The sequence below is a fragment of the Scyliorhinus torazame genome, chromosome 18 (genome assembly GCF_047496885.1).
Source record: "Scyliorhinus torazame isolate Kashiwa2021f chromosome 18, sScyTor2.1, whole genome shotgun sequence".
NCBI classification, from domain to species: domain Eukaryota; kingdom Metazoa; phylum Chordata; class Chondrichthyes; order Carcharhiniformes; family Scyliorhinidae; genus Scyliorhinus; species Scyliorhinus torazame.
Window position 1 is genome coordinate 87,175,040 of NC_092724.1, and position 130,199 is coordinate 87,305,238.

At 47.8% G+C, this 130,199-nt stretch overlaps 1 protein-coding gene across 4 annotated transcripts; it reads right to left on the reverse strand.

Annotated features, from left to right (window-relative positions):
- Positions 1 to 6,652: 6,652 nt before the first annotated feature.
- On the reverse strand, positions 6,653 to 100,691 carry LOC140395345 (baculoviral IAP repeat-containing protein 7-like). Of its 4 annotated transcripts, XR_011936162.1 has the most exons (9): positions 99,856 to 100,691; positions 87,013 to 87,112; positions 63,797 to 63,878; positions 61,855 to 61,894; positions 49,956 to 50,162; positions 49,673 to 49,744; positions 44,865 to 45,067; positions 30,960 to 31,159; positions 6,653 to 8,496 (listed from the first exon to the last, which is right to left on the reverse strand). XR_011936162.1 is itself a non-coding variant. In XM_072482985.1 (8 exons), the coding sequence occupies exons 1-7, from the start codon at positions 100,421 to 100,423 to the stop codon at positions 44,874 to 44,876; spliced, it is 1,263 nt and encodes a 420-aa protein (XP_072339086.1). In that variant the 5' UTR covers positions 100,424 to 100,691; the 3' UTR covers positions 6,653 to 8,496; positions 44,865 to 44,873. The 4 variants fall into 4 exon arrangements, 2 of the variants coding, with proteins under 2 accessions (XP_072339086.1, XP_072339087.1); XR_011936163.1 differs by lacking the exon at positions 49,956 to 50,162; XM_072482985.1 differs by lacking the exon at positions 30,960 to 31,159.
- Between the last annotated feature and the right edge of the window lie 29,508 nt (positions 100,692 to 130,199).

Consider the following 130,199-nt stretch of genomic DNA (forward strand, 5'->3'; position numbering starts at 1 on the left):
ATGTTGTGCCAAGCATTGTCCGAAACCAAGATCAAGCTATCCCACTCCCTGTCATTATGGTGTGCTCCATGTGCCTATCCAATAACCGCTTGAAAGTTCCTAAAGTGTCCGACTCCACTATCACAGACACCCTAACCATTCTCGGAGTAAAGAACCTACCTCGGACATCCCTCCTATATCTCCCACCCTGAATCTTATAGTTATGCCTTCTTGTAACAGCTACATCCACCCGAGGAAACGTCTACTCTACCTATCCCCCTCATCATCTTATAAACCTCTATTAAGTCGCCTCCTCCGCTCCAAAGAGAAAAGCCCTAGCTCCCTCAACCTTTCCTCAGAAGACCTATCCTGCAAACCAGGCAGCATCCTGATAAATCTCCTTTGCACCCTTTCCAATGCTTCCACATCCTTCCTAATGAGGTGACCAGAACTGCACATAATACTCCAAATGTGGTCTCACCAGGGTCATGTATAGTTGCAACATAACCCCGCGGCTCTTAAACTCAAGCCCCCTGTTAATAAACGCGAACGCACTATAAGCCTTCTTCATGGCTCTATCCACTTGAGTGGCAACCTTCAGAGATCTGTGGACATGAACCCCAAGATCTCTCTGTTCCTCCACATTCCTCAGAACCCTGCCGTTGACCCTGTAATCCGCATTCAAATTTTTTCTACCAAAATGAATCACCTCGCACTTATTAGGGTTAAACTCCATCTGCCATTTTTCGGCCCAGCTCTGCATCCTATCAATGTCTCTTTGCAGCCTACAACAACCCTCCACCTCATCCACTACTCCACCAATCTTGGTGTCATCAGCAAATTTACTGACCCACCCTTCAGCCCCCTCCTCCAAGTCATTGATAAAAATCACAAATAGCAGAGGACCCAGCACTGATCCCTGTGGTACACCGCTGGTAACTGGTCTCCTGTCTGAAATTTTCCATCCACCACCACTCTCTATCTTCTATGTGATAGCTAGTTACTTATCCAATTGGCCAAATTTCCCTCTATCCCACACCTCCTTACTTTCTTCATGAGCCAACCATGGGGAACCTTATCAAACGCCTTACTAAAATCCATGTATACAACATCAACTGCTCGACCTTCATCTGCACACTTAGTTACCTCCTCAAAGAATTCAATCAAATTTGTGAGGCAAGACCTACCCTTCACGAATCCGTGTTGACTACCCCGGATTAAGCTGCATCTTTCCAAATGGTCATAAATCCTATCCTTCAGGACATTCTCCATTATCTTCCCGACCACCGAAGTAAGACTAACTGGCCTATAATTACCAGGGTCATTCCTATTCCCTTTCTTGAACAGAGGAACAACATTCGCCACTCTCCAGTCCTCTGGCACTATCTCCGTGAACAGTGAGGACCCAAAGATCAAAGCCAAAGGCTCTGCAATCTCATCTCTTGCCTCCCAAAGAATCCTTGGGTAATTGTAATGATATCTCTTCTAATGCGCGTCCCTGCGTGTCTTCTACATATATGCCACATCCTGTGATCCTTTTTCCATTCAGAATTGTGGAGGAGCCATCTACATGAATTTTTAGTGAATTATCCGTGGGCTGGGTTCTCTGTGGTCTGATGCCTGTTTTTGTTGGTAGCGATTTGGGAATAATGGGTCCTGTGTTGTACTTGGCTGCAATGATCTCACACTCACGTAAAGTTCCTGCATATTCTAAATTATCGGCCAGAAACGTGTGCGTCTTTGTCCTCTTCACTGTAATGTCGCGTCCTTGTAGGAGTAGGCTCCAGCGCGCTGTTCTAATTTGGCTTACTGTACCGTCTTTTAGTCTACCGTCTAACAGTAGCTGTGTCGGGGTGTGCTCGGTCAAAATGATTGCGGGGTTGAGTCCGGTTATGTACGCGAAGTACTGAACAGACCAGAAAACTGCGAGCAAGTGTCTTTCGCAGTCAGAAAATCCTAAAACTCGTGAGGGATAGGGTACGGGTCCTAAACGATCGTGCCTTTCCTGGAGAAGTACGGCCGAAAGGGTTCGGTCAGTGGTCGCTACCTCTATCGCGTATGAGGAGTGTGGGTCTGGTGCCTGCAAAGCGTGAGCTGTACTTAGGGCGCGTTTCAATGCATCTATGGCATCCGTGTGCTGTGGAAGCCATTTCCATGGAGCCTGTTTCTTAAGGAGCTCGGAAAGTGGGGCTGCCTTTGTGGCAAAACCGTCTCTATGGTTCCTGCAGTAACCAACCAGTCCTAAAAATGACCGGAGTGCTGTAACATTATGGGGCAAGGGCAATTTAACAATTGAATCGATCCGTTTCTGTTCGATCACACGCTTACCATGCGTTATTACTGTACCTAAATAAGTGACCTTTTCTTGGAGAATTTTAGCTTTTTTGGGGTTGATTTTACATCCAATTTCTTTTAGGAGGCCGAAGAGTTCGGAAAGAAGCAAAATGTGCTCTTCCTTGGTGTCAGTCTGTAGGAGCAAGTCGTCCACATACTGAATGAGGCATTCTGGTTGGTAAAATTTTGATAATCCATTAGCCAATTGTCTGTGAAAAATGGAGGGGGAGTTGTGGAAACCTTGTGGAAGGCATGTCCACGTGTATTGCCGTCCCTGGAAGGTGAAGGCAAATTTGTGCTAGCACATTTTATCCAATGGAATGGACCAAAAGCCATTGCTAATGTCCAGAACCGAGAAAACTTTTGACTGTAGTCCCTGCTTTAACATGATCTCGGGACTCGTGGCAACGTTGGGCGCTGCTAACGGAGTTACTTTGTTTAATTCTCTATAATCGATGGTCAGTCTCCATGAACTATCTGGTTTTCTTATGGGCCAAATCGGGGCATTGTTTGTTGAGGCACCTTGATTCAGTAAACTTTGAATTACTTTAGCTATTTCTCTCTCGGCTTGCTGTGGAAAACTGTATTGTTTCTGGGGCTTAGGATCGGGACCTGTAATGGTGACCACTCCTGGAATTTTACCGCAATCATGCTTGTGCTGGGCAAAAGATGCTTTGTGTCTCTTCAAGACTTCCCTAATTGTTTTGTCCGTGGTAATGGTTTGTGGATCAAACCAGTAATCTCCCACTGAGCTAATCCTGTGTTCGTAGTCTCCTACTGTAAGCGTGGTGGGGCTCGTGCTGCTCTAGCCATTTTCTACACACTTATTTACGGGGTCGAAAGAAAGGTTGTGTGAGTTCATGAAATCTATCCCCAAGATGTGTTCTGCTGTCTGGGGTAAATCTACCAAAACGACTGAGTGCTTGGTTCGAATGTTACCGATCTGGATATCCACAGGGGCTGGAATGTGTCCCTGCTGGAGGTGTCACTGAGAGTGATAGTGTCTGTAGTCAGCCATATATCTCGTTGGTACATTGTGGAGGAGTTTAACATGGTTCGGGACCCTTCTGTGTAACCAAAGGAACTTTACGGCCAAATTTTCTGAACGGGCGCTAACGCTGTGGATAGGCTGGGCATTGTTCCTAGGTGGGGCATTTGCGTGCTGATTCCGTTGCTGTTTCAGGGGGGCTTGGCATTCTCGGGCGTAATGTCCCTTCTGTCCACAATTGTAGCATTCCTGCGTTTTAGGGTGCTGCGTGCTATTTCGACCTTCATTTACCCATGCGGGGTCTTGATGTGTCCTTACTGGATTCATGTTTGCTTCTACCTTCTCCTGCTCTGCCTTGTTATGTAGGGATTGTTCCCAAGCTCTTCAGAACCCACACTTCATTGTGTGCAGGGTCGGAGGGGTCATAATTTGCATATGCTTTTTGTCCTGCATCTGGGGTGTGGGAGACTAAAATACGGGTCCATTTGGCCGTATTGTCTGCAGTTAAATGGGCGCGGGCTAAATCTCCAAATCCTGCTGTGAAGTGTATCCAGAGGCGTCCAACGCTGTTGGATGCTCCTTTTTTCTGCCTACATCAGTTGAGTCCTTCTACGGGATCTCCTCTATTATAGCCAATTGCATCTAGGATGTCTGTCTTCATATTCTGGAGGCTACCTCCTCCTACATTTTGTGGGTCGGGAAGGGCTGAGCTAACAGACGGGTCAAGGCTCATTACTATGAGTTTCACTTCTTCCTGCTCGTCCAGACCGTACAATATGGTCTGGTGTCTAACTCGCTCAAAGAAATGATGTGGGTCTGAAGTGGGGTAGTGTAGACAAAATTGGGTTGGTCTTCTGTCGGTACTCTGCGCTGCGTGGTGACTGGATTCATGAGGTTGGGTGCTGCCTGTGCAGTCGGTGGTGCGGGTGCTTTCCTTTTCGGGGCCTGGGGGGGCTCTATTCTGAATTTCTGTTTTGTTTACATATCGATGGGCCTTTTCATTAAGTTCTTGCCAATCGGGGCCATCTTCCTGATCTAAGTTTGGTCCAAAGGTATCTCTGAACCCATTCTGAACTGAGAGCAGTGATTGCAATCTTGCAATTTGCTGCCTGCATTTGGCATGGTCGACTGAACTCTGGCTCTGTTCCGTGGTGGAACAGTGGAGTGCTCGTAGGGCTGCCTTTAAGTCCTCACATTGCTTTTTCAATTCTTGTACTCGGTGTTCTGTTTCCTCTCTTACCCGAGACAGTGTTGCGTGTCTTGGTAGGCCTTATCATACTGTGCCTGAAAGCTACTTAGGTGGGCGAGACAAGATTGGTGTGCCCGTTTGACACCAGCCATCTCCTTGTCCTTCGCCGCTAGCTGCTCTCGGAGTTGCTCATTTACTTTTTCGCACTCGCTAACATTTCCCTCATTCCTCTTCTCTTTCTCTTCAAGCTGTGTGCGGAGCATCCTCACAACCTCCTCTCTGTGCCTCACAATTGTGCCAAGCAGAACACGATTGTCATCGGCTTACGAACTCTACTTAAATTCTTCCTATGGATCTCGGTCAGGTTATCCCACCACGTTTGTCCTATACTACCAAGACCTGTTTCCTCATTCGCACAATACTCAGACCATAGGGGCCATCCTTTCCCCTTTAGGTACTTCCTAATTTCCTCTTCCCATATGGGACACTGTTCTTCCCTATCGGTCGCTGCGACCTCAGGTTCCTGTGGGTACATAAGGCGTTCCATGCCTTCATTGCCATTTCTACCGTACTCTCTGTATCTCTACCGTGAATTTGGGACAGGGGGGAATAATTGGTGATGCAAACAGCGGGTATGGCTTAAGCTATTTTCCGGTTCACACAACTCCCGAAGGTTTCACGCAACAAAATCTATCGAGTTTACCTTATCCCTGTTACTACACATGCAAATAACTACACACTTCCGAATCTTGGAGGTTTGATCGATTCTGGTCTTACACTTGTGGTTTATTTTACTTTTCCAATTGGATTTCTAATTCAAACATTTTGTGGGTTCTCTCGGAGTGACACAGTCACTTCTGGGTCGAGTCCTGTCAGAGGTCGCCAATAAATGTTGCTATCTTTACTTGCTCTAAATATGGCAGTCAATAATGTTGTCCTTCTTCTATCTAGATATTGATATGATATGCTCTCAGAGTCGCCAGGTATCAAATGATACCGGCACAAGGTTCAACCGGGTATCGATCAAAGAGCCAAACAACCAGTTAGTTAGTTGGAGATCAATGGTACTTTATTTACACACAAGATTAACTTACACATGCAACATAAACACGAGCTAAACTACACCTAACAACTATGACAACCTATACTTAACTTCTGACACCCGGTTTAGGTCAGAGGAACAGTGACCTTTGTTCGAATCTGGATCTGCTGGATCTGGAGAAGTAACTGCGGTTCAGCTAGGATCATCCGTCTGGTAGCGAGCGTTGAACTTGAACTTGCTTCTGGTGGTGCTGCGATTGGAGATGGACGTTGCTGGAGTGCCAGGTCCAAAAGAGGGCGAACACATGGCAGTGTCTCTCTTTATCCTTGGGGGGGTTCGCGCTCTTTTGGGCGGTCCTTAGGTTTGGACCCCACTAATTGGGCAGTGTTCGATCACTGCCTTCGATCTGAGCTAATAAAAGAGGCGGGTGCCTTGATGGCTGGGCGTGTCCTAAGCAGTCATTGACCCTGCTGTTTATGCTTCCTGAGTAAAGGGAGTGGCGCTGAAATGTCTGGGCCTGTGTCGGTTACCTGAGTATCAATCCTTTGTCTTACGGAGATGGGCCATTAAATGCTAATTGGTTGGGGGTTTTGATGCTGTCTGGATTCTCTGCTCACAAATATACATTCAGGCTCTGTGCCTGCCTGAATCTTACATTGTCCATATTTCCCTGTAGGCTTTGCGAACATCCATGTTTCTTGTTGTAAGTGGCCATCACAGATGGCTACAGCTCTCGCTGACCTCTTGCTCAAAGCGTGCATAGAATGCGTTCAGCTCATCAGGGAGGGGTGCATTGGAGCAGACGTTTTACCTGCCTTCATTTTGTAGCCCGTTATGTCTTGTAGACTTTGCCATAGACGGCGGGGGTCCGTATGGCTAGCCTGGGACTCGAGCTTGGTCCGGTACTGTCTTTTGGCAGCTTTGATGGATTTCTTTAGATCATATCTGGCTTTCTTGTATAGGTCAGGATCGCCTGACTTGAACACCTCAGACCCAGACTTCAGCAAGCAGTGGATATCCCTGTTCATCCAGGGTTTCCGGCTGGGAAACACGCGGATTTGCTTTTTCCCAGTGGATAGTGTCGTGTTGGGTGTAAGGATAAAGAGACGAACCAACACGGTTGAAGATGGTACAACTCTTGTTTTATTACTATCAATAACAACATCTGTAAACTTATGACTGTGGTTCGTTCTTTACCCTTTAACCTGTGGACCCAGCCCTTACACTATCTTTGAGAGGCACTCAGCACATGGTGTATGTCTGAGTGGCTTGCTGTGAGCTCTGTGCCCTGAGCTGTCTCCTGCTGGAATCAGCGGGAACTGTGGTGTTCCCCGTTTTATAGTGCGTGTGCTCTTGCTTGTGATTGGGTGTGATGTTGCGTGTGTGTTGATTGGTCCGTTGATCTGTCCATCAGTGTGTGTGTGTGTTTGCACCATGATGTTTATCTGAATATCATGACAGATAGCTTTTCCCCAAGCGGAAATGGCTGTCATGAGGGGACATAATTTTAAGGCGATTGGAGGAAGGTATAGGAGAGATGTCAGAGGTTGGTTCTTTACACAGAGAGTGGAGGGTGTGTGGAATGCACTGCCAGTGAAGGTGGGGGAGTCAGAGTCATTAGGGGCATTTAAGCGACTCTTGGATCGGCACATGGACAGCAGATCTTAGAACATAGAACGTAGAACATAGAACAGTTTAGCACAGTACAGGCCCTTCGGCCCACAATGTTGTGCCAACCACTTATCCTAATCTAAGATCAACCTAACCTACACCCCTTCAATGTACTGCTGTCCATGGATCGAAAATTGGTCTGTGTAACTGGAGAGCGACACACCAGTTTTCAGTCTGAGCCTGCCACTTTGCCAAATTCTGGTCAGATTCTGCCCGCTGACTTGCTGAGAGGAATGAACACAGCATAGACCAAGTGTTAACGATACACTTGGTCATTTGAGCAACGGCAAACAAATTTTTGTTTCGCTCCAATATCTGTGGTGGTAACAGCAGTTCTCTATCAGAAGGGGTTATCAGAGAAAAGCAATGGTTGGTTTTTCAAGTTAGTGAAGGTCGTGACCAGGTTTCTAGCCACTGGTCTATCATCTCCCCACTGGAAGGAGTGAGATCCGGGCATATCTCTTACTGTTTCAACTCCCGATGGTGGGGGAATCCAGAACTAGGGGTCATAGTTTGAGGATAAGGGGTAAACCTTTTAGGACTGAGGTGAGGAAACATTTCTTCACCCAGAGAATCTGTAGAATTCACTACCTCAGAAAGTATTTGAGGCCAAAAGGTGTGATATCAAGGAGTTAGATAGAGCTCTTTGGGCTAAAGGGATCAAGGGATATGGGAGGGGGGGGGGGGGGGGGGGGAGAAGAGGCGGGATCAGGGTATCGAATTTGATGATCAATCATGGTCATCATGAATGGTGGAGCAGGCTCGAAGGGCCGAATGGCCCCCTCCTGCTTCTATTTTCTATGTATGTAACTCAAGAGAGACACAAGTGTCCAACAAGATAATGAGTAAGGTTATGTAGCAAACAGTTTGTACACGCCAAATTGTATTTGAAGAAAAAGCAGATTGCATGGATCTAAAAATAAACACAGCATTTCAGTCATTATTATCATTTAAGCATCAATGCATATCATTATGCTACAATTCAAAATCTTCTCGCCATCTATAGTTAACAGCAAAGCAGAAACATGGGTCTTTGAAGGGTTTGGGGGGCTGAAACGTGGTGATGGAGAGGAGAGTGCTGTTGTTGGCAGAATCTTCATTCGACAAACCCCCACTCCCCTGCAAGTCCAATTGGCCACACCCATTGACAAAAGTTAAACTCCAAGGTCCCAGTTTATATTAATGATCACATGGGTGGGTCCTCTTTGCTCATGAAGTTAAAAACCAGCGTCTTCCCATTATGATATTATCTTCAGATCCTCAGAGAAAGATCAAGATCTTCTTTGGAGAAAGCTGCAAGTTGTAAGAGAAAAAATGATTGAGCTGCTCTGTTTTATTTGTCGAGAAATAATTTTGTTTTGAGTTTCATCCCCTTTTTTGAGGCCCTTTATGCTGATCCTTTCAATGGTCAGGTCACACAGCCAGTGAGACTCCATAAGGAGCTGTACAAGAATGGCCTTGGGGGGAACTAGACTAGACACAGATAAAACATAAGAACTAGAAGCAGGTGTAGGCCACCTGGCCCGTCGAGCCTGCTCCACCATTCAATGAGATCATGGCTGATCTTTTGTGGACTCAGCTCCACTTTCCGGCCCGAACACCATAACCCTTAATCCCTTTATTCTTCAAAAAACTATCTATCTTTATCTTAAAAACATTTAATGAAGGAGCCTCAACTGCTTCACTGGGCAAGGAATTCCATAGATTCACAATCCTTTGGGTGAAGAAGTTCCTCCTAAACGCAGTCCTAAATCTACTTCCCCTTATTTTGAGGCTATGCCCCCTAGTTCTGCTCTCACCCGCCAGTGGAAACAGCCTGCCCGCATCTATCCTATCTATTTCCTTCATAATTCTATATGTTTCTATAAGATCCCCCCTCATCCTTCTAAATTCCAACGAGTACAGTCCCAGTCTACTCAACCTCTCCACGTAATCCAACCCCTCTGGGATTAACCTAGTGAATCTCCTCTGTACACCCTCCAGCGCCAGTACATCCTTTCTCAGGTAAGGAGACCAACACTGAACACAATACTCCAGGTGTGGCCTCCCTAACACCTTACACAATTGCAGCATAACCTCCCTAGTCTTGAACTCCATCCCTCTAGCAATGAAGGACAAACTCCATTTGCCTTCTTAATCACCTGTTGCACCTGTAAACCAACTTTTTGCGACTCGTGCACTAGCACACCCAGGTCTCTCTGCACAGCAGCATGTTTTAATATTTTATCATTTAAATAATAATCCCATTTGCTGTTATTCCTACCAAAATGGATAACCTCACATTTGTCAGCATTGTATTCCATCTGCCAGACCCTAGCCCATTCACTTAACCTATCCAAATCCCTCTGCAGACGTCCGGTATCCTCTGCACCTTTTGCTTTACCACTCACCTTAATGTTGTCTGCAAACTTGGACACATAGCCCTTGGTCCCCAACTCCAAATCATCTATGTAAATTGTGAACAATTGTGGGCCCAACACTGATCCCTGAGGGACACCACTAGCTACTGATTGCCAACCAGAGAAACACCCATTAATCCCCATTCATTGCTTTCTATTAATTAACCAATCCTCTATCCATGCTACTACTTTGTATTGTCAGTTCTGGTACTCGTGTGGGTGCCAGCACCTAGATGATCCTTGTTGATTCTGGCTGTCAAAACCTTGAGCATATTTTTTTAAATACAGATGTGTAGCTGCTCTACTATTGTGACAATTCTGAAATGTAATTGCTTCCTTTCTCTTCGCATTGAAGTGAGGGATCATTCTGGCCAAACATCTTCCACTTTGTGATATGTCAATTAGACACATTTAGTGATAATGCCTTCTGAGTAACCCAACACAATATCTAACGGAACTCCTAATAATCTAACCCTAAATCTTGTTCTAATCCTAAATCCTGGAACTAAATTGCTGTGCCAAAGGTTATTGTGTCATGATTGATGATGCAAATCACCCATTTTTTCTAATCACTCTCATGTTAAAATGTACATGACTGCCTCTCTGACAAGAGCCACCTTCATTGCTCCTGCTGGCTGAACTATGCAAAATAAAGCAGCAGTGTTAGAATCCACGTCTCCTGGAGAAAGCAGCTGCAGCAGTACGAGGCAGTGAACATAACAAACATGAGAGCATATGGGGCAGGAGTAGGCCATTCGAGCCAGCTCCACCATTTCATTAGATCTTGGTTGATGTGATTGTGGCTTCAACTCTACATTCCTGCCTACCCCTACAAGCTTTGACTCCCTTGTCTATCACGAATATATCTAACCAATCTTAAAAATATTCAATGACCTTTCCTCTGTTGCTGTCCACAGAGTTCTCTGAGAGAAAACACATCTCCGCATTTCACTCTGCAATGTGTCTCCTAGTTCTAGTCTCTCCCATGAGAGGAAAACATTCTTTCAGCATCTACTTTGTCAAGTCCCCTCAGGATCTTATGGGCGGGATTCTGCAGCCTTCCAGCCGTGTGTTTCTCGGCAGCGGGAGGCGGCCTGGCATTCGCTGCTAGCAGGATTCTTTGCTCCCTCCTCGATCAATGGGAATTCCCAATGAAGCCACCCCATGCTTCCAGGAAACCCACGGTTGGGGGTGCTCTGCCCGTGGGACCAGAGAATCCCGTTGACAGCGAACGTTTGAAGAATTCCGGCCTACATGTTTCACATCACCTCCCATTCTTCTAAATTCCATTGGATACAGGTCCAACCAGTCCAACCATTCCTCGTAAGATAACTCCTTCATTCCAGGAATAATTCAAGATAACCTTCTCTGAACTGCTTCTAACGCAATAATATCCTTTCTTAAATAACGAGACCAAAACTGTACACAGAACTCCAGATGTGGTCTCACCAACACCATGTATAACTGTCTGTAGAAAAACATTCCTACTTTTATATTCCATTAAAGGGAAGCAAAATTGTCATAGTCCCAGATGACCATAGGCTGTTTTCCCCTTTGAGGGGGAGAACTGACTGGTGATGATTTAACCTGAGGACCACCACACCTCAGGCGAGGGGCAAGGTTGAGAGGTTGGGGCCTTTATTAATAACCTCAGCTGGTACAGGAATTGAACCCACGCTGCTGACCTCACTCTGCAGCATGAACCAGCTGTCCAGCCAACTGAGCTCAACCATATATTCCATTACCCTAACAATAAACAACAAAATTCCATTTGCCTTCTTAATTATTTTCTGTCTGCATACTAATCTTTTGTGATTTGCTTTGAATGCCTCACGGCGCTGAGGACGTGGGTTCGATTCCGGCTCCGGGTCACTATTTGTGTGGCGTTTACACATTCTCCCCGTGTCTGTGTGGGTCTCACCCCCATAACCCAAAGATGTGCAGGTGGATTCCTTAATTGGAAAAAAATAATTGGGTACTCTAAATTTATATTTTTAAAAAAATTATTGGCTTTGAACAAATCCATGCTGACTGTCATTGATTAACTTTATTTTTTCAAGTGACAATTCATTTTGACCTGGATTATTATCTCAAAAAGTTTATTCGCCATCGCCGTTAGGCTGATGGGCCAGTAGTTATCACGTTAGTCCCTCCCCCTCCTTTAAACAGGAGAGTAACATTTTCAAGACGTTAAAAGTTTTGGCCCCATTCCTATATCTAAGGAGGATTGCAATTTTTACCTGTTTGTCCCATCGCTAACTTGCTCCTCCCACTTCCAGCAGCTTGTCTTGCTCTACCTGACCTCTGTTCCTTCTCCAAACAATGCTGTTTTCCAAGGGGAATGACTACTATCTGGGAGCAACTGATTTGTGGAGAAGTCTTAAAGAGTCAGCAAAATCTCCTTCAGCACCTGTTACATCACTACCTGACAACTTCTGCAACTTGAAACAATTACGGAAAGCACCAAATACTCCATAGAATCAAGTTTTACACTATGAAGCGATAAACGTGGTGATACTGAGCTGGAGGAAATCAACCAACAATTAAACTGTAAGTCATTGCGGATCCCTATAAATAGGCCTGATGGGTTGGGGTGAAAGGTACTTCTAGCTGCTGAATACACGTTCAGCTATGTTGACCGGAGTATTAAACTCCAAACTGGCACCACTGGCTGCCCTGCATTCTCCAGGGTGGATATTTTATGTGTGTGTGTAATGCTCACACTGAGCTGGCCTGCAGCATGACTCGTCTCATAAGTATGGGTGCACATTTTGGCCAACCATTTTGGAATTCTAAGGGCTCTCACAGCACTCAAAAAGGATATGATAAACCCTAAATTTTGCTCTATATTTCCCTCAATCCAGAGAGCTTTAGCTTTGGTTGTCCTTCATCTACTCCTTATCCAAATAATTCTCTTTGCAAATCCCATTGCCGATCTTTGTTTCACCTGCCAATCTTTTATTCTAATCCATCTGGGCCAGATCCCCCTTTGAGTCACTGCAATTCACTTGCATCCCGCTTAGTACCTCCACGTTTAGTTGCCTGGTAGTATAAAACTTGAGTATTGCTGAAAAAAAACTCGCTGTCAAAGCTTCTCATCTTGCACTTATCAAGACAGATGCAAAAATGTCAAAATTCAAAGGGAGCAACAATTTATACCGCATAGAAAAAGGGGTGTTGAGTGGTTGAGATGTTGCTATGGAGACTGCACCAGAGAGCTATTGACCTCCATGCTTTTGTTTACTCAAGAAAGGTGCAATGTCTGGACATGTTCCTTTTGCCTGCAGAGGGCAGGTCCCTGTGTATAAATGTATGTAGCTTCTGGCAAGCGTAAGTGAGCTAGATTGCAAACGTAACTGATAAACTTAAATTGGTTGTTAGTATAATTCTTAGTACACAACTGCTGCCCAATAATGGAATCACATGTTAGACATTATTGTCACTATAGATATGTGGCCACCTAAAATGGCTGCCCGCAAAGATCGCTGGGAAAAATGGTCAAAGTCAAACACAGACAGACTGCAGCTTGCAGATATACAAAAACTGCAGCCCAGACTATGCAGAAGCTAATACAGGAAAAAGGCCATCCCGGGACAATGGGCTCCAGGTAGAAACTCACAATAAGTGGCAGACTTGGTGGTATCGGTTTTCCTTATTTGGGAAGGCCTACATGCACCGGACACGAACGGTCATGGCCGACCAGGACCCGCCGCACCATTAAGATGCCAACTCTTAATTGGTTGGGATCGATTAAGGTGATCAAGCCCTGATCGATCAATTGGGCATCCACCTGGGACTGCCCAAAAGCACACAAAACTTTCAAGGGATAAAAGGAGCTGTGCAGCCCACCACTCGCCCTCTCAACTTTAGAATTCGACTGACGACGGTGACCCCTTCACCAGCCAAGAAGAAGACAATCCACGCCATCTACAGATGGACCAGAGCCAAGGACACAGGCAACCAGCAACATACTTCCAGCACTGCCAGACCACAGGATCCAGATAAGGCCATATCTGCTCTGTACTTGCCAGTCAGCTGGAGGTTAAGTTAAGGTCTTTCTTGTGTGTTAGCTTAGAGTTCATCTTACAGGTGTATGTGATTGATTAACATTAACTTTGTGTGTGTGAAATAAAGTATTCTTGTATCAAGAAGCTTGTGGCCATTTGTCCAATATATACGGGTTAAAGACACACTGTGGTTTAGAAGGTACAACAAATCTGTCGACTCGGGAGGTATTCAACTAGAAGTAACAATTGTTGCTTCGAAAGATCCCACAAGACCTATATTCTTGGAGATTTATCCTAAGCCCGAATTAAGAAGGGACCACGTGACAGCTAGGATCAAAGACCACAAGTGTAAACTCCATTTGGACAAATTAACAAATTTCAAAAGTGTGTACGAAATACATGTGCACCTAACAGGGGAGGATAGGATAAACTCTGTAAATTTGCATGCAAATTCAGAGGGATTAAGACCGGAAAATAGCCACAAGCCGTACCCGCTGTCCGATCGGCTCTGAACCCCCTTGTTCCAAAGAAAATGTATGGAAGCTCAGGAATCAGAAACGGAGAAGTAATTAAAGGGAAAGAATGGGCCATGTGGTCGGAATATTGCTCAAGCACCGAGACAAGCCCTGAAGCGATAGGGCAGATTTGGTGGGAAGATTTAGGTAAAGTGCATGGGAAATGTGTGCAGATGTACAGATAGCCAATGGCTGTAGTGTGCTGCTACTACTAGGAACTGAGGAGGTCCAAGCAACTGTCCGCGGGCAACTAGCAGAGGAAAACGAGGAACTAACGAGGGGAGAGGGGGGGGCCTACTCCCGACAATGTCCAGGGCGCTGATCTACCTGATCTTGAAGCGGGACAAGGACCCATTACAGTGTGGATCGTATAGGCCAATCTCTCTCCTCAACGTGGACGCGAAGCTGTTAGCGAAGGTGTTGGCTACCAGAATTGAGGACTGTGTCCTGGGGGTGATTCACGAGGACCAGACAGATTTTGTTAAGGAAAGGCAGCTGAATACCAATGTGCGGAGGCTCCTTAACGTAATCATGATGCCTGCAGTGGAGGGGGAAGCGGAGATAGTGGCGGCGATGGACGCGGAGAAGGCCTTCGATAGGGTGGAGTGGGGGTACCTCCGTGAAGTGTTGAGGAGGTTTCGGTTCGGTTCGGGATTCACTGGGCTAGGCTACTTTACGAAGTCCCGGTGGCGAGTGTGGCCACGAATCGGAGGACGTCGAAATACTTTTGGCTGTACCGGGGGATGAGGCAGGGGTGCCCCCTATCCACCTTGTTATTTGCATTGGCAATTGAACCTTTGGCTGTGGCTCTAAGGGAGTCCAAGAACTGGAGGGGGCTGGTCCGGTGGGGGGGGGGGAGAAGAGAGAACACCAGGTTTTGTTGTATGCCGATGACCTGTTACTGTATGTGGTGGACCCAGTGGAGGGGATGCCGGAGGTGATGCGGATCCTCAAGGAGTTTGAGGACTTTTCCGGGTATAAGCTCAACGTGGGGAAGAATGAGCTCTTCGTGGTACACCCAGGGGACCAGGGAAGGGGGGATAGACGAGCTCCCACTGAAGAGGGCGGAAAGGAGTTTTCGGTACCTGGGGATCCAGGTGGCCAGGAGCTGGGGGGTCCTACACAAGCTCAACTTGACGAGGCTGGTGGAGCAGATGGAGGAGGAGTTTAAATGATGGGATATGCTGCCACTTTCCCTGGTGGGTAGGGTACAGTCGGTGAAGATGACGGTGCTCCCAAGGTTCCTTTTTATATTCCAGTGCCTCCCCATCCTGATCCCCAAGGCCTTTTTTAAGTGGGTCAGTAGGAGCATCATGGGATTTGTGTGGGCGAAAAGACCCCGAGGGTGAGAAGGGTGTTTCTGGAGCAGAGTAGGGACAGAGGAGGGTTAGCATTACCTAATCTGTGTGGGTATTTCTGGGCTGCCAATGTGCCGATGATACACAAGTGGGTAATGGAGGGGGAGGGGGCAGCGTGGAAGAGGCTGGAGATGGCGTCCTGTGTGGGAACGAGTCTGGGAGCGCTGGTGACAGCACCGCTGCCGCTCCCGCCGACAAGGTACACCACGAGTCCGGTGGTGGCGGCGACTTTGAAAATTTGGGGGCAGTGGAGACGCCACAGGGGTGAGGTAGAGGCTTCGATTTGGTCCCCGATCCGGGAAAACCATTGGTTCGTCCTGGGGAGAATGAGCTGGCACAGGGCAGGAATTAGAAGGATGGGGGACCTGTTTTTAGATGGGACATTTGCGAGCCTTGGGGCGCTGGAGGAAAAATTTGGGCTTCCCCCCGGAAATGCCTTCAGGTACATGCAGGTAAGGGCGTTTGTAAGACGGCAGGTGAGGGAGTTCCCGCTGTTTCCAGCACGTAGGATCCAGGATAGGGTGCTCTCGGGGGTGTGGGTTGGAGAAGGCAGGTTCTCGGCGATCTACCAGGAGATGCAGGAGGAGGAGGAGACCTCGGTGGAGGAGCTAAAGGGTAAATGGGAGGAGGAGCTTGGGGAGGAGATAGACGAGGGTGCGTGGGCTGACTCCCTTGTAGGGTTAATTCTTCCTCCTCTTGCGCCAGGCTTAGCCTGATACAATTTAAGGTTCTTCACAGAGCGCATATGACAGGGGCGAGGCTGAGCAGGTTCTTTGGGGTGGAAGACAGGTGTGGGAGGTGCTCGGGGAGCCCAGCAAATCACACCTACATGTTCTGGGCGTGCCCGGCGCTGGATGGGTATGGAGGGGTATTGCGAGGACGGTGTCTAAGGTGGCGAACACCCGGGTCAAGCCGAGCTGGGGGTTAGCACTATTTGGGATATCGGACGAGCCGGGAGTGCAAGAGGCGAAAGAGGTCGGTATTCTGGCCTTTGCGTCCCTGGTAACCCGGCGGAGGATTCTGCTACAGTGGAAAGATGCGAGGCCCCTGAGCGTGGAAGCCTGGATCAGCGACATAGCAGGGTTCATTAAATTGGAGGGGGTAAAATTTGCCTTCAGAGGGTCTGTGCAAGGGTTCTTCAGGCGGTGGCAACCGTTCCTAGACTTTCTAGCGAAGCGTTAGGAGGTGGTCGGCAGCAGCAGCAACCCAGAGGGGGTGGAGGGGCTGTACTTTGTGTTTTCTACTATGTTTATTATTGCTTAATGGGGGGCTTGTATATTGGGGGAATTTGTGATGTAGTGGTAAGATTTTTATTGATGTGTTCTTTGTTTTTCTTTTGTTGAAAATATGTAAAAATTTGAATAAAAATATTTCTTTAAAAAAATTTTTTGTGTACAACTATCGAGGGATTGTGAGCCGGAAAATAGCTTAAGCCATACCCACTGTTCAAAGTGCCGCCTTATTCCCCCGTCGCAAATTAAAAGTAGAGAAAGAGATAAGAGAAGTAATGGCCACTAAAGCAATGGAAGGACTGATGAATCCACAGGAACCCGAGGTCGCAGCGACCAACAGAGCAGAGCAATGCCCCATATGGGAGGAAGAGTTAAGGGAATACTTAAAGGGGAAAGGATGGCCCTTTGGTCGATTTTTTGTGCTAATGCTGAGTCAGATCCAGGAAAGATAGGACAGACTTGGTGGGAGAACCTAAGCGAGGTTCACAAGAAAAATGTAGGCAAAGTCAGATAGCCGATAGCAATAGTGTCCTGTTTGGCACCGTTGCGAGGCACAGAGGAGGTCGTGAAGACGCTCCGTAGTCAGTTAATTGAGAAGGAAGAAAAGAACGAGGGAGACAGCAACGAAAGCGAGAAGATAATTGAGCAACTCCGGGAACAGCTACAAGATACACAGTGCGCAGTCCTGGTAAGAGCGGAAACAGAACAACAGGTCGCCCAACTAACTGGCAAATGCGCAGATTTAAAAGCAGCTTTGAGAGCACTCGACAACTCCACTAAGGAACAGAGGCAGAGTACCATTGACCATGCTAAATGCTGCCAGAAGATAGAAAAGTTACAGTCGCTACTCTCAGTACCGAATAGCTCAGGTACACTTTCGGCCAGGATTTAGATGAGGAAGATGCTCCCGATTGGTAAGAGTTAAACAAAAGCGCCCAAAGATACGTAGAGGACACGGGAAATCAAAATCGAACCCCCCAAACCCCAAAAAGAAAAGCACCCGCAGCACCGACTGCAAGTTTCAGGGCAATCCATATTTTTAAAAGGACTCCGGAGAAACCTGACATTTTAAAGTGGCCAACTCTGGCTGCTGGCTGACAAAACCTCCCAGAAGGCTCGGCAGGACTAACCTAACCTGCCTGTGGATTGGGCTCAGGAAAGGTGCGAGCCACTGGAATCCAGATGCAACAGAGACACAGACAGACACACCGGTGATCTAATCACCAGAAGAACAAAGGGAGATGGAGATCAGCAGACGCGAAGAAAACAGCCCAGCAGGGAGACAATGGCCACGCAAATCGGCCCCATAACAGAAAACAAAAGACCCAACCTGTTAATGGGATATCGTTCAGGAAGCTCCGGACAAACATTAACAGTTCGTTAAAATTGGCCAACAAACATTAACAGTTCATTAAAATTGGCCGACAAGCATTAAACAGGACATTGAAATCGACAAGCAAGAGGGTAAAGCAGTTTCAGCCAAAACCGAAACTGCCAGTGACCAGAAATCCATTGTCCTTGAAATTGCTTAGGGGGCGGAGTCAGCCTTTTGAAATTGACTTTTAAAAGAGACATGCTGGTGGGGAAAAGGGGGAGCTTTTTAGTTTTGTAGAATGGTGACACGAGGGAAGACCAGCCTGCTCCCCCTTTTCAACCCAAGGAAGGAAGCACCCGGAGACGACAGAGCCCTTAGGATTGTAAGTATTCTCAGCCAACTTGTTGAATTTCCCGAACTAAGATAGTAGAGGCAAGGGAGGGGGGATAGCGTTTTAAACTCCGGTAATCTTTTGCTCATCTGTAAATTTGTGTAAAGGAAGATTTTTGTTGTGTCTGTTAGTATTTTTCTCCCGTAGTAATAAGATAAAGCATAAGTTTTATTCATGTGTGATGTGATATTGGAGAGGTTGATTTTGGTGTTGTTAAGTAAATTGGAAGTTTGAAACTCGTTTGGAGTCTGTCTTGTTCCTTTTTTTTTCCTCTCACTGACACGCTCTGGCAGTCACAACTTTTATCCTCGACCATAATTCCGGAGTCGAGAACCGAGGGTGATCTGGGCGCCTCGAAACGCTCACTCAAGGGAGACTACTGGTTCGGCATAAACAGTGTGATCTCTCTTTTTCTCTCTCTTGGGGAACTACTCGAGTGGAGTAGGTACAGGGTGGCAGTTTGTCTCATCGACAAGAGAGAGAGAATCACCCAGGCATTGGTGGTGGTTCTGGGATAGCTGTGTGATATAAGTATCAGGGTACCGGTTAGATATAAACGGTGAGCCTGGTTTAGCGCTCTCTCTCCTGCGGAGTTGCCCCAGTGCGGCATTCCCCGGCCTTCAAAATTCCGAGGTTTGTAGGAGAGAAACACTCACAGCTATCGGCAAACCCCCAGACACCGGCCTGTAAATGGAGTAAAGCGAAAGAAACCCCTACAGACTGCACAGGTAGCACACACCCACTCACAATTCGATCCCCATGAATCCAGTTATCACAGAACGCAGGTCATCGGATCAAGAGGAGCCTCATATCGTTTACACCACCCCACTATCCAAAACCCAATTAAGAGACGCTTGTACGAAAATTAGTCCATTCCAGCCCACCGCAGACCCGCACAGCTTCTTTGAGCAGGTGCGCCAACAAAACGTTATGTACGGCCTAGATGAGAGGGAGGAAGTAAAGCTAGTAATTATGAGCCTGAGCCAGTCCGTCAGGTCAGCTTTGTCCAAACCCCAAAATGTAGCAGGAGGAACCCTACAGGAAATGAAAACAACCATATTAGATGCCATTGGGTATAACAAAGAAGATCCAGTCGAGGGTTTAAATCACTGCAGGCAAAAGAAGACTGGTCGCCTATGGATTCATTTCATGGCAGCCTACGGACAATTGAACCGCGCACACCTAAATGAGGAGGACACCACTAAATGGTCCCGCACCTCAGTCTCCCATGCCACAGACGCAGGTCAAAAGGCTTGTGTAAACTACGACCCCGCAGACCACACACACAATGAAGTTTGGGTACTTAAACAACTTTCTAGAGCATGGGAACAAACCCTACACCGACCAGGACGATATAGAAGCAAACATGCATAGGACTAGCCAGGATCCAGCATGGATAAACGAGGGTAGACACGAGGAACAGCACCCCAGAGCACAGGCACCATGAGGTTGTTACAATTGTGGCCACGTAGGACATTACGCCCGCGATTGCCGACAAAACCACCCGAACCATCCACGATACCAACAACCAAACCCCCCACCTAGGAACAATGTTAGGCCCATGCATAATGTTAGCACCCGTTCAGACGAATTAGCGTTTAACTTTTCTATGTTCTATGTTCTATGTAACTCCACAGATTCACGGTGTTCGGACTCCGCAACTTGGGCCTGTGACACACGCTGGGACAAATCAGGCAGACCAGTAGTTACAGGCACAGTCCGGGGGCATACAGTCAATTTCCTTTGAGAAACAGGAGGATCCCGCACCACTTTAAACTATGTTTGAACAGGACAAATGGCCCACCACAGACACCATCACCCTGAGTGGATTCACAGGCCACATACAACAAGGATATATCACAGCTCCCATACCCATCCAGATAGGGAACATGAGCACCAAACACCCCGTCGTTTTAGTTGACTTACCCCAAACCGCAGAACATAAGAACTAGGAGCAGGAGTAGGCCATCTGGCCCCTCGAGCCTGCTCCACCATTCAATGAGATCATGGCTGATCTTTTGTGGACTCAGCTCCACTTTCCGGCCCGAACACCATAACCCTTAATCCCTTTATTCTTCAAAAAACTATCTATCTTTATCTTAAAAACATTTAATGAAGGAGCCTCTACTGCTTCACTGGGCAAGGAATTCCATAGATTCACAACCCTTTGGGTGAAGAAGTTCCTCCTAAACTCAGTCCTAAATCTACTTCCCCTTATTTTGAGGCTATGCCCCCTAGTTCTGCTTTCACCCGCCAGTGGAAACAACCTGCCCGCATCTATCCTATCTATTCCCTTCATAATCTTATATGTTTCTATAAGATCCCCCTCATCCTTCTAAATTCCAACGAGTACAGTCCCAGTCTACTCAACCTCTCCTCGTAATCCAACCCCTTCAGCTCTGGGATTAACCTAGTGAACACATCTTAGGCATTGATTTTATGAGCTCCCATAACCTTTCATTTGGCCCAGTAAACAAATGTGTCTGGCGAATGGCTAAAACAGCTAGGGCTCCCGCTACGCTCACAGTAAGGGATTATGAAAACAGGATTTGCTCAGTAGGGGACTATTGGTTTAATCCGCAAACAATTAGTGCAGACCAGACGATTAAGAGAGGTCCTCATAAAACATAAAGCTTCGTTCGCACAACACAAACACAATTGTGGGAAGATCCCAGGTACAGTGAAGATTTCAGGTCACGATCCAAAGCCGCAAAAGCAATACGGTTTCCCACAGCAAGCCGAGGGTGAGATTTCGAAGGTTATTAACAGTTTGTTAGACCGAGGAGTTATTCAACCCGTAGATTCCACAAATAATGCCCCAATTTGGCCAGTAAAAAAGCCCGATGGTTCATGGCGACTAACGATCGACTACCGAGAACTTAATAAGGTAACCCCTTTAGCAGCCCCCACTGTTGCCACAAGTCCCGCGACCATGCTCAACAGGGAGTACAGGCAAAGTATTTCACAGTGCTGGACATCAGCAGTGGCTTTTGGTCCATCCTGTTAGACAAGGCCTGCCAGTATAAATTTTCATTTACGTTTCAAGGGCAACAGTACACGTGGACATGCCTCCCACAAGGATTCCATAACTCCCCCTCCATTTTCCACCGACAATTGGCCAACGGACTTTCTAAATTTTCCCGACCCAAATGTCTAATACAATATCAGGCATCCTCTTGCAAACGGACACAAAAGAGGAACACGTAGAGCTCTTATCTGAATTACTAGGCCTACTGCAATCAATCGGATGTAAGGTAAACCCCAAAAAGGCCCAGATTTTAAAGCAAAAGGTTCTTTATTTAGGCACCATCATCACCCACGGGAAGAGAGAAATTGAGCATAAACAGATCAAATCCATCGTTAAATTGCACCTGCCCCAAAATGTCACTGCACTCCTGTCATTCCTAGGTTTGGTAGGATATTGCAATTATACAGATGGTTTTGCCACCTAAGAGCTCCCACACACAGATACCATTGACGATTTAAAACGCACCCTAGGCACAGACCCCTCTTTACAAGTTCCAGACCCAGTCACGATCTTGACCGAGCAGACCCCCACACAACTATTACTAGACGGTAGATTAAAGGACAGTTCAGTCAGCCAAATCAGAGCAGCTCGCTGGACACTACTGTTACAAGGCAGGGATATTACGCCAAAACGGACCAAGACCCACACATTTCTGGCCGATAATCTCCAATATGCAGGGACCCCACATGAGTGCCAGATCATAGCAGCCCAACACCACACACCTTTATCCCAAAGTCACTACACCGAGCAGGCAGTAAGACACAGGATTCCCAAACTCCAAATTTATGGAGACGGTTCTTCCACAATCGAAAATGGAGTTAGAATTACTGGTTGTGGAATTTAAGTGGAAGACGCACAGGGACGCCCACTAGAAGAGATCTCTTTAAAATTGCCTGGCCATCTAGGTTCACAAGCAGCAGACCTCGCAGCCATAGCCTATGTAATTCAGCACCCCGACTCTTTTCCAACTCCGACAGCCTGTATGTGTGCAACAGTTTAACAGAATTTCTGCCCCTGTGGGAATCTCAAGGTTTTGTTTCAGCCGATGGAAAACTCCTACCCTCTGCCCCATTGCTAAAGCACATTCTCAAGACAGCCTCAGATCGTATCATTAAAGTAAGAAGCCATTATCGCTCCTCCCCATCAGGTAATGTAAAGGAAGACTCCTTAGCCAAAGCAGGATCACGCCATGGTCACTTCTGGCAGCCAGCCGAAAGCGAACCGATACACTCAGTCCAGGTTTTCCAGACCAATATTGAGGATCTATCTCAAGCCCAAAAAGCAGGCGACACCCTCAAACAGGTTTTAGACGGCACCTTCCCAGCCCCCTATGATAAATGGAAGGACGTACTGACTGTACAGGACGGCATAGTTTTAAAAAACGGAATTTACCACCCATTTACCAATTTCATGACGGACACGGACATCAGGGGATGGACAATACCATTGTCCATTTAAGACCTTTGTGTTGGTGGCCCGATTTAAAAAGCAATGTAACCCATTATGTAGAGAATTGCCTTATCTGTGCTCAGAACAATCTCGAACATTACTCAAAGAAATTTACATCACACCTGACCTGTGAATAGCCCTTGGACAAATTTGCAAATCAATTACATTGGCCCTCTTCCCCCTTGCAGAAACGGTTTCAAGTACGTGCTGGTTGTAATCGACACCGTTACTAAATGGGTAGAAGCATTTCCCTCATGGACAAACACAGCAAAGGCCACCGCTAAGATCTTGACCCAACAGATATTCACACGCTGGGGTCTCCCCCGCAGCATTGAGTGAGACCAAGATTCCCACTTCACCGGCAGAGTCATGCAAAATGTTTTAACAATTTTTGGGATCAGGCAGAAATTCCATATAGCATATCACCCCCAATCCAGCGGCATTGTCGAGAGAATGAATTGAACTTTAAAAGCGACCATTAGGAAGATGGTGCAACAGAACAATACCACGTGGGACACGGTCCTCCCATTTGCTCTCATGTTTATTCGGAACACCGTTTCCAGTTCCACGGGTTTCACCCCCCACACTCTCATGACCGGACGGCCCATGAAGGGTACTGAATATTTATTAGGCCTTGATCTGGCAAGCCCCACAGGAACCGCACTCACCCACGGACAAGCAGTCAACAGGTTACAGATAACATTAAAGCGGCACAACTCACTGCAGCTGATGCGGCCATCAATTCACACAAAACAAGGAGTAGAAGTAAACTAGAACAGTTTACTTGCCTGTGACAGCTCTGCTACTGGGAGATGCCTACAGGGCTACTGCTCTTTATACCTCCCTTCAAGGGGAGGAGCCAAGGGCGGAGCCCACAAAGGCACCAACATGATACATCACAGGTAATACCTTACAATGGTCCATAGGTGGAGCCCTCATGGGCAACAGCGTGATAGTTACATACATGGTGAATGGTTAATGCAATACATTCACCACATTCACCCCGTTAAAAAATGAAGTCCGGCGGGGGTGAAGGGTTCACACGTTCAGCCTGTCCGGCGCCCGGATCTTGCGCTGTGATCGCCGTAGCTCTGGTATCGCAGCTGGCCCGGGTGTCAAACTCATCCGTGTGGGCGTGGGTAATGACGTTGTCGGTGCGGGTATAGACGTGGACTCCGGGAGCGTGTCTTCCGGAGCTTCGTTCCTGTGGGTCGGTGAAGAGGGAATGGGGGGCGGGAGGGTGTGCGGGTGCCATGTAGGGGCGGGGGCGCTGGTCAGCGTAGGTTGGGTGGGGTAAGTTGGGGTGGCGGTGGTAGTGGAGCCGGCGGGGTGTTCTATGCATGTGTACTGGGGGTTGGTGTGTAGGAGCTGGACCCTCTCAACCAGGGGTCTTATGGCTCCTTACGTGTTTGCGGAGTAGGACGGGCCCCGGTGTCTTCAGCCTGGGCGGAAACAAGGCCCCGGAGGTGGATTTCCAGGGGAAAACAAACAAGCGGTCATGAGGGGTCTTGTTTGTGGCCATGCAAAGGAGGGACCTAATGGAGTGGAGTGCGTCGGGGAGGACCTCCTGCCAGTGGGGAACTGGGAGATTCCTAGACCATAGGGCCAGGAGGAGAGTCGCGTTTTCCCTCTCCACCTGCCCGTTTCCCCGGGGGCTATAACTGCTCCAGGCGATGCCCTTACTGAGCAGGTACTGACACAGTTCGTCGCTCATGAACGACGAGCCCCGGTCACTGTGAACATACGTGGGGGAACCAAACAGGGTGAAGAAACTATGTAGGGCTTTAATGGTGGTGGCGACGGTCATGTCGGGGCAGGGGACTGCAAAGGGGAAGCGGGAGAATTCGTCAATGACGTTGAGGAAATATGTGTTGCGGTTGGTGGAGGGGAGGGGCCCTTTGAAATGGATACGGAGGCGCTCAAAGGGCCGGGATGCCTTTACCAGGTGGGTGTTATCTGGACGATAGAAGTGCGGCTTGCACTCCGCGCAGATCGGGCAGTCCCTGGTCATGGCTCTGACCTCCTCAGTGGAGTAGGGCAGGTTGCTGGCCTTGATGTAGTGGAGAAGCCGGGTGATCCCTGGGTGGCAGAGGTCAGCGTGGATAGCCCGGAGTCGGTCCTCTTGCGCGCTGGTGCATGTGCAGGGCATCTGGGGGCTCATTGAGCTTCCCAGGGCGATATACTAATTATAGGTGGAGAGTTCGATCCTCCACCTCAAGATCTTATCGTTCTTGATTTTGCCCCGCTGCGTATTATCAAACATGAAGGTTACCAATCATTGGTCCGTGATGAGGGTAAACCTCCTACCAGCGAGATCGTGCCTCCAGTGCCGCACGGCTTCCACGAGAGCTTGGGCTTCTTTTTCGACCGAGGTGTGTCGAATTTCAGAGACGGTAATGGTGCATGAAAAAAATGCTACTGGCCTGCCTGCCTGATTGAGGGTAGCGGCGAGGGCGACCGCTGACGCGTCGCTCTCCACCTGGAAGGGGACGGACTTGTCCACCGCGCGCATTGCGGCTTTGGCGATGTCCGCCTTGATGCAGCTGAAGGCCTGGCGGGCCTCGGCCGCCAGTGGGAAGGTGGTGGCCTTGATTAGTGGGCGGGCTTTGTCCGCATAGTTGGGGACCCACTTGGCGTAATAGGAAAAGAACCCAAAGCACCTTTTCAGGGCCTTGGGGCAGTGGGGAAGGGGGAGTTGCAGAGAGCTTAGGTGGTAGTCGTACGGTCATACGGCATACGGTCAGGGTCGGGTCCTAGAACCCTGTTTTCCACAATGTAGCCGAGGATAGCTAGCCTGGTTGTACGGAAAACGCATTTCTCCTCGTTGTAAGTGAGGTTAAGGGTTTGGGCGGTCTGGAGAAATCTCTGGAGGTTGGCATCGTGGTCCTGCTGATCATGGCCGCAGAGTTGTCCAAGTACGGAAACGTGGCCCGCAGCCCATACTGGTCCACCATTCGGTCCATGGTTCTTTGAAAGCCCGAGACCCCGCTTGTGTCGCTGAAGGGGACCCGGAGGAAGTGGAAGAGGCGGCCGTCTGCCTCAAAGGCCGTGTAGTGGCGGTCCCCCGGGGGGATTGGGAGCTGGTGGTACGCAGACTTCAGATCCACCGTGGAGAACACCCGGTAGTGCGCGATCTGGTTTACCAGTCTGCGATCCGGGGAAGGGGGTATGCATCAAGGTGCATGTACCGGTTTATGGTTTGCTGTAATCTACAACCATCCGGTTCTTTTCCCCAGTCCGGACGACTACCACCTAAGCTCTCTCGGGACTATTGCTGGCCTCAATGATCCCCTCCCGCAAGAGTCGTTGGACCTCGGACCTGATAAAAGTCCTGTCTTGAATGCTATACCGCTTGCTTCTGGTGGCGACTGGCTTACAGTCGGCGGTGAGGTTTGCGAAGAGCGGGGGAGGGTCAACTTTTAGTGTCGCGAGGCTCAATACAGTGAGTGGGGGTAGGGCCCCGCCGAATTTCAGGGTCAGGCTCTTGAGGTTACACTGGAAATCTAGTCCCAACAGGAGAGGAGTGCAGAGGTCAGGGAGTACATATAGCTTAAAATCGGCGTACTCGGCGCCCTGTATTGCTAGGGTTGCGGTAGTGCACCCCCGTATCTGCACGGAGTGCAACCCAGAAGCGAGGGAGATGGTTTGGTGTGCCGGGAAGATTGGGAGCGAGCAGCGTCTTACCATGTCTGGGTGAATAAAGCTCTACATGCTCCCGGAGTCGTACAGGCAAGGTGTTTCCTGTCCATTTACCCGGACGGTCATCATGGAGCTCCGGGGGTGTTTGGGTCGCGACTGGTCCAGGGTGACTGCGTTGAGTTGCGGGTAGCCGGTGTGGTCGGAGGTGGTCCCAAGATGGCTGCCCCCGTCGGTCGCACATGTCAGGCTGCATTGCAGATGCCGGCCAAGGTGCCGGCCCCCGTCGGTCGCACGTGTCAGGCGGCGAGGAAGGTGGTGTCCAAGATGGCGGCCCCCACAAGTCGCACGTGGCGGGCTGCATGGGCGAGGATGCCCAAGATGGCGGCCCCCGTGAGTCGCACATGTTGTGCGGGCTTGAAGATGGCTGCCCCCACAGACAGCACGAGGTCAATGATGCGTCCGGGGGCGGAGCCGGCAGGCAAGCTGCTACACTGCGGGATCTGTGGGCCTGTGAGTCTGAGGGTCGGGCCTGCGATTTTGAGAGTTTGGACCTGGCCAGGCAAACCTTAGCAAAATGTCCTTTTTTCCCCGCAGTCGCTGCAGTTCGCGTTCCAGGCCAGACAGTGCTGCCTGGGGCGCTAATGCTGGCCACAGAAATAGCAGGGTAGCCCCCCAGTGTTGGGCGAGCAGCCGCGCGGCACAGGCCTGGGGTACTGTTTGGTCGGGGTCCACGAGGGGGTCGCGTGATCAGACGGGAACTCGTTGAGGCTTTGGAATGGTACTTCTAGGGAGGAGGCTAGTTTTACCGTCTCTTCCCGGTCTAGGGCACCCTTTTCGAGTAGGCGCTGTCTCACGTAGTTGGACTGGACTCCAGCCATGTAGGCGTCCTGGACGGCGAGGTCCATATGTTGAGTGAGCGTAACGGCCTGGTAGTTGCAACATCGCGCAAGGATTTTGAGGTCGCGTAGGTACTCCTCCAGCGATTCCCTGGGGCGTTGGCAGCACGTAGTGAGGAGCTGTCGCGCGTAGATCTCGTTCACTGGCCTTACATATAGGCGATTCAACATCGTGAGTGCGTCTGCGTAGATGGAAGCTTCCTCAAGTTGAACAGAAATTCGATGGCTCACCCGGGCGTGGAGGAGACTCAGCTTCTGATCGTCGGAGATGGAAGGCGAGGAGAAGGCTGCGAGGTAGGCCTCGAAACAGCAGAGCCAGTGCGAAAAAATCCCTTTCGCCTCCGCGGCTTGCGGGTCGAGTTCCAGTCGGTCAGGTTTGAGGGCCGATTCCATTGTGGTGTTGTAGTCGATTAAATTGATGCGACCATCAATTCACACAAAACAAGGAGTAGAAGTAAACTGTGGCTCTAATCAACTAGAACAGTGCCTGCCTGTGACTGCTCTGCTACTGGGAGCCGCCTACAGGGTACTGTTCTTTATACCTCCCCTCAAGGGGAGGTGCCAGGGGCGGAGCCCACAAAGGCACCAACATGATACATCACAGGTAATACCTTACAATGGTCCAAGGTGGAGCCCTCATGGACAACAGCGTGATACAGTTACATACATGGTGAATGGTTAATGCAATACATTCACAAAAGCTGTCCGATTAGGCGCTAGAAAGAAGCAGAGTATAGCCTGCTTTGATAAAATCGTCCCCCCCAGAGTACAGTCGGTCAGCAAATAATGGTTTCACTTTACAACCCCAGTTCTTTCCTCTCCCCCAAATCTGCAGGACCCTACTCCATTTCAGTGAGCCCCTCCGTGTACAAGATAACGTACCCCAACGGTAAAGCTGGTTGGTTCCACATCAACCAACTTAAAGTCTACGGATCACAATGTAGCCACTCCCACCACATCTCTCTGGCAATAGGAGTCGATTACACCCCACCCATCGACAACCTAGTCCGATCCCTATGCCAACCCTCCCCCAGCCACGCCGGCCTTTATCCCTTGTCTACGCCCACAGACCCGAACTTGTCTCCGCCCACAGGTACAGACTTTCACCTTGCACTTGACTCCAACGATAAGGGAGCATCCCGGATTTGATTACTATCCCTGAACACTGGCGCGATCTCTCTGCCACCAGTCACCCCAGCCCCAGAACCACAACGTAGATAACTTTGACCTCCTATATGCCCTACCCCAGCCACCGCCACATCTACTGCCCGACCACAGTAACTTTCCCTCCACTCCCACCACCCCTATGCCTCACAACAAACACGCCCCTCTTTGGCACCACGACAACTCTTGCAGACTGGTGAGGCACGATGATTCGGGCCATCCGAAGGCCCACGCGGCCAAGGCACAGAAAGGGCAGACACGAGTCTGGCAACCGGGAGGTGGTGATGATTCAGATACTGAGACTCATTTTGGTAATGCTTTTACAACACTGTTTGGTACAGAACCCGGAGGTGTACAGATGATGAGAAAGAGACACCGCCTAAGTATTAAGGTGTCCAAAGTTCTGATGGAGCCTGCCCGCCTTGTTCCTTCTTCTTCTTCTTCTATAAAATGGTTTTAATTAATGTCGTCCGACACAAAATTACTCTTCTGATTCGACGGTAAGATGCCCAATGTCAGTTAAAGGTACACATTTGTTGGGAAACAGATCACTGTTCTCCCAGTCTTTGTGACAGGTTTCCACTCGGCTACAAACTCTTCCCGTTCACCCAGGTTTCCAAGGTAGGGAATCACGGCACTGATCCCCGCCCTACCTGAGGACCCCAAATTCATCCGGTCAGTTGATCTCGGGTAGGGGAGTAACGGCATTAACCCCCGCCCGACCCGGGGATTCCATGCATTCTTCTCACGCAGCGGCCCACACGCACCTCATGTTCCCTTCACTTCGTATGCTCTGGAATGGTTCTCTATACTCTGTATTGCCTTTGGCAGGCCTTAGTTTCACCTTCTCTATTCTCCCTTTGGTTGTGGTATAAAGAATGCATTTTGCCACATTCCGTACACTCACCCCTTCTTTCCTTTACCTCCCGTGACCCCCTGGTCGTTCCCCACATGCTATTTACACATATGACACAATTGGTTACTGCTCACTGCTGCCATACACGCTGCTACACGTGAACTGCTTCTGAGCCCTGGGACGAAAATCTATAAAACTGGCTGCCCTGAAATTCGGCTGGTTAAGATAAGCCTAACCATTACTGGTTGCAAGTAAAGAAAAGATTGGTCGAAGAAATTTGTCCAACTACTCCCCGCATCGACCACAAGCTGCGAGAGTCTCTGTAAGTTAAAAATTAGCATTTTTTATCTCTCCAAAATGATATTTAAAAAAAAAAAAAAACGAGGGAGTCACACATGGTGACAATCATAACGGGTAATTGGAGTAAGGACAGAAAGACTAATAAAACGAGATATTAATCAAAGGTAATAACAGATGCTATGTTTGCACCCCCAGGATTACACGGAAAACAGAAAACACAGGATGAAGCAAGGACTGCTGACATGCGTTTGGATCTTCGCTGGACTTCTGCAACTGCGCGCGCAACGGACCTTTATTACAAACCCCACACCAGCCCCGAACACTATCACCCAACAGACCTCCACCAGCCTGGACACTACATCACACATAAAGACAGACATCGAAACCCCCACCTGGTGCGAAAACATTGCCGAATGGAACTCCCTTTCATACATAGTAGAGGCCCTTCTAGTAATTGCAATAATCTAGTGTCATTCAGACACTTCGACTTCGTAAATGGCGAGCAAAAGCCTCCCGCTCCCCGATATATACAGTCCGATCCCCCTTCTTTGGAATTCAACAAAATGAACTCATGTACTAATCGCTGCTAAGAATAAACCATGTACCTCTTTAACTTTATTAGGGTTAAGTAGAAATGTGATGCTGCTGTTTTTAAATTTTGTACTGAATACAAGTTCTTTGATATTCACCAGCAGCATGAGAGCAGCTTAGATAGAGTTAGCTAGAGATCAACTGTGCGGATAAATTAAATGATATAGTGACCTAAATTATTGTAACCATTAGAGATGAATTAATTTATGAATGCATTCGAATATTAGGTAAATGTCCCAAACGATAAGATAGAGTAGAGTAGAACCTTGCCTTGACCAAGGGTGACCGGACCACTAAGGATGAACAGGGATCAATAGTGTGAATAGCTGCACGTTCAGGATCAAAAGGACGGAAAGTAGCCATCTAAGGTGGCCACCTGCAAAGGACCATGGGAATTATGACCAACCCAGGACTCAGACAGATACGCAGCCTATGTGTATCTAAAACACAGGTAACCAGACCTGACCGAAGCCCCCGCTCGTTTACATTTCAATGGCCCATTTTCCCAGGACAATAGAACTCCAACCAAGCAACCAGTACAGCCACAGACTGATCGGCGCCACTCCCCTTACTCAGAAAGCACAACTGCCAAGGTCAATGACAGCTAAGGACTCACCCAGCTACCAAGGCACCCGCCCCTTTATTGGCCGAAATCGAAGAGAGTGATCAGAGCCCTGTTGAACGATTGGGTCCAAGTCCAAAGACCAACGATCGCTACCTGACGGATGAGCCCAGCAGAGACAGAGCCACTTTCTTCGTACCAGCCAAGTGAAATCCAGATATAGGCCTTTATCCATTTGCACAGTGCCGGTCGCCCTGAAGTTAAGTATAGGTTATTGTAGTTGATAGATGTAGTTTAACTCGTAGTAGATATTGTGTTTGCATGTTGAGATAATTCTTGTGTATGTAAATAAACCATCTTTTGAACTAACTTACTGGTTGTGTGGTCATTTGATCGATATAAGGGAAAGGCTTGTGGTTCACCGAGATAAATAAATAGAGCAACAGGTAGTAGCTGATAAGGACAGGGAAATCACTGAACTGAAACGCACAAACCAGGCTAGCCTAGTACATTTGAGTAGTTTTCAAACACAGTGCGATAAAACCTACCAAGCCACCATTGAAATCACCCCACACCGCCTGCAAATGGCCGGAATATTCCATCCCTATTTCAGCATCAAGCTTACATGGTGAGCAAATGTCTCGAACTCGATTTACAAGTTTGCCATTAAGGCCAACCTTACAGGGCGTGGAGCTGTTGGAATCCCATTGTGTATTTTTAAAATATTCGTTCATGGGACATTGGTGTCGCAGGCTGTACTAGCATTTATTGCTCATCCCTAATTACCTTTGAGCGGGCAGCTAAGAGTCAACCACATTGCTGTGGATCTGGAGTCACATGTAGGCCACACCAGGTAAGGACGGCAGATTTTTTTCCCTAAAGGACATTAGTGAACTAGATGGGTTTTCACGACAATCGACAATGGTTTCATGGTCATCAGATTTTTATTGAATTCAAATTTCACCATCTGCAGTGGCGGGATTTGAACCTGGGAGCCGAGTACATTACTCTTGTTAATTATTTCTGTCTCAGGGACAGTGTGTGAGGAAACTCCTGGAAGTCATTAGAGTTAATTAGCAGCTTCACTACTTCAGCTAAGGGCCGGCGACCTATTTTATTTGAAGAACCTTTTTCGAAAAAATTACCTAAAATAAAAATTATTGGGAGCCAGAAGCTGAAAATTTAGCATTTCTAAACCAAACACTTGGTGGATTTCATGAGTAGAATGCCTAATTTAAAATAACTATAATATTAATCTATAATAAATCAAATACACAGATTAAATTTAGGTTTCATTGGGAGAAAAAAAATCAAACTTAAAATAGACTTACTGAATTGTGGTGTTTTTTTATTTTTTTTTAAACTATAATTTTGTTAGCAAAATCACCATGGAACCAAATTTTAGCTGTGATTAAAAAAACTTCTAATTGCACATGCAGAATCATTATCATCTCTGTGGTATTAAAAACAATATTGGTCACAAAGATAGAATCTATTACTGGAATCAAAGGCAATGGGCTGGATTCTCCGTTTCATCGGCTCGAACAGAGAACTCGCGGGAGGTTTACGACCCCGCACCAATTCTGGGACTGGTGAGTGGCTAGAGCGGCACCGGGTGAAACTCCTGGCTCCCGTGCCGAAAATGGCCGGAGAATGGCCGGGTCCCTGGCCGTGCATGCGCACAGCTGACGCCCTGCAGCAGTCGCGCTGCACAACGTGCGCGGACCCGACACGCCATCCGTGATTCCACAGGCCAGCCCCTGGCCACCTCCCACCAATCCCCCCAGCCCTCACAGAAGCCCCTCCGGCCAGCGGTGCAGGTCCTAGCCAAGTGTGGCGGCGCTAGACACAGTCCGCAGCCACCACACCGGGTTCCCGACCGCTGAGACCACACGTGTCCCACGCCGTCAGGAACTGAGCCCATTGGGGGCGAAGCATCGCGGGATGGCCTGCAGATGACACGCCAATGGTGCGCAACACGATTACGCTATTTCCGAAGGGGCAGAGCATGGCTGATCGGTGTCAAACCGGGCCCCAATTTGGGCATCGGAGTCAATTCTCCGCCCAATCGCAGATTACGATGTTGGCGCCGGGCAACGGAGAATCACGCCCAAAATCTATAATCATGGTGTGGCTGTACCACTTAAACAGGTCTGTTTGAAACATCTCAAAGTGCAAAATAATGATTAGCCTTTTACCCCAACACAGCTCTTACTTTTCTTGGCTTTTTCTTTAGGATTTGTTCATGTTTTATAATAATCTTTATTAATGTCTCTTTATTAATGAAGTTACTATGAAAATCCCCTTGTCACTACATTCCGGCGCCTGCTCGGATACACTGAGGCAGAATTCAGAAAGTCCAATTCACGTCACAAGCACGTCTTTCGGGATTTGTGGGAGGAAACCGGAAAACCAGGAGGAAACTCACGCAGACATGGGAGAACGTGCAGACTCCACACAGACAGTGACCTAAGCTGGGAATCAAACCCAGGTCCTGGGCACTGTGAAGCAACAGTGCTAACCTCTGTGTTACCGTGTTGAAATCCAACTGGAAAAGATTGGGAGCCTCAGATGATATATTAAAGAGTCACATGTGGATCTGCAGTCACAGGTTGCCGCCTCCTGATCTAGGCGGTAATCTGGCGAGCCCACGTCTCTCCCATTGTGGAACATAGGAACAGGAGTAGGCCATGCAACCCCTCAAACCTGTCCTGCCATTTAACAAGATCATGGCTGATCTGTGACTTAAATCCATATACCTGCCTTTGTCCCATATCCCTTAATATCTGCTTAACAAAAATCTATCTCAGATTTAAAATTAACACTGATCTAGCTTCAACTGCTGTTTGTGGGAGAGAGTTCCAAACCACTACCACCCTTTGAGTGAAGGAGTTCTCCCTGACATCTCTCACGTATGGTCTAGCCCTGATTTTTAGACTATGCCCCCTAGTTTCAGAATCTCCAACCAGTGGAAATGGTTTATCATTATCTACCCCGTCTTTCCATGTTAATATCTTGAAGACTTCAGATCACCCCTTAACCTCCTAAATTCTAGCAAAAACAGGCATAATTTGTGTAATCTGTCCTTGTAACCTAACCCTTGTAGACTGGTATCATTTTGTATAATTTTTGTGAACCCGCCTCACATTCATCCCACTGAAACCAGTTGGATGGATCCTATAATATTTGGGTGATCTGTTTTGGAATTGCAGGGATGGTGCAGGGGGAGGGTTTCAGATTTCTGGATAATTGGGGCTCATTCTGGGGTTGGTGGGACCTCTACAAACGGGATGGTCTACACCTGGACCAGAGGGGTACCAATATCCTGGAGGGGAAATTTGCTAATGCTCTTCGGGAGGGTTTAAACTAGTTCAGCAGGGGCTTGGGAACCTGAATTGTAGCTCCAGTATACAGGAGGTTGAGAGTAGTGAGGTCATGAGTAAGGTTTTAAAGTTGCAGGAGTGTACCGGCAGGCAGGAAGGTGGGTGAAAGTGTGTCTTCTTCAATGCCAGGAGCATCCGGAATAAGGTGGGTGAACTTGCGGCATGGGTTGGTACCTGGGACTTTGGCGTTGTGGCCATTTCGGAGACATGGATAGAGCAGGGACAGGAATGGTTGTTGCAGATGCCGGGGTTTCAATATTTCAGTAAGCACAGGGAAGGTGGTAAAAGATGGGGAGGGGTGGCATTGTTAGTCAAGGACAGTATTACGGTGGCAGAAAGGTGCTGAGGTAGTATGGGCTGAGGTTAGAAACAGGAAAGGAGAGGTCACCCTGTTAGGGGTTTTCTATAGGCCTCCGAAAAGTTCCAGAGATGTAGGGGAAAGGATTGCAAAGATGATTCTGGATAGGAGCAAAAGCAACAGGGTAGTTGTTATGGGGGATTTTAACTTTCCAAATATTGACTGGAAAAGCTATAGTTCGAGTACTTTAGATGGGTCCGTTTTTGTCCAATGTGTGCAGGAGGGTTTCCTGACACAGTATGTAGATAGGCCAACGAGAGACGAGGCCATATTGGATTTGATACTGGGTAATGAACCAGGACAGGTGTTAGATTTGGAGGTAGGTGAGCACTTTGGTGATAGTGACCACAATTCGATTACGTTTACTTTAGTGATGGAAAGGGATAGGTATATACCGCAGGGCAAGAGTTATATCTGGGGGAAAGGCAATTATGGTGCGATGAGGCAAGACTTAGGATGCATCGGATGGAGAGGAAAACTGCAGGGGATGGGCACAATGGAAATGTGGAGCTTGTTCAAGGAACAGCAATGCGTGTCCTTGATAAGTATGTACCTGTCAGGCAGGGAGGAAGTGGTCGAGCAAGGGAACCGTGGTTTACTAAAGCAGTTGAAACACTTGACAAGAGGAAGAAGGAGGCTTATGTAAAGATGAGACATGAAGGTTCAGTAAAGGCGCTCGAGAGTTACAAGTTAGCTAAGAAGGACCTAAAGAGAGAGCTAAGAAGAGCCAGGAGGGGACATGAGAAGTCTTTGGCAGGTAAGATCAAGGATAACCCTAAAGCTTTCTATAGATATGTCAGGAATAAAAGACTAGGGTAAGAGTAGGGCCAGTCAAGGACAGTAGTGGGAAGTTGTGCTTGGAGTCCGAGGAGATAGGAGAGGTGCTAAATGAATATTTTTTGTCAGTATTCACACAGGAAAAAGACAATGTTGTCGAGGAGAATACTGAGATTCAGGCTAGTAGACTAGAAGGGCTTGAGGTTCATAAGGAGGAGGTGTTAACAATTCTGGAAAGGGTGAAAATAGATATGTCCCCTGGGCCGGATTGAATTTATCCTAGGATTCTCTGGGAAGCTAGGGAGGAGATTGCTGAGCCTTTGGTTTGATCTTTAAGTCATCTTTGTCAACAGGAATAGTGCCAGAAGACTGGAGGATAGCAAATGTTGTCCCCTTGTTCAAGAAGGGGAGTAGAGACAACCCCGGTAACTACAGACCAGTGAGAGCCTTACTTCTGTTGTGGGCAAAATCTTGGAAATGTTTATAAGAGATAGGGTGTATAATCATCTGGAAAGGAATAATTTGATTAGACATAGCCAACACGGTTTCGTGAAGGGTAGGTCGTGCCTCACAAACCTTATTGAGTTCTTTGAGAAGGTGACCAAACGGTGGATGAGGGTAAAGCAGTTGATGTGGTGTAAATGGATTTTAGTAAAGAGTTTGATAAGGTTCCCCACGGTTGGCTACTGCAGAAAATACGGAAGCGTGGGATTCAGGGAGATTTAGCAGTTTGGATCAGAAATTGGCTAGCTGGAAGAAGACAAAGGGTGGTGGTTGATGGGAAGTGTTCAGACTGGAGTCCAGTTACTAGTGGTGTATCACAAGGATCTGTTTTGGGGCCACTGCTGTTGGTCATTTTTATAAATGACCTGGAGGAGGGCGTAGAAGGATGGGTGAGTAAATTTGCAGATGACACTAAAGTCGGTGGAGTTGTGGACAGTGCGGAAGGATGTTACAAGTTACAGAGGGACATAGATAAACTGCAGCGCTGGGCTGAGAGGTGGCAAATGGTGTTTAATGCAGAAAAGTGTGAGGTGATTCATTTTGGAAGGAATAACAGGAAGGTAGAGTACTGGGCTAATGGTAAGATTCTTGGCAGTGTGGATGAGCAGAGAGATCTCGGTGTCCATGTACATAGATCCCTGAAAGTTGCCACCCAGGTTGAGAGGGTTGTTAAGAAGGCGTACGGTGTGTTAGCTTTTATTGGTAGAGGGATTGAGCTTCGGAGCCATGAGGTCATGTTGCAGCTGTACAAAACTCTGATGCGGCCGCATTTGGAGTATTGCGTGCAATTCTGGTCACCGCATTATAGGAAGGATGTGGAAGCATTGGAAAGGGTGCAGAGGAGATTTACCATAATGTTGCCTGGTATGGAGGGAAGATCTTATGAGGAAAGGCTGAGGGACTTGAGGATGTTTTTGTTAGAGAGAAGAAGGTTAAGAGGTGACTTAACACAGGTGTATTAGACAGTGAGTGAGAGCCTTTTTCCTCGGATGGTGATGTCTAGCACGAGGGGACATAGCTTTAAATTGAGGGGAGATAGATATAAGACAGATGTCAGAGGTAGGTTCTTTACTCAGAGAGTAGTAAAGGTGTGGAATGCCCTGCCTGCAACAGTAGTGAACTCGCCAACACTAAGGGTATTCAAATGGTCATTGGATAGACATATGGACGATAAGGGAATAATGTAGATGGGTTTCAGAGTGGTTTCACAGATCGGAGAATTGCCGGGAGCTGGCGTGAATCCCGCCCCCGCCGGTTGCCGAATTCTCCGACACCGGATAATCGGCGACGCGGGAATCGGCGAACCTCCCCCTGCCGATTCTCCGGCCCGCGATGGGCCGAAGTCCCGCTGCTGGAATGCCTGTCTCGCCGGCGAGGATCAAACCACCTCTCTTCCTGGGGGGGGGGGGGGGGGTGCGATCTGGCCCCGGGGGGTGCCCCCACGGTAGCCTGGCCCACGATCGGGGCCCACCGATCCGCGGGTGGGCCTGTGCCGTGGGGCACTCTTTTCCCTCCGCCTCGGCACAGTCTTCACCACGGCCGACGAGAAAGAGACACCCCCCCCCCCCCCCCCCCCCCAGCGCATGCGCGGGGATGACGTCAGCAGCCGCTGATGCTCCCACGCATGCGCGGACTTCCGCTGCCCTGCGAAGTCCTTTCGGCCTCGGCTGGCGTGGCGCCAAAGGCCTTTCCCGCCGGCTGGCGGCGCAGCAACCACTCTGGTGCGGGGCTAGCCCCTCAAGGTGAGGGCTTGGCCTCTAAAGGTGCGGAGAAATCCGCACCTTTGGGGCGGCCCGACACCGGAGTGGATCACGCCACTCCATCCCGCCGGGACCCCCCGCCCCGCCGGGTAGGGGAGAATCCTGCCCCTAATTTCTAAGTTTGGTATCGAGCGGGAATTGCCGAGAGCTTCCTGATGCTCGGCCTGGCAGGCCGGCAACGCTATTGAACGTTAATTGGTCAATTTAACGAGGCCCCACGAGCTTCTCGCCGCAAATGAGACTCGCCAGCCGATTCGCTGGCACCGCTCTCGCCAGGCCACTCCGCTCCTGCTAACAAGGATGAGTAGCATTAAGCTGCACTTGCACAGCCAACCCCGCCAGCAGAAATGGCACCGAGGAGACCAGCCCCAAGATTCGGGAACACTAACTGGTGGAAACTGCAAGATACAGTAGAGGCCAGGAGGGATGTCCTGTTCCCCAGAGGGTCCCGGAGGGTCAGCCAGAGGGCAGCCAGTGCTGCCTGGGACGAGGTGACGGAGGCTGTGAGCGCCGGGACCAGGATGGACTGGCCTCCAGTGCTGGAAAAGGGTCTACAACCTGCACCGGGCAGCACGAGTAAGTAGGCACCCACGACCCCCACCCGAGACCTTACCGCACCCACGCGAACATCCACCCCAACTCCCTGTACAACCCCAACTCTCCCACCACCCTCCTCTCCCTTAAACCCCCCCCCCAAACCCTTTCTTCACGACCTCCCCCATCCACCACTGTGAACCACGTATGTGGCTAGCGATGCACTCTCTGTGTCTCCTCAGAAAAAGCTTTCCCATAATCGCCAGAAGACCATCCAGACTGGCCGAGGGGTGCCGGAAGTAAGAATTCTCACCTCCTTTGAGGAGTGTGCCCTGGAGGTGACTGGTGTGGCCGAGGCCAGGGTGGCCACCTACGTGGAGGCTGACGGACGCCGCAGAGGTGAGGAACCACTGGGCTCCATCCGGAGGACTTATCAAACCTGCTAGGGTGCGGGACATCTCTGACCGACTTGAAAGGATACTGGAGAGGGAGGGGGAGGATCCAGTTGTTGTGGTCCATGTTGGTACCAACAACATAGGCAAGTCTAGGAAAGAGGACCTGTTTAGAGATTATAAAGAGCTAAGATTCAAATTAAAAAACAGGTCCTCAAGGGTCATAATCTCCGGATTACTGCCCGAGCCACGGGCAAATTGGCATAGGGAGGCAAGAATAAGGGAAGTTAACACGTGGCTGAAAGAGTGGTGTGGGAAAGAGGGGTTCCTTTTCATGGGACACTGGCATCAGTTTTGGGACAGAGGGGACCTATACCGTTGGGATGGTCTCCACCTGAACCGAGCTGGGACCAGTGTTCTGGCGAAAAGAGTAAATAGGGTGGTCAATAGGACTTTAAACTAGAGATTGAGGGGGGGGGGGGCGTGAAAGGAAAGTCAGGGAACCAAGAGGTGAAGTAATCAGTGGGAAGCGTAGCTGCTTAGGAATACAAAAAAAGCACGAAAAGACAGAACTCAGGAGAGGTTACGATAGTCCCCATCTCACAAAATATGACAGAGTGTACGGAAAGGCTCAGTAAACCAAGGTCCACCACACTAAGAAAACAAAAAGGGATGGTCAATAGAGAATTAAAGGTGCTATATTTAAATGCGTGCAGTGTACGGAACAAGGTAGATGAGCTTGTGGCCCAGATTGTGACTGGCAGGTATGATGTGGTAGGCATCACAGAGACGTGGTTGCAGGGGGTTCAGGACTGGCATTTAAACATCCAGGGATTCACAACCTATCAAAAAGACAGAGAGGTGGGCAGAGGGGGTGGGGTTGCCTTGTTAATTAGGAATGAAATTAAATCAATAGCACTAAACGACATAGGGTCAGATGATGTGGAGTCTGTGTGGGTAGAGTTGAAGAACCACAAAGGCACAAAAACAATAATGGGAGTTATGTACAGGCCTCCTAACAGTGGTCAGGACCAGGGGCACAAAATGCACCACGAAATAGAAAGGGTATGTCAGAAAGGCAAGGTCACGGTGATCATGGGTGACTTCAATATGCAGGTGGACTGGGTAAATAATGTTGCCAGTGGACCCAAAGAAAGGGAATTCATTGAATGTTTACAGGAGGGCTTTTTGGAACAGCTTGTGATGGAGCCCACGAGGGAACAGGCCATTCTGGACTTAGTGTTATGTAATGAGCCAGACTTGATAAAAGATCTTAAAGTAAGGGAACACTTAGGAGGCAGTGATCATAATATGGTAGAATTCAGTCTGCAATTTGAAAGAAAGAAGGGAGAATCAGATGTAAAAGTGTTACAGTTAAATAAAGGTAACTACAGGGGCATGAGGGAGGAAGTGACGAAAATAGACTGGGAGCAGAGCCTAGTGGGAAAGACAGTAGAACAGCAATGGCAGGAGTTTCTGGGAGTAATTGAGGACACAGTACAGAAGTTCATCCCAAAGAAAAGAAAGGTTATCAGAGGGGGGATTAGGCAGCCATGGCTGACAAAGGAAGTCAGGGAATGCATCAAAGCAAAAGAGAAATGTGGCAAAGAGTAGTGAGAAGTCAGAAGATTGGGAAGGCTACAAAAACAAACAGAGGATAACAACGAGAGAAATAAGGAAAGAGAGGATCAAATATGAAGGTAGGCTAGCCAGTAACATTAGGAATGATAGTAAAAGTTTCTTTAAATACATTAAAAACAAACGGAAGGCAAAAGTAGACATTGGGCCGCTCCAAAATGACGCTGGTAATCTAGTGATGGGAGACAAGGAAATAGCTGAGGAACTAAATAAGTACTTTGCGTCAGTCTTCACAGTAAAAGACATGAGTAATATCCCAACAATTCAGGAGAGTCAGGGGGCAGAGTTGAATATGGTAGCCATCACAAAGGAGAAAGTGCTAGAGAAACTAAGAGGTTTAAAAATTGATAAATCTCCAGGCCCAGATGGGCTACATCCTAGAGTTCTAAAGGAGATAGCTGAAGAAATAGTGGAGGCGTTGTTATGATCTTTCAAAAGTCACTGGAGTCAGGGAAAGTAAGGCGAGGCCATGCCTGATAAACCTGTTAGAGTTCTTTGAAGAGATAACAAATCGGTTAGACCGAGGAGAGCCAATGGATGTTATCTATCTTGACTTCCAAAAGGCCTTTGATAAGGTGCCTCACGGGAGACTGCTGAGTAAAATAAGGGCCCATGGTATTCGAGGCAAGGTACTAACATGGATTGACGATTGGCTGTCAGGCAGAAGGCAGAGAGTTGGGATAAAAGGTTCTTTTTCGAAATGGCAACCGGTGACGAGTGGTATCCCGCAGGGTTCAGTGTTGGGGCCACAGCTGTTCTCTTTATATATTAACGATCTAGTTGATGGGACTGGGGGCATTCTGGCTAAGTTTGCCGATGATACAAAGATAGGTGGAGGGGCAGGTAGTATTGAGGAGGTGGGGAGGCTGCAAAAAGATTTAGACAGTTTAGGAGAGTGGTCCAAGAAATGGCTGATGAAATTCAACGTGGGCAAGTGCGAGGTCTTGCACTTTGGAAAAAAGAATAGAGGCATGGACTATTTTCTAAACGGTAACAAAATTCATAATGCTGAAGTGCAAAGGGACTTGGGAGTCCTAGTCCAGGATTATCTAAAGGTAAACTTGCAGGTTGAGTCCGTAATTAAGAAAGCAAATGCAATGTTGTCATTTATCTCAAGAGGCTTGGAATATAAAAGCAGGGATGTACTTCTGAAACTTTATAAAGCACTAGTTAGGCCCCATTTAGAATACTGTGAGCAATTTTGGGCCCCACACCTCAGGAAGGACATACTGGCACTGGAGCAGGTCCAGCGGAGATTCACACGGATGATCCCAGGAATGGTAGGCCTAACATACGATGAACGTCTGAGGATCCTGGGATTATATTCAATGGAGTTTAGGAGGTTGAGGGGAGATCTAATAGAAACTTACAAGATAATGAATGGCTTAGATAGGGTGGACGTGGGGAAGTTGTTTCCATTAGCAGGGGAGACTAGGACCCGGGGGCACAGCTTTAGAATAAAAGGGAGTCACTTTAGAACAGAGATGAGGAGAAATTTCTTCAGCCAGAGAGTGGTGGGTCTATGGAATTCATTGCCACAGAGGGCAGTGGAGGCTGGGACGTTGAGTGTCTTTAAGACAGAAGTTGATAAATTCTTGATTTCTCGAGGAATTAAGGGCTATGGAGAGCGGGTAAATGGAGTTGAAATCAGCCATGATTGAATGGTGGAGTGGACTCGATGGGCCGAATGGCCTTACTTCCGCTCCTATGTCTTATGGTGTTATTGTCTTATAAAAGCTCAAGGTGCTTGGGGTGATAGATCAGCATGGCTAGAGGATTGGCTATCTAACAGGAATCTGAAGTCGGGTTAAATGGATCATTTGGTCGCAAATGGTAATGAGAGGGAGGCCACAGGGATCAGGGCGAGGGCCTCAACTATTTACAATCTTTATTAATGAATGATGTGTCAGCTCGATGGGCTGAATGACCTACTCCTGCTCCTATTTCTTATGATCTTATGAACATTAATGTTGTCTGCAAGTTCCAAAATTGTGCTCTGTACCTCCCAAGTCCGAGCCATTTATGTATATCAAAGACTTTGGGAAACTGCTGTATTAGAATTAGAAAATGGTTTCAGCACAGGTGGCCATTCAGCCTGCTGCATCTGTGCTGGCCCTCTAACAGAGCAATTCACTCAATGCCACTCCCCTGATTTTTCCTCGTTGCCCTGCAATCTTTCCTTTTCACAGAATGATCCCATTCCATTTTGAAAGCCTCAGTAACTCTGTCTCCACCATACTTTTGGGCAGCACATTCCAGATCCTAACCACTCGATCTGTGAAAAAGCTTTTCCTCATGTCATCCTTGCTTCTTTTGTCAATTACCGTAAATCGGTGCCCTTTGGTTCTAGTTTCTCCCAATCTACTCTGTCCAGACCCCTCATGATTTTGAAATGAAATGAAATGAAAATCGCTTATTGTCACAAGTAGGCTTCAAATGAAGTTACTGTCTTCATTACTAATGAAGAATACCTCTATCAAATCTTCTTTGGGATTGGGATTGATACAGGGCTATGGGGAGAGAGTGGGACAGTAGGAGTAGTTTGGAATTGATACAGGGCTATGGGGAGAGAGTGGGGTAGTGGGATTAATTTGGGATTGATACAGAGCGGGGTAGTGCCATCAGTTTGGAATTGATACAGGCTATAGGGAAAGAGTGGGGTAGTGGGATTAGTTTGGGATTGATACAGGGCAAGAGGGAGAGAGTGGGACAGTGCAATTAGTTTGGGGTTGATACAGGGTCATGGGAAGAGATAGAACAGTGCAATTAGTTTGGGATTGCTACAGGGAGTGGGTGGGGTAGTGGGATTAGTTTGGGATTGATACAGGGATGTAGAGAGAGAGTGGGGTAGGGGGATTAGTTTGGGATTGATGCAGGGCTATGGGAAGAGAATGGGACAGTGTGATTAGTTTGGGATTGATACAGAGCTATGGGGAAAGAGTGGGGTAGAAGGATGAGTTTGGGGATTGTTACAGAGCTATAGTGAGAGGATGGGGCAGTGGGGTTTGTTTGGGGATTGATACAGGTCTATGGACAGAGAGTGGGGCAGTGGGATTAGTTTGGGATTGACCCAGGGCTATGGGGAGAGCGCGGGGCAATGGGATAGTTTGGGATTGATACAGGGCTATGGGGAGAGCACGGATCAATGAGATTAGTTTGGGATTGATACAAGGCTATGGAGAGAGAGTGGGACAGTGCGATTAGTTTGGGATTGATACAGGGCTATTGGGAAAGTGGGGTAGTGGCATTAGTTTGGGATTGATACAGTGCTATCGGAAGGGTGTGAGGCAGTGGGATTAGTTTTGGATTGATACAGGGCTATGGGGTGAGAGTGGGATTAATTTGATTAGTTTTGGTTAGGTCTTTCAAAAAGGATGATGGGATGAATTGTCGCCTACAGTGCTTTAGCTTTATCCATTCTCTCACACCAGCTGAGACATCATCCTAACCAAAATGCATGCTTTTGCAAAAAAAAATATTTTCTTACTCTCTTTTCAATCTCTCCCTCAACGTCAGCAAAACTAAGGAGTTGGTCATTGACTTCAAAAAGTGAAGTATCTGTCTTCATCAATGGTGCCGAGGTGGAGATGGTTGACATCTTCAAATTCCTAGGTGTGCACATCACCAAAAATCTGTCCTGGTCCACACATGTCAACGCTACAACCAAGAAAGCAGAACAGTGCCTATACGTCCTCAGGAAACTAAGGAAATTCGACATGTCCCCATTTACTCTTACCAATTTTTACAAATGCACCATAGAAAGCATCCTATCTGGCTGCATCTCAGCCTGGTATGGCAACTGCTCAGCCCAAGACCGTAAGAAACTACTGAGAGTCATGAACACAGCCCAATCCATGACTCAAGCCCATCTCCCATCCATTGACTCTGTCTACACCTTCCGCTGCCTTGGGAAAGCAGGCAACATAATCAAAGACCCCTCCTACCCAGGTTATTCTCTCTTCCAACCTGTTCCATTGGGCAGAAGATACAGAATTCCAAGAACACACACTAACAGATTTAAAAACAGCTTCTTCCCGCTGTTACCAGAATCCTGAATGACCCTCTTACGGATTAAGCTGATCTCTCCACGCATCATCTATACGGAGTAGTACTACACTCTGTATGCTCACCTGATGCCTGTGTTTATGTATTTACATTCTGTATCTATCGTATGTCCTATGTTTTTTCATGTATGGAATGATCTGACTGGACTGTATGCAGAACAATACTTTTCACTGTACCTCGATACACGTAATAATAAACCCAAAACCAAATCTTTCTAATTCTGTATCATCGCAGCCGCAGAAATAGGTTTACCTCATCCGGCACTTTACCCTGGTAACGCAGTCTAATCAACAGGGATCACTGTGTATGGGCTGAGGATGGTCTGACATGAAATTTATTCCTCTTCTTGTGGGGGAAATGTTTGAATTTTAGTTGCCAACTCTCCACAACAGCAGTGATTGGTGACATGGGGCAGGCAGGGGTCGTACTCTCTCTCTCTTTGTGGAACAATGGCTGTGAGTTTCCTGAAATAATGTAACACGCGGCTACCTTCCTCACCAACAGACATTAGAGCAAGGCTGTCCTCATATTGGAGAATCTTCCCGTACCTGCGGATGTTAGGACATGAAGGCTCGAACACTACCTCTAATGAGAGCTCGACATATTGGGCAGCAGCGGAGATTCGGAGCACAGTCTCTGCACACAACCAGGTGTCCACAAGGTATAAAAACAATGGAAACCTCTCTGTCCAAGCACACTTTGCAGGTTCGTTCATTCTTCAGCTGGCGTAGTTGTTCTTCAGCACTCAAGTCTGTAAACATATGCAGACACAATGGTATTTAGATCACTTGGAATCATAGAATTTACAGTGCAACAGGAGGCCATTCGGCCCATCGTGTCTACCACAGCCCCTGAAAGAGCACCCTACCCAAGCCCACACCTCCACCCCATCCCCGTAACCAAGCAACCCCACCTAAACTTTGGACACTACGGGGCAATTTAGTGTGACCAATCCACCTAACCTGCACATCTTTGGACTTTGTGGGAGGAAATCGGAGCACACGGAGGAAACCCACGCAGACACGGGGAGAACGTGCAGACTCCGCACAGACAGTGACCCAAGCTAGGAATCAAACCCGTGTCCCTGGCACTGTGAAGCAACAGTGCTAACCATTGTGCTACCGAGCTGCCTTCTACTGACAATATCACATCATTTATAAAGTTACAATGGATTACAACCTCTTTGCAGCTCCTTTTGGATGTCACTCTGTAGCTGGTCACTAGCTGGAATGAGCATTGACCTTCCCACCCTCACTCTGCTTCTGTTATTTGTAGTATATTGAGATATACCGCTGGTTGTATATTGTATATTGTAAGAGACCTCTGGTAATCTGTAATATATTGTTATATACCTCTGGTTATCTGCAGGATATTGAGCTTTACCATTGGTTATTTGTAGCATATAGTGATATACCACTGGTTATCTGTTGTGTATTATGATAGAACAAAGAACAATAAAGCACAGGAACTGGCCCTTCAGCCCTCCAAGCCTGTACCGGTCATGACACCAACCTTTGCCAAAACCCTCAGCACTGCCTTGTGCTGTATCCCTCTATACCCATCCTTTCCATGTGTTTGTCGCCTTTTGAATGCCATTAATGTCTCTGCTTCCCCAACCTCCCCTGGCAACGTGTTCCAGGCACTCACCACCCTTGCGTAAAAGAACTGCCTCGAACATCGCCTCTAAACATTACCCCACTGACCTTAAACCTATGCCCCCTGGTGACTGACCCCTCCACCCTGGGAAAGAGTATCTGCCCATCCACTCTATCTATGCCCCATATAATCTTGTAGACCTCTATCAGGTCACCCCTCAACCGCCGTCTTTCTAATGAAAACAGTCTGAGTCCATTCAGCCTCTCCACATAGCTAACACCCTCCAGACCAGGCAACATCCTGGTAAAGCTCCTCTGCAGTCTCTCCAAAGCCTTCATATCATTCTGGCAGTGTGATGACCAGAATTGTGCGCAATATTCCAAGTGCGGCCTTACCATGGTTCTATACACCTGTAGCATGACTTGCCAGTTTTTATACTCGATGCCCTGTCCAATGAAGGCAAGCATTCCGTAAGCTTTCTTGACCACCTTGTCCACTTGTGTTGCCACCTTCAAAGATCTGTGGACCTGCACGCCCAGATCTCTCTGACTTTCTATATTCCTAAGAGTTTTGCCATTTACGGTATATTTCCCCTCTATGTTAGACCTAGGGTAGGTCGTGCCTCACAAACCTTATTGAGTTCTTTGAGAAGGTGACCGAACAGGTGGATGAGGGTAAAGCAGTTGATGTGGTGTATATGGATTTCAGTAAAGCTTTTGATAAGGTTCCCCACGGTAGGCTACTGCAGAAAATATGGAAGCATGGGATTCAGGGAGATTTAGCAGTTTGGATCAGAAATTGGCTAGCTGGAAGAAGACAAAGGGTGGTGGTTGATGGGAAATGTTCAGACTGGAGCCCAGTTACTAGTGGTGTATCACAAGGATCTGTTTTGGGGCCACTGCTGTTTGTCATTTTTATAAATGACCTGGAGGAGGGCGTAGAAGGATGGGTGAGTAAATTTGCAGATGACACTAAAGTCGGTGGAGTTGTGGACAGTGCGGAAGGATGTTACAAGTTACAGAGGGACATAGATAAGCTGCAGCGCTGGGCTGAGAGGTGGCAAATGGAGTTTAATGCAGGAAAGTTTGAGGTGATTCATTTTGGAAGGAATAACAGGAAGACAGAGTACTGGGCTAATGGTAAGATTCTTGGCAGTGTGGATGAGCAGAGAGATCTCGGTGTCCATGTACATAGATCCCTGAAAGTTGCCACTCAGGTTGAGAGGGTTGTTAAGAAGGCATACGGTGTGTTAGCTTTTATTGGTAGAGGGATTGAGTTTCGGAGCCATGAGGTCATGTTGCAGCTGTACAAAACTCTGGTGCTGCCGCATTTGGCGTATTGCGCGCAATTCTGGTCGTCGCATTATAGGAAGGATGTGGAAGCATCGGAAAGGGTGCAGAGGAGATTTACCATAATGTTGCCTGGTATGGAGGGAAGATCTTATGAGGAAAGGCTGAGGGACTTGAGGCTGTTTTCGTTAGAGAGAAGAAGGTTAAGAGGTGACTTAATTGAGGCATACAAAATGATCAGAGGATTGGATAGGGTGGACAGTGAGAGCCTTTTTCCTCGGATGGTGATGTCTAGCACGAGCGGACATAGCTTTAAATTGAGGGGAGATAGCTATAAGACAGATGTCAGAGGTAGGTTCTTTACTCAGAGAGTAGTAAGGGCGTGAAATGCCCTGCCTGCAACAGTAGTGGACTCGCCAACACTAAGGGCATTCAAATGGTCATTGGATAGACATATGGACGATAAGGGAATAGTGAAGATGGGCTTTAGAGTAGTTTCACAGGTCGGCGCAACATCGAGGGCCGAATGGCCTGTACTGCGCTGTTCTATGTTCTATGTTGTCCGACATACTGCCGAAAGGGTGTGGATTCCTGACCTCCATCTCTGCTGCCTCAGGAACCCGCTGCACCGCAGTTGAAAGGTCGGTGAGAAAGATGTGGCTCCATTTCATGCTATGGAACTATGAGCGGAGTGACAATCTGACTGTGATTGTCACTGCACAAAAGTTACGACCCAACTGCTTCCATTTGTGGTGAAATGAAATTTGAGGTGTTATCCAGGACTGGGTCGAACACTGTAACTTGGCTTGGCGCCCATGGCCGTGCTCCAGATCCTGACCTTCTGACGAACGCCTGCCCACTCAGCAAGACAGTGGCAGCCTCCAGCAACCATTCTGTCTGCCTCGCCTGCTGGTGCCAGGAGACAGCTCCTACCTCCGAGGAGAACTCCAAACCTCTATTAGGGTTCTGATCTCTCCCCCTGCCTAATTAGGGCACTAGTATTCGTCATGATATTCAGATAAACATCATGGTGCAAACACACAGACACACTGATGGACAGATCAACAGACAATCAATACACACGCAACATCACAGCCAATCACAAGCAAGAGCAGACACACGATAAAAGGGGGAACATGACACTTCCGATTCATTCCAGCAGGAGACAGCTCAGGGCACAGAGCTGACAGCAAGCCACTCAGACATTCACCATGTGCTGAGTGCCTCTCCAAGATAGTGTTAGGGCTGGGTCCACATGTTAGAGGGTAATGAACGAACCGCAGTAACCAGTTTACAAATGTTAATATTGTAAGTAATAAAACTGAGTTGTACCTTCCCCAACCGTGTTGGTTCGTCTGTGTAGCAGAGCACCCAACACGACAGTATTTGAACAAAACGCCGTGAGGGCAACACAACACATTGAGGCATGGTCTCGGGACCCACAATTCATCCAGGGTTCCCGACCTCTGCTTTGAAAGACTGTTCATTGTGAGTTGGGCCATTGAGGTTTATCTGGACGGGTTAAGAATTTTTCTGTTGCAGAGAATCAGCTCCCTGGTAATCACAGCTGATCTGCTTTGGGCCACACAAGAAGCAGCCCATCTGATCCATCAAGCACACACTCATTAATCAATGGGTACATCAGTCATTGTGTAAAACCTGGCAGGCTGATCAATTATCAGTAGGCTGATTGTCATAGAGTCACAGAGGTCTAGAGCTCAGAAAAGACCCTTTGGCCCATCATGTCTGCGCCGGTCATAATCAACCACCTAATTGGTTGCAATTGGTTGGGATTAGCATTCTAATCCCATTTCCCAGCACTTGGCCCATAGCCTTGCATGTCTTACATTGCAAGTGCACATCTAAATATAGCACAGTGGTTAGCATTGTTGCTTCACAGCGCCAGGCCTCGGGCTCGATTCCCGCTTGGGTCACTGTCTGTGACCGGTGTCTGCACATTCTCCCCGTGTCTGTGCGGGTTTCCTCCGGGTGCTCCGGTTTCCTCTCACAAGCCCTGAAAGAAATGTTTTTTGGTGAATTGGACATTCTGAATTCTCCCTCTGTGTACCTGAACAGATTCCTTAGTGTGGTGACTGGGGGCGTTTCACAGTAACTTAATTGCAGTGTTAATGTAAGCCTTCTTGTGACCATAATAAAGATTATTATTATTAATTCTTAATTGTTATGGGGGTCTCTGCCTCCACCACCGTTTCAGGAAGAGCCTGTCCATCCTGAAATCTGAACACAAGCATCCCAGTTTGGACAGAGGTGTGTAAAGAGCAAGGTGCCTGGCTGCCGCTCCCACCTCCCCTGCTCCCCCTTCCAAATTCCATTTCATCCGACCCTAACCCTACCCTAGTGATGATGAGATCAATTGAAAGAACATACTGTCAGTGCCCAGCAGAACGAACACTATTTCTATCTGAGACCCTGAATCATCAGACTAGCGAGGACTCTCTGCTGCACCTTACCCCTTCTCTGGGTTGCTGCTTCTCTCCCCTCGCTCGGAGCAGGTCTGGCTTCCCGTGGTCTCTGGTCAACCCCTGCAAAATAAAAACGACCAATCAGTCCTGGGGTCTGGAAAAAAATCCATGATGAACACACTCTGAGATTTGCCAGTGACGCTCCCTATTTGAGATCTCACAGTGAAAACATGCTATTCTCATTTTACAGTCAAAACCACCCGATCAGACATGAAAATCAATGAAAAATTCCGACAGGAAGCAAGAGGAACTTGTGTTTTGAAGTCAATACCTGTGTTTAGTTGCCTCCTATCTCTTCCTCCTTCCTCGGGCCCGAGTAGATCAGAGAGAAGGTCACTGACTGAGCAATACTGTGACCCAGAGAGCAGGTACTTGTCACAAACCAAACTCTCTATCAAACTGTGATCAAAGCCCATCTGTAGCACATGCTGAACCACGGTGGATTGCATAAGAGATAGCGCCGCATTTCCAACCACATCTGCCAGGAGATACATTTACCGTGAGAATTTAAGCTTGTTCCTCTACTGTCTCTTCATCTCCTGCTTTCTCCCCCTTTGAGGATCCTCCTGAGGCAGGAGGTTGAGACCAGTGGGAATGTGCATTGCTGTTTGGCCTTTTCCCACAATCACCCCCTCCTGGAAAAAAACCTTCCCCTTTCCATCAGGAACCCGTCTCACTCCTACCTCTCGACCAGAAGGATATTAGTCCAAGTCCCACTGTAGGGATTTGAGTATGTAATCCAGGCTCACTGAGGGAGTGCTGCACAGTCTGAGCAGCCGTCTTTAGGATGAGACGTTAAACTGAGGTCCTCTTCGCTGCAGTTAACGATTCCATGCAATTACTTCAAAGAGGAGCCAAGGATTTCTGCCCAGTGTCCTGGCCAATATTTATCACTAAATCAATATCACCATTTACAGATTTTTAATAATTAACAATAATTAAGAGACTAATAAGTTTGTGACATCCCCATGTGCACAATTTGGTTGCCATCACTACACTGGTTATGAATTTTTGTTTGAAAGGTTTTGGAATGTCCTGAAAAGTAGCAACACAAATTCAGATTCTTCCCAGATATACTCCCTGTGGACAGACTCTCCCCGGGCATACTCCCCGTGGACAGGCCCTCCCCGAACATACTCCCAGTGGACAGACACTCCCCAGACATACTCTCCTTCGACAGGCTCTCCCCGGCCATACTCCCAGTGACAGCACGGCAGCACAATGGGTTAGCCCTGCTGCCTCACGGCGCCGAGGTCCCAGGTTCGATCCCGGCTCTGGGTCACTGTCCGTATAGAGTTTGTACATTTTCCCTGTGTTTGCGTGGGTTTCGCCCCACAACCCAAAGATTAGCAGGGTGGGTGGATTGGCCACGCTAAGTTGACCCTTAATTGGAAAAAACAATGAATTGGGTACTCTAAATTTTTTTGGGCAGCACCGTAGCATTGTGGATAGCACAATTGCTTCACAGCTCCAGGGTCCCAGGTTCGATTCCTGGCTTGGGTCACTGTCTGTGCGGAGTCTGCACATTCTCCCCGGGTGTGCGTGGGTTTCCTCCGGGTGCTCCGGTTTCCTCCCACAGTCCAAAGATGTGCAGGGTAGGTGGAATGGCCATGCTAAATTGCCCTTAGTGTCCAAAATTGCCCTTAGTGTTGGGTGGGGTTACTGGGTTATGGGCATAGGGTGGAGGTGTGGGCCTGGGTAGGGTAATCTTTCCAAGAGCCGGTGCAGACTCGATGGGCCGAATGGCCTCCTTCTGCTCTGTAAATTCTATGAAATTCTATGACAGACTCTCCCTGGACATACACTCCCTATGGGCAGACTCTCCCCAGACATACTCCCCTCGACAGGCTATTCAGACATTTTCCCCCAAGGACAGACTCTCCCCGGACATACTTCCCCCTTCAACAGGCTTTCCCTGGATATACTCCCTGTGGACTGACTCTACCCAGATATACTCCCCTTCAACAAGCTCTACCCGGACATACTCCCCTGGGACAGACTCTTCCCGACATACACCCTTGGACAGGCACTCCATAGACATACTCCCCTTCGACAGTCTCTCTCCGGACATACACCCCTTGGACAGACTCTCCCTGGACATACTCTCCTTCGACTGGCTCTCCCCAGACATACACCCCTTGGACACACTCCCCTGGACATATAAGTCCTGAAAGATGCGCTGTTAGGTAATTTGGACATTCTGAATTCTTGCTCTGTGTACCCGAACAGGCGCAAGAATGTGGCAACTGGGGACTTTTCACAGTAACTTCATTGCAATGCTTAATGCAAGCCTACTTGTGACAATACTTGTGACACTCACCGTGGACAGACTCTCCCCAGACATACACCCCTTGGACAGATTCTCCTGGATATATAATACAATAATCTTTATTGTCACAAGTAGTCCTCTACATTAACACTGCAATGAAGTCACTGTGAAAAGCCACATTCCGGTGCCAGTACAGGTACATGGAGCAAAAATACAGAATGTCCAATTTATCTAACAGCACGTCTTTCGGGTCTTGTGGGAGGAAATTGGACCACCCGGAGGAAATCCACGCAGACACAGGGAGAACGTGCAGACTCCACACAAGACAGTGACCCAAGCTGCGAATCGAACTGGTAACCCTGGCGCTGTGAAGCGACAGTGCTAACTGTGCCAACCATAATCCCAGTGACATACTCTCCCCGGACAGACACTCTCCCCAGACACACTCCCTTTAGACCGACTCTCCCTTGACATGCCCCCCAGGAACTGACACTCCCCGGATATACTTCCCTGGGACAGACACTCCCCAGACTTACTCCCCGTGGACAGACTCTCCCCAAACATACTCCCTTGGAACAGACTCTCCCCGGACATGCTCCCCATGGACAGAGTCCCCCACAGGTATACTCACCTTGGACAGACTCTCCCCAGACATTTTCCTCTGGGACATACTTTCCCCAGATATACACCCATTAGACAGACTCTCCCCTGACATACTCTCCTTAGTCAGGGTCTCCCCAGACATAATCCACCGGGACAGACTCTACCCAGACATACACCCATTAGACAGACTCTCCCAGACATACTCCCCTTGGACAGATTCTCCCTGGACATACACCCCTTAGACAGACTCTCCCAGACACACTCCCCGTGGACAGACTCTCCCCGATCACAGTGCCCTGGGACAGACTCCCCCAGGACATACTCCCCTGGGTCAGACTCTCCTGGGACAGACTCCCCATAGACAGACTCTCCCCGGACATACTCCCCCTAGACAGACTCTCCCCGGCCATACACTGCTTAGACAGACTCTCCCAGGACATACTCCCCTGGGAAAGACTCTCCGCTGACACACTCCCCTGGGACAGACTCTCCCTGGACATACTCTCCTGGGACAGACTCTCCCCTGACACACTCCCCTGGGACAGACTCTCCCCGGACATACACTCCTTAGACAGACTATCCCAGACATAATCCCCTGGGACAGACTCTCCCCTGACACACACCCCTGGGACAGACTCTCCCGGGACAGACTCTCCCCAGACATACTCTCCCCAGACATACTCTCCCCAGACATACTCTCCCCAGATATACTCTCTGTGGACAGATTCTCCTCTGACAAACTATCCATGGACAGACTCTCCCCAGACAAACACGGTAGCACAGTGGTTAGCCCAGTTGCTTCACAGCTCCAAGCTTCCAGGTTCGATTCTCTGCTGGGTCACTGTCTGTGTGGAGTCTGCACGTTCTCCCGTGTCTGCAATGGCTTTCTCCGGGTGCTCCGGTTTCCTCCCACAGTCAAAAGATGTGCAGGTTAGGTGGATTGGCCATGATAAATTGCCCTTGGTGTCCAAAATGGTTAGGTGGGGTTACTGAGTTCAGGGGATAGGGTGGAGGCATGGACTTGGGTAGGGTGCTCTTTCCAAGGGCCAGTGCAGACTCAATGGGCCGAATGGCCTCCTTCTGCACTGTAAATTCTATGAAACTTCCCATGGACCGATTCTTTCCGGACATACTGCCCTTGGACAGACACGCTCCAGACATACTCCTCTGGGACTGACTTGTCTATGGAAGTTGCTCCCTGGACAGGCACTCTCCCCGTCCAGACACCCTCAGATAACTCTCTTCGGACAAATCTCCTGTCAGCCACGTTCCTTTGCAAGAAGTGGGAATTTTCAGAATATAGATCTTATAGGTTTTGCAGGCACAATTGAGGCCGTTTGGTCGAAGATTGGTTCTCTTCACTCTCTAGAAGAAAATGTTACCTGTTCCTAGCAGCCAGTGGCTAATAAAATAAGATAATTTCCAAAGAGAATGGTGCTCTCCAGGACTCTTGTGGCCGCTTGTGTACCCTCTGACAGGAATTACCAAATAGCAGCCAGCGTGAGACAAGCTGAAAGGTGACTTCGGCCAATGTGATGGACAGAGAGAAGGTGACACCTTGAGTACCTGACCAGAACTACTGAAACAATTGATTGGCATGTGGTAAACAACTGGCCCCTAGAAATAATGTATATTAATAGGTGCTCGCAGGGCAAGTGGGCAGTCCTCATCAGACAGCTGCTTTCCTCAGAGTGGGGGAGACCAGAAAGGGCATCCTGGAGAGCAGCGCTACAGGCTGCCAAGGCCAACACTTGCCCTGCACGACTAGTGATAGAATTTACAGTGCAGAAGAAGGCCATTCGGCCCATCAAGTCTGCACCGGCTCTTGGAAAGAGCACCCTACCCAAGCCCACACCTCCACCCTATCCCCGTAACCCAGCAACCCCATCCAAAACTAAGGGCAATTTTGGACACCTAGGGCAATTTAGCATGGCCAATCCACCTAACCTGCACAACTTTGGACTGTGGGAGGAAACCGGAGCACCCGGAGGCAACCCACACACACACGGGAAGAATGTGCAGACTCCGCACAGACAGTGACCCAAGCTGGGAATTGAACCTGGGACCCTGGAGCTGTGAAGCAATTGTGCTAACCACTATGCTACCGTGCAGCCCCTGTCCTCTGGCATCAGCAAACTGCTCTCATTAATCACATGTCCGATGTGTTTTGTGTCTATTTATCTAAATAGTTAGATTTTAATAAACAATTTAATAAATTACTTTAAAATCATCCGTGACTCTGATTCAATTTTTGAAAACACTAACTCTCGGAATGAAAGCTTACAAAGTGGTTTCAGAACTGGGCTATCAGGATGGGCTATCAGGATGGGCTATCAGGGTAGGGTACCAGAGCGGGGGTACCAGAGCGGGGGTACCAGAGCGGGGGTACCAGAGCGGGGGTACCAGAGCGGGGGTACCAGAGCGGGGGTACCAGAGCGGGGGTGTCAGAGCGGGGTGTCAGAGCGGGGTGTCAGAGCGAAGAAGCAGAGTGGGGTATCAGAGTGGGATATCAGAAGTGGGGTGTCAGAGTTAGGATTCAGAGGGGTATAAGAGTGGTGTATCAGAGTGGAGTTTCAGAGTGAGGCATTAGAATGGGGTATCAGAGGAGTATCAGAGTGAGTTATCAGTATGGGGTTTTTGGGTGGGGTATTAGAGAGGGGGAACAGAGTGGGATTTCAGGGTGGGGTTTAGGAGAGGGTGTTAGATTGGAGTTTCAGAGTGGGTTTTAAGGCAGGGTCTCATATTGGAGTTTCAGAGTGGGGTATCAATTTGGGATATCAAATTGAGGTATCACAGAGGGGTATCAGATGGAAGTACCAAGATGGGGTATCAGAGTGGGGTATCAGAGTGGGGTTTCAGATTGTGGTATCAGAGTGGGGCATCAGAGTGGAGGTCAGGGTGATGTATCAAAGTGGGGTTTCAGGGTGTATCAGTGGGGATCAGAGTGAGGTATCAGAGTAGTAGACTGAAGGTTCAGAGTGTGGATTCAGCCTGGGGATTCAGAGTGGGGTATCAGAGTGGGCAGAACGGTAGAACAAGTGGTTAGCACTGTGACTTCACAGCGCCAGGGTCCCAGGTTTGATTCCCCTCTGGGTCACTGTCTGAGCGGAGTCTGCACGTTCTCCTCGTGTCTGCATGGTGCTCCTACGGGTGCCCCGGTTTCCTCCCACAGTCCAAAGATGTGTAGGTTAGGTGGACTGGCCATGCTAAACTGCCCTTCATGTCCAAAAACAAAGGTTAGGAGGGGTTATTAGGTTACGGGGGTAGGATGGACGTGATGGCTTAAGTGGGTCGGTGCAGAATCTATGGGCCGAATGGCCTCCTTCTGCACTGTATGCTCTATGTTCTATGTTCATCAAAGAGTAGTATCAGGGTGGGGTACCGGGGTGGGGTACCGGGGTGGGGTACCGGGGTGGGGTACCGGGTGGGGTACCGGGGTGGGGTACCGGGGTGGGGTACCGGGGTGGGGTACCGGGGTGGGGTACCGGGGTGGGGTACCGGGGTGGGGTACCAGGGTGGGGTACCAGGGTGGGGTACCAGGGTGGGGTACCAGGGTGGGGTACCAGGGTGGGGTACCAGGGTGGGGTAGCAGGGTGGGGCAACAGGGTGGGGCAACAGGGTGGGGCAACAGGGTGGGGCAACAGGGTGGGGCAACAGGGTGGGGCAACAGGGTGGGGCATCAGAGTGGGGCATCAGAGTGGGGCATCAGAGTGGGGCATCAGAGTGGGGCATCAGAGTGGGGCATCAGAGTGGGCCATCAGAGTGGGGCATCAGAGTGGGGCATCAGAGTGGGGCATCAGAGTGGGGCATCAGAGTGGGGCATCAGAGTGGGGCATCAGAGTGGGGCATCAGAGTGGGGCATCAGAGTGGGGCATCAGAGTGGGGCATCAGAGTGGGGCATCAGAGTGGGGCATCAGAGTGGGGCATCAGAGTGGGGCATCAGAGTGGGGCATCAGAGTGGGGCATCAGAGTGGGGCATCAGAGTGGGGCATCAGAGTGGGGCATCAGAGTGGGGCATCAGAGTGGGGCATCAGAGTGGGGCATCAGAGTGGGGCATCAGAGTGGGGCATCAGAGTGGGGCATCAGAGTGGGGCATCAGAGTGGGGCATCAGAGTGGGGCATCAGAGTGGGGCATCAGAGTGGGGCATCAGAGTGGGGCATCAGAGTGGGGCATCAGAGTGGGGCATCAGAGTGGGGCATCAGAGTGGGGCATCAGAGTGGGGCATCAGAGTGGGGCATCAGAGTGGGGCATCAGAGTGGGGCATCAGAGTGGGGCATCAGAGTGGGGCATCAGAATGGGGTTTCAGGGTGGTGTATCAGAATGGGGTACCAGAGTAGGGTATCAGATTGGGTATCAGATTGGAGTTCAGGGTGGTGTACCAGAGCGGGGTATCACAGTGGGATTTCAGGGTGTATCAGAGTGGGGATCAGAGTGAGGTATCAGGGGCTGGATTCTCCGCTGTTGGGATGCTCCGTTTTGCCGGCTACCCGTGGGTTTCCTGATGACGTGGGGCTGCCCCACAATAGGAAACCCCATTGACCAGCCGGCGAAATGGAGCATCCCACCGGCGTGTCGTTAAGGGCATTGACACTGTCCTCTGTGACCAGGATCGAGAGTCCTGAAGGATGTATTGCCTGCCTGGTGCTCATGTTCGGGATATCTCATCAGGGCTGCAGTGGAACTTGGAGTGGGAGGGTAAAGATCCAGTTGTCGTGGTCCATGTAGGTACCAACAACGTAGTAGAACAAGGACAGAAAGAATATGAGTAGCTCGGGACTAAATTAAATGCAGAACCAAAAAGATAATAATCTCTGGATTACTACCTGAGCCACGAGCTAATTGGCACAAGGTCAATAAAATTAAAGAGGTAAATCCGTGGCTCAAAGATTGGCGTGGGAGAAATGGGTTCAAATTCATGGGACATTGGCACCAGTACTGGGGAAGGAGGGAGCTGTTCCGATGGGATAGTCTTCACCTGAATCAAGCTGTGACCAGAATCCTGGTGAATTGTATAACTAGGGCTGTAGATAGGGCTTTAAACTAAATAGTGATGGGGGAGGGTTCAGGTGTATGGAAAATAGAAAATCAAAGTTAAAGGAGGCGAGAGCGCGAGTTAAGGAGGGGGGGGGGAAGGCTCAGGAGAGGTTAGTAAAGTTTCTAGAATACATAATAGAACATGAAGTATAGAAAGCAACAGTACTCAAACTTCAGGCTTAGCAGATATGGGGAGAACTATGAGAAGGGGGATGGATGGTCAATGCAGGACTGAGGGTGTTGTACCTAAATGCACAAAACAAGGTAAATGAGCTTGTAGCGCACATTGAAATTGGCCGCTACGATGTTGTGGCCATCACAGAGACGTGCCTGCAAAGGGATCAGGGCTGGGATCTAAATATCCAAGGATATGTGGGGGGGCAGAGTTGTTTTGTTAGTAAGATATTAAAGCAAGAAGCAATATAGGGTCAGAAGATGTAGAATATGTAGGTAGAGTTGAGGAATTGCAAAGGAAAAAAGACCCTGATGGGAGCTATGTACAGGCGCCCTAGCAGTAGTCAGAATGGGGGGGGCGGAAAATAAATCAGGAGATATGAAGGGCATATAAGAATGACAATATTACAATAATCATGGGGGACTTCAATATTCAGGTTGGTATCGGATCCCAAGAAAAGGAATTTGTGAAATGTCTACAAGCTAGTTTTTTGGAACAACTTGTGACAGAGCCTACTAGGGAACAGGCAATTCTGGATTTTGTGATGGGTGAAATTTACTGGCCGCATCCCGCCAGAATCGGGCGGGATGTGGCCTGTAAATCCTGTGAAAGGCCTCTCTTGGATTCCCGATGGTTGTTAAAAGCAAATTACTGCAGATGCTGGAATCTGACCAGTGGTTGTTCCCCGATGGTTGTTACACCTCAAGAGGTCCAACGAGATCACGTGAAATGGCGTGATCTGAACCAACAGATAAGTTGGGACATTGGTGGGGTCACCTCGGGGACAGGAGATTTTAAAATGGCGCCCTGATCTCACCCTGCACTGATGGGCAGGAAATGCGACTGATTGCGGCCTTGGTGGGGTGTTTCCTGCTGAGGCCCAAAAAAAACAGAGTGCCATTAGAGAGCAGGGACTCTCCTGGCACTACATTAGCCAGGAATGAACCCTCTAATCCCGCCCAGAACGGACTGTTTTTTTTGTTAGATCGCACCCGATGTGTTGAGGCTGACTTGATTCGGGAACTTAAGGTGAAGGAACCCTTAGGGGGCAGTGACCACAATATGATAGAATTTACCCTGCAGTTTGAGAGGGAGAAGCTGGAATCAGGGGCGGGATTCTCTGACCCCGCATCGGACAACTAAAAAAGCAATAAGGGGGAGAAGATGAAATATGAACGTAAGCTAGCTAGTAATATAAGAGAAGATTGCAGGAGTTTTTTTCGATATAAAAGGTAATAGAGGCAAAAATAGACATTGGCCCACTGGAAAATGAGGCTGGAGAAGTGGTAATAACAGAGAAATGGCAGAGGAACAGAATAGGTTCTTTGCATCAGTCTTCACGGTGGAAGACACCATTTGGCATACCAGAACTTCGAGAGTCGGGGCAGAGATGAGTGTAGTGGCCATCACTAAGGAGAAGGTTCTGGGGAAACTGAAAGGTCGGAAGGTGGATAAATCACCCGGACTGGATGGACTACACCCCAGACGTCTGAAGGAGATGTCGGGGGAGATTGTAGAGGCATTGGTAGCGATCTTTCAGGAAACACTAGAGTCAGGGAGGGTCCCAGAGGACTGGAAAATGGCTAATGTAACACCCCTGTTCAAGAGTGAGTGAGGCAGAAGACGGGAAATTATAGGCCGGTTAGCCTGACTTCGGTCATTGGTAAGATTTTAGAGTCTATTATTGAGGATGAGATTGTGGAGTACTCTAAAACGCATGGTAAAATAGGGCTGAGTCAGCACGTCAAGGGAAGGTAATGCCTGATAAATCTGTTCAAGGTAACGATGAAGTTAGATGAGGGAATGCCAGTGGATGTGATCCATTTGGATATCCAGAAGGCCTTTGACAAGGTGCCATACAGGAGGCTGCTAATTAAGATAAGAACCCATGTGTTAGAGGTAAGGTAGTGGCATGGATAGAGGATTAAATTACTGGCAGAAGGCAGAGAGTGAGGATTAAGGGGTCCCTTTCAGGATGGCAGCTGGTAACTAGTGGTGCTCTGCAGGGTCAGTATTGGGACAACAACTATTCACGATATACATTAACGATCTGGAAGAAGGAACTGAGGGCATTGTTGCTAGGTTTGCAGATAATACAAAGGTATGTAGAGGGACAGATAGTATTAAGGAAGCAGAAGGACTTGGACAGGCTGGGCAAAGAAGTGGCAGATGGAATACAATGTGGAAAAGTGTGCAGTAATGCACGGTGGTAGGATAAATAGAGGCAGACTATTTTCTAAATGGGGAAAGGGTTCAGAAATCTGAAGCACAAAGAGACTTATGAGTGCGCGTTCAGGATTCTCTTAAAGTTAACATGCAGCTTCAGTTGGCACTTAGGAAGGCAATTACAATGTTAGCATTCATTTCAATAGGGCTAGAATACAAGAGCAGGATGTACTGCTGGAACTGTGTAAGGCTCTGATAATTTGGGATATCGAGAGCAGTTTTGGGCCCCGTATTGAAAGAAGTGCTGACCTTGGAGGGGGTCCAGAGGACGTTCACATGAATGATCCCGGGAATGAAGGGCTTTTCATATGAGGAGCAGTTGAGGACTCTGGGCCTGCACTCGATGGAGTTTAGAAGGATGAGGGGGGATCTCATTGAAACTTACTAAATACTAAAAGGTCTAGGTGGAGTGGATGTGGAGAAGGTGCTTCCACTAGTAGGATTAACTAGAACCCAAGGGCATGGCCTCAGTTTGAATGGACGATCCTTTAATACTGAGATGAAGAGGAATTCCTTCAGCCAGAGAGTGGTGAATCTGTGGAACTCTTTGCCGCAGAAGACTGTGGAGGCCAAGTCACTGAGTGTCTTTAAAACAGAGATAGACAGGTTCTTGATTAATAATAGAATGAGGTTAGGGGAGAAGGCAGGAGAATGGAAATGAAAAATATATCAGGTATCAGAGCGGGGGGGTATCAGAGCGGGGGGGTATCAGAGCGGGGGGGTATCAGAGCGGGGGGGTATCAGAGCGGGGGGGTATCAGAGCGGGGGGGTATCAGAGCGGGGGGGTATCAGAGCGGGGGGGTATCAGAGCGGGGGGGTATCAGAGCGGGGGGGTATCAGAGCGGGGGGGTATCAGAGCGGGGGGGTATCAGAGCGGGGGGGTATCAGAGCGGGGGGGTATCAGAGCGGGGGGGTATCAGAGCGGGGGGGTATCAGAGCGGGGGGGTATCAGAGCGGGGGGGTATCAGAGCGGGGGGGTATCAGAGCGGGGGGGTATCAGAGCGGGGGGGTATCAGAGCGGGGGGGTATCAGAGCGGGGGGGGTATCAGAGCGGGGGGGTATCAGAGCGGGGGGGGGGTATCAGAGCGGGGGGGGGTATCAGAGCGGGGGGGGTATCAGAGCGGGGGGGGGGGTATCAGAGCGGGGGGGGTATCAGAGCGGGGGGGGGGGTATCAGAGCGGGGGGGGTATCAGAGCGGGGGGGGTATCAGAGCGGGGGGGGTATCAGAGCGGGGGGGGGTATCAGAGCGGGGGGGGGTATCAGAGCGGGGGGGGGGTATCAGAGCGGGGGGTATCAGAGCGGGGGGGGGTATCAGAGCGGGGGGGGTATCAGAGCGGGGGGGGGGTATCAGAGCGGGGGGGGGTATCAGAGCGGGGACATTGTTTGAGGTATCAGAGTGGAGGTATTGGCTGGGGTATCAGAGCAGGGGTATCCGGGCAGTCCAGGTCATGGATAATGGGAATTCCAGTTACATTTCTGAACATGCCCAGACAGGTTTGAGTTAAAGGAGGTCAGAGGTGAGTTGGTGACAGAGGGAACAGAGAAACACAGGCAACGGAAATGGAGCTGAATATTGAAACTGTCACTGAAGCTGATAACTCGCTGCTGCTACTGCTGACAGAAACTAAAACATGATCATTTTAGTGAAACTAAAGAAGTAGCAAAATATAGAAATGAATGACATTTAAAGTTAACAATATCAGCCTGCCTGCCAATTCTAGAACACCTGAAAAGGACCTTTTCTTACACATCTCAACTTTGAGAATCGCAACTGATTTCTTTTGAAGCCTACTTGTGACAATAAGCGATTTTCAATTTTCAATTTCAATTTTCAGCTCAGAAATTTTAGATCAAACACACACCTTGTCCGCTTGGTGCTTGCTGCTGAGATCCACCCTGAAACTACAAGAAAATACAGCAATCAACACACAGCTACAGCTAGACACATTCCCCTGACACACACCCTCCACGGAGACATACCCACACACACACACACAGACACTGACACCTACTGATCCACCGACATACCCACCCACCCACACACACATAGACAGACACACATGTGCGTGCACACACTTACAGACAGGAACACACCCACCCACATGCATACACACTCGTACACATGCACCCACAAACACACGCACAGAATGGGCTGGGCTTTCTGTTTGGTAAGGGGACACTAACATTGGAGCATGCCCATGTCATCAGCGTATCCACTGGAACAGCCTTCCAGGAGATAATCACCTAATGGATCACTTCCAAAGTTGCCGTCTTTTTGAGGAAGGAAGGCAGGCTCCCGAGGCAAGTGGGTAACCGTCAGGGAGCCTCAACATGGAAGCTGTCTTGGTCCATAGAATTGAATTATAACACAGAAGGAGGCCATTTGGCTGCCGTGTCTGTGCCGGGTCTCTGTAAGACCAACTCATCTATTCCCACTATCCCAGCTTTTCACTGTAGTCCTGCAATTCTTTTATTTTTACATAATTATCCAATACTCTTCTGAAGGCCTTGATTGAACTGGCAGCCTCCACAAGTCGATGAGGGGGGTTGGGGGGGGAAGAGGGGGCAGGCACTCTGATAGGCAAAAATACCAGTGCTGATGCAAAATGGCTCCTAAGTGGGTTCCTAATGTCCCTAATTGGCTGTGTGCCTCTGTGGAACATAGAGCTGACTCCATTTCCAGTGAATCCCTGGGAAAGCTCCACAGAGGTGGGAATGCATCAGGGAGTTGTCCCAATTTAACACTCTTCCCCCCACCCACACACACATTTTTCCAGTATTTCCAACTCCAACTCTATCAACAGCAGCACGGTAGCACAAGTGGATGGCACTGTGGCTTCACAGCGCCAGGGTACCAGGTCCGATTCCCCACTGGGTCACTGTGCGGAGTTTGCACATTCTCCCTGTGTCTGCGTGGGTTTCCTCCGGGTGCTCCGGTTTCCTCCCACAGTCCAAAGACGTGCAGATTAGGTGGATTGGCCATGATAAATTGCCCTTGGTGACCAAAAAGGTTTGGAGGGGTTATTGGGTTACGGTGATAGGGTGGAAGTGAGGGCTTAAGTGGGTCGGTGCAGTCTCGATGGGCCGAATGGCTCCTTCTGCATTGTATGTTCTATGTTCTAACGACAGGATTGGGAAAATCCACCCCACACATACTTCTTTGTAAACATACAGATACTGAACAACTGACATTTACTGTAATAAAATATATACACACGCAGTTACACATATGCTTATACAGGTGAGTACACACAGACACAAATAGACAGGCACACATATATATATTTATATATACAAACACAAGTACACATACATAACTTGCATTTATGAAACACCTTCACTGTAATGAAATATATGTTGACATATGCATACATGTCAACATATGGGCAGCACGGTAGCACAACTAGCACTGTGGCTTCACAGCACCAGGGTCCCAGTTTCGATTACCCGCTGGGTCACTGTCGGTGCGGAGTCTGCACTTTCTCCGTGTGTCTGCATGGGTTTCCTCCGGGTGCTCCGGTTTCCTCCCACAGTCCAAAGGCGTGCAGGTTAGGTGGATTGGCCATGATAAATTGCCCTTAGTAACCAAAAAGGTTAGGAGGGGTTATTGGGTTACGGGGATAGGGAGGAAGTGAGGGTTTAAGTGGGTCGGTGCAGACTCGATGGGCCGAATGGCTGCCTTCTGCACTGTATGTTCTATGTTCTTTATATACGCACATATTAATATACTGGCACGTTCACACAGACACACAGATCTGCAGGCACAGATAGACAGACAGCTGAAGGCAGATTCTTTGAACTTACCACAGATCCCATGTAATGGGAATGTAATTCTTGGGTCCTGTTCACATAATCTCTCCCTTTCATCTGGAGTACATATTCGCAGCTGGCAAAATGGGACGTTAAAAACTAGTTACAGTAAACAATCCATCAAATATCACATAGTACTCACTGAATTAATCTCTCTCTCCCACTACCACTCAAAAAGAACAAAGAACAAAGAAAAGTACAGCACAGGAACAAGCCCTTCGGCCCTCCAAGCCTGCGCTGACCATGCTGCCCGCCTAAACTAAAATCTTCTACACTTCCGGGGTACGTATCCCTCTATTCCCATCCTATTCATGTATTTGTCAAGATGCCCCTTAAACGTCACTATCGTCCCTGCTTCCACCACCTCCTCCAGCAGCGAGTTCCAGGCACCTACCCTCTGTGTAAAAAAACTTGCCTCGTACATCTCTTCTAAGCCTTGCCCCTCGCACCTTAAACCTATGCCCCCTAGTAATTGACCCCTCTACCCTGGGAAAAAGTCTCTGACTATCCACTCTGTCTATGCCCTTCATAATTTTGTAGACCTCCATCAGGTGGCCCCCAACCTCCGTCGTTCCAGTGAGAACAAACCAAGTTTATTCAACTTCTCCTCATAGCTAATGCACTCCATACCAGGCAACATCCTTGTAAATCTCTTCTGCACCCTCTCTAAAGCCTCCACATCCTTCTGGTAGTGTGGCGACCAGAATTGATCACTATACTCAAGTGTGGCCTAACTAAGGTTCTATGCAGCTGCAACGTGACTTGCCAATTTTTATACTCAATGCCCCGGCCAATGAAGGCAAGCATACCGTATGCCTTCTCGACTGCCTTCTCCACCTGTGTTGCCCCTTTCAGTTACCTGTGGACCTGTACATTTAGATCTCTCTGTCAATACTCTTGAGGGTTCTACCATTCACTGTATATTCCCTACCTGTATTAGACCTTCCAAAATGCATTACCTTCTGCCCAGTTTCCTCCCCATCTCTCCTGAGTCATCAGTGACTCTCTAATCAGTGTCTCTTCACATGTGAGCTCACATAGTCAGTTCTGTCAGGAGGTTGAACCAAGTCCTGTCCTCATATGATGCCTAAAACCACCGGGTAGTGATCCGGAGTGGAGACTCAGGCTCATTTTTCCCCCTAGACTAAAAGAGCTGAGGTCATTGTAAACCCCTCACTAGTGCCTTGACCAAGGCACAGTCCAAGGAAGGCAAAAACTCCAGGTCATGCCTCTATCATCCTCTTGCTGCCTGGAGACGAGCAGGGTGGGAAATATTCATAATAATCTTTATTAATGTCACAAGTAGACTTATATTAACACTGCAATGAAGTTATTGTGAAAATCCCCTAGTCGCCACACCTGTTTGGGTACACTGAGGGAAAATTCAGAATGTCCAATTCACCCAACAAGCACGTCTTTCGGGAGTTGTGGGAGGAAACCGGAGCACCTGGAGGAAACCCACACAGACACGGGGAGAGTCCATTTTACCAACTGAGCCATTTAACATAATTAGCAGGGCCATTTAATGTATATAGTTGGCCACCATTACATATCTCACTAGGCCTCATTAACGTATTTAGTTGGGACTCATTAGCATGTGTAGCTGGGAAACCATTGCATTAGGCTGAACTCCTACTTACTGCTGGCCATCAGTAACAATGGGTTGGTAGTTGGGTGATCCACCCTGGTCACGTCTACACTGTAACTGGCGGGTCGATCTCTGATATCTTCAGGAATACAAGTGGGTCCATGGGGTATGGACACCTGCCTCATCAGCTTGGGCCAGGAGAAGGCCATCACTAGAATATTGCATGTCTCCAGGATGACCTTGCTCTCCAAAACGGAATTTGGGAAGAGATGCAAATATCAGTAGTGCAATTTTAATCAATGGTGGGAATTGAAAAGCTTGCTGATCAAATCTGGAATGATCAGTGCTGCCCTCTCTCTCTCCTGTCTTGGTCTTGAGGTTAATTGAACCTTATCCAGTCCATCAGCAAGGGTAAGGCCACAAGAGGGGTGACAATCCCAGGCAGCGGAGGTGTCGGGGACAAAGCCTCTGTATAAATAGACCGTAGTATAAAGGGTTAACAGAAGGGATATGTTCCTGGGGAGTTGGTGGTGTCGCGGTAATGTCACTGGACTAATGACCCCAACTAATGCGGAGCTTCAAATCCCACAACAGCAGCTGGTGAATTTTAAATTCAATGAATAAATTTGAAATGTAAAGCTCGTCTCAGTAATGGTGACCATGACAACTCTCGTCGATTGTCATAAAAACCCATCTGGTTCACTCATGGGGAAGGAAATCTGTCATCCTTATCCGGTCTGGCCTACTTGTGACATTAGATTCACAACAATGACTCTTAACTGCCCTCCAAAATGACCCAGCAAACCACTCAATTCAAGGGCAATTAGTGATGGGCAACAAATGCTGGTCCAGCCAGCGACACCTACATTGTATAAAAGAACAATAAACAAACTGTACGACATAGATGATGGTGTATCGAGTCATGTGTTCGGCATGGCATAGGCTGGAACTCCAGGCTCAGGAGCACCGTGACTACTCTGTAACCTGTTGAGTGTAGCACTAATAACAAGTGTCAAACAAGTATCAGAGTATGATCACAGTCAGTGTCATAACCAAATACTATGCCGTGGTCCACAGAGGACCATCTCACAACATGGGGCAACAGTGGAGACATCAATGCAAGGAATACATTGGTGTTATCAAAGGAACGACAGAGTGATGTAAAACTTAAAAGCAGCTTGTACTTATGAGTCAGCAGGAGGACGAAGCAACTGTAAGTAATAATGTGCTTACCTGGTGAGCAGTCCCTGCACCTACTCTGTCCGTTTGGCTGTTCTGATGACCTGCAGAGAGCCCAGAATGTAAGGAATAATGGAAGCGCCATTTCCATCGAGATTGAGCAACATTAGGTCTTCATGCTGAAGAGCATGAGCATCAAATCGAGTAACAGACAAAGTTCTCTGTAGGCAGGGAGTGGTCAAAGCTTTGACACCTATTTTACCCTGAAGTCAAACTTGTGGGCAAAGTCTTGGAAAGGTTTATAAGAGATAGGATGTATAATCATCTGGAAAGGAATAATTTGATTAGAGATAGTCAACACGGTTTTGACAAGGGTAGGTCGTGCCTCACAAACCTTATTGAATTCTTTGAGAAGGTGACCAAACAAGTGGATGAGGGTAAAGCAGTTGATGCGGTGTATATGGATTTCAGTAAAGCGTTTGATAAGGTTCCCCACGGTAGGCTAAAGCAGAAAATATAGAGTCATGGGATTCAGGGTGATTTAGCAGTTTGGATCAGAAATTGGCTAGCTGGAAGAAGACAAAGGGTGGTGGTTGATGCGAAATGTTCATACTGGAGTCCAGTTAAGAGTGGTGTACCACAAGGATCTGTTTTGGGGCCACTGCTGTTTGTCATTTTTATAAATGACCTGGAGGAGGGCGTAGAAGGATGGGTGAGTAAATTTGCAGATGACAATTAAGTCGTTGGAGTTGTGGACAGTGCGGAAGGATGTTACAAGTTACAGAGGGACATAGATAAGCTGCAGCGCTGGGCTGAGAGGTGGCAAATGGAGTTTAATGCAGAAAAGTGTGAGGTGATTCATTTTGGAAGGAATAACAGGAAGACAGAGTACTGGGCTAATGGTAAGATTCTTGGCAGTGTGGATGAGCAGAGAGATCTATCTCGGTGTCCATGTACATAGATCCCTGAAAGTTGCCACCCAGGTTGAGAGGGTTGTTAAGAAGGCGTACGGTGTGTTAGCTTTCATTGGTAGAGGGATTGAGTTTCAGAGCCATGAGGTCATGTTGCAGCTGTACAAAACTCTGGTGCGGCCACATTTGGAGTATTGTGTGCAATTCTGGTCGCCGCATTATAGGAAGGATGTGGAAGCATTGGAAAGGGTGCAGAGGAGATTTACCAGAATGCTGCCTGGTATGGAGGGAAGATCTTATGAGGGAAGGCTGAGGGACTTGAGGCTGTTTTCGTTAGAGAGAAGGTTAAGAAGTGACTTAATTGAGGCATACAAGATGATCAGAGGATTACATAGGGTGGACAGTGAGAGCCTTTTTCCTCGGATGGTGATGTCTAGCAGGGGCAAACAGCAGCAGCAGCCAGAGCAGTGGCACCACAGCTGGCTCTGATGTTCAGAAGGGAGGGTCAAAGCGCAGAAGAGCAATAGTGACAGGGGATTCTATAGTCAGGGGCACAGATAGGCGCTTCTGTGGACGTGAAGGAGACTCCAGGATGTTATGTTGCCTCCCTGGTGCCAGGGTCCAGGATGTCTCCGAACGGGTAGAGGGCATCCTGAAGGGGGAGGGCAAACAGGCAGAGGTCGTTGTACATATTGGTACTAACGACATAGGCAGGAAGGGGCATGAGGTCCTGCAGCAAGAGTTCAGGGAGCTAGGCAGAAAGGGTTGTAATCTCGGGATTACTCCCTGTGCCACGTGCCAGTGAGGCTAGAAATAGGAAGATAGAGCAGCTAAAAACATGGCTAAACAGCTGGTGTAGGAAGGAGGGTTTCCATTATCTGGACCGCTGGGAGCTTTTCCGGGGCAGGTGTGACCTATATAAGGACGGGTTGCATCTAAACTGGAGAGGCATAAATATCCTGGCCGCGAGGTTTGCTAGTGTCACACGGGAGGGTTTAAACTAGTATGGCAGGAGGGTGGGCACAGAAGCAATAGGTCAGAAGGTGAGAGCCTTGAGGGAGAACTAGGGAAATGGGCCAATATGGCTCTGAGGCAGAGCAGACAGGGTGAGGTTGCTGAACACAGCGGGTCTGGTGGCCTGAAGTGCATATGTTTTAATGCAAGAAGTATTACGGGTAAGGCAGATGAACTTAGAGCTTGGATTAGTACTTGGAACTATGATGTTGTTGCCATTACAGAGACCTGGTTGAGGGAAGGGCAGGATAGGCAGCTAAACGTTCCAGGATTTAGATGTTTCAGGCGGGATAGAGGGGTTGTAAAAGGGGTGGCTGAGTTGCGCTACTCGTTCAGGAGAATATCACAGCTGTACTACGGGAGGACACCTCAGAGGGCAGTGATGTTATATGGGTAGAGATCAGGAATAGGAAGGGTGCAGTCACAATGTTGGGGGTTTACTACAGGCCTCCCAACAGCCAGCGGGAGATAGAGGAGCAGATAGGTAGACAGATTTTGGAAAAGAGTAAAAAGAACAGTGTTGTTGTGATGGGAGACTTCAACTTCCCCAATATTGACTGGGACTCACTTAGTGCCAGGGGCTTAGACGGGGCAGAGCTTGTAAGGAGCATCCAGGAGGGCTTCTTAAAACAATATGTAGACAGTCCAACTAGGGAAGGGGCTGTACTGGACCTGGTATTGGGGAACGAGCCCGGCCAGGTGGTAGAAGTTTCAGTAGGGGAGCATTTCGGGAACAGTGACCACAATTCAGTAAGTTTTAAAGTGCTGGTGGACAAGGATAAGAGTGGTCCTTGGGTGAATGTGCTAAATTGGGGGAAGGCTAATTATAACAATATTAGGCGGGAACTGAAGAATCTAGATTGGGGGCGGATGTTTGAAGGTAAATCAACATCTGACATGTGGGAGGCTTTCAAGTGTCAATTGAAAGGAATTCAGGGCCGGCATGTTCCTGTGAGGAAGAAGGATAAATACGGCAATTTTCGGGAACCTTGGATAACGAGAGATATTGTAGGCCTCGTCAAAAAGAAAAAGGAGGCATTTTTCAGGGCTAAAAGGCTGGGAACAGATGAAGCCTGTGTGGAACATCAGGAAAGTAGGAAGGAACTTAAGCAAGGAGTCGGGAGTGCTAGAAGGGGTCACGAAAAGTCATTGGCAAATAGGGTTAAGGAAAATCCCAAGGCTTTTTACACGTACATAAAAAGCAAGAGGGTAGCCAGGGAAAGGGTTGGCCCACTGAAGGATAGGCAAGGGAATCTATGTGTGGAGTCAGAGGAAATGGGCGAAGTACTAAATGAATACTTTGCATCAGTATTCACCAAAGAGAAGGAATTGGTAGATGTTGAGTCTGGAGAAGGGTGTGTAGATAGCCTGGGTCACATTGAGATCCAAAAAGACGAGGTGTTGGGCGTCTTGAAAAATATTAAGGTAAATAAGTCCCCAGGACCTGATGGGATCTAGCTCAGAATACTGAAGTAGGCTAGAGAGGAAATTGCTGAGGCCTTGACAGAAATCTTTGGATCCTCACTGTCTTTAGGTGATGTCCCGGGGGACTGGAGAATAGCCAATGTTGTTCCTCTTTTTAAGAAGGGTAGCAAGGATAATCCAAGGAACTACAGGCCGGTGAGCCTTACTTCAGTGGTAGGGAAATTACTGGAGAGAATTCTTCGAGACAGGATCTACTCCCATTTGGAAGCAAATGGACGTATTAGTGAGAGGCAGCACGGTTTTGTGAAGGGGAGGTCGTGTCTCACTAACTTGATAGAGTTTTTCGAGGAGGTCACAAAGATGATTGATGCAGGTAGGGTAGTGGATGTTGTCTATATGGACTTCAGTAATGCCTTTGACAACGTCCCTCATGGTAGACTAGTACAAAAGGTGAAGTCACACGGGATCAGGGGTGAGCTGGCAAGGTGGATACAGAACTGGCTAGGTCATAGAAGGCAGAGAGTAGCAATGGAAGGATGCTTTTCTAATTGGAGGGCTGTGACTAGTGGTATTCCGCAGGGATCAGTGCTGGGACCTTTGCTGTTTGTAGTATATATGAATGATTTGGAGGAAAATGTAACTGGTCGGATTAGTAAGTTTGCAGACAACACAAAGGTTGGTGGAATTGCGGATGGCGATGACGACTGTCAGAGGATACAGCAGGATTTAGATTGTTTGGAGATTTGGGTGGAGAGATGGCAGATGGAGTTTAATCCGGACAAATATGAGGTAATTCATTTTGGAAGGTCTAATGCAGGTAGGGAATATACAGTGAATGGCAGAACCCTCAAGAGTATTGAAAGTCAGAGAGACTTAGGTGTACAGGTCCACAGGTCACTGAAAGGGGCAACACAGGTGGAGACGGTAGTCAAGAAGGCATACGGCATGCTTGCCTTATTGGCCAGGGCATTGAGTATAAGAATTGGCAAGTCATGTTGCAGCTGTATAGAACCTTAGTTAGGCCACACTTGGAGTATAGTGTTCAATTCTGGTCGCCACACTACCAGAAGGATGTGGAGGCTTTAGAGAGGGTGCAGAAGAGATTTACCAGAATGTTGCCTGGTATGGAGGGCATTAGCTATGAGGAGTGGTTGAATAAACTTGGTTTGTTCTCACTGGAACGACGGAGGTTGAGGAGCGACCTGATAGAGGTCTACAAAATTATGAGGGGCATAGACAGAGTGGATAGTCAGAGGCTTTTCCCCAGGGTAGAGGGGTCAATTACTCGGGGGCATAGGTTTAAGGTGCGAGGGGCAAGGTTTAGAGTAGATGTACAAGGCAAGTTTTTATTTTTATTTTTTTTATACAGAGTGTAGTGGGTGCCTGGAATTCGCTACCGGAGGAGGTGGTGGAAGCAGGGACGATAGTGACATTTATGGGGCATCTTGACAAATACATGAATAGGATGGGAATACAGGGATACGGACCCAGGAAGTGTAGAAGATTGTAGTTTAGTCGGGCAGCATGGTCGTCTCGGGCTTGGAGGGCCTGTTCCTGTGCTGTACTTTTCTTTGTTCTTTGTTCTTGGCACGAGGGGCCATAGCTTTAAATTGAGGGGAGATAGATATAAGACAGATGTCAGAGGTAGGTTCTTTACTCAGAGAGTAGTAAGGGCGTGGAATGCCCTGCCTGCAACAGTAGTGGACTCGCCAACACTGAGGGCATTCAAATGGTCATTGGATAGACAGATGGACGATAAGGGAATAGTGTAGATGGGCTTTAGAGTGGTTTCACAGGTCGGCGCAACACCGAGGGCCGAAGGGCCTGTACTGCGTTGTAATGTTCTGTCTCTAGAATGAACACGTTTTGAGAAAGATCCCAATGACCTGGGGAATCGATTGAATTATTTCTCACTGACCTATATCAACTAGGATACAGGGCACTGAAGGACAAGCTAATCTGTGATTGTACAGTGCGGACATTCGAGATGATAAAATCTCCAACTATCTGCAGGTCAAAGAGGATGTTACTTTAAGGTCCAGTGTGTGAGGCAGGCTGAATTTAGAGAATTTACCTGGGCTATAATCCAACATGTCTCCAAGGCTTCACATGGGTCTGTTGATCGGGCTGAAGAAAATTATTGGACAAGAATTTGACAAAATGACAGCAAATTTAATTATGCTCAATGTTCTTAATGTGTAAATTGCCAGCTCATGGCACGTGTTAGGAAATAGAGCTGGATTAAACATTTGATATTTGTATTTGTGAACATTAGGAATAAGGTATGAGTTTAAGTTTAAGCTTAATTTGTGTTTCTGTACTTGTGCGCTAAGAAGGAGTTAAAACATTGGTTAGCTTCATGTTAAACAAAGCTGCCTGAAAGTCTGTGAGTTTTGGTTTTACTTTAAACTGTGCCTGCATTGCAATTAAGGGTTTACAATGTAGAAGCAATTATAAAATTTAAAAAGCTAAGCTGTTGTTAAGCAACAAAGAGCCACACTGAAGAGTAGAAGCATTTGGGTTCAGTTGGAACCAGGTATCTGAGAAGGAAGCATTTCTCACAGAAACTGCCAAGAGAGGCAGGACAATGGAGTAAGGGGAAGAAAGCAATTCCCAGAAGTTAAAGAAAAGATAGTTCTAGAAACCAGGGAATGAAAAGTGAAACCCCAAGAAGAATGAAGTCAAAGAGACAAATTACTGGAATATTAACAAGGTACTGTTCATTGAAGTAAAGAAAGCAGGAAGAGACTGCCACCTAAAAGGCCGAGGTGCAAGGTGCAGGCCTGGTGAACTTGGTTCACGATAAGCCAGATATCTGAAGTAATCATAAGGTTGGTGCCTTTAGTGCAGCCTATGAATCAGTAGTGATCTCTTTGCGTATCTGGATACCTGAGAGATTATGTGGAAGCTTGAATGCACCTGGCAATCCTGGGCAGAGGACTATTGAAAGGAGAGAGTGAAATCCTGGATGTGGATCCTTGGTGAAGGCTTCTGAGAGAGAGCTTTGCGTGATGGATTTCAAAGTGTGTTCTTCAAGAGTGGAGTTTGGAAACACTCATGGTGAAAGCCAGAGTTCCAGTGAGACCTGTTAGCAAACAGTGCGACAAGCATCTGGGGGGTTTGATGAGAAATCCACAGACATTGTTTTGGGTGGCATCTCTCAATTGGTCTCAGAGTATGGTGTGTCTGACCACATTTTGCCTATCTATAGGATCCCTACAGTGCAGAAGGAGGCCATTCAGCCCATCAACTCTGAACCCACCCTCTGAAAGAACACCATACCTAGGCCCACTCCTCCGCTCTAGCCCTGTAACCTCACCTAACTGCAGCTAACCTGTACATCTTTTGGACACTGGAGGGGCAATTTATCATGTCCAATCCACCTGCCCATCTGCCCATTTTTGGACTGTGGGAGGATTCCGAAGCACCGGAGGAAACCCATGGCAGACATGGGGAGAACGTACAAACTCCACAGTCACCTAAGGCTAGAATTGAACCCAGGTCTCTGGCACTGTGAGGGTTTCCCTGTGGTGTGGAGTGGCTTCAATAGGAATTCCCATTGACAGCGGTGGGAGCAGAGAATTCCTGCTGCCAGCGAACGGTGCGTTCGCTCTCGCCGCCGAGAAACACAGTTGGGAGGCCAGAGTATCCCACAAACGGTCACAGTCTCGGGATAAGGGGCTGATCATTTAGGACTGAGATTGGAAATCTTTGGAATTCTCTACCACAGAGGGTTGTGGTGCTTCATCGTTGAATATATTTCAGGTTGGGATAAGTTTCTCATTCCCATTCTCCTGCCTTCTCCCCGTAACCCCTGATTCCCTTATTAATCAAGAACCTATCTATCTCTGTCTTAAAGACGCTCAGTGGCTTGGCCTCCACAGCCTTCTGCGGCAATTGGTTCCACAGATCCACCACCCTCTGGCTGAAGAAACTCCTCCTCATCTCAGTTTTAAAGTATCACCCCTTCAGTCTGAGATTGTGCCCTTGGGTTCTAGTCTCTCCATCTCGTGGAAACATCCTCACCATGTCCACTCGATATAGGCCTCTCAATATTCTGGAAGTCAACCCCTAGCCAAGCTGTTCCATTACAGCTACAACACTGGCATCTCCCTGGCAAAGTGCTAAATTGCCCAGGTGTGTCCTGTACACAAGCAGGACAAATCCAACCCAGGCAATTACCGCCATATCAGTCTACTCTCCATCATCAGCAAAGTGATGGAAGGAGAGATCAACAGTGCTATCAAGCGGCACTTACTCAGCAATAACCTGCTCACGGACGCTCAGTTTGGGTTCCGCCAGGATTACTCAGCTCCTGACCTCATTGCAGCCTTGGTTCAAACATGAACCAAGTTGCATGCCAGAGGAAAGGGTAGGGCCCATTAACGACCATGGGGAAATCTGTAGGTGGAGCCAGAGGACATTGGTTGGGTGTTGAACGAATATTTCACATCTGTCTTCACTCAAGAGAATGAATGAGTAGATATGAACTTGGGGAGAGATATTGTGAGGTTCTTGAGCAAATTGCCATAGGGAGAGGCAAGGGGGTATTGGTGGGCTTAAAAGTAAACAAATCTGCAGATCTGGATGAATTGTGCCCAAGGCTGCTGTGGGAGGTGGGGGGGAAGACTGCCAGGGCTCTGACCCAAATTTTTAATTCTTCTCTGCCCATGAGGGAGGTGCCAGAGGACTGGAGATCCGCGAATGTGGTCCCACTATTTAAGAAAGGTTGTAGAGACAATTCAGGGAACTACAGGCCAGTGAGTCTCACGTCAGTGGTTGGGAAACTACTGAAGAAGATTCTGAAGAAGAGAATCTATTTCCACTTGGAGAGGCAAGGTTTGATCATGGATAGTCAGCATGGCTTTATCAGAGGGATGTCATGACTAACAAATTTGTTTGCATTTTTTGAGCATGTGACCAGGTGTGTCAATGAGGGTAGTGCAGTTGATGTAGTTTACATGGATTTTAGCAAAACCTTTGACAAGGTCCCACATGGGTGACTTATTAAGAAGGCAAATGCACATGGGATAAAGGGTAACTTGATAATGTGGATTCAAAATTAGCTTAGCTGTAGGAGACAGAGGATGATGACAGACGGCTGCTTTAGTGACTGGGAGCCAGTCACCAGTGGCGTACCACGGGGATCCGTGCTGGGCCCCCTATTGTTTGTCATTTATATAAATGCATAAATTATTATGTGGTGGGTAGGATCAGTAAGTTTACGGATGACACATCAGCCGAATGGTTAACAGTGAGGTCGAGTGTCTTGGGTTACAGGAAGATATAGACAGGATGGTCAAATGGGCAGATAAGTGGCAGATGGAATTTAACCCTGAAAAGTGTGAGGTAATACACTTTGGAAGCAGTAATTACACAAGGAAGTATACCATGAAAGGTCTGACACTGGGAAGTTCTGAAGAGCAAAGGACCTTGGCGTGTTTGGCCATAGATCTCTGAAGGCAGAAGGGCAGGTGAGGTCACAGCTGGAGTACTGTGTGCAATTCTGGTCGCCACATTATAGGAAGGATGGAATTGCGCTGGAGGGGTGCAGAGAAGATTCACCAGAATGTTGCCTGGGATGGAACATTTAAGTTATGAAGAGAGTTTGGATTGGGTTGTTTTCTCTGGAGCAGAGAAGACTGAGGGGTGACCTGATTGAGGTGTACAAGATTATGAGGGGCACGGACAGGATGGATGGGGAGCAGCTGTTCCCCTTAGTTGAAGGGTCAGTCACGAGGGAACAGGAGTTCAAAGTGAGGATTGGGAGATTTAGGGGGATTTGAGAAAAAACGTTTTTACCTAGAAAGTGCTGACAGTCTGGAATGCATTGCCTGGGAGGGTGGTAGAGGATGGATGCCTCACATCCTTTAAAAAGTACCTGGATGAGTACTTGGCACTTCATAACATTCAAGGCAATGGCTCAGTGCTGGCAAATGTGATTGGGTGGGCAGGTCAGGGCCTTTCATGCGTCGGTGCAGACTCAATGGACCGAAGGACCTCTTCTGCACTGCAGTATTCTGTGATTCTATGAGAGTGATTGTCCTTGACATCAAGGCAGCATTTGACATAGTATGGAATCAACGAGCCCTAGCTAAACTGGAGTCAATGGGAATCAGGAGAAACTCTCGGCTGGTTGGAGTCATACCTGACACAAAGGAAGATGGTTGTGATGGTTGGAGGTCAATTATCTCAACTCCAGGACATCACTGTAGGTGTTCCTCAGGGCCATTGCCTGGCACTACCCTGAGGAACACCTGCAGTGATGTCCTGGATTAACCAGTGTCCCAGGTCTAACCACCTTCAGCTGCTTCATCAATGACCTCCCTTCCATCATAATGTCAGAAGAAGGGATGTTTGCGAATGACTGCACAATGTTCAGCACCATTCACGACTCCTCAGATAATGAAGCAGTCCATGTCCAAATGCAGCAAGACCTGGACAATATTCAGCCTTGGTCTGACAAGTGGCAAGTTACATTCACGCCACACAAGTGCCAGGCAATGACCATCTCCGAGGAGAGAGGATCTAGCCATCGCCCCTTGACATTCAATGGCATTAGCATTGCTGAATCCCCCACAATCAACATCCTGGGGGTTACCATTGATCAGAAGCTGAACTGGACTAGCTATATTAATACGGTGGCTACAAGAGCATGTCAAAGTCTAGGAAACCTACGGCAAGTAACTCACCTCCTGACACCCCCCAAAGCCAGTCCACCATCTACAAGGCACAAGTCAGCTGTGTAATGGAATACTCACCACTTGCTTGGACCGAAGAATGAAGAAAGATGGGTGACGGTGAGGGGGGCTGGGAGGAAGCAGTCAGTACAGGGATCCCCTGCGGTCGTTCCCCTTAGTAACAAGTATACCGCTTTGGATACTGGTGGGGGGGCGGACATACCAGGGGTAAGCCACGGGGTACAGGTCTCTGGCACAGGGTCTGCCCCTGTTGCTCAGAAGGGATGGGGGGGGGGGGGGGAGGAGGAGTAAAGCATTAGTCATTGGGGACTCCCATAGTTAGGGGGACAGATAGGAGATTCTGTGGGAGCGAGAGAGACTCGCGGTTGGTGTGTTGCCTCACAGGTGCCAGGGTCCTTGATGTCGCGGATCGTGTTTTTGGGATCCTTAAGGGGGAGGGGGAGCAACCCCAAGTCGTGGTCCACGACATAGGTAGGAAAAGGGATGGTTATGTAAGGCAGGTATTCAGGGAGCTAGGGTGGAATATTAGAGCTAGAACAAACAGTTATTATCTTTGGGTTGCTACCGTGCCACGTGCTAGCGAGACGAGGAATAGGGAGAGAGAACAGTTGAACACATGGCTACAGGGGTGGTGCAGGAGGGAGGGATTCAGATACCTGGATAATTGGGGCTCATTCTGGGGTAGGTGGGACCTCTACAAACGGGATGGTCTACACCTGAACCAGAGGCGTACGAATATCCTGGGGGGGGGAAATTTGCTAATGCTCTTCGGAGGGTTTAAACTAATTCAGCAGGGGGATGGGAACCTGAATTGTAGCTCCAGTGTACAGGAGGTTGACAGTAGTGAGGTCATGAGTAAGGTTTCAAGGTCGCAGGAGTGTACCGGCAGGCAGGAAGGTGGTTTGAAGTGTGTCTACTTCAACGCCAGGAGCATCCGGAATAAGATGGGTGAACTTGCGGCATGGGTTGGTACCTGGGGCTTCGATGTTGTGGCCATTTCAGAGACATGGGGCGGGATTCTCTACTCCCACGCCGAAGTGGCCGCGACGTTGTGAACGCCGTCGAGGTTCACGACGGCGCGGAACGGCCCCGGTCCCGACCGAGTCAGGCCCTGACAATGGGCCAGGATCGGGGCCGCGTCATCTACACGATCTACATCTACATCTTAAGATCTACATCTTACCTTGTCGCCCAGGTAAAAGCGGCGCCGCATAGATGACGCGCCCGGCGCCGCATAACGGGCGTCATCCGCGCATGCGCGGGTTGGCCGGCGCCAACCCGCGCATGCGTGGTTGCCGTCTTCTCTAAGTCCGCCCTGCAAGAAGATGGGGGACGGATCTTGCGGGGCCGCGGAAGGAATGAGGTCCTCCTTCAGAGAGGACGGTCCGACTATCGGTGGGCACCGATCGCGGGCCACCCCACATTCCAGGTAAAGCCCGGTGCAGGATCCCCCCTCGCCCCCCCACAGGCCGCCCCCCCAGCGTTCACGCACCGCCCACGACTACTCTTCTGTTTAAGAAGGGTACCAAGGATAATCCCGGGAACTACAGGCCGGTGAGCCTTACTTCAGTGGTAGGGAAATTACTGGAGAGAATTCTTCGAGACAGGATCTACTCCCATTTGGAAGCAAATGGACGTATTAGTGAGAGGCAGCACGGTTTTGTGAAGGGGAGGTCGTGTCTCACTAACTTGATAGAGTTTTTCGAGGAGGTCACAAAGATGATTGATGCAGGTAGGGTAGTGGATGTTGTCTATATGGACTTCAGTAATGCCTTTGACAACGTCCCTCATGGTAGACTAGTACAAAAGGTGAAGTCACACGGGATCAGGGGTGAGCTGGCAAGGTGGATACAGAACTGGCTAGGTCATAGAAGGCAGAGAGTAGCAATGGAAGGATGCTTTTCTAATTGGAGGGCTGTGACTAGTGGTATTCCGCAGGGATCAGTGCTGGGACCTTTGCTGTTTGTAGTATATATGAATGATTTGGAGGAAAATGTAACTGGTCGGATTAGTAAGTTTGCAGACAACACAAAGGTTGGTGGAATTGCGGATGGCGATGACGACTGTCAGAGGATACAGCAGGATTTAGATTGTTTGGAGATTTGGGTGGAGAGATGGCAGATGGAGTTTAATCCGGACAAATATGAGGTAATGCATTTTGGAAGGTCTAATGCAGGTAGGGAATATACAGTAAATGGTAGAACCCTCAAGAGTATTGAAAGTCAAAGAGATCTAGGAGTACAGGTCCACAGGTCATTGAAAGGGGCAACACAGGTGGAGAAGGTAGTCAAGAAGGCATACGGCATGCTTGCCTTCATTGGCCGGGGCATTGAGTATAAGAATTGGCAAGTCATGTTGCAGCTGTATAGAACCTTAGTTAGGCCACACTTGGAGTATAGTGTTCAATTCTGGTCGCCACACTACCAGAAGGATGTGGAGGCTTTAGAGAGGGTGCAGAAGAGATTTACCAGAATGTTGCCTGGTATGGAGGGCATTAGCTATGAGGAGCGATTGAATAAACTCGGTTTGTTCTCACTGGAACGAAGGAGGTTGAGGGGAGACCTGATAGAGGTATACAAAATTATGAGGGGCATAGACAGAGTGGATAGTCAGAGGCTTTTCTCCAGGGTAGAGGGGTCAATTACTAGGGGGCATAGGTTTAAGGTGAGAGGGGCAAGGTTTAGAGTAGATGTACGAGGCAAGTTTTTTACGCAGAGGGTAGTGGGTGCCTGGAACTCGCTACCGGAGGAGGTAGTGGAAGCAGGGACGATAGGGACATTTAAGGGGCATCTTGACAAGTATATGAATAGGATGGGAATAGAAGGATACGGACCCAGGAAGTGTAGAAGATTGTAGTTTAGTCGGGCAGCATGGTCGGCACGGGCTTGGAGGGCCGAAGGGCCTGTTCCTGTGCTGTACATTTCTTTGTTCTTTGGTTCCTTGTTTGACTGCAGCGACCAGGTGTGGACGCCGCCGGGGGGAACCCGCCGTTTTGGCCTGGCCGCTCGGCCCATCCAGGCCTCAGAATAGCGGGGGTGCCGGAGAATCGCCATTTTCGGTGTCTCCGGCGATTCTCCGGCCTGCGAAACTCGACCGGGCCGTTCCCGCTGCTTGGGAGAATCGCAGGAGGGCGTCGGACCGTCATCCCCGGAAATGTTGACGGCCCAGGCGATTCTCCCAACCGGCGTGGGAGTGGAGAATCGCGCCCATGGATAGAGCAGGGACAGAAATGGTTGTTGCAGGTTCCGGGGTTTAGGTGTTTCAGTAAGCTCAGGGAAGGTGGTAAAAGAGGGGAGGTGTGGCATTGTTAGTCAAGGACAGTATTAGGGTGGCAGATAGGATGTTTGATGAGGACTTGTCTACTGAGGTAGTATCGGCTGAGGTTAGAAACAGGAAAGGAGGTAACCCTGTTAGAAGTTTTCTATAGGCCTCTGAAAAGTTCCAGAGATGTAGAGGAAAGGATTGCAAAGATGATTCTGGATAGGAGCGAAAGTCACAGGGTAGTTGCTATTGGGGGACTTTAACTTTCCAAATATTGACTGGAAAGGCTAAAGTTAGAGTACTTTAGATGGGTCAGTTTTTGTCCAATGTGTGCAGAAGGGTTTCCTGACACAGGATGTAGATAGGCCAACAAGAGGCGAGGCCACATTGGATTTGGTACTGGGTAATGAACCAGGCCAGGTGTTAGATTTGGAGGTAGGTGAGCACTTTGGTGATAGTGACCACAATTCTGTTACGCTTACTTTAGTGATAGAAAGGGCAAGAGCTATAGCTGGGGAAAGACAATTATGATGCGATTAGGCAAGACTTAGGATGCATAGGATGGTGAAGGAAACTGCAGGGGATGGGCACAATTGAAATGTGGAGCTTGTTCAAGGAACAGCTACTGCGTGTCCTTGATAAGTATGTACCTGTCAGGCAAGGAGGGAGTGGTCGAGCAAGGGAACTGTGGTTTACTAAAGTAGTTGAATCACTTGTCAAGAGGAAGAAGGAGGCTTATGTAAAGATGAGACATGAAGGTTCAGTTAAGGCGCTTGAGAGTTACAAGTTAGCCAGGAAGGACCTAAAGAGAGAGCTTAGAAGAGCCAAGAGGGGACATGAGAAGTCCTTGGCAGGAAGGATCAAGAAAAATCCTAAAGCTTTCTATAGGTATGTCAGGAATAAAAGAATGACTAGGATAAGTGTAGGGCCAGTTGTGCCCTATAAGTTGTGCGTGGAGTCAGAGGAGATAGGAGAGGCGCTAAATGAATATTTTTCATCAGTATTCACACAGGAAAAAGACAATGTTGTCGAGGAGAATACTGAGATACAGGCTACTAGACTTGACGGGATTGAGGTTCATAAGGAGGAGGTGTTAGCAATTCTGGAAAGTGTGAAAATAGATAAGTCCCCTGGGTCAGATGGGATTTATCCTAGGATTCTCTGGGAAGCTAGGGAAGAGATTGCAGAGCCTTTGGCTTTGATCTTTATGTCATCATTGTCTACAGGAATAGTGCCAGAAGACTGGAGGATAGCAAATGTTGTCCCCTTGTTCAAGAAGGGGAGTAGAGCCAGCCCCGGTAACAATAGACCAGTGAGTCTTACTTCTGTTGTGGACAAAGTCTTGGAAAGCATTATAAGAGATAGGATTTATAATCATCTAGAAAAGAAAAATTTGATTAGGGATAGTCAACACGGTTTTGTGAAGGGTAGCTCGTGCCTCACAAACCTTATTGAGTTCTTTGAGAAGGTGACCAAACAGGTGGACGAGGGTAAAGCCGTTGATGTGGTGTATATGGATTTCAGTAAAGCATTTGATAAAGTTCCCCACGGTAGGCTATTGCAGAAAATACGGAGGCATGGGATTGAGGGTGATTTAGCGGTTTGGATAAGAAATTGGCTAGCTGTAAGAAGACAGAGGGTGGTGGTTGATGGGAAATGTTCAGCCTGGAGTTCAGTTACTAGTGGTGTACCACAAGGATCTGTTTTGGGGCCACTGCTGTTTGTTATTTTTATAAATGACCTGGAGGAGGGCGTAGAAGGATGGGTGAGTAAATTTGCGGATGGCACTAAAGTCGGTGGAGTTGTGGACAGCGCGGAAGGATGTTGCAGGTTACAGAAGGACATAGATAAGCTGCAGGGCTCAGCTGAGAAGTGGCAAATGGAGTTTAATGCAGAAAAGTGAGAGGTGATTCATTTTGGAAGGAGTAACAGGAATACAAAGTACTGGGCTAATGGTAAGATTCTTGGCAGTGTGGATGAGCAGAGAGATCTCGGTGTCCATGTACATAGATCCCTGAAAGTTGCCACCCAGGTTGATAGGGTTGTTAAGAAGGCATACGATGTGTTAGCTTTTATTAGCAGAGGGACTGATTTTTGGAGCCATGAGGTCATGTTGAAGCTGTAGAAAACTCTGGTGCGGCCGCATTTGGAGTATTGCGTGCAGTTCTGGTCGCCGCATTATAGGAAGGATGTGGAAGCATTGGAAAGGGTGCAGGATTTACCAGGATGTTGCCTGGTATGGAGGGAAGATCTAATGAGGAAAGGCCGAGGGACTTGAGTCTGTTTTCGTTAGAGAGAAGGTTAAGAGTGACTTAATAGAGGCATACAAGATGATCAGAGGATTAGATAGGGTGGACAGTGAGAGCCTTTTTCCTCTGATGGTGATGGCTAGCATGAGGGGATATAGCTTTACATTGAGGAGAGATAGATATAGGACAGATGTCAGAGGTAGGTTCTTTACTCAGAGAGTAGTAAGGGTGTGGAATGCCCTGCCTGCAACAGTAGTGGACTCGCCAACATTAAGGGCATTTAAATGGTCATTGGATAAACATATGGATGATAATGGAATAATGTAAATGGGCTTTAGATTGGTTTCACAGGTCGGCGCAACATCGAGGGCCGAAGGGCCTGTACTGCGCTGTAATGTTCTATTGTTCAGTGCAGCTCCAACAACACTCAAGAAGCTCCGCACAGGTGGCACGGGATTGGAGAGGGGCTCTGTAAGTATAACATTAATGGTCTCGTGAGGAGGGTGAAAGCGGATCTGACAAGGTGGGATGGTCTCCCTCTGTTGCTGGCAGGTCAGGTACAGGCAATTAAAAAGAACGTGTTGCGGCGATTCTTGTTTATTTTTCAGTGCCTGCCGATCTTCCTGCCAAAGGCATTTTTCAAGGAGGTTGAAAGGATGATTACCTTGTTTATATGGATTAGGAAGGTGCAATTGCAGAGAAAACGGCAGTCAAGGGGGCTGGGTCTTCTGAATTTATTATATTAATATTGGGCGACGAACACAGAGAAGGTGAGGAGCTGTGTTAGAGGGGGGGACTCCCAGTGGGTTAGAATGGAGGAGAGTCTGTGTAGTCGGTTGGGGCTGAAAGCGTTGGCAACCCCTGGGAAATATTCAGGAAGTTCGGTGGTAGTAGCGACGTTGAAAATCTGGAGGCAGTTGTGCCAGCACTTTAGGCTGGGGCGGGGTCAAGGGAAATGCCGATTTGGGGGAAATCACAGATTTGAACCAGGGAAGTGGGATGGTAGTTTTTCGGAGATGGAAGTCAGGGTATTAAAGAATTTGTTTCTAGGGGGCCGGTTTTCGGGATTGAAGGAGCAGGCCACGAAATATGGGTTGGGGCAGGGGGAAATGTTTAGGTATATGCAGGTCCGAGATTTCGCTCAGAAGGACACACATAGCTTTCCGGTGGCGCCTTTGGAAGTGGTGCTGACGACAGGGGGAATGCAGAAGGGGATGGTGTCGGCGATTTATGGGGTGATTCTGGGAGAAGAGAAGGCACCGCTGGAGGGGATTAAGGCAAACTGGGAGGAAGAGTTGGAGAGGGCATGGAGGAGGGGTTGTGGTGTGAGGTGCTCGGGAGGGTGATGCCTCAACTTTGTGCGCAAGGTTGGGGCTAATACAGCTGAATGTGGTGTATAGGGCGTACCTCACAAAGGCGAGGATAAGCCGACTCTTTGAGAGGGTGGAGGATATTTGTGAACGTTGCGGGGGGGGGGGGGGGGGAAGGGGGGGGGGGGCGCAAACCACGTTCATATGTTTTCGTCCTGTCCAAAGCTAGAGGGGTATTGGAGGGATGTGTTCAGGGTGATTTAAAAGGTGGTACATGTGAGGCTTGAGCCGGGTCCTCTGGAGGACATAGTTGGGGTATCGGATTGGTCAGGGTTGGAAGCTGGTGCGGAGGCAGATGTTTTAGCCTTCGCCTCGCTGAACGCCCGGAGGCGGATCCTGTTGGGATGGAGGTCAGTTTCTGGCGTGGCGGAGGGGGATCTGTTGGAGTTTTTAATACTCGAGAAGGTGAAGTTTGAGTTGAGAGGAAGGATAGAAGGGTTCTACAGTTCATGGACTTCGTTTATTATGCACTTTTGAGTGCTTAATAATTGGATGACATCGAACATTGGGGGGATTGGACTGTGTATGTTATTGATGACTATGTATGGATGGATGGTGGATTCCTAAATCCTTTTCTTTGATGTTTCAAAATGTTGAGGGTTGTTTGCAAGGTTGGTGGGAGGGAGGCATTGTTGGCCAGGGGATTGACATTGGGCTGGATTCTCTGCCGACACAATGCTACATTTTGCCGGCAGCCCGGGGGTTTCCCGACGGTGTGGGGCTGCCCGACAATGAGAAACCCCATTGACCGGCCGGCGTAACGGAACATCCCGCTGGCAGGATGAAACAGAAATGTGGTGCAGCGGGGCGGAGAATCCAGCCCATTGTATTTGGAACTGTTGATTGTTTGTTGGTGGGTGTAAATTTGGATGAAAATGTGAAAAAGGAGAATAAAAATATTTTTTTAAAAAGAAGCTCCACACCATCTGGGAGAAAGCAGCGCACTTGATTGCTCCCCCTTCTGCAAACATTCAAACCCTCCACCACCTTCAAACAGTGACAGCCATTTAAACCATCTGCAAGATGGACTGCAGTAACTCACCAAGGTTCCTTAGACAGCACCTTCTAAATCCACGACCACTACTGACGAATGTGATATAAAATAGTTACTTTAGAGATATTAGTTAATGTAATGTAGAAATAAGCCACTTTGATTCTGGCAGATAGAGACAAAGGGATTTGAGACCGCATGGAAAAAGCAGGAAGAGGTGTGTCTATGAGAGTGATGCTGAATTGATAGGGGCCAGAGAAAGGGATTGGAAGTGAGCCAATCAGAATAGATCAAACAAGTCAGGAGGGACATAGGATGACCTATGGGTGTCGAGTATGTGAAACTTGATACCATTTGAATTGATTTGCAGAGATCCCTTTGTCTCTTTGTTCATTCGCTTTCTGGGATGTAGGAGACTGGATGTCTCTTATGTTTCTGTGAAATTAATCAAGCTTGCAAGCTGAATAAAATAACTTCTTTTTACGTGCGAATCCATCTCGATTTTTATTGAGGCCAGACTGACGGAGAAAGAAATTTGGGAATCAACACTACGATCTAGAAGGACAGGAGCAGCAGATACCTGGGAACCCCATCACCTGGACCTTCCCCTCCAAGTCACTCACCACCCTCACCACCATCCTTCACTGTCGCTGGGGCCACCCTCACCACCATCCTTCACTGTCGCTGGAGCCACCCTCACCACCATCCTTCACTGTCGCTGGGGCCACCCTCCCCACCATCCTTCACTGTCGCTGGGGCCACCCTCACCACCATCCTTCACTGTCGCTGGGGCCACCCTCCCCACCATCCTTCACTGTCGCTGGAGCCACCCTCACCACCATCCTTCACTGTCGCTGGGGCCACCCTCACCACCATCCTTCACTGTCGCTGGGGCCACCCTCACCACCATCCTTCACTGTCGCTGGGGCCACCCTCACCACCATCCTTCACTGTCGCTGGGGCCACCCTCCCCACCATCCTTCACTGTCGCTGGGGCCACCCTCACCACCATCCTTCACTGTCGCTGGGGCCACCCTCACCACCATCCTTCACTGTCGCTGGGGCCACCCTCACCACCATCCTTCACTGTCGCTGGGGCCACCCTCCCACCATCCTTCACTGTCGCTGGGGCCACCCTCCCCACCATCCTTCACTGTCGCTGGGGCCACCCTCACCACCATCCTTCACTGTCGCTGGGGCCACCCTCACCACCATCCTTCACTGTCGCTGGGGCCACCCTCACCACCATCCTTCACTGTCGCTGGGGCCACCCTCACCACCATCCTTCACTGTCGCTGGGGCCACCCTCCCCACCATCCTTCACTGTCGCTGGGGCCACCCTCCCCACCATCCTTCACTGTCGCTGGGGCCACCCTCCCCACCATCCTTCACTGTCGCTGGGGCCACCCTCACCACCATCCTTCACTGTCGCTGGGGCCACCCTCACCACCATCCTTCACTGTCGCTGGGGCCACCCTCCCCACCATCCTTCACTGTCGCTGGGGCCACCCTCCCCACCATCCTTCACTGTCGCTGGGGCCACCCTCACCACCATCCTTCACTGTCGCTGGGGCCACCCTCACCACCATCCTTCACTGTCGTTGGGGCAACATTCTGGAACATCCTCCCTAACACCACTGTGGGTGTACTTACACCTCAAGGACTGCAGTGGTTCAAGAAGGCAACTCACCACCACCTTCTGAAGGGCAACCAGGGATGGCAATAAATGCTGGCCTAACCAGCGACGCCTACATCCCGTAAATGAATTTTAAAAATGAGATCACTCCTCATCCTTCTAAACTCCATCGAGTACAGGCCTAGAGTCCTCAACTGCTCCTTATATGACAGGCCCTTCATTCCCGGGGCCCCTCCTCTGGACCCCCCCCCCCCCCCCCCCCACCCAGCACATCCTTCCTTAGATACGGGGCCCAAAACCTCTCACATATTCCAAATGGGTTCTGACCAGAGTCTTATACAGCCTCAGAAGTACATCCCTAGTCTTGTATTCTAGCCCTCTCAACACGAATGCTTACATTGCATTTGCCTTCTTAACTGTTGACTGAACCTGCACATTAACCTTAAGAGGATCCTGAACTAGGATTCCGAAGACCCTTTGTGCTTCTGATTTCCGAAGCCTTTCCCCATTTAGAAAATATTTCTTGCCTCTATTCTTCCTACCAAAGTGCAGAACCTCATACTTTTCTACATTGCATTCCATTTACCTCTTCTTTGCCCACCCTCCTAGCCTGTCCAAGTCCTGCATCCCCTCTGCTTCCTCAATACTACCTGTCCTTCTGCATATCTTTGCATCATCTGCAAACTTAACAACAATGCCCTTAGTTGCTTCTTCCAGACCGTTAATGTATATTGTAAATAGTTGTGGTCCCAGTCACACACATTCAAACACACTGCCACTCACACAACACAGGGTGACATGCGCACAGAAAGGCAGAAAACAGCTAACATGGAGTGTCACACTCAGATACAGAAACACACGTCTTAAGCTGTTGGTAGCCAGTACCGTGGAAACCATTTTGCGTGTTCCATCCATGGATCATCTCCCAACTCCCAGTTTCGGAGTTCCCCATCGCAATGAAAACATTTCACGTTGTCATGGTGACCTGTCAGGCAAGAAATGTGCAGAAAGTAATTTGGGTAATTCAATGAGAACGATCTCCAGAGAGACAGGCCATACCCGTTAACACTGCTGCTGATCTCCAGAGAAACAGCTCCACAGGATATACCCGCTAACACTGCGGCTGATCTCCAGAGAGACAGCTCTGCAGGCTATACCCGCTAACACTGCTGATGATCTCCAGAGAGACAGCTCCGCAGGATATACACGCTGACATAAGAACTAGGAGCAGGAGTAGGCCATCTGGCCCCTCGAGCCTGCTCCACCATTCAATGAGATCATGGCTGATCTTTTGTGGACTCAGCTCCACTTTCCGGCCCGAACACCATAACCCTTAATCCCTTTATTCTTCAAAAAACTATCTATCTTTATCTTAAAAACATTTAATGAAGGAGCCTCTACTGCTTCACTGGGCAAGGAATTCCATAGATTCACAACCCTTTGGGTGAAGAAGTTCCTCCTAAACTCAGTCCTAAATCTACTTCCCCTTATTTTGAGGCTATGCCCCCTAGTTCTGCTTTCACCCACCAGTAGAAACACTGCTGCTGCTGATCTCCAGAGAGACAGCCCCGCAGGCTATACCTGCTAACACTGCTGCTGATCTCCAGAGAGACAACACAGCAGGCTATACCCGCTAACACTGCTGCTAATCACCACAGAGACAGCGCCGCAGGCAATATCCGCTATCATTGCTGCTGCTAATCTCCAGAGAGACAGCTCCGCAGGCTATACCCGCTAACACTGCTGCTGCTGATCTCCAGAGAGACAGCTCCGCATGCTATACCCGCTAACACTGCAGCTGAACTCCAGAAATACAGCTCCGCAGGCTATATCGCTAACACTGCTGCTGCTGATCACCAGAGAGACAGCTCCGTGGGCTATACCAGCTAACACTGCTGCTGCTGATCTCCAGAGAGACAGCCCCGCAGGCTATACCTGCTAACACTGCTGCTGATCTCCAGAGAGACAGTTCTGCAGGCTATACCCGCTAACACTGCTGATGATCTCCAGAGAGACAGCTCCGCAGGCTATACCTGCTAACACTGCTGCTAATCACCACAGAGACAGCGCCGCAGGCAATATCCGCTAACACTGCTGCTGCTGATCTCCGGAGGGACAGTCCCGCAGACTAAAAAAGCTAACACTGCTGCTGCTGATCTCCAGAGCGACAGCTCCGCAGGCTATTTCGCTAACACTGCTGCTGCTGATCTCGAGAGACAGCTCTGCAGGCTATACCAGCTAACACTGCTGCTGATTTCCAGAGGGGCAGCTCCACAGGCTATGCCCGCTAACACTGCTGCTGCTGATCTCCGGAGGGACAGTCCCGCAGACTAAAAAAGCTAACACTGCTGCTGCTGATCTCCAGAGAGACAGCTCCAGAGGCTATACCCGCGAATACTGCTGCTGCTGATCTCCAGAGAGACAGCTCCACAGGCTATACCCACTGACACTGCTGCTTCTGATCTCCAGAGAGACAGCTCCACAGGCTATACCCGCTAACCCTGCTGCTTCTGATCCCCACAGAGACAGCTCCGCAGGCTATACCCACTGACACTGCTGCTGCTGATCTCGAGAGACAGCTCCGCAGGCTATACCAGCTAATGCTGCTGATATCCAGAGAGACAGCTCCGCAGGCTATACCCTCTAACACTGCTGCTGCTGATCTCCAGAGAGACAACTCCGCAGGCTATACCCTCTAACACTGCTGCTGCTGATCTCCAGAGAGACAGCTCCGCAGGCTATACCCGCTAAACCTGCTGCTGCTGATCTCCAGAGAGACAGCTCCGCAGGCTATACAATCTAACACTGCTGCTGCTGATCTCCAGAGAGACAGCTCCGCAGGCTATACCTGCTAACAATGCTGATGCTGATCTCCAGAGAGACAGCTCCGCATGTTTTACCCGCTAACACGGCTGCTGATCTCCAGAGAGACAGCTCCGCAGGCTATACCCGCTAACACTGCGGCTGATCACCACAGAGACAGCTCCGCAGGCTGTACCCGCTAACACGGCTGCTGATCTCCAGAGAGACAGCTCCGCAGGCTATACCCATTAACACTGCTGCTGATCACCAGAGAGACAGCTCCGCCAGCTATTACCAGTAAAACTGCTGCTGCTGATCTCCAAAGAGACAGCTCCTCAGGCGATACCCGCCGACACTGCTACTGCTGATCTCCGGAGGGACAGTCCCGCAGGCTAAAAAAGCTAACACTGCTGCTGCTGATCTCCAGAGAGACAGCTCCGCAGGCTATATCGCTAACACTGCTGCTGCTGATCTCGAGAGACAGCTCTGCAGGCTATACCAGCTAACACTGCTGCCGATTTCCAGAGGGGCAGCTCCACAGGCTATGCCCGCTAACACTGCTGCTGCTGATCTCCAGAGAGACAGCTCCAGAGGCTATACCCGCGAATACTGCTGCTGCTGATCTCCAAAGAGACAGCTCCACAGGCTATACCTGCTAACCCTGCTGCTTCTGATCCCCACAGAGACAGCTCCGCAGGCTATACCCACTGACACTGCTGCTGCTGATCTCGAGAGACAGCTCCGCAGGCTATACCAGCTAATGCTGCTGATATCCAGAGAGACAGCTCCGCAGGCTATACCCTCTAACACTGCTGCTGCTGATCTCCAGAGAGACAACTCCGCAGGCTATACCCTCTAACACTGCTGCTGCTGATCTCCAGAGAGACAGCTCCGCAGGCTATACCCGCTAAACCTGCTGCTGCTGATCTCCAGAGAGACAGCTCCGCAGGCTATACAATCTAACACTGCTGCTGCTGATCTCCAGAGAGACAGCTCCGCATGCTTTACCCGCTAACACAGCTGCTGATCTCCAGAGAGACAGCTCCGCAGGCTATACCCGCTAACACTGCGGCTGATCACCACAGAGACAGCTCCGCAGGCTGTACCCGCTAACACGGCTGCTGATCTCCAGAGAGACAGCTCCGCAGGCTATACCCATTAACACTGCTGCTGATCACCAGAGAGACAGCTCCGCCAGCTATTACCAGTAAAACTGCTGCTGCTGATCTCCAAAGAGACAGCTCCTCAGGCGATACCCGCCGACACTGCTGCTGCTGATCTCCAGAGAGACGGCTCCGCAGGCTATACCCTCTAACACTGCTGCTGCTGATCTCCAGAGAGACGGCTCCGCAGGCGATACCTGCTAACAATGCTAATGCTGATCTCCAGAGAGACAGCTCCGCAGGTTATACCCGCTAACACTGCTGCTGCTGATCTCCAGAGAGACGGCTCCGCAGGCGATACCTGCTAACAATGCTAATGCTGACCTCCAGAGAGACAGCTCCGCAGGTTATACCCGCTAACGCTGCTGCTGCTGATCTCCAGAGAGACAGCTCCGCAGGTTATACCCGCTAACACGGCTGCTGATCTCCAGAGAGACAGGTCAGCAGGCTATACCCGCTAACACTGCAGCTGCTGATCTCCAGAGAGACAGCTCTGCAGGCTATACCCGCTAACACTGCTGCTGCTGATCTCCAGAGAGACAGCTCCGCAGGCTACACCCACTAACACTGCGGTTGACCACCACAGAGACATCTCCGCAGGCTATACCCGCTAACACGGCTGCTGATCTCCAGAGAGACAGGTCAGCAGGCTATACCCGCTAACATTGTTGCTGCTGATCTGTAGAGAGACAGCTCCGCCGGCTATACCCGCTAACACTGCTGCTGATCTCCAGAGAGACAGCTCCGCAGGCTATACCCGCTAACACTGCTGCTGATCTCCAGGGATGTGGAGATGCCGGCGTTGGACTGGGGTGAGCACAGTAAGAAGTCTTACAACACCAGGTTAAAGTCCAACAGGTTTGATTCGATGTCACTAGCTTTCGGAGCGCTGCTCCTTCCTCGGGTGAAATAAGAAGTATGTTCCAGAAACATATATATAGACAGATTCAAAGATGCCAGTCAATGCTTGGAATGCGAGCATTAGCAGGTGATTAAATCTTTACAGATCCAGAGATGGGGTAACCCCAGGTTATCCGCACTCACACTCGTGTGTGGCCTCAACCGGGACGTGGGATTCATGTCGCATTACATTCATCCCCCACCATCTGGCCTGCAAAATCCTACCAACTGTCCTGGCTTGACACAATTCACACCTCTTTAACCCCATCTCTGGTTCTGTAAAAAATTTAATCACCTGCTAATGCTCGAATTCCAAGCATTGTCTGGCATCTTTGAATCTGTCTATATATGTGTTTCTGGAACAGACCTCTTCATTCACCTGAGGAAGGAGCAGCGCTCTGAAAGCTAGTGACATCGAAACAAACCTGTTGGACTTTAACCTGGTGTTGTAAGACTTCTTACAGATCTCCAGAGAGACAGCTCCGCAGGCTATACCTGCTAACATTGCTGCTGATCTCCAGAGAGACAGCTCAGCAGGCTATACCCGCTAACACTGCTGCTGATCTCCAGAGAGACAGCTCTGCAGGCTATACCCGCTAACACGGCTGCTGATCTCCAGAGAGACAGCTCCGCAGGCTATACCCTCTAACACTGCTGCTGCTGATCTCCAGAGAGACAGCTCCGCAGGCTATACCCATTAACACTGCTGCTGCTGATCTCCAGAGAGACAGCTCAGCAGGCTATACCCTTTAACACTGCTGCTGCTGATCTCCAGAGAGACAGCTTTGCAGGCTATACCCGGTAACACGGCTGCTGATCTCCAGAGAGACAGCTCCGCAGGCTATACCCTCTAACACTGCTGCTGCTGATCTCCAGAGAGACAGCTCCGCAGGTTATACCCGCTAACACTGCTGCTGCTGATCTCCAGAGACAGCTCTGCAGGCCATACCCGCAAACACGGCTGCTGATCTCCAGAGAGACAACTCTGCAGGCTATACCCGCTAACATTGCTGCTGATCTCGAGAGACAGCTCTGCAGGCTATACCCGCTAACACTGCTGCTGATCTCCAGAGAGACAGCTCAGCAGTCTATACCCTTTAACACTGCTGCTGATGATCTCCAGAGAGACAGCTCCGCAGGCTATACCCTCTAACACTGCTGCTGCTGATCTCCAGAGAGACAGCTCCGCAGGCGAGACCCGCTAACACTGCTGCTGATTTCCAGAGAGACAGCTCCGCAGGCTATACCCGCTAACATTGCTGCTGATCTCCAGAGATGTGGAGATGCCGGCGTTGGACTCGGGTGAGCACAGTAAGAAGTCTTACAACACCAGGTTAAAGTCCAACAGGTTTGTTTCGATGTCACTAGCTTTCAGAGCGCTGCTCCTTCCTCGGGTGAATGAAGAAGTATGTTCCAGGAACATATATATAGACAGATTCAAAGATGCCAGACAATGCTTGGAATGCGAGCATTAGCAGGTGATTAAATCTTTACAGATCTAGAGATGGGGTAACCACAGGTTACCCGCACTCGCACTCATGTGTGCGGCCTCAACCGGGACCTGGGATTCATGTCGCATTACATTAATCCCCCACCATCTCGCCTGCAAAATCCTACCAACTGTACTAGAACATAGAACATAGAACAATACAGCGCAGTACAGGCCCTTCGGCCCACGATGTTGCACCGAAACAAAAGCCATCTAACCTACACTATGCCATTATCATCCATATGTTTATTCAATAAACTTTTAAATGCCCTCAATGTTGGAGAGTTCACTACTGTAGCAGGTAGGGCATTCCACGACCTCACTACTCTTTGCGTAAAGAACCTACCTCTGACCTCTGTCCTATATCTATTACCCCTCAGTTTAAAGCTATGTCCCCTCGTGCCAGCCATTTCCATCCGCGGGAGAAGGCTCTCACTGTCCACCCTATCCAGCCCCCTGATCATTTTGTATGCCTCTATTAAGTCTCCTCTTAACCTTCTTCTCTCCAACGAAAACAACCTCAAGTCCATCAGCCTTTCCTCACAAGATTTTCCCTCCATACCAGGCAACATCCTGGTAAAGCTCCTCTGCACCCGCTCCAAAGCCTCCACGTCCTTCCTATAATGCGGTGACCAGAACTGTACGCAATACTCCAAATGCGGCCGTACCAGAGTTCTGTACAGCTGCAACATGACCTCCCGACTCCGGAACTCAATCCCTCTACCAATAAAGGCCAACACTCCATAGGCCTTCTTCACAACCCTATCAACCTGGGTGGCAACTTTCAGGGATCTATGTACATGGACACCTAGATCCCTCTGCTCATCCACACTTTCAAGAACTTTACCATTAGCCAAATATTCCGCATTCCTGTTATTCCTTCCAAAGTGAATCACCTCACACTTCTCTACATTAAACTCCATTTGCCACCTCTCAGCCCAGCTCTGCAGCTTATCTATATCCCTCTGTAACCTGCTGCATCCTTCCACACTATCGACAACACCACCGACTTTAGTATCATCTGCAAATTTACTCACCCACCCTTCTGCGCCTTCCTCTAGGTCATTGATAAAAATGACAAACAGCAACGGCCCCAGAACAGATCCTTGTGGTACGCCACTTGTGACTGTACTCCATTCTGAACATTTCCCATCAACCACCACCCTCTGTCTTCTTTCAGCTAGCCAATTTCTGATCCACATCTCTAAATCACCCTCAATCCCCAGCCTCCGTATTTTCTGCAATAGCCTACCGTGGGGAACCTTATCAAACGCTTTGCTGAAATCCATATACACCACATCAACTGCTGTACCCTCATCTACCTGTTCAGTCACCTTCTCAAAGAACTCAATAAGGTTTGTGAGGCATGACCTACCCTTCACAAAGCCATGCTGACTATCCCTGATCATATTATTCCTATCTAGATGATTATAAATCTTGTCTCTTATAATCCCCTCCAAGACTTTACCCACTACAGACGTGAGGCTCACCGGTCTATAGTTGCCGGGGTTGTCTCTGCTCCCCTTTTTGAACAAAGGGATCACATTTGCTGTCCTCCAGTCCTCTGGCACTATTCCTGTAGCCAATGATGACATAAAAATCAAAGCCAAAGGTCCAGCAATCTCTTCCCTGGCCTCCCAGAGAATCCTAGGATAAATCCCATCAGGTCCCGGGGACTTATCTATTTTCAGCCTGTCCAGAATTGCCAACACCTCTTCCCTACGTACCTCAATGCCATCTATTCTATTAGCCTGGGGCTCAGCATTCTCCTCCACAACATTATCTTTTTCCTGAGTGAATACTGACGAAAAATATTCATTTAGTATCTCGCCTATTTCTTCAGACTCCACACACAATTTCCCATCCCTGTCCTTGACTGGTCCTACTCTTTCCCTAGTCATTCGCTTATTCCTGACATACCTATAGAAAGCTTTTGGGTTTTCCTTGATCCTTCCTGCCAAATACTTCTCATGTCCCCTCCTTGCTCGTCTTAGCTCTCTCTTTAGATCTTTCCTCGCTACCTTGTAACTATCCATCACCCCAACTGAAACTTCACACTTCATCTTCACATAGGCCTCCTTCTTCCTCTTAACAAGAGATTCCACTTCCTTGGTAAACCACGGTTCCCTCGCTCGACGCCTTCCTCCCTGTCTGACCGGTACATACTTATCAAGAACACGCAGTAGCTGATCCTTGAACAAGCCCCACTTATCCAGTGTGCCCAACACTTGCAGCCTACTTCTCCACCTTATCCCCCCCAAGTCACGTCTAATGGCATCATAATTGCCCTTCCCCCAGCTATAACTCTTGCCCTGCGGTGTATACTTATCCCTTTCCATCATTAACGTAAACGTCACCGAATTGTGGTCACTGTCCCCAAAGTGCTCTCCTACCTCCAAATCCAACACCTGGCCTGGTTCATTACCCAAAACCAAATCCAACGTGGCCTCGCCTCTTGTTGGCCTGTCAACATATTGTTTCAGGAAACCCTCCTGCACACACTGTACAAAAAACGACCCATCTATTGTACTCGAACTATATCTTTTCCAGTCAATATTTGGAAAGTTAAAGTCTCCCATAATAACTACCCTGTTACTTTCGCTCTTATCCAGAATCATCTTCGCCATCCTTTCCTCTACATCCCTAGAACTATTAGGAGGCCTATAAAAACTCCCAACAGGGTGACCTCTCCTTTCCTGTTTCTAACTTCAGCCCATACTACCTCGGAAGAAGAGTCCCGATCTAGCATCCTCTCCGCCACCGTAATACTGCTCTTGACTAGCAGCGCCACACCTCCCCCTCTTTTGCCTCCTTCTCTGAGCTTACTAAAACAGCCTGTCCTGGCTTGACACAATTCACACCTCCTAACCTGGGGTTACCCCATCTCTGGATCTGTAAAAATGTAATCACCTGCTAATGCTCGAATTCCAAGCATTGTCTGGCATCTTTGAATCTGTCTATATATATGTTTCTGGAACATACCTCTTCATTCACCTGAGGAAGGAGCAGCACTCCGAAAGCTAGTGACATCGAAACAAACCTGTTGGACTTTAACCTGGTGTTGTAAGACTTTGTACACTGATATAATGTAATTCAAACAGAAAGCTTCCAGAACTAGTGTCCAGAAATTACAACTCCAGCATCAAACAAACGGAAACGAATTATCGACTTGCACTTATGTAATGTCTTTTACAATGCCAGGATATTCCAAAGTGCTTTATATCCAAAGAAATGGTATCTTGCTGTTGTAATATGGGAAACATGCAGTCAATATACACGCAACAAGCTTCCGTAACCTGTTTTGTGATGTTAATTGAGGGATAAATATTGGCCAGGACATAGGGGAGAACAACTTCTTCAAAATAGTGCTGTGAGGTATTTTACACTCACCGGTGAGGATAGACGTGCCTTGGTTTAATGTCTCATTTGAAAGACACCTCTGACATTGCAGAACTCCCTCAGTGCTGCATAAGTTTAAGTGTAAGAGATTTAGAACAGAGGGCGGAAACATCCACTCACACAGAGAGAGTTGTGAGTCTAGAGAATTCACTGCCTGAGTTAGGACTGAGGCAGAAACTGTGTTGAGATTGAAGATTAGGTTGGAGATGTGGATGAATGTATATGGGGACAGGGCAGGGAAATGTTCTCATTGAAAGGTAGAGCACAGAACGAGGCCATATAATAATAATCTTTATTATTATCACAAGTAGGCTTACATTAACACTGCAACGAACTTACTGTGAAAAGCCCCTAGTCACCAAATTCCAGCACCTGTTCGGGTACACTGAGGGAGAATTCAGAATGTCCAATTCACCTAACAAGCATGTCTTTCTGGACTTGTGGGAGGAAACCAGAGCACCCGGAGGAAACCCAAACAGACACGGGGAAACATGCAGACTCCATATAGACAGTAACCCAAGCCGGGAATCGAACCCGGGTCCCTGGAGCTGTGAAGCAACAGTGCTAACCATTGTGCTACCGTGCCGCCCATTTAGCCCATTGTGCCTGTTGTCATTGTTGTGTCTGTGTCAAACAATGATCCAATTAATCCTGCACCCCTCGTCTTTCCTTGTAACCCTGTAATATTCTCCCTGCAGTTAATTATCCAATTCTCTTAAAAGTTATTGAATCTGCTTCCACTACCCATTTCTGCATCCAGAACACATCAGCTCACTGTATTAGAAATGTGTCCTGATGTCGCCACTGGTTCTTTTGTTTGGGTTCTCTGGTTACTGATCCTCTGGTGACTGATTACTGGTTACTATGGTTACTGTGTCCTCTAGGTACTGTTCCCTCTGATTCTCTGGTTAGATTACTGGTTACTGTGGTTACTTTTCCCTCTGGTTACTGATTACCTGCTTCTGTGGTTACTGTGTCGTCTGGTTACTGATTCTCTAGTTACTGTGTTCTTTGCTTAGATTACTGGTTGCTGTGGTTACTGTGTCCTCCGGTTACTGATTCTCTAGTTACTGTGGTTACTGTGTTGTTTGGTTAGATTACTGGTTACTTTGGTTACTATGTCCTCTGATTACTGATCCTCTGGTTAGATTACTGGTTGCGGTGGCTAATGAGCCTTCTGGTGACTGATTCTATGGTTTTCTGGTTACTGATTACTGGTTACTGTGCCCTTTGGTTAGATTATCGATTACTGTGGTCACTGTGCCCTCTGGTTACCCATCCTCTGGTTCCTGATTACTGGGGTTACTGTATTTCTGGTTCTCTGGTTAGATATCTGGTCACTGTGGTTACCATGTCCACTGGTTACTGATTCTCTGGTTACTGTGTTGTTTGGTTAGATTACTGGTTACTTTGGTTGCTGTGACCCTTGGTTACTGAATCTCTGGCTACTGATTACTGGTTACTGTGGTTACTGTGTCCTCTCATTACTGATCCTCTGGTTCTTTGGTTAGGTTACTGGTCATGGTGGTTACTGTGCCCGCTGGTTACTGATTACTGGTTACTGTGCCCTTTGGTTAGATTATTGATCACTGTGCCCTCTGGTTACCAATCCTCTGGTTCTGTGGTTACTGGATTACTGTGGTTACTGTATCCTCTGGTTCTCGGATTAGATTCCTGGTCACTGTGGTTACTGATTCTCTGGTTACTGTGTTGTTCGGTTAGATTACTGGTTACTTTGGTTACTGTGTCCCTTGGTTACTGATTCTCTGGTTACTGATTACTGGTCACTGTGGTTATTGTGTCCTCTCAATTCCGATCCTCTGGTTAGGTTACATATTACGGTGGTTACTGTGCCCTTTGGTTAGATTATTAATGACTGTGGTCACTGTGCCCTCTGGTTACCAATCCTCTGGTTCTCTGGTCACGGACTACTCGATTACTGTGGTTACTGTATCCTCTGGTTCTCTGGTTAGATTCCTGGCCACCGTGGTTACGGTGTCCTCCGGTTCTCTGGTTAGATTCCTGGCCACCGTGGTTACTGTGTCCTCTGGTTACTGATTCTCTGGTTTAAATTAAAGTTTAAAAAATATTTAACATAAAACCCATCTATTGGTCAGAGTCATTACTCCTGGGGTGAAGTACAAATCGTGTCTGCACCGGCCCTTACAAAGAGCACCTTACTCAAGCCCACGTATCTACCCTATCTCCTTAACCCAGTAACCCCCACTTACCCTTTTTGGACACGAAGGGCAATTTAGCATTGCCAATCCACCTAACGTGCACATCTTTGGACTGTGGGAGGAAACTGGAGCACCCAGAGGAAATCCACGCAGACACGGGGAGAACGTGCAGACTCCGCACAGACAGTGACCCAGTCTGGAATCGAACCTGGGACCCTGGAGCTGTAAAGCAACTGTGCTAATCACTATGCTACCGTGCTGCCCTTAGTGTTCAAAAGTGGTGAATTTCTTATAATGTGGTGACCAGAACTGCACACAGTACTCCAGCTGTTGCCTCACCAATGGTCTATATAAATATCTCCAACATGCCTTCCTTAATGTGACTAGGAGCTTTTCACAGTAACTTCATTGAATCCTACTTGTGACAATAAGCGACTATTATTATTATTATTATGATTGACAAAGGTATATGCCTTTCTCACCACCCTATTAACCTGCCCTTCTGCCTTCAGAGATCTTTTTACAAACAGACCAAGGTCTCTTGTTCCTCAGGACTTCCCAGTGTGATGCCATTCATTGAATATTCCCTTGTCAAATTGTTCCTTCCAAAGTGTAACACCTCACACTTTTCTCGGTTAAATTCCATCTGCCACTTTTCTGCCCATTTGACCATCCTGTCTATACCTTCCTGTAACCCAAGTCTCTCAGCCTCACTGTTAACCATCCAGCCTGTCTTTGTGTCATCCGCAAACTTACTGATCCTACCCTCCACATAGTTATCTATGTCATTTTTAAAAGTGACAAATAATAGGGACACAGCACAAATCCCTGTGGTACGCCACTGGACATTGGCTTCCAGACACTAAAGCAGCCATCTGTCATCAGCTGTAGGAAACAGCCATCTGTTTCCTACAGCTGAGAGCTTTGAATCCACCCTATCTACTCCCCCTGGCTATTGACCTCTCAGCTGACAAAAATAACTTCTTTACATCCACTTTATCTCAGTCTGTTATAATGTTATACACCTCAATTAAATCTTCCCTAGGTTCCCAGTCCACAATCAATGTAAATTTCGCCTATATGTAAAATTCTTCAATCTTGACAGTATCCTCATAAATCTCAATGGTATTCTTCCTACTGCAATCCATGCTTCCTGTAACTAGAACTGTACACAGTAACTCTGAGCAGGGTTTGCCAGAGTTTCCCAACTCTTAGAATCCATATTCTACAGTGCAGAAGGAGGCCATTCGGCCCATAGATTCTGCACCGACCCTCCAAAAGAGCACCCTATACCTAGGTCCACTACCCTATCCCCGGAACCCCACCTAACCTGCACATTCTGTGTATTCTTGTACGCTTCCATTCTGTGGCTTGTCTAATAAAGACAAGTGTCCTGTATGCCTTCTTAACCACGCTATCTATGTGTCCAGCCACCTTCAGGAATCTGAGGACGTACATTCTTATGTTCATCTACATTTCTCAGTTCCGACCATTTATTGCGTATTCCCTTGTCTAGTTTGCCCTCCACAAATGCATTACCTCACACTTGTCTGGATTGAATTCCATTTGCCTCTTTTCTGCCCACCTGGTCAATTTATTGATATCTTTCTTCCTCACTTTCAACCACATGACCACTTTTTATATCCTTATCATACCACTTCACACTTTTCAATATTTAAGTTCATTGCTGATTACATTCTGCAGGATTATTAATGCCTTCCTGTATTTTCAGTCATATCGCAGTCCTCCTCTGTATCTATACCTGCCCCCAATTTTGAAGAGGTGCTGAGCTTACCTGTGTAGAAGAATCCTGCATGGGCCAGTTGTGGTGGTTGGATAGTGTTGCTAGCCGGCCAGTTCTCGAAGGTTCTCAGTCTCGCCTCCTCTGCCTCCATCTCCACATTGACTGGTGGTGCTGCATCCTCCATGCTCATCCGCTGGAGCTGGCTAATAACCTGCCCATCCACTGTGTCGGCCTTTTGCCGCTTCAGGCAAGGGTCAGCACTGACCTTGTTCAGGTCATAGTCAAGGTCAAAGGCAGAGGTGCGAGAGGAGCAGCACTTCACCCTTTCCAACCTGGGCTGTCTGCCTGGTGACCAGCGTCTGAAGATGGCTCCATGGAAACACAGGTTGCGGTCTGACTGCTGCTGGAATATCCTCTGGGTCCTGACTTCTGGCCTCGGATACCAGGGGCCTTGGAGAGGATTAGGTACATGCTCACTCTTCAAACAGCCTGCTCCTTCAGTAATGGCACGACTAGCCCCCAGATCCTCATACCCATTGGGATCAGCCAGCACAGAGATCTCAGAGGCTGCATGAGGCTGACTACAATTCCCACAGGCTCCTCCACCCAGCGACGACATCCCCACTGCCACTCCAGCTTCCAGGCCATGGAGTTGGTCACCTGGACAATGCAGCACAGCCTTGGCCAATCTATGGGACAGCGAGGGTTCACCTTTGCTGGGGAATTGATCACAGGTCCCAATTCTGTATGGGTCGGAAAGGGTTGTTCTACCCCTTTTTGCACTCTTCCTCTCTGCGAACCCTGCCTGAGCATTCTCCCTGTCCACACTCTCCCTCTCTATCCTCCCCCTCTCTGCATTCACTAACTCTGCGCTCCCTCTCACCTCACCTTCGCTCACCTCACTCCCCCTCCCTCTACTCCCCACCTCCAAACCCCTCCTCTCCTTATGCCCACTCTTCACAGTCTCCCTCCCCATATCCCCTCCCCACACACTCACCCAATCCTCACTCTCCATCCTTTCCAGTGCGAGTTTCTGGTTCCAGCTTTAAAACATCTTTGAGATAACGAGATGAGAATAAATGAGTGGAGAATGCGAGGCCAGCCTCAAAGCATTGGGCAACTTCTGATCATGGCAAACAGCTTCCAATAACCCTTCTAACGACTGCACTTGTTTACGCCAGAATCACTTGTGACCTCCTTTTACCGATGTCACTCAGTACAAAGGTGAGACAAATGTACAGAAACCCACTGCCAAAGTCGTTACTTAAAGCTAAATAGTGCACCTAATCGTGCCTTTCCACTGGTTACACTGGTTTCAGCTCAGAATCCTATCCCTCCAATACTGCTAATATTCACTTGCAGAGAGTGTGCAGGGTAGCTGTGTGTTAGAGCAGGTTACTGGACAGTTCGCTCTGTGACATTCACTTGTTTTCCCAATGCAGGCTGTGATGAGCTACGATTCAGTCAGTGTCGACTGGAAAGAGCCAGAGTCACATTCTGCTGAGCTGGTCTCTACTCAGACAATCACAGCCTCTGCTCTTTGTCACATCTTTATTAACCCTGCCACATTGTGTTTGAAACACAAACTAACTTTTATACAGACAGTTAGATCCAAATATTATTTTTAAAAGTCTTCATGATTTCAGCCATTAGTTTGGTCACTGAGTCAGTTTAGCACATGCTTACTGACTGTGGCTCAGTGAGTTGTATTCTTGTTTCTGAGTCAGTAGGCTGTAGGTTCAATTCCCCCCCCCCCCCCCCACCCACAACCTCAGAAATCTAGGTTGACACTCAAGTACAATACTGAGGGAGTGTTGCACTGTTGCAGATACTGTCTCTTGAATGAGACAAGGCCTCCTTTACCATCAGGTGGATGTAAAAGATCCCACAGTTCTATTTGAAGAAAAGTAGGGATATTCTCACTGGTGCTCTGGCACTGGTATTGCAGATTGTCAAGTTGTTATTATAGTGTTGTCTGAGGGATCTTCTTGTACATACGTTGGTTTCTGCCTTTACTACATAAATGATAGTAATTCCATTTCAAACATACTTCATTTGGGACATCCTGGGGATTGAATGGTGCTAGAGCAGTGATGGGCAACCTAGGCTAGTGAGTGGGCCGCTTGAGTGGTCCCCCTCCATCTCAGTGAGCCACAAGATTTAAATCAGGCTTGTTCACGAACCATCACCCCCAATAATAAGATTAAATACATTTAATACCCACCAAATATTTCATAACAAGTTATTGTAAATGCTTAATCATTTATACATTAATAGAACCGTCAACAACTTCAAATGGGAAAAACAAAATAAATAATCACACTTTGGATGCAGAGGGAGTGCACGGCTCTCGCAGTAGTGTGCAATCTCTCCCTCCTCACTTCACTTGCCCTTGCTTTATATGTGTCTCACTTCAGTCATACCGGGAGGAAAAAAATTATGCAGACGGAAATCAGTGGAATATGGCAACCCTGCGTGTGGGCAATGGTCAACAAAATGTCTCATGGCCCAAACTCAGAATCCAGATAGGCCGCATGTGGCCCCAGGTCGCCATTGTGGAGTAATAAGCTTTTTCCTATTCTTTTCCTCTGCTGGGTTGATCCTCTCTCCTCCTGTGAGGGTATTGACCATTTCCCAGGCCTCTGACACTGACTCAGTCCCGTTCCATCATCTCCACATTCACTCTACAAATCTAGTTAACATTTGTATAAACACACACAGTACAAATTTTATCAACTACAAACATAAAGACCCCACACTGCTACAGTAATCTATGTAGAACCCTGAATGAATTCCCCCTTAACTGTTCCAATTCAATAACAAGATCCCATAAACCAAAAACCCCTTTTTACCAAAACAGTAGGTAACTATAATCATAAGGTTTCTTCCTTGGAATAACTCTCTAAAATTGAAAATAGAGAGACGAGCCAAAATACTTCTGAGTCTACAGCAGCCAAATGTGAAAATGAAAGTAAAAACTCAGAGCCACAAACCAGCTCCAAAACTCAAAAAGTAAAAATTCCCAGTGCCACACCCAATTCCACCCACACAATGACATCACTGAAGCCATGTGATAAGACATTTCTTAAAGGGACACTACCATGGCAAGGGTGCTCTTTCAGAGGGCGGTGCAGACTTGATGCACCAAATGGCCTCCTTCTGCACTGTAGGAATTCTATGGTTCTATGGAGATTAGAACCATTCAGCATCTGTGGAGAGAGAACAGAGCTAATGTTTTGAGCCTGGATGAATCTTTGTCAATGCTGGAGAGAACTGGAATTAGGATTTTATACTGCCGGGGGGGGGGGGGATGTTGTGCAGCAGTGGGGTTGGATAGAGGGCCAGTGATAGGTTGAGATTGACAACGACGTAGTGGTCAAAAAGACAAAGGGAATATAAATGGGGGCGATCAAGGCTAAGGATGCGGATAGTGGCACATTAAGAGATCAGAATGTGTTAATAGCAGAACAACGGTAAGCAGTGTGTCAAAGGACAATTTGGAACAGGGAACAGATAGTCCAAGTTGGGTGGGGTGGTTGGGGACGACGACGACAATGATGAAGGAAAATGGATCAATGGAAGAAATTGATAGAAATAAAAATGGGGTGGAGGTGGAGGAGAGTTCACAGTCAGAAGTTGTTGAACTTGATATTAAGTGAGTGAGGCGGTGAAGTGGTCATACCCTGTTCCAAAAATCTCCAGTGAGTGTGGAGACACCAGAATATTACAGGGGCATACATGGACAGCTCGCTCCCATTGGAGGTAAAATCAGCCCTGCTGAAGCTGACTCGCTACCAGTTCTCCCCTACCCCCAGACATAAAAATGGCACGTCTGCCCCTCCACTCCTGCTCTCCACCCCCAGGGGAGAGAAAGTCCCACCCTCAGAGGCTGCCAACCAATCTGATTGGCCGGCAACTCCAACAGTCCCGGCATGCAGAGCCAAGATCTGATTAGTGGCCGCTGCCATAACTGTACAGTTGGCCCAAGGAGGAGGCCCATGGATCCCAGAGCTTTACATTTTTTGATTCCTCCATTCACCATCTCTCATGTTGAGGGATTAGTTGATGCAATAGACCTGCCGTTATCTCCTTTCGCAGGGCCGATGCAACATTTCCTCATCCGTACAGCAGCAAGAGGAATGTACAGGGTGGATGTTGATGTCTGTGACTGCACATGCCCTACCTTCTTGATCTCACTCTCTTGACCTTGACACAATCCTGGAAGGAAATGAGCTGTCAGGTAATGCACCACATCTGGAGGACAGATCTGGTCTTCAAATAAAGAAATTGTAGAGGATAAAGGTAGGAAATTCCTTAGGTTTATATTCCAATATTTACAACATTCCAACTGCAAGCAGAAGGAAATCATGAAGTAGGATAAGAGTGAACAGGGGCTGATCACAGGAGAATACAGGAAACAAGAAGTGTATCTCAAAAGGATCGAGATTTGCTACACTTTGGTGTTTCACACAGCAGCACAAAATAATAGAAACCTTTGCGTAGAAAGGGACATTGTTTCTGGAAGGAATGTACAACGTCAAACCCTGCCATTTAGATATTTATCGTTTATAAAATGACTTGTTAGTTACTGTCCTCCTTATCAGAACAAGCCATTTCCTTCATTTTAGGCAGGTTCTGCAAAGCTCAGTCATGTCTACAAATATATAAAACAAAAAAGAGTGGCTAAGGTAAATATTGGTCCTTTAGAGGATGAGAAGGGAGGTTTAATAATGGGAGATGAGGAAATGGCTGAGAAACTGAACAGGTTTTTTGGGTCGGTCTTCACAGTGGAAGACATAAATAACATGCCAGTGACTGATGGAAATGAGGGGCTGGTTTAGCACAAGGCTAAATCGCTGGCTTTGAAAGCAGACCAAGGCAGGCCAGCAGCACGGTTCAATTCCCGTACCAGCCTCCCCGAACAGGCGCTGGAATGTGGCGACTAGGGGCTTTTCACAGTAACTTCATTTGAAGCCTACTTGTGACAATAAGCGATTTTCATTTTCATTTCATTTCATTCATTCATGACAGGTGAGGACCTTGAGAGGATTGTTATCACCAAGGAGGTAGTGATGGGCAAGCTAATGGGACTAAAGGTAGACAAGTCTCCTGGACCTGATGGAATGCATCCCAGAGTGCTAAAAGAGATGGCTAGGGAAATTGCAAATGCACTAGTGATAATTTACCAAAATTCACTAGACTCTGGGGTGGTCCCGGCGGATTGGAAATTAGCAAACGTGACACCACTGTTTAAAAAAGGAGGTAGGCAGCAAGCGGGTAATTATAGGCCAGTGAGCTTAACTTCGGTAGTAGGGAGGATGCTGGAATCTATCATCAAGGAAGAAATAGCGAGGCACCTGGATGGAAATTATCCCATTGGGCAGATGCAGCATGGGTTCACAAAGGGCAGGTCGTGCCTAACTAATTTAGTGGAATTTTTTAAGGACATTAACAGTGCGGTAGATAACGGGGAGCCAATGGATGTGGTATACTGGATTTCCAGAAAGCCTTTGACAAGGTGCCACACAAAAGGTTACTGCATAGGATAAAGATGCATGGCATTAAGGGGAAAGTAGTAGCATGGATAGAGGATTGGTTAATTAATAGAAAGCAAAGAGTGGGGATTAATGGGTGTTTCTCTGGTTGGCAATCAGTAGTTAGTGGTGTCCCTCAGGGATCAGTGTTGGGCCCACAACTGTTCACAATTTACATAGATGATTTGGAGTTGGGGACCAAGGGCAATGTGTCCAAGTTTGCAGACGACACTAAGATAAGTGGTAAACCAAAATGTGCAGAGGATACTGGAAGTCTGCAGAGGGATTTGGATAGGCTACGTGAACGGGCTAGGGTCTGGCAGATGGAATACAATGTTGACAAATGTGAGATTATCAATTTTGGTAGGAATAACAGCAAAAGGGATTATTATTTAAATGATAAAATATTAAAACATGCTGCCGTGCAGAGAGACCTGGGTGTGCTAGTGCACGAGTCGCAAAAAGTTGGTTTACAGGTGCAACAGGTGATTAAGAAGGCAAATGGAATTTTGTCCTTCATTGCTAGAAGGATGGAGTTTAAGACTAGGGAGGTTATGCTGCAATTGTATAAGGTGTTAGTGAGGCCACACCTGGAGTATTGTATTCAGTTTTGGTCTCCTTACTTGAGAAAGGACGTACTGGCACTGGAGGGTGTGCAGAGGAGATTCACTAGGTTAATCCCAGAGCTGAAGGGGTTGGATTACGAGGAGAGGTTGAGTAGACTGGGACTGTACTCGTTGGAATTTAGAAGGATGAGGGAGGATCTTATAGAAACGTATAAGATTGTGAAGGGAATAGATAGGATAGATGCGGGCAGGTTGTTTCCACTGGCGGGTGAAAGCACAACTAGGGGGCATAGCCTCAAAATAAGGGGAAGTAGATTTAGGACTGAGTTTAGGAGGAACTTCTTCACCCAAAGGGTTGTGAATCTATGGAATTCCTTGCCCAGTGAAACAGTAGAGGCTCCTTCATTAAATGTTTTTAAGATAGATAGTTTTTTGAAGAATAAAGGGATTAAGGGTTATGGTGTTCGGGCCGGAAAGTGGAGCTGAGTCCACAAAAGATCAGCCATGATCTCATTGAATGGTGGAGCAGGCTCGAGGGGCCAGATGGCCTACTCCTGCTCCTAGTTCTTATGTTCTTATGTCATCACTCAGAGCTCCAATAACACAGTAGAAGGGAGTAGCTCCTGTCGAGGGCTGGGCTCAGGTTTGGTCACAAAGGCCACAACCTGAGCCCTGGGAGTGGTGCTGAGCTGGGCCAGGAGGATGACACTTTTTCCCAATTCCCCAGCCAAGTAATGTTGGGTGTGAAAACAGGAGGCCAGGAAAACAGGGAGTCTGCGACAAGACTGCTCCTCGATGCCTTTACCCTTTTCCTCAGGCCGGTACTTCTACAGTTTCATTCTTTTGACAAAAGCTGATTCGAGCAAGGCTTTGCCTTGGTTAAATTAACCATCATGCTCCTCTCCAAGTCCATATTACACAGTTCTAGATGTTTCCAGTTAGGTTCTTCACCTTGATGTTCTATCATCTACCAACTGACAAACTGCGTACACAGGGTCACACCACAACTGGTCGAGGAATTAATAAAAAAATTACGTAGAATAGAATTAATAACGTGTTCTCTGATACATTGGCTTACACATGACATAACTAACATCTAGAAGGACAAGAGCAGCAGATACCTGGGAACCTCACTACCTGGAGATTTCCCTCCAAGTCACCCACCACTGTGACTTGGAAATATATCGCCGCTCCTTCACTGTCGCTGGGGCAACTTCCTGGAGCACAGTGGATGTACCTACACCTCAAAACTTGCAGCAGTTCAAGAAGGCAACTCACCACCACCTTCTGAAGGGCAACAAGGGATGGGCAATAAATGCTGGCCTAACCAGCGACGCCTACATCCCGTAAATTAATAAAATAAAACTCAGAACTACAAGAACCCAGCAGTGGGGAAGGGGGCTGGGCTCAGGTCTGCTCACAAAGGTGACAACCTAATGCTAGGCAAGATGCTGAAATGGGCCAGGAGACTGACCCAGAGAATGCTGTTTGGAGGGAAGGTTGCAGAGGATTAATAAGTGAGAAAGGAGAGATATAGAATAGGTGGGTGGAAGAGAAAAGATTAATCCAGAAAACTATTCTTAATTCAGTCACAATTACAGGAAGTATGTACAGATTGGGAGAAGGCACGTCATGTCTAATATCAGAAAGAAATTCTTCACAGAACCATGCAGGGTCACTTGCAGGAATATTCACGTAGGCTCCAGGACAGGTTTTGGGCAGATAAGATATTGAATTAAATCTCTTCATTAGCCCATAGAGTAAATTCCCTCTACACTTTCATATCAATTACTTCCAGGGCATGTAGAAAATGCCTTTGATACACACTAGATATGAATTCACCAAATACAGCCAACGTGTCCAATGCAGTGTACAGCTCACGAGCTCAGGTTCAGCATGGGCTGAAAACAAAATGTACATGTATAAATCAAACTCTTCCGGGTGAGCAATGGGTAGCTTCATCGATGGGTTTCGCTGTGGTGAACATTCTGCAAAGGTTAAAGCCGATGTCAAAGGTTGGCAAATAGGGTTAAGGAAAATCCCAAGGCTTTTTACACGTACATAAAAAGCAAGAGGGTAGCCAGAGAAAGGGTTGGCCCACTGAAGGATAGGCAAGGGAATCTACGTGTGGAGCCAGAGGAAATGGGCGAGGTACTAAATGAATACTTTGCATCAGTATTCACCAAAGAGAAGAAATTGGTAGATGTTGAGTCTGGAGAAGGGGGTGTAGATAGCCTGGGTCACATTGAGATCCAAAAAGACGAGGTGTTGGGTGTCTTAAAAAATATTAAGGTAGATAAGTCCCCAGGGGCTGATGGGATCTACCCCAGAATACTGAAGGAGGCTGGAGAGGAGATTGCTGAGGCCTTGACAGAAATCTTTGGATCCTCACTGTCTTCAGGTGATGTCCCGGAGGACTGGAGAATAGCCAAAGTTGTTCATCTGTTTAAGAAGGGTAGCAAGGATAATCCCGGGATCTACAGGCCAGTGAGCCTTACTTCAGTGGTAGGGAAATTACTGGAGAGAATTCTTCGAGACAGGATCTACTCCCATTTGGAAGCAAATGGACGTATTAGTGAGAGGCAGCATGGTTTTGCGAAAGGGAGGTTGTGTCTCACTAACTTGATAGAGTTTTTCGAGGAGGTCACTAAGATGATTGATGCAGGTAGGGCAGTGGATGTTGTCTATATGGACTTCAGTAAGGCCTTTGACAAGGTCCCTCATGGTAGACTAGTACAAAAGGTGAAGTCACACGGGATCAGGGGTGAGCTGGCAAGGTGGATACAGAACTGGCTAGGTCATAGAAGGCAGAGAGTAGCAAAGGAAGGATGCTTTTCTAATTGGAGGGCTGTGACCAGTGGTGTTCCACATGGATCAGTGCTGGGACCTTTGCTGTTTGTAGTATATATAAATGATTTGGAGGAAAATGTAACTGGTCTGCTTAGTAAGTTTGCAGACGACACAAAGGTTGGTGGAATTGCGGACAGCGATGAGGACTGTCAGAGGATACAGCAGGATTTAGATTGATTGGAGACTTGGGCAGAGAGATGGCAGATGGAGTTTAATCCGGACAAATGTGAGGTAATGAATTTTGGAAGGTCTAATGCAGGTAGGGAATATACAGTGAATGGTAGAACCCTCAAGAGTATTGAAAGTCAAAGAGATCTAGGAGTACAGGTCCACAGGTCACTGAAAGGGGCAACACAGGTGGAGAAGGTAGTCAAGAAGGCATACGACATGCTTGCCTTCATTGGCCGGGGCATTGAGTATAAGAATTGGCAAGTCATAGAACCAATGTATAGAACCTTAGTTAGGCGTATAGTGTTGGAGTATAGTGTTCAATTCTGGTTGCCACACTACCAGAAGGACGTGGAGGCTTTAGAGAGGGTGCAGAAGAGATTTACCAGAATGTTGCCTGGTATGGAGGGCATTAGCTATGAGGAGCAGCTGAATAAACTCGGTTTGTTCTCACTGGAACGAAGGAGGTTGAGGTCTACAAAATTATGAGGGGCATAGACAGAGTGGATAGTCAGAGGCTTTTCCCCGGGGTAGAGGGGTCAATTACTAGGGGGCATAGGTTTAAGGTGAGAGGGGCAAGGTTTAGAGTAGATGTACGAGGCAAGTTTTTCACGCAGAGGGTAGTGGGTGCCTGGAACTCGCTACCGGAGGAGGTGGTGGAAGCAGGGACGATAGTGACATTTAAGGGGGATCTTGACAAATACATGAATAGGATGGGAATAGAGGGATACGGACCCAGGAAGTGTAGAAGATTGTAGTTTAGTCGGGCAGCATGGTCGGCACGGGCTTGGAGGGCCGAAGGGCCTGTTCCTGTGCTGTACTTTTCTTTGTTCTTTGTTCTTAGCACGAGGGGCCATAGCTTTAAATTGAGGGGAGATAGATATAAGACAGATGTCAGAGGTAGGTTCTTTACTCAGTGAGTAGTAAGGGCGTGGAATGCCCTGCCTGCAACAGTAGTGGACTCGCCAACACTAAGGGCATTCAAATGGTCATTGGATAGACAGATGGACGATAAGGGAATAGTGTAGATGGGCTTTAGAGTGGTTTCACAGGTCGGCGCAACACCGAGGGCCGAAGGGCCTGTACTGCGTTGTAATGTTCTGTCTCTAGAATGAACACGTTTTGAGAAAGATCCCAATGACCTGGGGAATCGATTGAATTATTTCTCACTGACCTATATCAACTATAGGTCAGTGAGAAATGTGCTGTACATTTCTTTGTTCCCTTTGTTGTTTGTTTGTTAAACAGCCTCCAGTCACTAGTTAGAATCATACCGTGGCTAAATCCTGGATTGATGAACATAGAACATAGAGTGCAGAAGGAGGCCATTCGGCCCATCGAGTCTGCACCGGCCCACTTAAACCCTCACTTCCACCCTATCCCCGTAACCCAATAACCCCTCCTAACATTTTTGGTCACTAAGGGCAATTTATCATGGCCAATCCACCTAACCTGCACGTCTTTGGACTGTGGGAGGAAACTGGTTTTGTGAAGGGTAGGTCGTGCCTCACAAACCTTATTGAGTTCTGAGAAGGTGACCAAACAGGTGGATGAGGGTAAAGCAGTTGATGTGGTGTATATGCATTTCAGTAAAGCGTTTGATAAGGTTCCCCATGGTAGGCTACTGCAGAAAATACAGAGGCATGGGATTCAGGGTGATTTAGCAGTTTGGATCAGAAATTGGCTAGCTGGAAGAAGACAAAGGGTGGTGGTTGATGGGAAATGTTCAGACTGGAGTCCAGTTACTAGTGGCGTACCACAAGGATCTGATTTGGGGCCACTGCTTGTTTGTCATTCTTATAAATGACCTGGACGAGGGCGTAGAAGGATGGGTGAGTAAATTTGCAGATGATACTAAAGTCAGTGGCGTTGTGGACAGTGCGGAAGGATGTTACAAGTTACAGAGGGACATAGATAAGCTGCAGCGCTGGGCTGAGAGGTGGCAAATGGAGTTTAATGCAGAAAAGTGTGAGGTGATTAATTTTGAAAGGAATAACAGGAAGACAGAGTACTGGGCTAATGGTAAGATTCTTGGCAGGCAATGTGGATGAGCAGAGAGATCTCGGTGTCCATGTACATAGATCCCTGAAAGTTGCCACCCAGGCTGAGAGGGTTGTTAAGAAGGCGTACGGTGTGTTAGCTTTTATTGGTAGAGGGATTGAGTTTTGGAGCCATGAGGTCATGTTGCAGCTGTACAAAACTCTGGTGCGGCCGCATTTGAAGTATTGCGTGCAATTCTGGTCGCCGCATTATAGGAAGGATGTGGAAGCATTGGAAAGGGTGCAGAGGAGATTTACCAGAATGTTGCCTGGTATGGAGGGAAGATCTTATGAGGAAAGGCTGAGGGACTTGAGGCTGTTTTCATTAGAGAGAAGAAGGTTAAGAGGTGACTTAATTGAAGCATGCAAGATGATCAGAGGATTGGATAGGGTGGACAGTGAGAGCCTTTTTCCTCGGATGGTGATGTCTAGCACGAGGGGATATACCTTTAAATTGAGGGGTGATAGATATAAGACAGATGTCAGAGGTAGGTTCTTTACTCCGAGAGTAGTAAGGGTGTGGAATGCCCTGCCTGCAACAGTAGTGGACTCGCCAACACTAAGGGCATTTAAATGGTCATTGGATAGACATATGGACGATAAGGGAATAGTGTAGATGGGTTTCAGAGTGGTTTCACAGGTCGGCACAACATCGAGGGCCGAAGGGCCTGTACTGCGCTGTAATGTTCTATGGAGCACCCGGAGGAAACCCACACAGACACGGGGAGAACGGACAGTGACCCAACGGGGAATCGAACCTGGGACCCTGGCACTGGGAAGCCACAGTGCTATCCACTTGTGCTCCCGTGCTGATCATTGTGATGAATGTCAGGATTTCAGCGGCTGGATTCTCCGTTCCTGAGACAAGTGTTGACACTGGTGAAGGATTTGTGGAGTTCCATGACAGCAAAACTGAGGCCATGCCTGGACCAATTCAGCGGCTTTTAAGGGGCTAGCACCAGCGCCACGTGGACACGATCGATTCCAATGAAAAACGGTGCCGGATTCGTGATTGACACTCAGGTCGACAAGCTGCAGCCGCACACACACACCATCCCAGCCAGCACATATATATATATATATATATATATACATATATCATACACACATATGGAAGGCACGGTAGCACAGTGGTTAGCACTGTTGCTTCACAGCACCAGGGTCCCAGGTTTGATTCCCGGCTTGGGTCACTGTGAGGAGTCTGCACGTTTTCCCTGTGTGGCCACCTAAAATGGCGTCCAGCAGAGGACGCTGGGAAAAGTGGCCACGTTCAGGGACAAACAGGCTTCAGCTCCAAATAAACAAAAGGCTGCAGCCCAGACTTTGCAAATAGCACAGGAAAAAGGTCATCAAGAGGCCATCCCAGGACAATGGGCTTAAATGCAAATCACTACAATGTGGCAGACTCAATGGCGTCTGTTTCCTTATTTGGAAAGACCCAAGTGCCTTGGACACCAACGGACATGGCCGGTAAGGACATGCCCCACCATCAAGGTGGTGGATCTTGATTGGACCTAATCGATTCGGGTGATCGAGCCCTGATCGATTGATTGGAAGCTCACTTGGGACCGCCCAAAAGGCGGGATAAAACATCCCAGGATAAAAGGTGCTACGCAACCCCTCATTCGCACTCTCGACGGCAACCAACAGTGACCCTTCACCGGCTGAAGAAGAGGAAGACCATCCACATTCTCGATAGAAGGACCAGAGCCAAGGACAACGACAAACAGCAACACTTTCTGCACTGCCAGACCATGGACTCCAGATAAAAGCCATATCTCCCTGGTACTTGTCAGTCACTTGATAGTTAAGGTCTTGTATTTAATAGCTTTGTAACTCAACTTATAATTGCGTGTGATTATAAGTTCTCTTATTATTTGCTTTCAGACAGCAGTGCTCTTGGCACAGGCTTTGTTTATTTTCTTGCCCCACCATCATGCTCTTTGACTCTGGAAGATCGAGTTCAGTCTCTTCTGTCTTCCACCTTATCACAGACCTTCCTTTGTCCTTGACTCACCCATTCTTTGCTCAAAACCCATTGCATTTCTTATCTCAGTTCTGATGAAAAGGCAATGACCTGAAATGCTGAGTCTGTTTCTCTCTCTACAGCTGCTATCAGAGCTTGCTGAGTGTGTTCAACATTTTTCATTTTTATTTTATTTGCAAAAGCTTGTTACATTTGTTAAGGGCACAGCCAAGATGTATTTGAAATACTATGATGAAATATGCTGAAGTTGAGGATGCTCAATTCTGGCTTTGGGTGACTGTCTGTGTGCAATTTGCACGCTTTCCCTGTGTCAGCATGGGTTTCCTCCGGGTGCTACGGTTTCCTCCCACAGTCCAAAGATGTGCAGTTTAGATGGGGTTACGGGGATAGGGTGGGAGAATGGGTTTAGGTCGGATGCTCTTTCAGAGGGTTAGTGCAGACTCGATGGGCCAAAGGTTCAGCACAGGAACAGGCCCTTCGGCCCTCCAAGCCTGCGCCGACCATGCTGCCTGTCTAACCTAAAATACTTCTCCACTTCCGGGGCACATATCCCTCTATTCAGTTATCATAGAATCATAGAAGTTTACAGCATGGAAACAGGCCCTTCGGCCCAACCAGTCCATACCGCCCAGTTTTTACCATTAAGCTAGTCCCAGTTGCCCGCACTTGGCCCATAACCCTCTATACCCATCTTACCCATGTAACTATCTAAATGCTTTTTAAAAGACACAATTGTACCCGCCTCTACTACTACCTCTGGCAGCCCATTCCAGACACTCACTACCCTCTGAGTGAAGAAATTGCCCCTCTGGGCCCTTCTGAATCTCTCCCCTCTCACCTTAAACCTATGCCCTCTAGTTTTAGACTCCCCTAGCTTTGGGAAAAGATGTTGACTATCTACCTTATCTATGCCCCTCATTATTTTATAGACCTCTATAAGATCACCCCTAAGCCTCCTACGCTCCAGGGAAAAAAGTCCCAGTCTATCCAGCCTCTCCTTAAAACTCAAACCATCAAGTCCCGGCAACATCCTAGTAAATCTTTTCTGCACTCTTTCCAGTTTAATAATATCCTTTCTATAATAGGGTGACCAGAACTGCACACAGTATTCCAAGTGTGGCCGTACCAATGTCTTGCACAACTTCAACAAGACATCCCAACTCCTGTATTCAATGTTCTGACCAATGAAACCAAGCATGCCGAATGCCTTCTTCACCACCCTGTCCACCTGCGACTCCACCTTCAAGGAGCTATGAACCTGTGCTCCTAGATCTCTTTGTTCTATAACTCTCCCCAACGCCATACCATTAACTGAGTAGGTCCTGGCCTGATTCGATCTGCCAAAATGCATCACCTCACATTTATAGAAATTAAACTCCATCTGCCATTCGTCGGCCCACTGGCCTAATTGATCAACATCCCGTTGCAATCCTAGATAACCTTCTTCACTATCCACTGTGCCACCAATCTTGGTGTCATCTGCAAACTTACTAACCATGCCTCCTAAATTCTCATCCAAATCATTAATATAAATCACAAATAACAGTGGACACAGCACCGATCCCTGAGGCATACCACTGGTCACAGGCCTCCAGTTTGAAAAACAACCCTCGACAACCACCCTCTGCCTTCTGTCGTCCAGCCAATTTTGAATCCAATTGGCAACCTCACCCTGGATCCCGTGAGCTTTAACCTTCTGCAACAACCTACCATGCGGTACCTTGTCAAAGGCTTTGCTAAAGTCCATGTAGACAACGTCTACTGCACTGCCCTCATCTACCTTCTTGGTCACCCCCTCAAAAAACTCAATCAAATTTGTGAGACATGATTTTCCACGCACAAAGCCATGCTGACTGCCCCGAATCAGTCCTTGCCTCTCGAAATGCTTGTAGATCCGGTCTCTCAGAATACCTTCTAGCAACTTACCTACTACAGACGTTAGGCTCACCGGTCTGTAGTTCCCAGGCTTTTCCCTGCTGCCCTTCTTAAACAAGGGCACAACATTCGCCACTCTCCAATCTTCAGGCACCTCACCTGTGGCTGCCGATGATTCAAATATCTCTGTTAGGGGACCTGCAATTTCCTCCCTAGCCTCCCACAACATCCTGGGATACATTTCATCAGGTCCCGGGAATTTATCTACCTTGATGCGCTTTAAGACTTCCAGCACCTCCTCCTCTGTAATATGCACACTTCTCAAGACATCACTATTTATTTCCCTTAGTTTCCTAACATCCATGCCTTTCTCCACCGTGAATACCGATGAGAAATATTCATTCAGGATCTCACCCAACTCTTGTGGCTCTGCACATAGATGTCCTTGTTGATCCTTAAGAGGCCCTACTCTGTCCCTAGTTACTCTTTTCCCCTTTATGTATCTGTAGAATCTCTTTGGATTCTCCCTTGCATTATTTGCCAAAGCAATTTCATGTCCCCTTTTTGCCCTCCTGATTTCCCTCTTAACTCTATTTCAACAATCTCTATACTCTTCAAGGGATCCACTTGATCCCAGTTGCTTATGTACGTCATATGCCTCCTTCTTCTTTTTGACCAGAGTCTCAATATCTCGAGTCATCCAGGGTTCCCTACTTCTACCAGCCTTGCCCTTCACTCTAAAGGGAATGTGCTTACCCTGCACCCTGGTTAACACATTTTTAAAAGCCTCCCATTTACCAGCCGTCCCTTTGCCTGCCAACAGTCTCCCCCAATCTACCTCTGCAAGTTCCTGTCTGATAACATCAAAATTGGCCTTGCCCCAATTAAGAATTTTAACTCTTGGGCCAGATCTATCATTCTCCATAGCTATCTTAAAACTAATGGAGTTATGGTCACTTGTCCCAAAGTGATCCCTCACTAGCACTTCTGTCACTTGCCCTTCCTTATTTCCCAAGACGAGGTTAGGTTTTGCCCCCTCTCTAGTCGGTCCATCCACATACTGAATGAGAAATTCCTCCTGAATACACTCAACAAATTTCCCTCCATCCAAGCCCCTAATGCTATGGCTGTCCCAGTCAATGTTGGGAAAGTTAAAGTCCCCTACTACTACCACCCTATTATTCTTGCAGCTATCTGTAATCTCCTTACATATTTGCTCCTCAATTTCCCGCTGACTATTTGGGGGCCTGTAGTACAGTCCTACCAAGGTGATCTCTCCCTTCTTATTTTTCAGTTCCACCCATATAGACTCAGTGGGCGAACCCTCGGATATATCCCCTCTAAGTACTGCCGTGATGTTCTCCCTAATCAAAAACGCCACTCCCCCTCCTCTCTTACCTCCTGTTCTATCATTTCTATAGCATCTGTACCCCGGAACATTGAGCTGCCAGTCCTGCCCCTCCCTTAGCCATGTTCTTCAACCTCATTGACTGTCTGTGCATGCCATGGCATTATGTCATGCCATCTGCAGGTGACGGCACTCTCAGTAGAGGAGCCCTGCCCTTTACGAGGGTTTTGGTGTGGAGGGTGTTTTTAAAATTCCATTCTTAAAGTTACAAAGCCAATGCACAGAATAGACAGGATGACCCTTAATCCATCTCATACCTTGCTCTGAAAATCAATTCAAATTGAATCCAATTCATGGGCGGGACTCTCTGACCTTCCGCTCTGGAATTGCACCCGGCACGGTGGCGGAGAATAGCCGTTTATGCCGGAAATCCGGCGCGACGGCGCTTCCGCGATTCTCTGCGGAGCCGGCAGTCCTGCGCACACAGTTCACGTGGTGCCGGTCGGGGCCATTGGAACAGGCCCCCGCAGCGATTCTCCGCGGTCGACCGGCCGAACCCCCGCCGGCGAGGTTTACATGTGGTACCACCCGGCGGGAGCTGGGACCCGCGATCGCAGTCCTGGTGGGGGGCGGGGGGAATCTGACTCCGGGGGGGGGGGGCTCAGTGGTGGCCAGGCCCGTGATCGGGGGCCACCGATCGGCGGGCCATCGCGATCTGGGAGGGACCTGTAGTGATATTCAGATATCAATATACATGATCAATGTATGTAAATGTAGTACAGTCATTTCAACACTAGATGTCTCAAAATCAGATACTATAAGAACCGGATCCCGCTCTTTTTAGTTAGTTAGAGAGTGTGATCCAGAACAGTGAACAAGCAAGACATAGAATAGCTAGAGTGAGAGAAGTTAGAACGAGTTTGTTATAGAATCATAGAATTTACAGTGCAGAAGGAGGCCATTCAGCCCATCGAGTCTGCACTGGCTCTTACAAAGAGCACCCTACTCAAGCCCACGTCTCTACCCTATCCCTGTAACCCAGTAACCCAGACTTAACCTTTAGCGTGGCCAATCCACCTAACCCGCACATCTTTGGACTGTGGGAGGAAACCGGAGCACCCGGAGGAAACCCACGCAGACACAGGGAGAATGTGCACGCTCCGCACAGACAGCGACTCAAGCCGGGAATCGAATGTAGGGCCTGGAGTTGTGAAGTAACTGTGCTAACCACTATGCTACCGTGCTGCTCCTTAAAATAGTGTATAGTTATATAGTCATCTTTGGATCCTCACTGTCTTCAGGGGATGTCCCGGAGGACTGGAGAATAGCCAATGTTGTTCCTCTGTTTAAAAAGGGTAGCAAGTATAATCCAGGGAACTACAGGCCGGTGAGCCTTACTTCAGTGGTAGGGAAATTACTGGAGAGAATTCTTCGAGACAGGATCTACTCCCATTTGGAAGCAAATGGACATATTAGTGAGAGGCAGCACGGTTTTGTGAAGGGAAGGTCGTGTCTCACTAACTTGATAAGAGTTTTTCGAGGAGGTCACTAAGATGATTGATGCAGGTAGGGCAGTGGATGTTGTCTATATGGACTTCAGTAAGGCCTTTGACAAGGTCCCTCATGGTAGACTAGTACAAAAGGTGAAGTCACACGGGATCAGGGGTGAGCTGGCAAGGTGGATACAGAACCCTAACTAGGGTTAGGGTTTGGAGGGAAAATCTTATGAGGAAAGGCTGATGGACTTGAGGTTGTTTTCGTTGGAGAGAAGAAGGTTAAGAGGAGACTTAATAGAGGCATACAAAATGATCAGGGGGTTGGATAGGGTGGACAGTGAGAGCCTTCTCCCGCGGATGGATATGGCTGGCACGAGGGGACATAACTTTAAACTGAGGGGTAATAGATATAGGACAGAGGTCAGAGGTAGGTTCTTTACGCAAAGAGTAGTGAGGCCGTGGAATGCCCTACCTGCTACAGTAGTGAACTTGCCAACATTGAGGGCATTTAAAAGTTTATTGGATAAACATATGGATGATAATGGCATAGTGTAGGTTAGATGGCTTTTGTTTCGGTGCAACATCGTGGGCCGAAGGGCCTGTACTGCGCTGTATTGTTCTATGTTCTATGTTTTAGAACTGGCTAGGTCATAGAAGGCAATGGAAGGATGCTTTTCTAATTGGAGGGCTGTGACCAGTGATGTTCCACAGGGATCAGTGCTGGGACCTTTGCTCTTTGTAGTATATATAAATGATTAGGAGGAAAATGTAACTGGTCTGATTAGTAAGTTTGCAGACGACACAAAAGTTGGTGGAATTGCGGATAGCGATGAGGACTGTCAGAGGATACAGCAGGATTTAGATTGTTTGGAGACTTGGGCGGAGAGATGGCAGATGGAGTTTAATCCGGACAAATGTGAGGTAATGCATTTTGGAAGGTCTAATGCAGGTAGGGAATATACAGTGAATGGTAGAACCCTCAAGAGTATTGAAAGTCAAAGAGATCTACGAGTACAGGTCCACAGGTCATTGAAAGGGGCAACACAGGTGGAGAAGGTAGTCAAGAAGGCTTACGGCATAGAATCATAGAATTTACAGTGCAGAAGGAGGCCACCTGGCCCATCGAGTCTGCACCGGCTCTTGGAAAGAGCACCCTATCCAAGGTCAAACACCTCCACCCTATCCCCACAACCCAGCAACCCCACCCAACACTACGGGCAATTTTGGACACTAATGGCAATTTATCACGGCCAATCCACCTAACCTGCCCATCTTTGGACTGTGGGAGGAAACCGGAGCACCCGGAGGAAACCCACGCACACACGGGGAGGACGTGCAGACTCCGCACAGACAGTGACCCAAGCCGGAATCGAACCTGGGACCCTGGAGCTGTGAAGCAATTGTGCTATCCACAATGCTACCGTGCTGCCTACACCAGTTAGAAGGCAAGCTACATGCTTGCCTTCATTGGCCGGGGCATTGAGTATAAGAATTGGCAAGTCATGTTGCAGCTGTATAGAATCTTAGCCTAAGCCACACTTAGAGTATAGTGTTCAATTCTGGTCGCCACACTACCAGAAGGATGTGGAGGCTTTAGAGAGGGTGCAGAAGAGATTTACCAGAATGTTGCCTGGTATGGAGGGCATTAGCTATGAGGAGCGATTGAATAAACTCGGTTTGTTCTCACTGGAACGAAGGAGGTTGAGGGGAGACCTGATAGAGGTCTACAAAATTATGAGGGGCATAGACAGAGTGGATAGTCAGAGGCTTTTCCCCAGGGTAGAGGGGTCAATTACTAGGGGGCATAGGTTTAAGGTGAGAGGGGCAAGGTTTAGAGTAGATGTACGAGGCAAGTTTTTACGCAGAGGGTAGTGGGTGCCTGGAACTCGCTACCGGAGGTGGTGGTGGAAGCAGGGACGATAGTGACATTTAAGGGGCATCTTGACAAATACATGAATAGGATGGGAATAGAGGGATACGGACCCAGGAAGTGTAGAAGTAGTTTAGTCGGGCAGCATGGTCGGCACGGGCTTGGAGGGCCGAAGGGCCTGTTCCTGTGCTGTACATTACTTTGTTGTTGTTCTTTGTATTGTACTTTATTTCTTTATAGTTTTTTAATATTGAGTAAAATGACTCACAGTTTATTATTTTATTACTCATTAAATAGTTCATCTTTCAACAAGAAGACTATTGGTCATTTTATCACTCTGGTGGATTCAAGAGTAACATATATTTTAGATAAGTCATTATTTAAAATATAACATGGTACCAGCGAGTTTTAAATCTTTTAAGAAAGACTAACGACGATTTAGTATAGAAAAGAAGAAAAAAGAAACAACGGATTCAACTATTCGACTATAGCAATCATCGCAACTTTGAAAACTTCGATGCAAACAGCCTATCAATGACCAAGTTCAAGCACCAAGACATTTAAAGACCACTGGTAATTTAAATTTAAATTGGAAGTCGTTCAAGCAACAATTTCAACTTTACCTAGAAGCTAGTGATTTAAGTGCAGCACTAGAAGCTAGAAGAATCGCGTTATTTCTGTCCCTGGCAGGACAGCAAGCAGTCAAAATATTCAACTCATTTAATTTTAGTGCTGGTGAAGATAAAACTCAATTTGATCAAGTGATAGCGAAGTTTGATGAACATTGTAAAATGCACTCAAATGAGATTTTAGAACGACTGAAATTTCATCGGAGAATTCAAAAAACTGGTGAACCTGTGAATAATTTCATCACAGATCTCAAGCTCTTAGCTAAAATGTGTAACTGTGAAAATCTACATGATTCACTTGTCAGAGATCAAACAGTATATGGTACACTTGATGATAATGTCAGAGAAGGGTTAATTCGTCAAAATGATTTAACTCTACAAATTTTGATTGACAAACGTATATCAGCAAACCAGACCAGAAGCCAGTATCTAGCATTTTATCCTCAGGAAATAAGCGCGAATCTCTACCACAAGGCAGAGAAAATGGAAATGGTGTCGCAAGCAAAGCAGAAATCTGTAAGGAACGGAAGCATTCTCAAGCTCTGCACATGCACACTACGCACCAAAATGCAAGACATAGAACATAACAGTGCAGAAGGAGGCCATTCGGACCATCGAGTCTGCACTGACCCACTTAAATGAAATGAAAATGAAAATCGCTTGTCACAAGTAGGCTTCAATGAAGTTACTGTGAAAAGCCCCTAGTCGCCACATTCCGGCGCCTGTTCGGGGAGGCTGGCACGGGAATTGAACCGTGCTGCTGACCTGCCTTGGTCTGCTTTAAAAGCCAGCGATTTAGCCCAGTGAGCTAAACCAGCCCCTCACTTCTATCCTATTCCCATAACCCAATAACCCCTCCTAACCTTTTTGGTCACTAATGGCAATTTATCATGGCCAATCCACCTAACCTACACGTCTTTGGACTGTGGGAGAAAACCAGAGCACCCGGAGGAAACCCACGCAGGCACGGGTAGAACGTGTAGACTCCGTGCAGACAGCGGGGAATTGAACCTGGGACCCTGGCGCTGTGCAGCCACAGTGCTATCCACTTGTGCTACTGTGCTGCCCTTAAACGTTCAAGAAGTCTGCGCATGCGTGTATGTCACAATTACGTCATGACGACGTGATTACGTGTCACAGATGTGGTAACGCCACTAAAACAGGAATTGTCCTGCTTTTGGCGAACGATGTTTAAAATGTCAGAAACTCAATCATTATGCTTCACAGTGTCAATCAACTGCTGAATATATTCCTCCTACACACAAAAAATATCACAAAGTACGAGCTGTGGACAAAACAAAAGAAATCCATACGTGAGAGGATTTCACTAAGATGACAATATTTTCTCATTAGAAGATACTTTCTTCGTTGGTATAGTTGATTCGTCCATCAAGCATGATCTACATGCAAGCAAGGATCATCTTAAAACAATGAAGTTACCTCATCGAGAGTATGAAAAAAATCTTCAAGCAACGGAAGAAAAAAAAGTCAACATAGTAAGCAACGAATGGATGGCTACTGTGTATGTTAACACAATTCCAATCACTTTTAAATTGGATACCGGTGCCTCGGCGAATCTTGTGAATTCCAAGGACCTGTCCAAGATTAAGAGTCATTATGAAATGATTCCTCCAGAATGTTCATTGCGTGATTAAAATGGCAACCCCATTTTTTCACACGGATTCTGCTACCCAAGTGTCACAAACAGAGAAATTCAACAACAAGTAAGGTTCAAGACTGTCAATGAGTCATTACTTGGAGCACAAGCATGCAAAGATTTGAAACTCATACAGAGAATCTTCATGAATACCTGTCAATCAAGTGCACTCACTGATGATGTTCAGCAACTTTTACGATAGCCAAATGTTTTTCAAGGTATGGGCACGTTACCTTTTCAGTACAAAATCCAACTGAAAAAGGATGCCAAATCGGTGATCCATCCACCTAGACATGTTCCTGCTCCACTTAAAGATCGACTGAAAGCTGAATTGTCAAGACTTCAAACTCAAGGAATAATCTCTAAGGTTACTCAACCTACTGACTGGGTAAGCTCCCTAGTCTGTGTAAAAAAGCCTACAGGTGAAATAAGAATCTGTATGGCCCAAAAGATCTCAATAGAAGTATCAAGAGAGAGCATTATCCAATAACAAAGAAAGAAGATATCACTGCTTGGCAAATGCTAAAATATTTACCAAGCTTGATGCGTCTCAAGGATTTTGGCAGATGCAATTAGAAGACTCCAGTAAACTTCTTTGTACTTTTAATACATTTTTTGGAAGGTACTGTTTCAATAGGATACCTTTTGGTATCATATCTGCTTCTGAAATGTTTCACAGAACAATGGAACAGATGACCGAGAACATAGAAGGAGTTTGGGTTTATGTTGACGACATAATCGTCTGGTCAACAACGCCTGAAGAGCATATCAAGCTTCTTCAGGAGGTTTTCAAGAGAATTGACAACTATGGTTTAAAGTCAAACAAGGCCAAGTGCATGTTTGCTGCCTCATCTTTAAGATTCCTACGTGACAGCATAACGGCTGAAGGCATAAAACCAGATCTCAAGACAAAGTGCAAGCTATCAAGGCAATGCAAATTCCTAAAGATAAAGTTCATTTCAAATCTATCCGCGAGAACAACTGCTCGACGTCAATTGATAAGAATACAGAATTCATCTGGACTGACAAACATACTGCAGAATGGACTGATTTGAAACAATTGATACAAGTCCATGCTTATCATTTTTTGATCCAACAAAACCAACCAAAATTTCAACTGATGCAAGTAAAAATGGCATAGGTGCTGTTTTACTGCAACAAGACCGTTTTGATAATTGGGTTCCTATTGCCTATGTGTCAAGATCGATGACTGACACGGAGTGTCGGTACGCCCAAATTGAAAAAAAGTGTCTTGTGTTAGTCACGGGGATTTCCAAATTCCACGACTATGTATATGGTCTAGCCAAATTCATAGTAGAATCTGACCATTGTCCGCTAGTACACATCATATAACAAAACTTAAATGTCATGACTCTCAGACTTCAACGTTTAATGATAAAATTGAGAAGATACGATTTCACACTGAGGTATATGTCAGGTAAAGAATTAGTAATTGCTGATACTTTATCTAGATCAGTCAACACTGACATTCTCCAAGAAGAATCCATCAATGATGTTGATTCACATTTACAACTATTCAAAGAATTACTACCTGTATCAGGTGTCAAATTTCAGCAAATTCCCATTGAAACACAGAAAGATACCACGTTGTTGAAAGTTATGAAACATCTTCAAGAAGGATGGCCCAAAGGTAATTGTTCGCAATATCAAGCCATTCAATCAGAACTGACTATTGTAGATGGTATACTGCTGAGACAATGGCTATTGTAGAACTGACTATTGTAGATGGTATACTAATTCCACAAAGCATGCATTCTGAAATGCTGTCGAGATTACATGAAGGTCATCTAGGCATTGAAAAATGTGGAAGACGTGCCAGACCGTCTATCTATTGGCCTGGTATCAACAATGATATTGCGAACACGATATCGTCGTGTTCAACATGTCAATCCCATCAAAATCAGCAATGCAAAGAGCCACTGCAACCACATGATCTAGTAACATCACCATTGATCAAGGTTGGTGCTGATCTTTTTCACCTTTTTGGAAAAGACTATCTTGTAGTCATTGACCATTTTTCCAATTTTCCTGAGTTAGTGAAACTGAATGACATCACATCCAACAATATCATAAAGGCATGCAAGAAGATTTCTGCCCGACATAGTATTCCCTGTATCGTAATGTTTGACATGGCCCTTGTTTCTCAAGTCATGAATGGCATGATTTCTCATTGAAATACAACTTTCAACATGTTACTTCAAGCCCACATTTTCTGCACACGGAGGAAACCCACGCACACATGGGGAGGATGTCACAGACAGTGACCCAAGCCGGAATCGAACCTGGGACCCTGGAGCTGTGAAGCAATTGTGCTATCCACAATGCTACCGTGCTGCCCTTAAGAACAAATTAATCTACACGATAGCATTCTACCGTAATCCATGTACTATTGCTAACTTTTGGTTGGTTCAATTGGCTCTGTTTTATAACCTTTGCTCTCGTCGCCAGGTATTTTTATACCGCCACGAGGTTCAAGTCCAAGTAATGATCAATAACTCAATACACCGATTAGTAAGATTCAAATCAAAGCACATTTATTATACACAGTAATCGCTACTCATGCACGAATTCTACGTCTCAGCTACTTCTACAACAGGCCTATACTTAGCTTCGGACTGGCCCACCAGGTCAGGGGAACAAATGGCCTTTCGTTCGGGTCCCGAGTCTACGGGATTTGAAGCTGGTACGGATTGGTAGCTAGGAGCGCCTATCTCGTAGCGAGCGTTGACCTAAGACTTACAGTCTCTCGGCGGCAGCTGCACCTGTCACGGTTGTTCGCGTTGCTGTGTGACCCGGTCAAGAAGAACGATTTGAACTTGGGGCTTAACTTTTATAGTCCGCAGGGGCTTCCCGCCTTTCGGGGCGGACCCTGCACCTGATTCTAGGTGACTGGACTTTGTTCCAATCGCTTGATTCAATTTCTCCAATACTGGAGCGGTTCCCTGATCGATGAGCGGTCTTGAGGTGTTCGTTAACCTCTTTTGTGTTGGCTCCTGCTGGCGCCGGGGAGTCTGGCTTAGCTTTGTTTGTCCTAAATGTTGCGATTGTTCCCGGGGATTGCTTATTAGTATGTAGATGGCTGCTACATTATTATGCTGATGGTCGCTGGTATCGATGCTGTCTGGGCTTTTGCAGAGTTAAATACACAGCAAACCTGCACCTGCTGGTTTCTGCCTGTATTGGCTGAATTTCCCTTCAGCCTTTGCTGTTCTCCATTTTAAATCGGGAGTTGGCCAACTCAGGTGGCTACAGTACCTATCCAATAGCTGCTTGAAGGTCCCTAATGTTTCCGACTCAACTCCTTCCACAGGCAGTGCATTCCATGCCCCCGCTACTCTCTGGGTAAAGAACCTACCTCTGACATCCTCCCTATATCTTCCACCATTCACCTTAAATTTATGTCCCCTTGTTCCACCCGGGGAAAAAGTCTGTCTACTCTATCTATTCCCCTGATCAATCCACCTAGCCTGCACATCTTTGGGTTGTGGGGGCGAAACCCACGCAAACATGGGGAGATTGCGCAAACTCCACACGGACAGTGACCCAGAGCTGGGATCGAACTTTGGACCTCGGTGCCGTGAGGCAGCAATGCTAACCACTGCGCCACCGTGCTGCCCTTACATTGCATTTCTTCTGTAAATTTTCTTTTCAGATATTTCAAAGAAAATGTTAAAAAGAAACAGGGATGTAGTGATATTCAGATATCAATATACATGATCAGTGTATGTAAATGTAGGACAGTCATTTCAACACTAGATGTCTCAAAGTCAGATACTATAAGAACCGGATTCCTGCTCTTTTTAGTTAGTTAGAGAGTGTGATCCAGAACAGTGTACAAGCAAGACATAGACGAGCTAGAGTGAGAGAAGTTAGAACTAGTTTGTTATAATAGTGTATAGTTATATAGTTATCTGTATTGTACTTTATTTCTTTAGTTAGTTTAGAATTGAGTAAAAGGGCTCACAGTTTATTATTTTATTACTCATTAAATTGTTCATCTTTCAACAAGACTATTGGTCATTTTATCATCCTGGTGGATTCAAGCGTAATGTATATATTTTAGATAAGTCATTATTAAAAATATAACAGGACCTACCTTCCTCCGTGTGGGCCCCGCCGCTCTGTGTCAGCGGCGCCCGTGCCTAGGTTAGCTGGCACGCGAATGCGCGGACCCGCTTGCGGCTGCTGTGTGCATGGTCTGGCTAGCAGGGCCCCGCCGGCAGCCAGAGCTGGAAAACGGAGAATCATCCCGGACCTTCGAAGAAAAAGTCCGGAGTGATTCTCGCCAGTTTTCCGGTGGGAGTGGGGACTTAAGTCCCCAGTAGAGAGAATCCCGCCCCCGGTCTCCACAAGAGGCATACAAGATCTGACAAGGCATTGTACCTTGTCTTGGGCTCGATCTTAACACAAAAGGCCAAGAAGTCCCATGTAATAAAGGTTAAGATGATTCATGACTTCCAGGCTGCCTGTCTTTTCTGTGGCCTTTAGGAGTCGGTGTTCCTTGTTTGTATAGACTATGTGAGGTTGCAGTGCCTTTTTGATTATTTGAAGGGGTTTCTCTTCAGGTTTTGGTGGCACTTCAGCCCACGCTCCTGATGTTTGGCCATTTGGTGTGACGGGAGGGGAGTGGCAGGTATGCTGGAGGACCTCCTTGCTAGACTGCTCCTGGGCCTGGCCAAAAACAGGCCAAGGAAGCGGACAGTTGAGGGGACAATTGGGCAAACTGTATGCCCCTCTTCCGCAGCTATGTTTGCACCTGGGTATCCCTAGAGAGGGAGCACGTGGTGTCCACTAGTATGCGTGAGGTCTTGCGTGACCAGTGGCATCACAGTGGCTGGAGTATTTCAACCCCAGGATCACTAATTCGATAAGTTTCATTTAATGTTGTGACTTTCGTAATAGAGCCTCTTTACGCGAATGTTAATTCATTTGTTTATCAGTCAATTTATTTAATTGATATACTCAGGAGTATAGTCACATTCCCTTTAAGGGGTTCTTCATTTGTTAATTTATTTCATAATCAAGAGTATAAAGAGGCACTTGCAGCCACTCCCATTCGAACGGAATTTCTTATTGGCTCTTGGTCCCGAAACCTCCCCTGGGAATCTCAACTTAATTTGTGTCATTGTGCGGATCTTCCCACCAGGCCATGCTGCACAGTGGGATTTAGTTTACAGGCTACTACTGTATACCCTTCAGTAACCACCTTCCTCAACTATCCAGACATGTTGCGGCGTTCTGTCCTGTCCTCCAGAGGAGCTGGAGGGCCCTGATGGGAGGCTCTACGTGAGAGTTTTCCATTGATTTCATAGACTCTCAGGCAGCCTGTAATTTCTGTGGCCTTAAAGGGTCAGGGGTCAGTGATTGTGTGAGGTTTCAGCCTCTTTTTCATTATTTGAGGAGCTGCTCCTCAGGTTTTGGTTGCATTTGAGCCCACGCTCCTGATGTTGGCCATTTTGGGGGGGGGGGGGGGGGGGGGGGGTGCAGGTACGCTGGAGGACCTCCTTGCTAGACTGCTCCTGGGCCTGGCCAAAAACAGGCCATGGCAGTGGACAGGTGAGGAGACAATTGAGTGAACTGTATGTCCCTTTACCGCAGCTTTGTTTGCACCTGGGTGTCCCTAGAGAGGGAGGTGGCTCCTGATCTTTGGCCACCTGGATTGGAAGGGGTAAAGCAGATTGAGGGCTCCTTACTGCCTGTTCCTTTGCCGGGCCAAACCAAATCCAGGCAGCAAACCAATGGGGATTCACTCATCCCAGTGCCTGAACCTCTTTCATGGTTGTTTGTGTGTTCCTGGAGAGGGGGCACACTGTGTCTACCTGTATGTCTGAGGTCTTTCGTGACAAGTGGGACCACAGATGTTGGTCTACCCAAATTTTAATTTAGATACGTTTCCTTCTAAGTTCTGTTTTTGTTAATCGGTTAATATCTATTTGATTTTAGTTTACTCAAAGGTGTATTACTGACACTGGTGGGGGAGTATAGTAGTTATATGGCTGGATTCTTCCACTCCGCCCCCCCCCCCCCCCGCCACAGCACTACCCCGCCCGCACAACACAACAGGCGAGACGCAGACAATGGGGAAGTCCATTGACTACAGGCGGCATACTCCGGTTGCTGGGCAGACGCGGCCAAAGAATCCTGCCCATGTTTTATTAAGACTAAATATTGGTTTCTGGTCTCCTCCTTCACTGACCGACAGTCGCTGGTATTCATGATCAAGTGGTTCCTTTCCCACAGATACAGTATATTCATGATCTCTCCCCAGTGTGACTATGTCCATCAATACGTAGCTGGGATGGTTCAAGTGAAGCCTTTTCCCGATGTATCTATGGGTTCTCCATGGTGCAGCTGTCCCTGTGCTTTTCCAAGTTTGACGATCAGTTGAACCCTTATTGGGCAGCACGGTAGCATGGTGGTTAGCACAATTGCTTCACAGCTCCAGGGTCCCAGGTTCGATTCCTGGCTTGGGTCACTGTCTGTGCAGAGTCTGCACCTTCTCCCAGTGTGTGCCTGGGTTTCCTCCGGGTGCTCCAGTTTCCTCCCACAGTCCAAAGTTGTGCAGGTTAGGTGGATTGGCAATGCTAAATTGCCCTTAGTGTCGGGTGGGGTTAATGGGGATGGGGTGGAGGTGTGGGCTTGGGTAGGGTGCTCTTTCAAAGAGCTGGTGCAGACTCGATGGGCCGAATGGCCTCCTTCTGCACTGTAAATTCTATGATTCTTATTTGCAGGGAAAAACACACTTAGTCTCTCTACACTGTGAACGGTATAGCTTTTTTCAAGTTGTGTATCTTTCCACAATCAAAGCACTAGGACACTCGTAGTGTGTGTCTTTCGTTTTTTCAGTGTGTTTATCCAGCCACAATGATGTTTAAAATCTATTGAAGCAGGCAGAACAGATGTTTCTCTTTCTGGATTCAAAAAATATATTCAGGTCCTGATGTGACATTTGGATTAAGGCTTCTGTCTGTCAATCCTCCTTCTGCAACAGTAGTGGACTAGATGGGCTTTAGAGTGGTTTCACAGGTCGGCGCAACATCGAGGGCCGAAGGGCCTGTACTGCGCTGTAATGTTCTATGTTCCGATAATCTATAACAGGTGTTACCAAAAATTCTCAGTCACACAAGGCCAGAAATTCAGAACAGGCAATTCTAGTTTCCATGGGACGTTCTTTTCTCTCTTTCCCCTGAAGCTGCAACTCTTCATCCCACACACTCCCCCTCCATTCTCAAACTTCTGTAACAAAAACCCTCCCAATTAGTTCTCTTGAAGGTGCCAATTCATGGTGGTCAACCGATCCATGCTCACTGCTTCTCTATCCAGTTCACAGAGACATAAATATGTATGTATATGTATTACTGGACTCAATGTGCGTAATATTCAGTACATTATTACTTGATTAGAGATACAGCAAGAACTTTATTTTGGCACCTAGCTGTCATGACCTGGGTCTTACTGCTTATGAGAACTGAGACCTGAATCAAGCTTTGCAGTTCTGTAGAATCATTCAGATCTAAAATGTTAACTTTCTCTCTACAGATGCAGCCAGACCTGCTGAGCTCACCCAGCATTTTCTGTTTTTAATTTCAAGTTTTCCAGAATCTGCACACTCCCTGGATTCATTTTCTTTCCCTCTAGTTCTTAAAAGTCAACAAATTGAACCCAGAATTAGGAAAGAAATTGGGAGCATGAGTCTTCAGGAAAACACAAAGGGGTAATAATAGGAGCACCAGGCAAGGTCACAATTATAGGAACACTAGAAACAGGAATTGTCCATTTGGCCCCTCCAATCCTCAGTCAGCTCACAACTGATCTCCAAACCATTCCATTTGGCCACCTTTGGAAAGAGTATTTGGGAATATGGAGTAATCAAACATCCATCCATCTCAATCTGGAAAGCACCCATTTGTGACACCCCTCTACACACAGTCTTGCCTTTGTGGGGGGGGGTTCCACATTTCCAACACACTGTGTGAAAAGTGCTTCCTGATTTCACTCCTGAACAGCCTGGCTCTAAGTTGAAGGCTCAGCTCTGTTGCTCTGGACCCTGCCCCATCCCAGAGCTTCCCTCCATCTCCCTATTCAAATTCTTCTAACATTTTCAAAACAACAATCAGATCATCCCTCAATTTCTCATACTCAGGGACAAGGGGGATCGATGGCCTTTGGATAGCGAGTCAGGGAGTTCTGACTGCACAGAAAGAGGCCCTTTAGCCCATCAAATCCATGGAGATTCTCTGTAGAGCTATCCAGTCAGTCGCATCCTCCATTCTATCCCTGTAGACCGACAAGTTTATTTCCCACAAGTGCCCATTCAATTTTATTTTGATATTTAAGTAGGATGACCAAAAGCTG

Coding starts and splice junctions, on each gene's coding strand:
- LOC140395345 (XM_072482985.1), bottom strand. CDS start 100,423: ATGTCGTCGCTGGGTGGAGGAGCCTGTGGGAATTGTAGTCAGCCTCAT. Junction 63,879..87,012: donor CACGCAAAATGGTTTCCACG/GTACTGGCTACC, acceptor CCATTTTGCCAG/CTGCGAATATGTACTCCAGA. Junction 45,068..49,672: donor AGCAGCAACCCAGAGAAGGG/GTAAGGTGCAGC, acceptor ATATGTTTACAG/ACTTGAGTGCTGAAGAACAA.